At 40.0% G+C, this 103,148-nt stretch overlaps 4 protein-coding genes and 1 pseudogene across 5 annotated transcripts; all 5 read left to right on the top strand.

Moving 5' to 3' along the window:
• The first annotated feature begins 3,658 nt into the window (after nt 1-3,658).
• LOC139458621 (GATA zinc finger domain-containing protein 8-like) lies at nt 3,659-4,003 on the top strand. Its single transcript, XM_071240043.1, has one exon. The coding sequence runs from the start codon at nt 3,659-3,661 to the stop codon at nt 4,001-4,003; it is 345 nt and encodes a 114-aa protein (XP_071096144.1).
• An 8,585-nt stretch (nt 4,004-12,588) lies between these two features.
• Nucleotides 12,589-28,407, top strand: LOC139459860 (salivary glue protein Sgs-3-like). 2 transcript variants are annotated; one of them, XM_071241569.1, is made up of 6 exons: nt 12,589-12,786; nt 18,134-18,280; nt 23,128-23,256; nt 24,513-24,644; nt 25,915-26,046; nt 27,098-28,407. In XM_071241569.1, the coding sequence occupies exons 1-6, from the start codon at nt 12,735-12,737 to the stop codon at nt 27,931-27,933; spliced, it is 1,428 nt and encodes a 475-aa protein (XP_071097670.1). In that variant the 5' UTR covers nt 12,589-12,734; the 3' UTR covers nt 27,934-28,407. The 2 variants fall into 2 exon arrangements, with proteins under 2 accessions (XP_071097670.1, XP_071097671.1); XM_071241570.1 differs by lacking the exon at nt 18,134-18,280.
• Nucleotides 28,408-35,514: 7,107 nt separating this feature from the next.
• LOC139459857 (uncharacterized) lies at nt 35,515-55,622 on the top strand. Its single transcript, XM_071241567.1, has 16 exons — nt 35,515-35,602; nt 36,565-36,782; nt 37,715-37,804; nt 38,519-38,648; nt 40,075-40,207; nt 41,228-41,321; nt 41,927-41,992; nt 42,678-42,820; nt 43,598-43,647; nt 45,439-45,553; nt 47,128-47,301; nt 50,100-50,241; nt 50,381-50,491; nt 51,103-51,157; nt 52,200-52,346; nt 54,519-55,622. Exons 1-16 carry the CDS (start codon nt 35,530-35,532, stop codon nt 55,283-55,285), a joined length of 2,508 nt encoding a protein of 835 aa, XP_071097668.1. The 5' UTR covers nt 35,515-35,529; the 3' UTR covers nt 55,286-55,622.
• Nucleotides 55,623-61,803: 6,181 nt separating this feature from the next.
• On the top strand, nt 61,804-90,876 carry LOC139458622 (uncharacterized; the record flags this gene model as incomplete). The annotated part of the gene is made up of 21 exons (XM_071240044.1): nt 61,804-61,891; nt 64,233-64,450; nt 65,794-65,883; nt 66,643-66,772; nt 68,710-68,842; nt 69,437-69,530; nt 69,961-70,026; nt 71,600-71,742; nt 72,765-72,814; nt 73,627-73,741; nt 75,269-75,445; nt 78,677-78,818; nt 79,120-79,230; nt 80,266-80,320; nt 81,489-81,635; nt 82,771-82,902; nt 83,604-83,732; nt 84,780-84,908; nt 86,225-86,353; nt 89,015-89,788; nt 90,860-90,876. Coding segments are annotated over exons 1-21 (3,033 nt in total), but the record flags the coding sequence as incomplete, so codon positions are not given.
• A 3,842-nt stretch (nt 90,877-94,718) lies between these two features.
• On the top strand, nt 94,719-95,709 carry LOC139459863 (putative nuclease HARBI1; annotated as a pseudogene).
• Nucleotides 95,710-103,148: the final 7,439 nt, after the last annotated feature.

The following is a 103,148-nucleotide window of genomic DNA, read 5'->3' on the forward strand; positions in this document are numbered from 1 at the left end:
GACTGTACTTACTGTTGTGTGTATGTTAGATAACAAAATCCTCTTCCAAAATGTGAATTGAGGATACAAGTACCACGTGATAATCCAGTATGACATTCACTCCTCTGTGGTACTCAGCACGTGGTTTACGTACCTCCCCTACGGTTTGTGTCATTTGGAATGTTGCCATCAGTGTCTGTTGAACATGGGCATATTGACTGATGTGTTAACCAACGGGTCATCTTCAAGATTAAGATTCGTTTTTATTTATTTGCCTCATATTTCTTATGTGTACATGCATATTTTGTTTGTTCTAGAAAACTTTCCACATGGAGATGTATTTGTAAACTGGCACATACTAAATCAGGACACGAAAGGTCTATGCTACAGTGAAAGAAATGCCAGGGGTTGTTGTGAAACATGTCCACTTTTCAAGTCGGCAGTAGGTAAGTTATGATAGAGACATTTAGATGGTTTGAGTTTCGGAGCAAATATAGACAATGTGTAGTCGAAAGTTTGCATACTAAAATGTCAGGTTGAAATTATTGAAAATGTTAATCTTTTAACGTTAATGAGTGGAAGTAAGTCATTCTTAGGATTGAAATAATTTTCAAATGATCAGATGTGTTTCACCAATTCCATACTGGGATGATCTCCCCTTAATATATAATCAAGATACTTGATTTGATACCGGATGTGTGGATTATAGACATGAATAATATGATATTTATTTTTCACATAAAATTATATTTGAAATCCGTATGAAATTATAATAACAATAATAATAATAATATTTTTCTAAAACGAGCCAAGGGTATCGGTTTGATTTTGTTGATGGTTCTGTACTGCTGGACGGTACAGAAATGAGTGTCAACCAAGTGAAGTGCCATATCAAGTCGGCCCAGAGGTTTTCTGAACGACCACTCCATCGAGTTTACGTACAGTGTGTAGAGATGATCAGCAATCCTGCAGATTCTTTGCTTTGATGAAGTTGTCTGGCCCGAAAAGTCAAACAGATGGCTTTCTGTTCGCTGCTCAGGACCAGTTACTTCCCACTCGAAACCATCAAGGTGTGATTTTGCATCAAAATGTAAATTTGAAATGTAGATTATGTAATGAATTTAATGAGACTGTCCAGCACATTGTCAGGGGATGCCCAGCTTTGGCACAAATACATTATCTTACACGACATGATGGTGTAGCTCGATCATTTTATTACCGTCTTCGCCATGCTTGTGATTTGACACAGAGGTCCACCCATCGTACAACCCGGAATATGTGGAGGGCGTCATAGAAAATGATAAATACAAAATTCTTTGGGGTAGGTCCATATAGCCTCAAACGTATCAAGGCCAACAAACCTGATCTTGTCCTTTTTCATAAATCCAATGAAATCATTTGTATCATTGAATATTTTGTCCCCTTTGACACTAATGTGATTGACAAGATTGGGGAAAAACATAGCAAATATGCAGACCTCGCTTTCGAAATGTCACGCGTGCATCCCAAGTACCAAATTGTCCGACTCCCCATTGTTCTCGGTGACTTAGGTTTGGTACCTCCTAATCTGTTGACTGACATTGGGAGAGTACCTGGGTTTGCTACCGGGAATACAGCCCTTATGACAACCTGGGTAATGCAGAAGGCTGCAGTGTCCGAAAAGTTCTGGGTTGGTTTGACTAGGCAGCGCTGTCTGGGAGAAGTCTCATTCACTGTCTGGGCTGCTTGTAGAGGGGGCAAAGATCCTGAGCTGATGAAAAGCCTAACCAGTCCGACTGTGCCAGGATCACTCAAACCCTCTTTGCTGCATTTTTAAAAATAATATGTTTATCTGGATGAAATTAATTATTAACCCAAGACACGTTCAATACATTTGAAAGTCGAACTTCACTCACTCTCGGGAACTGACAAATACATTTTATTGTAATTGTATATTGTTTCCCGCAAATTGCACAAATAGCGTCACTTTATATTCTGACTGTACCCCTGGGACTAAATGCATCAGTCCAATGTATCAGTCCAATAAATCTTTCCAACGTATCAGCCCATTCTATCAATCCGATGCATTAATACAATGTATCAGTCAAGTGTATCAGCCCAACATACGAACCCAATGTATCGATAGAGTTTATCAGTCAAATATATCAATCCGATGTTTCAGTTCAATATATAAGTCCAATGCATCATTCCAGTACATCAGTTCAATGTTTGAATCCAATGGATCAGTCCAATGTTTAAATCCAATGTATCTGTTATGTGTATCAAATATGTATCAGTCTATTATATCAATGAAATGTATCAGGCCAGTGTAGGAACCCAATGTATCTATACAATATATCAGTCCAGTGTACCACTCCAATAAATATGCCCAACTAATTTATATCAGTCCAGTGTTTCAGTCAAATGAAGCAATCTTATGTAATAATTCCATGTATCAGCATAATGTGTTTAGTCCAATGTCACAGTCCAATGTATCAGTTCAATGCATGAGTCCAATATATCAGTTCAATGCATGAGTCCAATGTATCAATTCATTGTATCAGTCCAATGTATCAGTTCGATGTATGAACCTCATCTATCAGTCCAGTGTATCAATACAAGATATCAATTCAACGTATCAAATCGCGTATCAATCAAATGTGTCAAAACAATTTATAATTCTAATGCTTCAGTCCAACGTATCACTTAGGTACAGGAACTTAATATCTTATTCAAATCTCATGTATCAATCCAATGTATCAATTAAATGCATCAGTCCAGTTTATCATTCCAATGTCGCAATCAAATGTATCAGCCCATTATATCAATCCAGTATATCAGTACTCATTGTCAATCTCATGTATCAATACAAGATATCAATCCAATGTATCCAAACAAACTATACGTCTACTGTTTCAGTCCAATGTATCTGTCCAGTTTATCAATCCAATGGCTTGATCAATTGTATCACCCCAGTATATCAATCCAATATATCAATCCAGTGTTTCAATATGTGCCATCTACTATGATAACTGTTGAAGCAGTTATATGTAATTTCGTACACAAGCCGTTATTTTGTATGTATGTGTTAATGGTAGGTGTTATTACACCTTGCTAACCTTTTGTCAATATTAACATAAATCCTAACACATTAAACTGCTAATGTTATGAACTATTTAGAATGGATAATGTATTATCAATCACAATATTACAACTGATTTATTAACAGTTTGACATGCAAAGTTTCATATTCATATTATTGCATTGTATGTTGTATGTTTTCCAGCAAATTGCCAATATGGTGATCGTGACTCTGACTGACACTGTTATTACTCAGGAACGGAAACATCTTTGTTACGTTGAAAGCTATGACTATGGCTGTTGTGAGACTTGCTCAGCCTACTCGTCAGGAGGTGGTAAGTACAGACACTAGTGGTTTTTGATGGATTTTTAGTCAAGTTGTAGCTAATAAGGATTTATAAGTCTATATCCTATTAAATTAGGAATCCAGTTCACACAATGTAGAATATTTGATGATAAGTGAGTAAGATAGAAAGAGAGATAAGTGCATTGTTTTCCTTGCTTCCTGAACAACGAGTGTCATTATTGGACTGTATAGCATAAGTCCTAACACCTTTTGTTTTGACGTTGACTGGCCCATGTGCCTATAGCAACTGTATCACTTCCGGTCCCGACTATAATGGAAGGTGTTGTGACCCTTGTCGCAATTTTACGTTACAATCTACCACAACCGTCACAACCTCAACTACTACACAACAACTACCACAACTACACCAATAACTACAACTTTAACAACTACCACAATTACACCAACAACTACCACAACTGCACCAATGGCAACCACTTTACCAACTACCACAATTACACCAACAACTACCACAATTGCACCAATAACTACACCATCAACTACCACTATTCCCCCAACAACTTCAACTACTACACCAACAACTACAACAACTATACCAGCATCTACTTCAACTGCACCAACTACCACAACTACACCAATTACAATCACAACAGCTAACACTACACCAACAACTACCACAACAGCACCAAGAACTACTAGACCTACAACAACTTCCGCTAGTTCAACAACAACTACCACAACTACATCAACAACTACTACAATTACAACAACTACGACAACAACTACACCAACGACTGCCACAGCTACACCATCAACTGTCACAACTATACCAACGACTTCTCCTAGTATGCATTTAACTACAACTACACCAACTACATTGACAATTCCTTCAACAGCCAGCACAACACAAAGTTCTCCACCTCCATCAAAACAAGCTACCAGTACAAGAATAGTGTCCAGCACAGCTACAGTCATGGCAGCACCTACATCCACAACTTTAGGCTTATCTCCTCCCATCACGACAGTCAATGATCTCAGTGGTGAGTATAGCTGATACACAGACATACAAATTACCCCAACAAACCATGCTTGTCATTCACGTGACAATCGGATCGGGTGGTCGATGACTTGTTTGATTGTTTGTTAAAGCATCCTTAAGGTACTGTTGTTCATCCCATCAAACGCCGATTTTTCTTTCCCGGAGTCCATTAATCACAGTGACTGTTTTAAATATTGCATAAAACGGAAACAAACACATGTAAAGAATAAAGAATTAGATACAGAAAAGTCTTGGAAACAGTGATTACCGCTGTTTGTCTTTCTGACTTTCAGGGAGACTTCTACTACCACCAGTTTCTCCTTTGTCAATTGCTTCCTTGAAGGAAATCATTCATTTTTTGCATTAACATTCATTAAAAATATATATCATCTGTATTATCAGGTCGTGAATTGCATGAAATATTCGTTTCTTTCCAGGGCAAGAATTAATTATTGGGGCGAGCTTTGCTTTCGGTCTCGGGATAATTGTCATCCTCATTGCATTCATCGTCTTTGTCGAAAAGGTGCGTACAGTTATTTTGCTTAAAGAATTGATCTACATAAATGTGTCTGAAATTTGTTTCTTCATGCTTTTTTTGGCATAGGTGTTCGGGGACTGGGTGTTCTTGCACAGAACTAGGAACCACTTGCACAAATCGATATCAGGCTTCTACTATCAAATTCATGAGAGAAGTCATCTTCATATTTTGAAACCTGCTCCTGTAAACACTCGTTGCGCTAAAAGGGCAACTCTTTCGACTGGGCGTTGTCCACCAACACGAATAGACAGACGGTAGTTGACTGCGATTGGATGACACTACACATGGCCTCTCCATGACCTCCTTTGTTTGCTGTCAAAAAGCAATTGAACCAGTTTAATAAGCCTCAGACGTCAGAGGCACTTGTGAATACTCCACAGACAAAACTACAGCAAAATATTTCATTCCAACAATTAATATTGTTATGGTGTGATTTCCAAACTGAAATGTAAAGATTAATATCATAATCGGCATCGGAGCTGAATTGTGCAATCAGTAAATAATCACTCAAGATCAATGAATAATCAATAACTTAAACTGCAGCACAAGGCAAAACAATGGGTTACATACGTGGCAGCAGTCCTTTAATGAATGTGTGTGCACACACAAATGTTCAGGATCTTGTCAATGCCGATGGTCATGAAACAGTCCAGTGTTCAGATAGGTATCCAATTTCCACTTGACAAAAAGATTAGAATTCGTAAAAGATCTCGAATAGTCCTCTGTCGCTTGTAACAGATAGCCTTCTAAAAACTAAAAATGTCAAAGAGTACACAATCAGACAAATTGCCGCTTTCTTAAGTCTGTGATAATATTGATTAATGTGTGTGTGTCCCCTATTTCAGAGGCATTTGCGGAATGGGGAAAAAACGAAAACCTCCGCCAACACGACCTGGAGACTTGGATTACATGGCTCCACCTCTAGGAGTGTCTTCAAGGGGGTTCTCCACATACTCAACACATTTTAATTTTGGTCGATTAGCCTACGCAATAATACCCAGTACAGTTCATCCCACTCATGCCCAATCATAGTTTTAAGCAACGACATTGACTAGACTTTTGAAACTGGTCTACTTACCCACCTTCAAATATTGAAATAAAAAGTAGTCGGGTCCTATTTGTTCGCCTGACATTTACTGTCAATTTCTAGAACATGATGTGCAATATTACCAATCATATATATTTTTCCACTGTTCCTGCCATATCAATCAGATGTTGGTTTATTTAATTAAAAGTGTATGTTATTCAGTCAAAATGACATGAAATATTTGACCATTTTCATTCATAATCGTTATAGCTCACATATTACCGCAGGCCAATCAGCGTGTCATACTTACATATACCTTTTTACATTCCTGGTATCATCATTGATTTTCAGAGATCCATTCAGAGTCTTATTATTCTCTTGCGTTGACGTTCTACATTGACAATATGTGGTCAGATATATTTCTCGTTGACCTCTTTACTGTTCATATCGCACAGTTCACAAACCGATTTACTACAACATATAAACGCAACCAGTTTCTATGAGTCAGAGTGTTGGGTGTATATCGGTTTTGTGACGTTGTTTATGTACTTTCGTCATGACTTACAAAATTTAGAACTTTATGGCATGAACTCAATGACGAAGGGAGTTTTGCCAGTATAAATAAACATATGTATATTATTTACCTCTCCATTAATTTTTGTAGTATTGTGTAAATAAACTTAAAATGTCACTGAAAATCGTTATATGTTATCTGATACCTGTATATTCATTTTCTTTTACTTGTTTTTTGCAAATTGTAAAAGAGTAGTTCTGTGAAAGATGTGCTGTAGTCTCTACCAACTTATTAGTACACTACTAATCTGGATAGGCAACTTACAAACCAATTTGCAAATATTTACGAACTGGTTAGTAACGTCTACTAACATGTTAGTGTCTGTGTGGACAGTGAAATTCGCTAAGTTTAGACAAATTCAACAATTGTTCACATTAATATAATCATAGGGTTAATGTTTTTTATGGTTGTGTTCAAATACTGGAGGTGAGGTGAGGTGAGGTGAATTTGGGTTTAATAAGATTTGTGCACTTATATCGCGACGTGTGTGTGTGTGGGGGGGGGGCTGCTTGTGCTAGTCCGGAATGATGCCGATTTAGAGTGCTAGCTCACTGAGATACCATGCCGCAGTTTTAACATGACTACGCAACTCAGTATACTGACTCCGTATACTGTGTCCGAGCCGACCAGTCCTTGTTTAGCCCCTTAATGCCGAGCGCAAGACAGGGTAACAACAAATACCATCTTTTAACGTCTTTAGGTATGACGCGGCCGGGAATCGAATCGCGGACCTTCCGCTCTCCGGGCGGACGCTCTACCACTAGACCACGGAGGCAGTAATAATATAGCCCTAAATTGGCACATGCACCTGGGTTTTATACTTTGGTTTTTTTTCAACGTCTCTGTAATAAAACTGAAATGATGTTCAAAACAGCGAAAAACACTCACTACAAGTGCAAAGCAGACGCGGAGGGAAAAAGATGAAGTAATTTTATGCAATAAGATTTGGCTTGACAATGAGTCAATATGTAATCAACGGCTACCGAATGTGGAAAGAGAAGTGTAATGTGGCAGTTCTTAAACAAAAGTGACAAAATCTCTGGAAAAAACATAGTCCTTTGCTCGATTTCGACTATATCATGAACATGTGTTTATGAATCACTATCAACTAGTGATGATACCAGGTGTTCGCGAAGAGGTGAGCGTATCCTGCTCACAAACTTTCTGAAAGCTTTGCTGGGCCTTGATTGTTGTAACCCTGCTCAAACAACTTTTGATGAGGAGGTGAATGACTCTCTTTAAAATGTTTTTTAAAAGGGCAAAATTGATAGTATCTCAAAAGTTGTGGAATGTAGACACCAAAGGCGGGAGCTGTGAACGCGTTAACACCTAGGTTAACACACACACACACACACACACACACACACACACACACACACACACACAAACACACACACACACACACACCAATAAGATTCATTAATATATTAGTGTATCAATAAATAACATTTGATGTTTCAATGTTTTTCACATAACACTTTAGGACATTTAATCGCGGATGCATAATTAGTCCAAAACAACGAAGCCAACAATGAAGACAGACGAGTGCGGTGGCATAGCCTAGTGATAAAAGAGATGGCTCCTCAGGCCGAAGACCCGGGTTCGATCCCCCACATGTTAACAATGTGTGAAGCGGCGATAAACCAAGCTGGCTCAGAGTACAGTGGCGGATGCTGGAGTTGAAACAAGGAGGTTTGCAGCAGGAACCGACAACATTCATTATCAGCTCCTGAAACACTTCGCCGATTCAAGTTTGGAAACACTACTTAACATATTTGATGAAATATGGACAACTGGATGAAAACCATGGAACACATGGTCAACAATCGATTAGTCTGGTACTTGGAAACCAATAATCTCCTGAGTAACATCCAGTGTGGTTTCAAAAAACAGAAGTACCATTATTTGGCACGTTTAGAATCATTAATAAAAAATCCATTATCAACAAACAAAATGCTGTATCCATCTTTTTCGACCCAGAGACCATTTCAAATACGAGTGGGCTCTACCCTGTCTGATCATTTCGATCAAGATGAGTGCGTCGCTCAAGGCAGCATCGGATCTGTCAAACTTTTTAGCATCAAACTTCATAGTGTCACTAAAGTATTGAACGCTTGTGTTGATGGGTCACCTTTTGTGAATGATTTCAGCATTTCATGCCGTGGTAAGGATATGCAGAGAAAGACAACTACAACTATGTGTTTGCAAATTTCAAATATGGGCCAACGAAAACGGTTTGACGTTTTCTCAATCCATACCAAACTGCATTTTTTTGTCGTAAATACAAACCGCACAAGGATCTAGAATTACTTTAGAGGGTACTACTATCAAGGCAGTAGATGAGGCCAAATTCCTAGGCCTTATATTTGATCGTTATCTGTTTAACCACTCATCAAATATCTAACGGCAGAGTGACTGAAGGCTTTTAATTTGTTGAAAGTCGCCTAGAATTCCGATTGGAAAGAGGGTCAGAAAACTCTCCTCCATTCATACAGGTCATTGATACGCTCCAAACTAGATTATGGTTCTAATGTTTATGGTGGAGCCTTCAAACGCAACTTGGAAATTAGACTCTATACACCATCACGGCCTAAGACACTGTCTTGAAGCTCCCGTGGATAGTTTGTATGTGGAGGCTGATGAACCTTCCCTCGAACTACGCCACATTAAACTGCAATACATCACTAAATTGCATTCAAATAAATCACATCCAGCATTCAATTGTGTTTTCCACCCTCAATATGAAAATCTGCTTCTAAATTTGTCAAATCTGGACCCACACTTGGAATCAGAATTCAACCACAGATTACTGCAGCTAAAATAGATCTAAATATTATTTCACCTTACGGTCTACTGTCTTCCCCTCCCTGGCAGATGGTGGAGCAAGAGGTAGAACTTACTCTCCAAAAACATTTAAAAAAATATATAAAATATTTAACAAATCCGTTGGTTTATCAACACGTATATAACCAATTGGGAACAACATACAATTCTCACAGATCCATTATTACAGACGGGTCCAAGGATGGTGGCAAAGTTGAAAGTGCAACCATCATTGGATCCAGAACTGTCAGATAATAGTTCAAGCTTCACTGCTGAGGCCAAAGCAATCTCAGCAAATTCATCATCTTCTCAGATTCCCTGTCTTGCATTCAGGCCCTCCCCGCGAATCACTCCTTTATTCAAGACAGTTTACAACTATATAATGATCTTTCTACTGGCCAACGTGACATCGTCTTTTGCTGGTTACCAAGTCATGAAGGCATAGCAGGTACCTCGACACCCGATACAGTAGCTAAAGCAGCTCTTGACAAACCATTATCTCAAATACTTATCCCGAACAGTGATTTCAAACCAACTATCAAGAGTTATCCACGGGATCTCATGCAAATGAGGTGGGACACCCAGGAAGGAAGCAATTAACTTCACTCATTTAAACCAATAAGCGGCGATACCTACATGAGTTGCCAGTCAAGAAGATGTCGTATTGGCCACAGTCGATTTACCCACGAGTATCTACCACAAATAACAGATGAGGGCGAACCTCCTAAGTGTATCTCCTGTGATGAAAGGTTCACCTTCAAGCACATACTGCTTGATTGTGTGGACTTTGCAATCGCAAGGGATTCACATTATCAAACAGAAAATCTAAAAGATCTCTTCTCACGTGTAAGCGGGCATCTCATTCCTTCTCAGCTACTTGAAAGAAAGTGGTCGTTATAAAAAAATTGAAATATGTGAATAAATAATGTCCCCCATTTAATCCTATCACAGTCGATGTAACTATCATCAACTAGTGCTTTAAGCCAACTTATTGCTGAGTATATTCTAATATTGGCTAATATTGTGCACACATCAATAATTAAAGTGATGTCTAAATCCTGCTGGGATATCGTGCAGTAAACTGAGGTACCGTAAGTCCCCATGATCCCCAGCGAGGTGGCCTTGCCCAGGTTATTGGTGGCCTTTTGACAGTGTTTTAGTGTTAGCAGGCATCTCATCCCAAGGTACTAAAAAAAAATGGCCTGTATACTAAATCTTGTGTTTGTGATTTACTAACTGATTGTTCTTCTTAATTTGGTGTTTTGATTTTATCAACAATTGCCCCCTGTGTAATGTGACATGTAATTCCTGTCATAATCAATGTAACTATCATCAACCAGTGTTTCAAGCATGTATTTTATATTGGCTGGTATTGTTCACAACCACCAGTGGCTAAAGTGATGACGTAAATCCTGCTGGGTTGTCGTGCAGGAAGCTGTGGCACCGGAAATCCCCATGATCTCCTGGGAGACGGCCTAGCTCTGGTTGCTGGTGGCTTACAGCCCGTGATTTCAACAGTTGTACATAATATTTTTATGCCCAAATAAGTTTTTCAAATTTGCCTTTAAATATAACTTTATATTCATGACTCACCTGTATAAATCAACGTGTATCCGTCGTCATATGGCTGAAATAAAGCCAATGTGACGTTAAAATTTAACTAACTAACCGGCCATTTGGGTACCCGACAGTCACAAGCTGCTTCCAATAAAACGTCTCCAAATATGGAAGATTTACTGTAGTCAATTTTGTTATTTATTTTTTTGTTGCGACTGATAAATGTCTACAGCGTCTCATAACCCCAGATACGTGTTTGTTGTAGTGGTGGTCATCTGTCGCATTCATTATTGTTCGCTTCACTATTCATAAAGCTGAAAAATGAATATTTTAAAATTTTTGGTTAGACACAAGGATCAAATATTAACACAAACCAAAATGGCCCCTTGAAGATCCGGGTTACATCAGGTTTTCAGCAACCCACGATTACCGTATGAGGTGAGTGTGCTTGTCGCAAGGGGACGACCAAAGGGATCGGGTGGTCAAGCTCGCTGATTTGGTTGATGACATCACTGTACCCTAATTGCGTGGGTCGATGCTCATGACATCAGTCACTGGATTGTCTCGTCCAGATTCGATTATTTACAGACCCTCTTCATATAACTGGAATGATGCTGAGTGTGGCGTTAAACAACAAACGAACACACAAAACCAAGAGGCCTTTTAGGGTATTTTGAGGTTGTCCATACATATGTTTTAATAAGGAGAGCTTACCCCAAGCCTGAAGTTATATGAGTGTAACAAGTAGAGGGAAGTGGGATGGGAAGGAGTAGCATATGGCATCCATTGTCAGTAACTGGAATGGTATCAAAAAGTAAAGCATAGCTGATGGCACATACATATTGCAGGATAAAGAAACCGATTGGCTTGAAATACAGAATGCATTGCAAAGTATATCCGTAGTTAACTTGGATGTAGCATGTTTGCACTTAATACACAAAATATTAACAAATCTAATAACTTCATCTTATGCATGGTAAATGTTTAGGCCCACTACAAGAGTTGATGACTGAGTATGGTTTTACGCCGCTTTTAGCAACATTCCAACAATATCACGGCGGGGGACACCAGAAATGGGCTTCACACATTGTACCCATGGCGGGAATCGAACCCGGGTCTTCGGTGTGACGAGCGAAAGCTTTAACCACTAGGCTTCCCAAACGCCCCGCCAACAGTATAAGGATCTATACCGAAATGTCGCCTTTACAGTTTTCAAGAAGTTGTTACTATTACTAAAAAAAAAGGGATAGCAAACTGTCCAAAGATTTTACTGATGAAATAATCAGTTGTTCCCTTCACATGTTACATGGCTTTAAAAATGAAAAAATGGGTTTTGTCGCTTCTATTTACACAATCAAACCAGGAGACATGCGTGAAAAGTCTTTTCATATTACGACATTAGAAGCATGTATCAGCTAGCTTCGTTACGAGTTACAGGATGACGGTTACTTTTTGTGTGACCTACATGCACCACCGCCCACCCAAAAATGTTAACAAATATGCTCTCTTTGTATTCATTTCAATCTAAACCAGAATATGAATTTTTCAACCGTGACCCTCTGTGCATATACCTGTAGAAGCCAGTATTGGTTGACACGAGCACGTGACATAATTATATTGTGACGCTATCAAACAAACAAACGCAAGGGCAATATCTAAAGACACTCCCTTGGTGTACATTTCAATCACAGCAAGGATGACTGATCATGAGAAGAGTCCAAAGTAAACCCTAAGCTGTCGCTCAGTGGAGGAAATTTGCTAACCGATTTCAAGTATACATCCTGGTTGAATGTTGAAATGCAGTGTGACCCGAAATAGGATTTTGAGATAATGAAGATTCTTATTCTGCTAACGTTAAGCCAGTTTGGATTGTGCCAAGACAGTGAGTACAAACATATATTTAGTAACGTATGGCATGCCAATATATTGGGATATAGGTTTTTTTCCGTTGAAGCTTGCTAATATGTAAAGGGTTTACTGATGTCCATTTAAATATTTTTTGTGAAATATCTCCATTTGATGGCAAATAAACGCCACACGAAACGTACCATAAAACATAAGAAATTTCAACTGAAGGCAAATTGCATTGTAAAATTTCAGACTTTACCAGAAACATGTGTTTAAAGTCGTATCCTGTCCAATTTTGTGGCACCCGTCACTTGTAAGTTATCCCAGATGTCATTCATATGGTCTTTCACTGTCAGATATGTCCATTGCATCCATTTGGTATTTCGCGGTTTCAATACACACCCCAAATATCATTCATACAATCTCTCATGGTCAGTAAGTAAGGATAGATATATGGATGAACGACTTCTTTATTACAATTAGGAGCGACGTTTTGGTGTAGAGTCTAACAAGGTTATCAAGCATTTAGTCAGATGAAACACTTGCTTGATAACAAGCTCTCATAGAATCTCATGGTCAGGTATGTTGGTTTTATCTGATTCATTTATTATGTCAGTGTTATGAGGTAGAATGGGTTTAATGTCGATTTCAAGATTGTTACACTCAGAGAGTATAGCAACGCACATGCACGCGTATGCATGTGGTGGTTTGTTCCAGTGCTAGCCTACGGAAATACCATGCCACAGTTTAACATGGATAACTAAGTCAAACTCCGAGCCAACCAGTCCATGTTTTATCTCCTTAATGCCGAGTGCCAGCCAGGGTATCAACACGTATAAATATGGATTTGTTAACACCACTGATGGCAATATGACGGTTGCCTGTAAATAATCGAGACTGGATTAGACAAAACCAGTGTGATAAGGTGTGTTACATTAACAAACAAAAGAGTGACTGAGTGAGTTGCGGTTTACTCTTGTTTGAACGATGTATCAATTGTATAATACTTTAGGCGCATCTAACATTTTAGAAAACTGGATCCTGCGAAATCATGTATGTGCTTAATGAACTTTTTAAACAATACATAAGAATATCGACCGGTGGATGGGTGGCTGTGTTCGACAAGTTTGTCATCGGAGTTTCTAGGAGTTCGGTCCTGCCCAACACTGAAAGACATGTTACATGTGGTGTGACTTAATGAAAATGGCCTTGTTAGGAATATGCCTTTGTTCATCGAGCAGGGGATTTGTACCAGCTAGAAAGAGATTATAATGTTACCTTAAAAAATATGATACAAAGAATAGCTTATCTTGTATAACTCCTCTTGACGAGAACCGTAACAACTTGAATGTAATAAAGTATAGTTTTGCCTTGAACTATTATTACGTCAAAGAACTCGTACGTAAGCTTCTTCGTACTATACCTTATTACACTTCACATTGGGTTTGAGCAAACTTTAATTTTTAATCATATTTGTATGTACGTGCATGAAATTGACATGTTAGCTTCTACATACCAGCAGACATCATGGTTATCAGCTACCTACACTTTGTCCTTGTTGAATACAATGTCATGATGACGTGTCTCGTTTGTTTACATGCCACCGTCGCATGGCTGGTTGGTTGGTTTGTTGTTTAATGCCGCACTCAGCAATATTTCAGCTGTATGATGGCGGTCTGTAAATAATCGAGTCTGGACCAGACAATCCAGTGATTAATAGCATGGACATCGAGTCAGCGGGCCTGACCACCCGATCCCATTAGTTGCCTCTTATGACAAGCAAAGTCGCTTTTTACAACAAGCATGGGTTGCTGAGGACCTATTCTACCCCGGATCTTCATAGGTAGCCGTCGCATGGCAAGAGAACTGTTTTTCGGCGTCAGGCAATAAATACTTACTATTTTTATGAAAATTGTGTGAATGACGGGTGCTACCGATCGAGCAGGTCATGCTCACCCCTTTCGCGAATTCCAGGGATTATTACATATTTTTAGTGGTCCATTATTATAATTTCCACAGCTATGTTGTCCTTTACGCCCAATGGAATCTTCTTCGGCGGATAATCAACATTGACAGTTTATAAGTATTAGTCATCCTTTTACAGAATTTACATGTTATTTCATGACTTCATTGTATTACATTTCTCATAAGTGTTCCTGTTGATGTGAATGTTTTATCAACAGCAAACTGCGTTTATTATAAGTTGGATTTTGCAAAGTGTGATTAATATTGGCATCGGTTGACTACATTAAATCTTATCAGTAGGCTGACTCCACCATCATACACCAGGGCAAAAGTAAAGTACTCCTCATACCTCTCAACTACAGATGTCATTCAGCGTCAAGTACATGTGACGTATTTACAACGAACATAACTTCATCTATTGTAAATATTGTTAATGTCCATATGTGATGGGCGTAAAGGGAAGTTAATGTTTCTGTGAATTATTTACATTTGCCAAATATTAATGACATACAGTCACGCGCTTTTAGACTTGTGACTTCACATATGGTCAGATTATACATTTCCTCGCCGCGAATAGATGAAAGATTGCTGATGCGGCGTTACTCTTGTGGCCTCGAACTTGCACCAGGTTGATTCCGTATGGTCCAAGAACATGCCCGGGTCACTGTGTATAGTTATTGATAAATCTACTCCAGTTCGTTTTAAAAATACTTTTAGATTTTCGCCTGAGCCTACATGTAGATATTGTCGTAAGTCAGGGTATATTAATTCCGAAGATAAAAAGCTGGCTTCTTCCCGTAATGCTTTTGTGAATATCAGATCACAACCTTCCGAGGTTTGGATAAAGAGGAGTTAGCTTTTTGTAGACCAGTAGTGAGAGGAGTTACCTTTGGTTTGTAATTGGTTTGTGTCAGCTAGCTATCATTCAATCATTCAAGAAATGAGTTTTGATGAGGAAATGAAATCCGCCAGATGTTCCTGCTAATAATAAATGGAAACCTTTTCATCAAATTGTTCTTCCAAATTCATATAAAAAACATGTTTTGTGTTAGACACATGAAACTTGTTTGACAGGTCATTTGGATGTGAACAAAATTCTATCCCATTTGTTTTGACCTAATTTGGGGCATGGTGTGGTTGAACATGCCATTTATGTAAAAAAGTTGGCAAACCTAATCCGAAATTCCCAACTGCACCTTTGAAACTCATACCGGCCTTTGAAGAACCTTTCAGAATTGTCATTATTGATTGTGTTGATTCGTTGCCTAAACCTAGGTCAGAGGAGAATAATTACATGCTTACTATCATGTGTGCTTCACAAGGTTTCCAGAGGCTATTCCTTTACGGAGAATTATGGCTTAGGTTATTGTTAAAGGCTTTGGTAAAGGCCTTCACTGAGGTTTGTTTGTCCAGGATTATTCAGTCAAATCATGGCTTTAATTTCATGTCATGTATTTTCCAGCATCAGTTAGGCAAATCCAGGTTAAGTCTAGATCATATAATCCTGAATTTCACGAAGCTTCTGAGAGACTCTTAAAAATATGACAAGAACTTACTGTCTTGAAACTGAGAAGGATTTTGAAAAAGATTTCAGACTGATAGTAAATCACCTGATGCACTGGAGCGTGTCTTTGCAGGGTCTTCATTAGACATTAAGGATTTTAAAGGCAAAGACAACATTATTGCTGGTGCAGTTGACAGAATGTGATCAGTTTTGACTGCAAACATGATTTTGCATTTTTGTAAAATATCATAATTATCATGTCCAATGTTTTTGCACTTTATTTAGCGAAGAAAGTTATCGCTGTGTTCAAACCTTCTTTCCCTGAAAGGGGGGAGTGTTATGGGGCAGTGTCATTAAGTGTTGAATCTGTTGTAATTGTATTTCATTGTTTCTTTGGAGATTCAGTGGAAGTTGATAACATAGTGTTTTGACAACAAGTAGTTGTTAGGAATGCAGTACTTTCTAGCGATATCAGTGGTGTGGAAGTTACTCTATTTGGATGCCCTTTGGAGTCAAGTGTAATATATAATCTTCTGGAACAGCTAGACTAGTCCAGCACTGTATAGAACCTTCTAGAACATATTTAGACTATATACAAAGCGGCAAGCTGGTGCCTTACGCATTTCACATTACATCACGACCAGCGGTTGTGTAAGGATGACTTTTTTACCCTGGATATCCAGCCTAGGACTCATTTTGGAAGCTTGACCATTGTTATTGCTAGGTGAATATTATTGTTACTATTATGCTTCCATTACGTCGCTATATAAGTGCAATAATCTTGGACGCGACGTTAAACCCCATTTCACCTTACCTCACCTCATGCTTCCATTGTAATTGAACTGCCATTGAATTTTGTACTGCCACACTATTGTAAACTGCCATTGCAATACTTTGCAATAATTTCCATTTATAAGACACCTAGTTAATTTATACCATTTCTTTACTTTTTGTTGATTTCACACTGAATTATTTTACGTTTAGATTGCAGGGTTATTATGCTAACCATCAGAAAGTAAACAAAAACAACAGTTTGGTGGAAATAAATGGGGACAGTTTATTTCAAATTGGACAGTAGCTGGGAGCCTAGGGACCCAAAACCTATAGTGGGTGCCTACCCGAAGGTACCTGGGCAACCCAAGCAAAGCAAAGGAAGCACAGACCTACGACGATATCAACATTCACATCGATAGGGCCTCCTTAAGCACCGCTGCAAAAACATAGTACACAAGCAGTGTACGCACATACAAATCAAAGTATTACCAGTAGGAGTGTCACACTGTCTGGTGATACTGAGAGTAGTTAACAGGTAGGGTATCACATAGCCTGCTATTACTCTAGCGAAGCAAACTCAATGCAATAACAACAAGTTAAAAGCATTTTGCCCCCAGTCTCCCCGCCACCACTTCCTGTCTATACAAGAATGCCTCTGGATCTTTCGTCTGAGTTATGGTATAAGTTGCTGCCATTTCATCCCCCTTTTCCTTAATTTGTATCCTGTATTAATGTTCTGACGACAAAAAATTTTTTTGTTCACCGTGTGACATACTCGAAGTGAAATACAGAATATCGAATATTTATGATCATTAATTTGTTTTGTGACCGTTTCATGACAATATGACCATGACTACCATTTCAGATGCTCCTTTGCTTCTTTAAATGATATTATGTACACTTTTTTTGTATCGATTGGTGGTCTGATGTGCTACGACACATTTGGCAAAGTTGCATCCCTTAAAAAAAAATGTCGTCAGAACATTAATACAGGATACAAATTTAAGAAATAGTAAGTGGTACTTGACTTTTTTCTGGGTGTGTATGCAATACCTCGTTAGAGAGCGCCATAATATCTCGGACGACATCTTTTCCTTGAATGCAATGATCACTTTCGGAAACCTGCCAACAATTTCAGCTGACTGTCTCTTTGGGAACCAGCCAATCGTTTACCCGGGCAATAGAACATGTGCTGAGCTGATAAGTGCAACACCACGTTTGTGCTACAATCCTGGTTATTTGACGGCCTGCTGTGAGACCTGTCCTGTCTACAAGAGAAATGACGGTACTTATTTCTTAATGATGGTAGTCTCTCGTTAAGTCATTTCAAGCATATTGTACAGAATGTGTTTAATTTTATTTGGCAATATTTCTAAAGTATAAATCTAATGTGCTTTACATCTACATGTTTCATGTATTCGATATGTACAGAGAAAATATCATGTTCCAAAAGGAATACTTTGTAATGTTGATGTCTATGGGATCGTGGGTGGAGTGATGTGGTGGTGGTGGGTTGGGGGTGGGGGTGACTGAGCTGATATTTGTGATGCAGCAAATTATTTGTTTTTGAAAAAGAATTAACCAACGGCAATATCAGTTCTATTTTACATGCTGGTTTTCCGGGGAAAATGGGCTGTGAGCAAAGGGTTTTTGCTGCTTTTCTGTACTAGAAACAATTCTAACAAAACATCTACCCCGGGTACATATATAAATCATAAATCCTGTATTTTGGCTTCAATCACACTTACTAAAATGTTCAGATTTTCAACAGACGTCCTTCTCACTGTCAATCACACAATTAGTTGTCGTAGAGTAGTCTTGTAATTACCCAAGCCATAACGCTCATAAGTTTTCTATAATAACAGACATCAAAGCCTGTGTTTGGGGATTTTGTGAGGTCGTCATGTTGTCTCCCTCTACCCCTGGGTGCAAGAAGTGTGTCCGATTCATGGTCAGGGGAGGTTCTCATGAAAACTGCACGAAGTGCAGAGGTATGACCTGCACTTAGGAGAAGAGATGTGAACAATGCAGCAGGCGCGAGGCTGCCAAGAAGAAAGTGGAAAACATCGTAACAGGAAAATCAGTTTCCACTCCAGTGCCTCCCTCTCCAGTCCACCCACCATCTCCTGCACCCACCATGAGTCTGATCAACCAACTGTTCAACAGCAGGAGATGGAGACGAAGCTCTCAGCAATGGATACAGAGATAGGAAAGATCAAAGAGAAAGCTCTGGCATAGACTATCCGATCTTCTTCCACGGCCGTAGGCCCATCTACAATAGACCAGTAAACTGGGCCGTACAGTCAGCCTGCAGGCGTTACCCAACCAAGGGAGAATACCGTACGGGAACGGCACGGTATCCATGTACAGGCCGTCCACGGCAACCAAGCCAGCCAGCCACACCAGCCAGATGCTGAACAGTTGCACGGACTCCATGGGCCAGCCACCCACAGCTACCCAGCCGACCGACTACGGCTTACCGTATGACCTTCATCAGCCAACGGTTCCCAAGCCAGCCGCACGGCACACACAGGATTATCCAGGCAGCCGACTGGCCAGCCGGCCGAAAGTGCAACCACCGCATGGCTTCCGCTACCCATGGACCACAAGCCACACAGAGACAGATTATACCGGAATCATGGTGACCGGAGGGTGACGAAACCTACGGTATATACGCAGAGTGCGACGATTATCCATTATATCCATTATCCTAGTTATGTCTATGGACTGTGATTTACGCCTATCGTCTTTCAACATAATGCCGAATCCGGGCCCAGTGGGAAGGCGTCTACTGTCATACGCCAAAAATTGGAAGCGAGTTATGCCCGCCCACTGGATTCCACACGTCGTGGATCACGGATACAAGCTACACTTCAGGGAACACCCGATCCTGAACACACACGCCGTGGGCCGAAGATTTCCCCTGGTCGGAGCCAAGGGTTTTTACTCTCTGGTCTTCTGGAAAAAAATACAAGCGAGATGAGGATGATTATAAATTTACAAACCCTCATCAAGAGATCTGGTACCTCCACCAAAATTCCAGATGGAGTCCATACGGAAATTATGGTCTAGGTTGAAGAAAGGGGACTGGCTTATCAGCCTAGACTAACAGATGCATATCTTCACGTCCCGAGAAACCCATCCTCGAGTAACTATCTACGCTTCAATGGTCGACGCTACGAATTCCAAGTCCTACCATTCGGGATAGCAATAGAGCTTTGGCTATTCACCAGGATTACAGCACCAGTCATCAAGTTCGCTCACCTCCAGCTAGTTCGAATTCAAAGCTATCTGGGCCACTTCCTAGCAGCAGACCAAGGAAAAGATCAGCTACATCAGAACTTGATATTCATGGTCCAACTTATGACCTTCTAGTCAATCCATCCAAGTCAGAAACTACTCCGGTTCAAGACATTATATACATCAGAGTAAGATTCCAGCTAGACATGGGATATCTATGCCCATCGAAGGATCGATTCGATAAGACTATAGAGATGATTCAATCACTTTCAAGTCAACCCAGCAAGTCGCCGAGGTGGTGGATGTCTCTTCAAGGCAACTTTACGTCTCTACAGGTTATGATCTTCAGAGGAAGGCTGATGCTACTTCCTCTACAGATATGTGTCAACTATATACGATCTCACGGCCAAGAGTGCCTGACTCAGTTAACTCCTAGATTACTATGAGACCTCCATTGGTGGAATCACAGAGAACATGTGATGAGTGGCATCCCTCTGATATATCCGACGCAAGAGCACCATCTATTCACAGACGCGTCAGATTCGGGATGGGGAGCCCATATGGACGATCTCATCGTACAGGGATCGTGGAACACAGAGGAGAAAAACCTTCATATCAACTGCAGGGAAATCAAGGCCATATATAACGCCATCCTGGAATGGTGGATACATATTCATCTATCATCTGTTCTCATAGCCACGGACAACACCACAGTAGTGGCCAATATTCAGAAGCAGGGAGGAACCAGAACAATCACCCTGATGATGAAGACTACACGATTGTTTGCCTTGGCAGACTCCTTCAATTGAAGGATCGAGACATATACCTGGGAAACTGAACAGTCTTTCGGGTGAGAATAGTGGCAACAGAATGGACATTACATCCCCAGATCTTCACCTGGATAATAAAGCTATGGGGCATATCACATATAGATCTATTCGCCACCTGCCAGAACAACCAACTTCCGGTCTATGTCAGCCCAGTTCACGTCCAAAGAGCTCACCAGATCGACGCTCTTTCGATGGATTGGACCAATCTTTTCGCCTACGCATTCCCATCATGGTCTCTCCTTGACAAAGTCATCCATGAGGTGGAGGAGACGGATGGTGTAATAATACTGATAGCTTCAATATGGCCCAGCAGGGCGTGGTTCCCCGGTCTCCTTAAGCTACAAATGGAGGAACCTATACAGTTACCACTTCGTCGAGATCTGCTATTACAAGTCCAGCATATTTCACGAAAATCTGCCCAGTCTACATCTAGCCTGGAAGTTTTCATGCAGAAGATGCAGACATCCGTATACTCTGAACTTGCCTCAGAAGCTGTTGCAAGATCGGGGAGACCTTCATCCTCCCACACCCTTGATTATTATTCTGCATATCAGGTGTAGGGAGGATTAGAAGCACCTTAAATATCAACTATCACCATTAGACCGGAAGTGAGAGAATAAGCGAAAGTGACGTCAACACCGGAAAAAAAGTTGCTAAATGACGCCTTTGGGGTAGAAATAGGCCTAGAAAGACGCCATTACCAAAAGGGGGAAGTGACATACCGGAAGTGACGTAATCGTCGGTATTAAAAGTCACAAATCTAGGTTTATTTACGATCAACATCAGCAAATATGTGGTAAATCTAATGTAAATATCACATATGTGACTGATTCTTGACACAGTATCTGATTTTCAAGTCCTCAAAGGGAATTTCAGAGGAAATTATCTCAAGTAGGATTAGAATCAGTACATAATGATTTCCAGAAGAGGTTTGCTGTGAATTTCACAGGGGTCCCTCTGGTATATTCTGGCAGATATGTAACAGGTGTAGAAGCTTCGTAAAAAAATATTGAACAATAGTTTATCATTGTTGATAATTCTAACAATACTGCCTCTTTCACATACGAATTACGCCCTCTCACGTCTCGAATTCGTCTACCTCTAGTAGTAGATGAAAGTGGTGTTGCCGCCATTATGACGTGATGGCTTGGGTAGTTACGAGACTACTTGGCGACAACTTATTGTTTGATTGACAGTGAAGAGGACGTCTGTTGAAAATCTGAAAATTTTAGTTAGTGTGATTGAAGCCAAAATGCAGGATTTATGGCAGATATGTAATAGAGGGAGAAGCCTCGCTAGAATTAAAGAACAATAGTTTATCATTGTTAAAAATTCTAAAAATACTACCTCTTTTACATACGCATTACTCCCTCCCACGTCTCGAATTCGTCTACCTCTAGTAGTAGATGAAAATGGTGTTCCCGCCATTAAGACGCCTTGGCTTGGGTAGTTACGAGACTACTTGGCGACAACTAATTGTGTGATTGACAGTGAAGAGGACGTCTGTTGAAAATCTGAAGATTTTAGTTAGTGTGATTGAAGCCAAAATGCAGGATCTTAGAATTATTAACAATGATAAACTATTGTTCAATAGTTTAGTGTTTAGAAACAAGAATCAAACAAAACACGAACTGTCTCAAATACAAATCACCCCCATTTCCATATTATTACTTGATGTTTGCGATTCTCACATGATAAAACCATACAATAATGTAATAGCCAAACACATCCAGCAAACATATTCAAGAAAAGCATAAAGCAGTAATGTTCAAGACTGTACTTACTTTTGTGTTTATGATAGTTAACAAAATCCTCTTCCAGAATTGAGGATACAAGTACCACGTGATAATCCAGTACAACATTCACTCCTCTGTGGTACTCAGCACGTGGTTTACGCACCTCCCCTACGGTTTGTGTCATTTGGAATGTTTCCATCAGTGTCTGTTGAACATGGGCATATTGACTGATGTGTTAACCAACGGGTCATCTTCAAGATTAAGATACCTTTGTATTTATTTGCCTCATATTTCTTATGTGTATTTGTATATTTCGTTTGCTCTAGAAAACTGTCCATATGGAGATCGATTTACAGACTGTGACACAGTAACTCAGGACACGAAATATCTATGCTACAATGAAGGAAATGCCAGGGGTTGTTGTGAAACATGTCCAGTTTACAAGTTGGCAGTAGGTAAGTAATGATAGAGACATTTAGACGGTTTGAGTTTCGGAGAATCTTATAAATACAGACACTGGTAAGTCGAAAGTTTGCACACTGAAATGTGAGGTTGAAATTATTAAAATGTTAATTTGTTAACGTTAATGAGTGGCAGTAAGTTATTCTATGGAATAAAATACTTTTTAAATGATAAGATGTCTGTCACCAATTCCAAACTGGAATATTTCCCCTTAACATACAATCAAAATACTTGATTTAACACCGGATCTGTGACCAAATTCATCAGTCCACTGTATCAGTTCAATGTATCAGTTCAATGCATCATTCCAATGTATCAATTCAATGTATCAGTCCAATGTATCAATTCAATGCACCAGTCCAATGTATCAGTTCGATGTATCAATTCAATGTATCAGTCCAATGTATCAGTTCGATGTATTAACCTAATCTTTTATTAACCAGTGTATAGGTCTAATGAATCAATTCAATGTAGAAGTAACCTATATCAGTCCGATGTATTAATTGATTGCATCATACCAATTTATCAATCCAATGTATAAGTCAATTGTTTCAATCCAATGTACCACTTCAATGTACCAATCCAATGTATCAGACCAGTATATCAATCCAATGTATCAGTCCAGTGTTTCACTCAAATAAATGTGTCCACTATATATGTCGAGTGTATCAGTCAAATGTATCAATGCAATGTATCAATACAATATGTCAGTCCAGTGTATCAGATCATCCCAATAAACCAGTACACATTATCAATCTCATGTATCAATACAAAATATCAATCCAGCGTATCAATATCATCTATCAACCGAATGTATCAATGCGATGTGTCAAAACAATGTATAAATCTAATTCTTCAGTCCAATGTGTCAGAGGCGGCCGGATAGCCTAGTGGTTAAAGCGTTCGCTCGTCACGCCGAGGACCCGGGTTCGATTCCCGGCCCATTTCTGGTGTACCCTGCCGTGATATTGCTGGAATATTGCTAAAAGCGGCGTAAAACCATACTCACTCACTCCAATGTATCAGTCTAGTATATCTATCCAATGTATCAATCCAGCGTATCAATATGTACCATCTACTTCTCTAATTATTAAAGCAGTAATATGTTATTCATAAAATTGGTGTTACAATTCGTTATTTTGGATATACGATAATTGTGTTAATGGCAAGTGTTAATACACAATGCTAAACTATTAACAGTTGTGCGTATTTCTGCAATGTTCATGTTATTGAATTGTTTGTTTTCCAGTAAATTGCACATATGGGGATCGTTTCTCTGACTGTGACACTGTTATTACTCAGGAACAGAAACGTCTTTGTTACATTGAAAACAATGCCTATGGCTGTTGTGAGACTTGCTCAGCCTACTCGTCAGGTGGTGGTAAGTACAGAAAATAGGGGTTTTGGTGAGGTCTGGTTTGGGTTTTGGATGATTTAGTCAATCATTCAAATTGTAGTTTATAAGGATTATATAAGTCTAAATCTTATTTTCGAGTTTCTGGCAGTTATCATTATTAAAAGTTATTGGACAGGCCGTAAGTTTCTTTTTATTATTTGAGCACCAAGTATATATTGGCTTTGTACATAACATACTCCTGATCATCGAAATTAAGGGATTTGCTCAAATTCTAATCTGCAACATTTAGGTTATTGACGGGTATATATATTATAGTCGCAAGGGTGTTTCACATAGGTGTTGCAGACCGCCTCCGTGGTCTAGTGGTACAGCATCCGCCCGAAGAGCGGAAGGTCCGGGGTTCGATCCCCGGCCGCGTTATACCAAAAAGACGTTAAAAGATGGTACTTGTTGTTACCCTGCCTGGCGCTCGGCATTAAGGGGCTAAAACAAGGACTGGTCAGCTCGGGGTCAGTATACTGTGTCTGCGTAGGATATTCGTGTTAAACTGCGTCATGGAATCTCATTGTGCTAGCACTATAAACTGGTGTCAGTCCGAAATAGTGCAAGCGGCCTCTCCCACACATGCACGTCGCTATATAAGTGCAATAATCTTGGAAGGGACGTTAAACCCAATTTCACCTCAAATCACATAGGTGTTGCCTTTCGCGCCCAGTAGCCACCTGTGGGTAGAAACGTTTGTTAATTTTTTTGTATATTCATGTTTACAGTTGTATTATGATCTAATGTTTGAAGGCATTGAGGAAGTTATGGGTTACCTACAGAGCACTATGGATCATTAGTTCATAGTAATATATCTATTCATAACTGCTTCGTAGAAACATAAATGCTAGATATTTCTGCACACTGATGGCCATTGTCAGTATAATCATAAGTTAGCATTTTGACGCTATTCTATATGTACCTCCCCTGTATGTTTCCTCTACAGGAAACTTAAATCATGTCTACTTATATTAGGAACTATTCAGAAAGGACCAAGTGTAATCAGTCACAATATTACAACATATCTATTGTGTTAATGGCAGGTGTAATTACACAATGCTAACCATTGTCAATATTAACATGAATCCTAACACAATTCTGCTAATCTTATGAACTATTCAGAATGGATCAGATATTATCAATCACAATATTACAACTGGTTTATTAACAGTTTGACATGCAAAGTTTCATGCCTTTAACACAAAGTGTGTATTTCGTCAATATTCATATTATTGAATTGTATGTTTTCCAGCCTATTGCACATATGGGGATCGTTTCTCTGACTGTGACACTGTTATTACTCAGGAACGGAAACGTCTTTGTTACAATGAAAACAATACCTATGGCTGTTGTGAGACTTGCTCAGCCTACTCGTCAGGAGGTGGTAAGTACAGACAATAGGGGTTTTGGTGAGGTCTGGTTTTGGTTTTGGATTATGATCTAATGTTTGAAAGAATTGAGGAGCCATGTGTAACCTACGGAGCATTATGGCTCATTAGTTAAAAGTAATGTATATACTAATAACTGCATCGTAGAAACATTAATGCTAGATATTTCTGCAAGAACTATTCAGAAAGGACCACGTGTAATCAGTCACAATATTACAACATATCTATTAACAGTTTTATTTTGTTTCAAATTGGATTTACTTGGTGGTTATATATGTTATGGTTCAATACTTTGCATACATTAACCCAAAGTGTGTATTTCTTCCGTATTCTGATTTTGTTTCGGTTGATTTCGTCACTTAACAGATTTTTTTAACTGTAAATCCAAGCTTCAACACAAAAGTGTCTGATATATGCCATATGATATATGGGGGGGAGGGGGGTGCAGTTAATAAGGAATCCAGTTCATATAATGTAGAATATTTGATGATAAGAGTAAGATAGAAAGAGAGATAAGTGCATGGCTTTCCTTATCTCCTGAAGAACGAGTGTCAATATTGCAATTTATTAGACTGTATAGCATGTCCTAACACCTCTAAAACCTGAAGGCATGTCAATTCCTCTTTTGTACTGGATTCCAAAGCTCCATAATTGTTGTCTGCAGCACTTAGTCGTCCGTCATCGCAGTGTCTGGTATCTATAATTTATGTGATGACATTACGTGTGATAATTGGTCTAAATGATGAAATATGTCTTATAGTTGAAAAGAATAGTTATGCGGAATTGCATAAATTTACTGTGAATCTATCCGCGAATGGAATCTATGCCTCTTACCACCATGTGCTGCCATTAATCATCGGATTCACCAAAGGGTTAAACATGTTCCATCTGCATTACCTTGTGATTTACTTCCACATTAACCATGGTCTAGTGAAAGGTAACACGATGGTTATGATAATTGAAAGACGAACATGCTCGACACTATTGTCATCAATATAGCAATTAGCAAATATTTGAACGTTTAAATGCTTCTTGATTACGTTGCAGACTGTCCCTATGGCGACAACACGTTGACTGGCCCATGTGCCTATAGCAACTGTATCACTTCCGGTCCCGACTACATTGGGAGGTGTTGTGACACTTGTCGCAATTTTTCGTCACAATCTTCCACAACTACGACTACAACAACTACAACTGTACCAACAACCACCACAATTACACCAACAACTACCACAACTGCACCAATGACAACCACTTTACCAACTACCAAAATTACACCAACTGCCACTACTACACTATCATCTACCACAATTACACCAACAACTTACACAACTGCACCAACAGCTACGCCCCCAACAACCTCAACTACTACACCAACAACTACAACAACTATACCAGCATCTACTACAACTGCACCAACTACCACAACTACACCAATTACTATCACAACAACTAACACTAAATCAACAACTAACACAACAGCGCCAAGAACTACTAGACCTACAACAACTTCCACTAGTTCACCAACAACTACCACAACTATATCAACAACTTCTACAACTACAACAACTACACCAACTACGACTACAACTACACCAACGACTGCCACAGCTACACCAACAACTGTCACAACTACACCGAAGACTTCTCCTACTACGCAATCAACTACAACTACACCAACTACAACGCCAACTACCACAACTACATCAACAATTCCTACAACAGCCAGCACAACACAAAATTCTTCACCTCCATCAAAACAAGCTACCAGTACAGAAATAGTGTCCAGCACAGCTACAGTCATATCTGTTCCAACACTCTGGTATGTTGCAGCAGAGATGGTCGCAGGTTTACTGGCAGTGATTTTCAGTGGCAGTAAATGATTGAAGCACCAGTACAATGTCGGCGGCAGCAAGTGAATGGAATTAAGAGTTACCATCCCTGTTTGTTTGCAAACATAACATGCTTGATCCTTCGAGACGTGGGACAGTTTCAAGGAGGATTGCGGTTCCATATATAAGATCCACAAGAGTGTGAGTTGAGGCCTTTTTCGACATGAGGTCTGCCTCATTTACTTCAAAACAACATTTTCTGTAATATCCGAATCTCCACCAGCATCCAATACTAATCTGATTCAAGAAGTTGGACAGTCATGTTTGAAAGACATTATACTGAACATTCGTGAATGTTTGAACATTAATTACAAGCCCTACTGCTGCTGCCCCTCATTTGACCCATTGTATTGCCTTGTTTGATTGCGAACCTAAAACTGTGTGTTTCAATATAATGTATTGATGTTTCTTTGATTTAGTGTGGCTACTGATTTCACAGTTTAGCTCTGTTTGTACTGATTTCTGGGGTACGTTGCAAAGCGCCAATCGCTTGCAAGCGATGTACAGCGATTCGCCTCACAACAGTGCGCTAACTTTCAGCCGCTTGCAAGCGAAACAATCGCTGGCTGAGGTCGCTTCGTTCTCAAACCAAAATGGCGGCTTACTTTGACAGCGGAACAAGAAATTCTTGAGTGGATCAACGAGGAAATCAGCAAAGGCAGCGAAGACCCCATCCTCCTCAGCCTGCTCTACATCTTCAAAGTAGTCATAAATTCCATCAGCTCGTCATCGAGCCTCTTCTATTACGTTCTTCATTACGTCAAGGCAACCAAGCGCTAGTTGCGCCGCCATTTTGGAAGAGTGGGCAAGCGCTTCGAACTGTTGCAGACATCAGAATGAGCGATTAATTTGCTTTCTCTGAGCGATTCGTGGCTTGCAACGCGCCCCTTGTTTCCTGCGTAGTGATTGTTTGTGGCATCTGCTTTTTCTTGACAGTAATGACTCCATATGTGTTTGATTGCTTTTTGTTAATTCACCCTAAGTGCCATGAAATTTATTTTGACTTATGAGAGAACGACAAAATAAATTTCAAAGGAAATGTTAGCACTCTTTCTTTGGACCAGAAGCTTAGTTTGTTTGTTGTTTAACGCCGCACTCAGCAATATCCCTGCTATACGACGGCGGTCTGTAAATAATCGAGTCTGGACCAGATAATCCAGTGATTGACCTCATGAGCATTGATCTACGCAATTGGGATACGATTACATGCATCAACCGAGCCTGACCACCCAGTCCCGTAGGTCGCCTCTTTCAACAAGCATCAGAAGCTTTGTACCTGTTAGACCTCATGACATGCGAATCATGCGAACTATAGATATTCTGACCTGAGAAGGTTCACATTCAGAACCATGTTGCGTTGTTGGGCGATGAGTTCCAGTTGGATCTGCTAATTAAAAAGCAGACTAGACAATTTATGCAAACTACACATCTGCACATTCATCTTGTACAGACAGGGCGTAGGAGGCGGTGCCAACGGTTTAATACAGTACACAAACTGGTTGACTGAAGGAATAGAAAACCTCATGACTGTACAGTGGAAAGAAAACGTAATGTACTTACAAACTCGATTTTATTAATCACGTACAGTGTACCAATTTCACAGTTTAATATATATTTAACGTAGTATCTATGTTCTTCATTATCATTTAAAGTCATGTCTAGCTTCCCAAAAAAATCCAGGAAGAAATATACTTTGATCCTAAAAAAGTCGCGCCTATAGTGGAGCAACGACATTTCAGAAATATATCAGTCTGAAGAAAGTAAAGGAGTTTCTGGAAGACAAGTATGCAAATTCATTGAACAAGCAGATGAAGAATAGGTTTCCCAGACCACGTGTACGAGTCAATGAGCGAGACGAAATGTTGGACATAGACCTTGGTGACGTCAGTCATCATTCCAGTGTGCGTTATTCATGGTGTGCATTATTTCTTCATAGCGATAGACATTTTATTGCGATTTTTGTGGGTCAAGCCACATAAGAACAGAATGAGTGAGTGACTTGGCATTGACGTCGCTTTTAACAGCATTCAGGCTATATCGCGGCGTGTCAGCTTAATGTGGGAGGAAAGCTAAAAGTGACGCAAGTGTCAGACGTTTACCACTTCGTTGAAACCCACGAGCACGGGTATATTGCTGACAAACCTAGAAACATAATCGGGGCGAACCGGGATTCGAACCCGAAATCATAGGTTTCTGGCGTGCCCAAGGGACGCAACTCTGCACAGCGAATCGCGGCGCCTTAGACGACTGGGCCACCCGTGCCCCCCTTAAGAACAGAAAACCAGAGATGGTGGTAGAAAGATTGAAACATTTTTCAATGAGGGTCGTCTCCCGTGTAGACAAAGGTAGGGAGTTTGCTTGTGTTTTCAAAGAAAGTAGGTAAACAAGGTATAAAACTGATAGTTACTTTAAAGCCTAATATGCGGAAAGGGTAATTCGCCCATTAAGATCGCTCATGACTAGGTATTTAACACATAAGAACACACATAAGTACATTGATGTCGAACCAAGTTCCATTCTGTCAAAAAAATTGATTTTTCAACTTAGTACACCACTATCCAACATGACAAACTTAAGGAATACCTTCATTCCTTGAACCATAGGCCTTTTGTTCCAAACGTGGTGAACACAGATACAGTTGCGTATCTATACTCAGACGTTCAGGACAATGTCTGAAAAAATGAAAGCAAATGCCATCTGACGTTTACTGAGAAAACAATATGTGAAATGCTTGACTCCCTCATTGACAACATCTGCGTAAAATTGGAGGGTAAGACATTTAGGCAAGAAGTAGGCATTCCTCATAGGCACCTTCTTGCGGATCTGTTTCTTTATGCATATGAATCGGAATTTCTTTTATTTGGACAAGAAGTTTGATATTTAGATGATCTGATATCATTCAATAACCATCAAATAGCCCATTCCCTTCCACTGATTTACCCACCTGAACTAGACATAAGGGAGACCAGTGAGACCGCCTCATCTGTTTCATTGTTAGATCTATGCATAAAGATTCAGAGTGACAAAACACTCTCCACAAGACTGTATGACAAGAGGGTTGACTTCAACTTTCCAATAATCAATTTTCCCTTCATGTCGAACAATATTCAAGCAGGTCCAGCCTTTGGTGTTTACATTTCGCAACTTTTAGATACGATCGACCATGCTCTTTCTAACAAGATTTCAAAGAGTGTCATACGACTCTTGCTCAGAAGTTGTTTGATCAAGGTTACAACATTCAAGGCCTCAGTAAGGCTTTCAAAAGGTTTTATGGTAGATTTGACCTATCAGTGGCAAAAATGATGCCAGATGCATTTTTCTATAACTTGTACCATATGTTCCCATGGTTTTTTTCAGGTGAACAATTGGTTGTTGGTTGGTTTGTTGTTTAACGCCGCACTCAGCAATATTCCAGCTATATGACGGCGGTCTGTTAAGAATCAAGTCTGGACCAGACAATCCAGTGATTAATATCATGAGCATCGATCCACGCAATTGGGATCGATGACACACATCAACCAAGTCAGCGAGCCTGACCACCCGATCACGTTAGTAGCCTCTTACGACAAGCATAGTCGCCTTTTACGGCAAGCATGTGTTGCTGAAGACCTAATCGGCCCCGGATCTTCACGGGCCAGGTGAACAATTGACTTGCCTTTGCATGTGTGACGTGTGCCATCGGTGGGACAGGATACGCTCACCTTTTCGCGAACGCCTGTTATCATTACTATTTGATAGTGATTCATAAACACATCCTCATGATATAGTCGGAATTGTACAATCGATAGATAGCGATTTCTATTGAATATTGAAAAGGTTTTGTCGCATTATTTATCTGAGTTGGTGTATAATTACAATCTCACACAACACGAAAGTCCGACAATGGGCTAAAGCTGACGTCAAAATAGTAAAGAACCTACACCAAACTAAATGAAGGTGCAAATTAGTTATTTGAAAAAGAAATTCAGTAAGGAACACAACTTTGGTTGGACTGAAGAGTTATTCAAAATTGTTTCACGCATTCGTCGACAAAGTATTCCTATCTACGGACTGAAAGAGTTTTACAATGAAAGGACTTTCCTACGAACAGATCAAAAACATGAACAGAGACACATATAAAGTGTTTGTACAATAAATTATATTTATGAAAGGAATCAACAAATTCTTTTTTTTAAATGCTATAAAAGGGTTGGTCACGTTTGTCAGTCCTCTACAGCTGTGACATACGAAGACTGTTTTTATGGTTCCCTGATCAATGAGTTTCAGAGCTCCATTCTACCCTACTGCACAAATTGCATTTAGAGTCAACAACAGTTTCAATCTAAAGAAGCGTGCATAAAATCTTTGAAAGTAGCTCAAGTCCGTGATTCACCAAATAATTTTGATATACATAAACAAAAAGAACAGTATTGAGGATTTAGTAATGATTGAGAAGATTTATCAGTGATTCGTTTATGAGGTGAGGCTGTACCAGTGTAGAGAAGCCACTTAATTGTATCTCACTCAACCAGTCCACAGTTTAAGGTTAAGGACATGATGGAGTGGCTCGATCCTTTTATTACCGTCTTCGCAATGCTTGTGGCTTTGACTCAGAGGTCCATCACCACGAATACCCTTTTCATTGGGGGCGCACGGGTGGCCATGTCGTCTAAGGCGCTACAACTTGAATGTGGGTTCGACTTCAAGTTCGCCCCGATTATGTTTCTAGGTTTGGCAGCAATATGATACCTTGGGACATCCGTAATAAATTCATTTCTTCCTTATATTTGAATATTGCTGCATAGAGTCATGGATGAGCCAAGTTGGGGGGGGGGGGGGGGGGGGAGATGTTTGTATGTATCTGCCTGCCTGTCTGTCTTGTGGAAGAGCGTCCGCCCGGAGAGCGGAATGTACGGGGTTCGATCCCCGGTCGCGTCATACCAAAACACGTTAAAATATGGTACTTGTTGTTACCCTGTCTAGCGCTCGGCATTAAGGGGCTAAAACAAGGACAGGTCGGCTTGGAGTCAGAATACTGTGTCTGAGTTGGGTATTCGTGTTAAACTGCGGCATGGTACCTCAGTGAGCACTATAAATCGGTACAAGCAGCCACACAAACACAAACACGTACATGCACGTCGCTATATAAGTGCAATAATCTTGGACGCGACGTTAAACCCCATTTCACCTCACCTCACCTCATTTGGTTTGTCACGGTTTCAATACACACCCCACGTGTCGTTCATACAATCTCTCATTGTCAGTTATATTGGCCTTCAGTGATGTCGACTCACACTGGTTTAACGTTGTGTTCACGATTATTACACCTAGTAGTGTAAAGCGACGTCTATGCTCGCGTATGGGTGTGAGCGTTTGTACTAGTCCCGACTTGGACCAGTTTCACAGTGCTGGCCTACCGAGATACCGCAGTTTAACATGGATATCCCACTCAGCCACTGTATACTGACTCCGAGGCGACCAGTCTACGTTTTATCCCCTTAACACCGAGTGGTAGGGTGTCTACAGGTACAAATAATGAGTTGTTGGTTTAACATAGTAATGTGATTGTTGCCTGTAAATATTCGATTATGGGTTAGACAAACCAGTCAGGCATGACAGTGATCATTTAACCACACGATCCAATAATAGGTTACTCAAGGCGCTCTAACCTGCAAGCCCGGCGGTTATAACAAAATCAAAAGGACCACTAATTTTAGTTCGTAATAACCGTAGTTCGTTATAAGCGTATATACAGAATATATACAACAGCCGGGACTAAACAACAAGTTCGTTATATCAGTCAGTTTGTTATGAGAGTGCTCGTTATAAACGTAGTTAACTGTAGTTTAATTTATCTCATGTAGGTATCACGAGACGTACATGTAGTTGTATTACAGTGTATTGTTAAGAGAAATATATGAGACGGTCATAAATGACTATGACATGCAATAGAAATCTGTAACAAATAAAACGTGACTCTCTAACTATGGTGGATAAATGAAGCGACTGAAGCGAAGTGCACCGTGGGAGACGAAATACAAACCACACCGAACAATTGCAGGTGAACATAACTGCAGAGGGGACTGTATCACTTGATAGCAAGCTGTCATTCGAGTATGGTCCTCAGTTTGAAGTATAAGCACCCCCATCCCCACGCCCATTAGTATTAGCCCATTTATATTAGTACTGTAATGTTATTGTTATACTGTTACTGCTTACACTTTAGACACAGACGTGCACTGATGCACGTGCAATTTAGTACAAAGCTCAACAGATACTTCTAGTTTCTTCATGAATGTAGTGTTTCAAACCTAAGTGAACACTGAAAAACGTAATCGTTTTAATGAAAGAAGTCACCAGCGAGATCCAAGCTAATCAACAAACTACAAGCGAACAGTACAGAAGCCACCAATCAAACTCTTAAACTATCTCCAATAGCAAACATGCAATATATCCATCTATGCCTATTTCTGAGGGAACTAGTACTGGGTGACACATGCACTACAGATATACGAGGTGGGAACTAGTACTAGGTGACACATGCACTACAGCTATACGAGGTGGGAACTAGTACTGGGTGACACATGCACTACAGATATACGAGGTGGGAACTAGTACTGGGTGGCACATGCACTACAGATATACGAGGTGGGAACAAGTACTGGGTGACACATGCACTACAGATATACGAGGTGGGAACAAGTACTGGGTGACACATGCACTACAGATATACGAGGTGGGAACAACTAGTGGGTGACACATATACTACATATATACGAGGTGGGAACTAGTACTGGGTGACACAAGCACTACAGATATACGAGGTGGGAACTAGTACTGGGTGACACATGCACTACAGATATACGAGGTGGGAACTAGTACTGGGTGACACATGCACTACAGATATACGAGGTGGGAACTAGTACTGGGTGACACAAGCACTACAGATATACGAGGTGGGAACTAGTACTGGGTGACACATGCACTACAGATATACGAGGTGGGAACTAGTACTAGGTGACACATGCACTACAGCTATACGAGGTGGGAACAAGTACTGGGTGACACATGCACTACAGATATACGAGGTGGGAACTAGTACTGGGTGACACAAGCACTACAGATATACGAGGTGGGAACTAGTACTGGGTGACACATGCACTACAGCTATACGAGGTGGGAACTAGTACTGGGTGACACATGCACTACAGATATACGAGGTGGGAACTAGTACTGGGTGACACATGCACTACATATATACGAGGGACAGGGGAGCGACTCATCTCCAACCCTCAATAGAATCCCCACTGTGACATAAACACTTCGAAACATAAAACATTCCCCAAAAATAAACATGTCCAGTGTGTCACCAGAAGGGTAACATTGTCAGATGCTCTCTTTGTATGTATTGTAATCGATCTAGGCCAGGGTGGCGATCGCAAAACGTGATTGAATATGAAAGCCGTTTCTCATACACAGCGGTTGTTACTCACCATTCACACTATCGCCATTGAAGCGTACAAGCATACAAAGATGTGTCTAACTGAAGAAAGTTTGTTAACAGATAGCAAGGCTAAACGCTGGTTGAACGCCTTTGGACGATCTAACATGGCATACGATTTTGTGAAAATGAAGGTTCTCATTCTGCTCACCTTAAGCCAGTTTGGATTGTGCCAAGACAGTGAGTACAAACATATCTCATGAAAAATGTCGTTTACGTTAGGCAATAACATTGTAACTTGTGTATGCCAATATATGTCCATATTGTCTTCGCATTTCAGCTTGCTGGTTTGTACGAAAGGATTTACCTATATATTTAGATATATTCGTTGTGGATTTTGTAAATTTGATGGTAAAATTAAACTTCAAGATATTTTCCATAATTCATAACAAGTCTGGGCTTAAAAGAAGAGCCTATTGTACAAGTCTGACTATAGCATAAACATGTGTATATCAATTTATATAAATAGTGATGACACGTTGTTTTGCAACAGTGTCTATGAATATGTTAATTTTATGGTGTTAATATTGGATTATTAATGATAACATTTAAAGCTAATTTTGTTGTATTGTTGTGATAAAATTGTCTCTATATCAAACGTGCTCTTATATCACATTTCGACCATTTACCAAACTCGAACTGTCTGTGTAAAATTATGTTTGAGAATATACCCTTTGTTAAAATGAAATATTTGACACTAAACGTATGAATAAATGATGTTAATCTCAAGCCTTTGTTGAGGGACTCATAGCATTCATTCACAAGGAATAAGCAATCCGTAATTTCGAGGTTATTCTATTATATTACTCACTGACATTTTAAGAGACAAAATGAAGAAAAAGCGTATGAAGTCAACCCTACAGAGAAACCCTTCACTGAAGGCAGCCTATTGTTCAGATGACGTAATGTAATTAATGTGTGACGTCATGAACAATGGATGACGTCTTGTGGTATCTTTCTCAACAACAAAACACTGTGACGCCATATATGGCTTCAATTGACCCGTCAACATTTAGAATCGCTAGAATGCACATAAGCAAAATGTAGAAAGTTATTGTTACGACGTTACTACATTGTATTATGTGCTCATACACATGATTGCTCTACTCTTAAGGGCAATATAAGGTATTCTTCTCTTCTAGGTATAGGCGCTTCCGTTGACATAGTAAAACCACATCCAGGGTTGAGAGACTGTACTCTCCCCAGGGAGTTCACAGTGAGTGTAAGGACACACAATGACTCCGTCACTCTTCAGTTGGAGACCAGCACGTCGGTGAAGAAAACAACCCCTGTATATGTATCTAGACAGGATGAGAAGGGGAACCCAATCATCGTCAGAGATACAGTGTTGGAGCTGGAGGTAAAAATGCTGTCACAACTCAGTATTTGTTGTACAATGAACGTGTACTTATCAATACTAGGTAAACTGTAGATTCGATACATGTGAACGTTTGTGTTCTTTTACTTCTTCATGGTATATTTTTCTAAAGGGATATTTTACGTTGATGAACAAACATGTACGGGTGTAGAATTTACAAGAAATAAACCCAGTACTGTTTGGGATACTGTTAACAAAGCAATTAATGTTCCTATCATTTAACCAGGTCAGAAAATATAATGCAAAGTGTGTGTGTGCTCACTCATTGTCAAAATATCAATTGAATTTCATTCAAAATTGTTAAAAAAAATTTCACTCTTATACATTATGAAGTTAGTTACTTTATGCTATCTGAAACCCCATAATTGAAAAACCCGTCTTGAGCAATAAAAACGTAATTGGGAGTATGAAAGGCATTGAAGCGAGAATTGCTGAGGAATAAGTTTGATTTTACGCCGCTTTTAGCAGTATTCCAGGAATATCAGGGCGCGGTACCCGAGAAATGGGATCCACACATTGTACCCCATCGCCCCTATATATGAACAAAGAAGAGGACGGGTATGCTGATAATATTGTGGCAAGGGAGGGTATCTAATAGGCGAGAGACCCTCATTACTCCTATTATGTACACAAACACATACATTTTCATTTCTATCTTGTGCGAGAGTGCACAGGAAGTTATGATCTTTCATGAAACATGTACAGTTTTTCCATGAGACATAACTGCACATCAAGTGTTATGCTTGTCTGCAAATACCACACTCGCTAACTTTGGACAATATATGACATAAAACTCTTGCAGCTTTATTAACGTGGATAAGGGTTAGATAGACGTTAACCCAATTGAAAGCTGACATTCACCCATTCATAAAGAATATCATTTCTTGTTGTAATACCTTTTAATTTTCTTTCAGGGAACCGCAGAGTACCAGGATGTGACTCACGTGGCTAACATCGAGGTGTCCTGCGTTATCAAAGAGGAAAACCAACCGTATTATATATTTGTATGGGTTACTGCTTTTCACGATAAAATGTAAATGTTGAATGTCAAGTGATCATGTCTGCATAAGGCGCCCCATTTAATATACCAAAGCAAACGCCTGTGTCGATTTTTCAGTTCTCTACATGAGGTTCATGCTAGAGGGAAAGATTGAATGGCATTTGTTCAGGGCCTCAGCAAAGATTTCAATAAGTCATATGGTCACATTGTTCGTGATTCATAAAACTTGCTCATGATATAGTCGGAACTGTGCATTCGACTCGAATGGGTTTTGTCGCTTTTATTAATGTATGTAGATGGCTTTCCAATTTCGCTATCAGTTAAACGCACACCTATGAAATAGAACAAATTTGTATTTCGATGAACCAGATGCCTCATATCAAATGCATTTCGTTAAACAACCGCCAGTCTTTACATGTGCTGACACCTCGTACACCAGTGTGGTTGATATGTCCAGTGCAGGGTGAGAATTATTGCAAGACAAAGATAAGTCAGTCAAATGTTTCGTCCTTTAAAAAGCTCACCTGAATGTCAGAAATTTATCCTTAACAATTATATTATTGGTCTATGAAATGTATTGTAATATCAATTTTATGATATTACAATACATTTCATAGACCAATAATATAATTGTTAAGGATAAATTTCTCAACAAAATGTATTATGAGTGCATGAAATTTACCGTAAGTGCATATTACGATTGTTGTTTATTTACCAGGAAGGCCTTCTCTTGCTCTCTGGACCACGTATGTATGAGTTGAAGCCGACAGGAACAGAATCAGCTGCCAGTGATATCAGATACACCCTTACTTCTTCACCAGTTCTCATTTCACCAATAGATAATGATGGTAAGGTGTTCGTAGGTTTAACGGAAAAGAAACTTGTCCTTCGCTTTAACAGAATCAAATATACATTTGCTGGATAAAAATTAAAAATAATTTGTTCAGCTCCTCCTTTCAGAATATTGTTTATTTCGAAACTCTGACTGCAAGGTATTGTCATACAAAATTCCAGCTTCTCCCAGTTACTAAATGGTCTTTCCCTTATGAGGGGGCACGGGCGGCCCAGTCGTCTAAGGCGCCGCGATTCGCTGTGCAGAGTTGCGTCCCTTGGACACGCCAGAAACCTATGATTGTGGGTTCGAATCCCGGTTCGCCCCGATTATGTTTCTAGGTTTGTCAGCACCATACCCGTGCTCGTGGGTTTCACCGAAGTGGTAAACGTCTGAGACCTGCATCACTTCGGGCTTTCCTCCCACATTAAACTGACACGCTGTGATATAACTGGAATACTGTTAAAAGCGGCGTTAAATCCAACTCATTCACTCACTTTCCCTTATGATGGTAAATTCATTGGACATCATCACTTGGTAGTGTAGTACTTGTGACATCACCAAGAAAAGAGAATGAAAAACAAGCGTTTTTTCAAGAGTATATCTACAGAAATTGTGAATGTTTCACCTTATGTTTGTCCCGTCTTTATCTGCATCAAAAAAAATCTGCTACGGTCAGTGGCTTAATAATCCTAGGGAAGCTCTCCCTGAAAACCTAAAAAATGTTGTGATACGTTTTAACACCTTTAAATGTTGTTTTCTTATAATATAAATCCGTCTTATTCTCATTCACACGAACCGATCTGAAAATAGTCATAACAATTTATAAAGGTTTTACTAATTTCTAAATTTTGCACATTAAAAGTGGATTCAATTTGTAAAGTATATTTTTTGATGCACAATATACCTGCACACCGTGCATGTTTCTAATCAAATCAGAATGCAGAAATATCGCTAAAATTATATTCCTTTTTCTTGAACAGTTTTTGTCGAAAGTAAAAGAAGTGTTTAATCATGATAGAATCGATACAATCATTGACGGAATTATGCATAGACTGTTCGTTTTTTCTTCTATTGTCAATTACAATTTTGAACAAATATGTAACCCAAGATGCGTAAATGATGTATTCTTATCCATTGAAATGAGTTTGCTGGAAAAAAAACGAGTTTGGGCATTTTGTGACAAAATAAGACTTTGATTACGTTGAATTTCAAAGTGTATAACCACATGTAGTATAACAAATTCAAGATTGGATCGTAACAATCTCAGAATCGTTTGGTATGATAACAAATGATAACAAGCTGTTTTATAAAGAAACAGAAAAGAAGCCTGAGAAATGGTTAACGTACAGGTTAACATGAAGGTTAACACCAATCACAAACGACATGAGTAAATATCACAATTAAAAGTCCCGTTGTGTATTGAGATGTTGTGTATTCAGATGGTCGCGAGAAGGGTCAGTCAGGGAGAGATGGTTGGATGATGGCATCAGAATCCTTGAGGAAGAAGCGCGAGATTCAGGAGCCAATCTACGTGGACGTCATTACAGTGATAGCGTTCTCTGTTTATGAAAGGTACTTGCCTTCAGCCTTAATAACGAGTACAATTTATACAATTTAAAAAGTGGGCCAGATAATATTGGGTTGTGCAATACATTTACCTCCACACCAATTAACCCAGTCAATAATGCCTCAGTGTGTTTCTTTGAGTAGTTATCTGGCATTACAGCTAAAATGGATAGACTTATCATTAAACCGCCCGCATGTTATCAAAAATGAGCGGGCCACTGTTAACTTGATAATGCCCTCATATTTCTTGACGACGGGCCATTGTTAGGTGACGTCATAGGATATGGATATGTGACGTCACGTTCAATAGTGTCGTCATCTGGTTTGTTCAATGATGTTTCCATATTTGTAGGTGGGTTAGTGACATTCGTGTTGATTGCATTAAATGTTTGAAAACCGATATTGTTGTTTCTTTTTATTTGATAACAAATTCCATCCATTTAAGCTATAATAACGGTAACGCTATTTTTCAGGGCATTATCATTTGCAGAAGCTCTCGGTCTTTTCAACTGCCCTCCTTCATTTGGCCGTTAATGGAAGACCTCGGGCTTCTGAAAATGATAATACCCTGAAAAATAGCGTTACCCTTATAAAAGTAAACCAAGGTTTGGGGATGTACGTATTTGTATCTTCGTGACAAGAAATACAATTTTATGAGGTAAAACCATTGTAACATGCCCCATGGGAGTTTTATGTCGTCAAAGCATTTCCTGGTAATTGCTTCCCTTGTCGACCCGTGAAGATTCCGGGGTAGAATTTTGGTCTTCAGCAACCCATGCTTGCCTTCAAAGGTGACTATGCTTGTCGTAAAAGGCGACTAACGGGATCGGGTGGTCAGGCTCACTGACTTGGTTGATGCATGTCATCGGTCCCAATTGCGTGGATCGATGCTCATGATATTAATCACTGGATTGTCTGGTCCAGACTCAATTAATTACAGACCGCCGTCATAAAGCTGGAATATTGCTGATTGCAGCGTTAAACAACAAAACAAAACAAACCAAAAGCTTCCCTTGTCCTTCACAGATGGTTTTCCAGAGCAAACCAGCAGTCTGAAGCCTTAAAGCATCAGGAGACAAAACAAGGCCTCAAGAGATACTTTGCACATCTTATGAACGGGGTGAGGTTTCTTACAGTATTCCACTTGGATATTCCTAGGGAAGTATGCTGAACGTCAGAGGTGACCAAATGGATTGGGTGGTCAGACTCGGTGACTTGTTTGATTGCGTGACATATAGCTGGAATAGTACTTAGTGCGACGTTAAAACAACAAACAAAACAAACCATACATGTTCGATAGGGTTAAAACCGGAATTAAAAGTAGGCCAAGGCATTGTCGTTTACGCACATCTTATGAACGGGTTAAGGTTTCTTACAGTATTCCCCGAGGGTAAATTGGGTTTAGTTTGTTGTTTAACGCCGCACTCCAACAATATTCCAGCTGTATGACGTCCATTGCGGGTTAGAATAAGTAAGTAACGACCAAATGGTCAGGCTAGTTTGATTGTGTTTCATATAGCTGGAACAGTGTGCGGAATGCAGTGTTAAACAATATATTTATAGCATTTCATTCAGTGTTGATTATAGAGGTTGGCATGGATCAGTAAGGTGATAACAGGTGACCCTGTTTCCTAGTTTGGATACACAGTGATGAGTTTAGTTGATCTCATTATCTTCTTATAATCATTTGGTAACCCAAATTTGCTAATTCTCTTTCAATAACAGGTCGATCTCCGTTATAAGAAGGCGTCTCCTCTGTACAACATAAACCTGATAGGATATATCATTGAGGTAAGAAGTTTGTCTTCAGTTGTTGGTATTTTGGTAAGCAAACTATATTGCCTTCCATACATGGCGTATCAAATGTAACAACTTAATGTTACACTGTATTGTGATGGCACGCCGAAGACCCGGGTTCGAATCTCGAATTACTGGTGTCCCCCGCCGTGATATTGCTGGAATATTGCTAAAAGCGGCGTAAAAACTATACTCACTCACTCACTGTATTGATGGTGATGTCATTACTGAGCAGGTGACATTAAAAGTACGTTGTGTGATGGTATAATGGTGATATAACATACACATTGACTCCAGCCATGATGTTAAAGTTTACACAGCTGGATGAACCATTTTCAATAGGCTAATAGGAGCCGTCTAGCGGGATCGGGTGGTCAGGCTCGCTGACTTGGTTGCTGCATCTCATCATATCCCAATTGTGTGGATCGATGCTCATGATGTCAGTCACTGGACTGTCTGGTCCAGACTCTTGTATTTACAGACCGTCGTTATAAGTCTGGACTATTGCTGAGTGTGGCATTAAACAACAAACAAACAATAGGCCAATAACGACAAGGACAGGATTACTATATTTCCTGAATACATTATAATCAGAAGACACTATTGATATTAACGTTAATAATTAAACATTCTGATTCAGATATTGTATGTATCATGGTTCTCCGTGATATCATTTTAGGATAAGCAGTCAGAACAACCGTTCCAAAGTGCTGCAGTTGATGAAACGAAGATAGATGGTGATAAACTTCTCGAGGGCACAAGCCGATGGAAGACTGACACACCAGGATTCCCTGAAAATGACCACGTTGTTTTGTTCACGGCGTGGGTTGTCACAATCAGCCAAGTGTATAGATAATTCACACATGTCCCCGACCACCTTATTACCTGTTGTGTTATCTGTGTGTTAAGTACCCCTGCGGTTCTAATGCTGTTTTCATTCATAAGTGGCGGGACGGGTGGCCCAGTCGTCTAAGGCGCCGCGATTCGCTGTGCAGAGTTGCGTCCCTTGGGCACGCCAGAAACCTATGATTGTGGGTTCGAATCCCGGTTCACCCCGATTATGTTTCTAGATTTGTCAGCACCATACCCGTGCTCGTGGGTTTCACCGAAGTGGTAAACGTCTAAGACCTGCATCACTTCGGGCTTTCCTCCCACATTAAGCTGACACGCCGCGATATAACTGGAATACTGTTAAAAGCGGCGTTAAACTAAACTCACAGTCATTCATTAGTTCTCAATGCTTTATATGTTGTCCAAAACGTTGCAATAAGATGTGCAGAGGTGCGCCATTTAGGCCTGCCTTAAACCTAATGTCGTGGGTTTGACTCCCAGATTCGCCGAGGTGATGTTCTAGGTTTGTGGTTATGTGTTCACGCCTGAAACCATCACATCAGGCTGTCCCCCAACATCAGCCTAACAGCCCCTGATATAATTGAATTGCTGTTCAAAGCTACGTTAATTAACTCTCCCACTTAATCAACGTCTTCCCAATAATGACCCCATGAAAATGAACATCTTTACCTCTGCCCAAATTTCGTGTTATGTGTTAGCTTAGCCCTGTTACATCAGAATAGCTGACATGTTACCAACTCGTTCTAGGAAGGACCTAATCAATGTAGAGGAAAATGGAGACACCGCAGACCTGCTTGGTGAGTCGCAGTATACTTTCTAAGGCATTCAGTCATTTTGGAATAATTTTGGAATTTGAAGTTTACACGATATGTCTTTTCCATTGGACGAGAGGTGGGTCACATGACCTAGAAATTGACGTATCATAAGCGTATGAACGACATAATTTGACGTTTATACGTTTTCCACGAGACCGTGTTCTTGAAAAGACGTAAACACTGACGGACTACTTCCACATTACTAGGGGACCCACGGGAGTTCCCAAGCACGAATACATACGGAAGTGTTGTTTCTCATCAGTCAGGGAGTTTGATTGCTTGTCTGTTCAAGGATATCCTCTCTACAACCCATCCTAGAGAACAGAGGAAGAAAAGCAGATCCAAACTGCCGTAGTATCGACTCGATCCGTCTCTAGACTAATGTTACAGTCTTCAGCAATAAATTAATGTACCTTACAGTTTCTATTTGCCACAACTTTACAATCACCTTTAAGGGATCGACCAAATGATCAGTGATGTCTAACACTCGCCACAGGTTCATCAAAAATTCGGAAATCACTCCCGTCACGTTTATTTTGTAGTCTTGTATTTCATGTAATTGTATTAGGACGCGGGGTCATTGTGACTGACTTACTGAGGAAGTTCTTAACAGACCTTTGACATCTGACGAGTATATTATTTGAGTACAATTATTGTACAAAAACTACACAAGTTGATCTTGTAGAGCACATTGAGCATGTTTGGCATACATAAGCTCATGTCACCTATCGTTTGGAGGAACTATTTTATTCCGCGATACAGCTGGTTGTTGTATGGCTGTCATTGAAAACATGAAGTCACACGTACTTAATATAATTGTGTAAAGATCGAGGTCTACGATCTGTTAGGTAAAAATAGTGAAACGAAAATTACAAGCATTGTATTTCTCTTTGTGTGAGTTCATTGGAGTATGAAACTTCATAGATTGAGGGCCCAAATTGTATGAACGTCGTCCTAAGCGACGGCGTTCATACCGTCAATTCCGTCGAGTTTGGAATCGCCTCTGGTTTTTTGGGTTATTTTGTAGAATACTGAAGTTCTATTTAATTGAGATATAGAATTGCTATTAGTTTTCAAATTGAAATTACCAATTTCACCATTAGAATTTGGCCTTGTGATGTTCACCCAAGTTATGGTAAAACGGTATTGTTATTTTCATGTTTATCTTTTCTACAAGGAACAGTCAGTACAACGGCATTCAGTATCCAACTATTATGTCAGGTGCTTCATATATACAGCTAGAGGCAATCAATCTGGAAAAATTTAAATGGCATTTGGTAACACCAGGTTCTTACTGTAAGGGAGCAGGGGTGGCCCAGTCGTCTAAGGAGCCGCGATTCGCTGTGCAGAGTTGCATCCTTTGGGCACGCCAGAAACCTATGATTGTGGGCTCGAATCCCGGTTAGCCCCGATTATGTTTCTAGGTTTGTTAGCACCATACCCGCGCTCGTGGGTTTCACCAAGTGGTAAACGTCTGAGACCTGCATCACTTCGGACTTTCCTCCCACATTAAGCTGACACGCAGTGATATAACTGGAATACTGTTAAAAGCTGCATTAAACCCGACTAACAATTACTGTAACATGGGGCAAAGGGCTTACCTGGTGGGTACAGAATCGCTCGTCACACGGAAGGCCGGGTTTGAAGCCCAGTTCTAATATACCTGTCGTGATATTGCTGGCATACTTGTGAAGGCGGCTTGAAACCATCGCGATCACTCCTGTAATATGTTGATGTGTTTCATGATCAGTTTCCATCCTCGTGTTACCACAGGGTATGCAGGTATAGGAACGATATGTGACACACCATATGACAGTGTCTCAGCTGTGGAATATTCAGACAACCTGGTTGACGACATGCTGGTCACAACACACGAAGTCGGACATGCGTAAGTGTTTTTAATGTATAGTTTAGCAAGACATCTTTGTTAGTTCATTTCTATTGGCCCGCCAATGATTTCGAATCTAGGCAAAGTTATGTTGGATGGTACGCTAAATTTTCGCTGTAGTTTATAATATGTAATTAGATCGTAATGGCGCACGCTTACAGACCTATTAAATATGTCATACGCAACATGTTTCTTGTTCTTTGTTACAGGGGGCACGGGTGGTCCAGTCGTCTAAGGCGCTGCGATTCGCTGTGCAGAGTTGCGTCCCTTGGTCACGCCAGAAACCTATGATTGTGGGCTCGAATCCCGGTTCGCCCCAATTATGTTTCTAGGTTTGTCAGCACTATACCCGTGCTCGTGGGTTTCACCGAAGTGGTAAACGTCTGAGACCTGCATCACTTCGGTCTTTCCTTCCACATTAAGCTGACACGTATAACTGGAATACTGTTACAAGCGGCGTTAAACCCAACACACTCACATTTGTTACATTTTTATGACTCATTAATAAGAATTGGTCGACGCTGATTTTCTTTACCGAGTTCGGTACACAAAATACATGTATTGTCATTAGTGACTCAAGGTCGGGCAACTCTATATTATCACGGTATGGCTGTTTTGTTGCGTGATACGTGTGGGTTATGTTGTTAATATCACTTTCTATTTTGTATAACGCATCAACAGTATGCATACGACCTATACCAGTACGACCTATACCAGGTTGGGTCAAGGGACTTTGTCTTAATAAATGAATCTTTTGTAATCAATTTCGAATGGAGGTGGGGAAATCCCACCTCAAAAACATTCCAGAAACTATCATAAAACAATTAACGTGTATACTTACGAGAAGCCGTGATATACCGTAACGAGTCCTGTATTCGATCAAGCGCTGAAATGTTGTGCTTAGATTTGCAAAAGTAAACAGTGAACAGGGGGTGTGGATTACGAGATTTACCGATAGTGCGATAAACAATGAGTCATACTATACATCGGACGAGACATGCACTACCCAGAAAAGACACATATACACATCTCTGAGCATGTATTGCTATTTTTGCTATACTAATTTCAAGTACAGCGACGCTTAAATGTGTGATTAAAGTGATTGCTCCTCATGTAGAAGTCATTGTTTCGACATTTATCATAGGTACAGTGTGCGAAACCAGTTCTTACCGTTCCGGGAGGAAATGTTGCTAGAATATTGATAAAAATAGGGTGATGCACAGAATGATTTAGATCTCATAAGTAATTGAGTGAGTTGGGTTTAACGCCGCTTTTAACATTATTCCAGTTATATCACGGTGTGTCAGCTTAATGTGGGAGGAAAGCCCGAAGTGATGCAGGTCTCAGACGTTTGATAAACCACTTCACTGCACCACTTCGGTGAAACCCACGAGCACGGGTATGGTGCTGACAAACCTAGAAACATAATCGAGGCGAACTGGGATTCGAACCCACAATCATAGGTTTCTGGCGTGCCCAAGGGACGCAACTCTGCACAGCCAATCGCGGCGCCTTAGACGACTGGAACACCCGTGCCCCTATAGATCTCATAAAATTAACCTGGTATTTTGCAGGCTGAGCGCCCTGCATGACGGGCAGGAGAACACGTGTAACTCTACATACCAGTATGTCATGTCCGGCGATTCCCACACCACGACCCAAGTTCTTGACCACAACAACTACTACGTCTTTTCCACGTGTTCGTTACAGTACTTCCAAACCTTCATCCAAGGCATCCTAACAGACGGGTTGGTATGATTTGTTTGTTGTTCAACGCCGCACGGAGGTCTGTAAATAATTGAGCCTGGATCAGACATTCCAGTAATTGGCATCATGAGCATCGATTCAAAAAATTTGGATACGATGACATGCATCAACCAAGTCAGCGAGCCTGACAACCCGATCCCGTTAGTCGCCTCTTACGACAAGCATAGTCGCCATTTATGGCAAGCATGAGTTGCTGAAGACATGGGTCGGATGGTTTGAAAGATGAAACAGGGACAACTTTAATAAATGGAATAGAAATGGGATCGACCATGGTCTAGTGGTAGAGCGTCTGCCCGGAGAGCAGAAGGTACGGGGTTCGATCCCCGGTCGCGTCATACCAAAGCACGTTAAAAGATGGTACTTGTTACGCTGTCTGGCGCTGGGCATAAAGGGGCTAAAACAAGGACTGGTCGGCTTGGAGTCAGTATACTGTGTCTGAGTGGGCTATTCATGTTAAACTGCGGCATGGTATCTCAGTGGGCTAGCACTATCAAACCAGCATCATTCCGGACTAGTACAAGCAGCCACACACACACACACGTACATGCACGTCGGTATATAAGTGCAATAATCTTGGACGCGACGTTAAACCCAATTTCACCTCATCTCACCTCACCTCACCTCACCTCACCTCACCTCACCTCACCTCACCTCACCTCACTTTAGAAGCAATCGATGTGTTTTCCTTGCCATTTGTGTGCTACTGACATATATAGTCTCGCCATTATTATTGAAAATATAACCAGTACAAAATAACCAGTCTAGATTATCCTTTGTAACACATTCCATTTGGCGTATGGAGCACAATAGCTTTTGAAACTTATATGAATGGACCACTGAAAAACAGCGATCATACCAAGTGTTCGCGAAAAGCGTAAGCATATCCTGCCTTATCGGTAGCACCCGCCATTCACACAATTTGCATCTGAAAGTAAGTATTTATTGGCTGAAGCAGCACAGCAGTACTGTTGCCATGAGACGGCGGCCGCAACTTATGTTATTGGATCCTTTGAATCTTGACCACAATACTAACTTCCCTGATCACTCGTGATGCCATCCATCAATTGTTTTGTTCGATGGGAACTTCGTGTTAACAAGGTTTTACTGCAAACAGTTAACAATTGTGTTCTAATGTAGCCAAGTCAGATTTTGGATCAGGATTGAAAAGTGGGATGTAGTTTCTTTTTTCATCAATGGAATTTGACTTGTAAAGAACATTTTGTGTTGAATTTGAATTTGGCATACATTTATTTACTGCTGTGATAATAACACTTTACCCTAAATGTGAAATGAACACTTTATTACTGAAGATCTGGATTAATCCGGCTCTGTTCCGTTCCATTTTCCGTCTTTCCCTTGTGCCAAACTTTTGCTAACCATAGTTTTTCACGTGATTCCATTCAGACTGTTTATGCCAAATCACAATCGAAATGGATTTTGTTAAGTGTATCTGAGAATTGTTTCATTACCATTGTCCAGGGCTTTTCTTTCGTGATAATGAATACATCACTCTTTCCTTTCATTTAGCCCAAATCAACGTGTTAGTTTCAAAGGGTTATTTACAATAAATGCTCCATTTCAGTTTGTTTTCCATTAGCATTGCGGAAATAACTTTTGCAAACCAATTAATTTTAACTCGGATAGATGGGAGGTGAGTGGTAAAGGTGACACACTATTAGACGTGAATATGTGTGTTAATGTGTTCACCGGTATCCGTGGCCGTCGGGTGCTGGTATAACTAAGACAAATATCTCGTACCGAATTGTGGCGCCTCGTCATTATTGTATATGGGGTTCCCTCCCATAACGTAGACCTCCAAAATGCAGACCTCCCAAAAAGCAGTTAAAATTAGCTCCCTAATTAATTGGGCCATGCTGGTCACACCTAATTAATGCATGGACTGGTCCACTCCCCTGCTATGAGGGATTATCAATATGTTGAGACAATGAGCAGTAGTGGACAACAACAACATTGTCTTAAAAAACTCCTCCTTTCTTTAATCTGCTCCCGGTACATCACAAATCTTACTCAAACATTACCTTTAAACAAGTTGTGGGATTTGTGTAAGAATATACCAAATGTTCTCAATCACTAATATAACATATAAATATATTTGAACATGAGCTTCAATCTCGTCCAATTAAGCTATGGCCGGACTTACGAAAGTTGAGAATGTCTTGTCCCAGAAAGGTGCCCCACAAGTTCTCCTAGACGGCTACACGTACGCTAAGAACAGGACGGAGAATGAAAATGTGTACTGTGTACTTGTCCGACTCAAGGAACAGCTTCATCGCCGTGAAAAGACACCCCTTCAGTACGTGTATGCAGTTGGTCCACTGATGATAAACAAGTGAAAATGACGGATAATCATAAATGACAAATGAAATAACATTTGAATAAAAAATTGTGAAATCTACCCAGCTTTCTTTCTTGTTACATGAGTGATACCATTTTACTTAATCAAAGGTACAGGGGACTAATTACTGATGCAACCAGCCATAACGAGTGTTGTTTTAACGGGTCTGCATTTTGGCAGGTCTACGTTTTGGGAAGATACCGTATATGGCGACATTTTGTGCTAGTGTCCATGCCCATGAGTAACTCACTATAACGTGATATTTCTGATACATCTCCTATTCAATATCTGTCTCCGTATATGTTTTAGAAGATGACGACATTTTACAATATGTGCTGGTGTCTTTGCGCATGAGTATATCCATATAACCTAATATATCCGTCATATTTCCTATTCAATATCGTTCTCCGTACATTTTTACAGTACAGATGCCCAAAGGCAATGCCTACAGACGAGTCTCGAACCGGCGTCTGTGACAAACATCACGGGGACGATGCCGGGGCAGCTCTACGACGTTCACACGCAGTGTCAAATGATGTTTGGACCTGGCTTCGTCTTGCGATCAGTGAGAAATAATACATTTCACATCATTAGAAAAAATCCTGCTTGGAACATCATATACTATACAAGTGTAAAAATTGCCTAACTGGTATATTTTCATTATAGATAGACATTTTACTCACTATTGAACATGACGTTTACAGGATATCGACATAGGTAATTCAGAAAACATATGCAAGAGAATGATCTGTGGCAGGGACGAGCTTGAGTCGCCCCGCAGTGCTGCAGAAGGAACGCCATGTGGCAATAAAAAGGTACACCATCTGAACGTGCATATGTGTCTGTACTTAACCCATGTTAACATTTGCATGCACTTCCCGGGGAATTGAAAGTAAACATCATAATGAAATTGAATTTTGTCTGTTGAGCAGCATAATAATTAATATATTTGTTTCATAAAGTGCTGTTATTATTATTATTATTATTATTATTATTATTATTATTATTATTATTATTATTATCAGTCAGTGGTAGTAGTAGTAGTAGTGAGTGAGTGAGTTAGGTTTAACGCCGCTTTTAACAGTATTCCAGTTATATCGCGGCGTGTCAGATTAATGTGGAAGGAAAGCCCGAAGTGATGCAGGTCTCAGACGTTTACCACTTCGGTGAAACCCACGAGCACGGGTATGGTGCTGACAAACCTAGAAACATAATTGGGGCGAACCGGGATTCGAACCCACAATCATGGTTTCTGGCGTGCCGTGCACAGCGAATCGCGGCGCCTTAGACGACTTGGCCACCCGTGCCCCCAAGTAGTAGTAGTAGTAGTAGTAGTAGTAGTAGTAGTAGTAGTAGTAGTAGTAGTAGTAGTAGTAGTAGTAGTAGTATACATGTAAATTTGTATGTGTTACACGTGTGATTTCAGTGGTGTGTTGCTGGGCAGTGCGTGTTTTCCATTGATGCACCAGAACAAAAGAATAGTAAGTTGTTGAGGCTTTTCTTCTACACATAAGTCCACCCGTTAGCATGGCTATGATACTGACAAACCACGGATCGTAACAGGGGTGAATATTTGGATTCAAATCCACTACCAGCGGATCCTGGAAGCACTAAGGGATGCAACTTTGCCAAATGTGTCGTAGCACATCAGACCACCAACTCACCAGTGACCTTGATATTGATCAGCGTTAGAAACTAGTCCTATTGTCCTTGCCAAACTTCCCAATGGTAAAGGTATCCTAAGGACAAGTAGAAATATACCCTTTTTAAGGGTTTTGCTATATAATAGCATTATAAGGGCTTGTGGACTAAACCTGTTAGTTTCTACCGCTGTTGATCCTATTGTAATAATATTCTAAGATACAATCGATCAGTGAAATTTAGCAAAGGGTCATTCTATGCTCTTCCAGACTGACAAACAAGTAAACATAATATTAAAAAAACAAAGGAGCATTTGAAAGGGTAATCGAATAGATCTTTTCCATGGAACAGTCACAGAACAAGCTACTGATCATGAATAATCGATTTTCTGTATTTCTATTTGGGTATGTCACGCTGTGAGCGAAACCAAATGTGTGTCGTCAGAACATTAATACAGGATACAATTATATAAAATAGTAAGTGGTGCATGACTTTTTCTAGGTGTATTATATACTCTTTAGAGGGCACCATAATATCCATGCTTCCATGATTTCATTTAATGCACTGATCACTTTCGGAAACATGTCGGGGGCACGAGTGGCCCAGTCATCTAAGGCGCCGCGATTTGCGTCCCTTGGGCACGCCAGAAACCTATGATTGTGGGTTCGAATCCCGGTTCGCCCCGATTATGTATCTAGGTTTGTCAGCACCATACCCGTGCTCGTGGGTTTCACCAAAGTGGTAAACGTCTGAGACCTGCATCACTTCGGGCTTTCCTTCCACATTAATCTGACACGCCGCGATATAACTGGAATACTGTTAAAAGCGGCGTTAAACCCAACTCACTCACTCACTCACTCGGAAACATGTCAACAATTTCAGCGGATTGTCTCTTCGGAAACCAGCCAATCGTGTACCCGGAAAATGAAACATGTGCTGAGTTCATAAAGGCGTCACCACATCTGTGCTACGATCTTGATTATTTTGGCACCTGCTGCGAGACGTGTCCCCTCTACAAGAGCAATGACGGTACTCCTTTCTTATTGATAGTAATCTCTCGTTGACACATGGAAACCATGTTGTCTTTCATTTTAATTGGTAATATTTCCAGGTTGAAGTCAAATATGCTTCACATCTACATGCTCTATGTACAGTAAACTACGTTTATAACGAACACGCTTATAACGAACTAACCGATATAACGAACTTTTTTTTAGTCCCGACCAGTTGTTGTATTAATGCTGTACATATGCTTATAACGAACTACGATTATTACGAACTATAATTAGTAGTTCCTCCGAGTTCGTTATTCGATATTTGCATTGAATATACAGTAAACTACGGTTATAACGAACTCAAAGGGACCACTAAATTTAGTTCGTTGTAGCCGTGGCTCGTTATATGCATATATAAAGCATAACTACAGCAAATTGTCGTGACAAAAAAGTAAGTTCGTTATATCCGTCAGTTCGTTATAAACATGTTCGTTATAACCGTAGCTTACTGTATTGCAATGGGGATTATTTTGCAATGGTGGTGTCTATAAGATCCTAAGAACAAATCATATTTTGATATTCTTATTTATAAAAGGTAAAATTAGATGATATATTTATTTGCCAGGAATTTATCGTTTGCCCAAGACACAATTACTTTGTGGTAAATACGTTTTGATAGTCTAGCTTCAGTCACTCTTGGGAAGTGTCAAATAAGTATATTGTAATTGTAAATTGTCTCCATCAAATTGCACATATGGCGATCACAATTCTTACAGTACAGTTGTGACCAATAAAAAAAAGTTTATCTTACGATGAAAACACAAACTTCGGAACTTCTTCAGCTTTCTCGTCGGGAGTTCGAAAGTACAGCTATCGCTGTTTGGGATTTAAACTCCATCGTAACTAAACTTCGTCATTTTGATCTTATGGTTCTGTGATGTATTTAACAAACTGTGTTTAGTATCGTGTTTAAAATCTTTGTTTAAAGATAACACTTGAACGGACTCGTTGGGAGTTCGTAAGTACAGATATCGCGGTTGGGGGATTAAACTCCATCGCAATTATACTTCGTCGTTTTGATCTTAAGATTACGTAATATAGTTTAGATATTGTGTTTTGTGTCGTGTATAATCTATGTCTAAATATGACACGGATCATATGAGGATGCAGTACACTTTTTTAGACTGTTTAACGTCAGTCCTTTCATCTCTTGCTTCAACTCTATATCCTGAAAATATGTCAATTCCTCTTTTGTACTGAATTCCAAAGATCCATAAGGATTGATGTCCGTCCGTCCGTCATCCAAATGTCTAGTATCTATAACGTATGTGATTTCATCATGTGCTGAGGAATGGTCATATAATGAAATATGTCTTATAGTTGACAGAGACCGCCTCCGTGGTCTAGTGGTAGAGCGTTTGCCCGGAGAGCGGAAAGTCCGGGGTTCGATCCCCGACCGCATTATACCAAAAGACGTTAAAAGATGTTACTTGTTGTTACCCTGTCTGGCGCTCGGCATTAAGGGGCTAAAACAAGGACTGGTCGGCTTGGAGTCAGTATACTGTGTCTGAGTGGGGTATTCATGTTAAAACTGCAGCATGGTATCTTAGTGAGCTGGCACTATAATTCGGCATCAGTCCGGACTAGTACAAGCAGCCACACACACACGTACATACACGTCGCTATATAAGTGCAATAATCTTGGACGCAACGTTAAACCCCATTTCACCTCACATATAGTTGACAGTATGAGTTATGCAGAGTTGCATCAATTGACTGTGAATCGATACGCTCATCGAGTCCAAGATTCGCTTGACTGAGATCCATTGCCTACCAATGATCATTTGTTTCACTTAAAGGGTAAATTTCTTTGGGGTTTGCTTCCATGGTCCAGTGAAAGGTTACACGGTGCTTCAGAGGAGATAAGGGGCGGTCGGGTAGCCTAGTGGTTAAAGCGTTCGCTCTTCACACTGACGACCGAGGTTCGATTCCCCACATGTTTTAAGGCCATTTCTAGTGTCCCACGACCTGATATTTTTGGAATATTGCTAAAAGTGGCCTAAAACCATACTTACTCACTCACTAAGAGGAGAACAGACGGGGTTCTGGTAATGATAATCAGAAGACGAAAATGCTCGACACAATTATCATCATTCAGTAATTACCAGATAATTGAAGGTTTAATCACAGCTTGTTTCTGTTGCAGACTGTCCTTATGGCGACAATATACATACTGACCCTTGCGAATATAGCAACTGCATCACTTCCGGTTCCGACTACATAAAAAGATGTTGTGCCACTTGTAGCAGTTTTACGTCAACCACAACTACAGCAACTACCACAACTATATCAACGACCACAACTACAACAACTTCTACCACAACTACGCCAACAACTACCACTACACCAACAACTACACTGACAGCTACCACAACTACACCAACAATCACCACTACATCAACAACTACCACCACAACACCAACAACTACCACATCTACACCAACAACTACGACTACACAAGCAATTACTACACAGACACCCACAATGGTAACTGAAACAACTACATCAACTACCACAACTACACAAACTTCTACCACAACTACGCCAACAACTACCACTACACTAACAACTACACTGACAACTACCACAACTACACCAACAACTACACCAACAACCACCTCTACATCAACAACTACCACCACTGCACCAACAACTACAACATCTACACCAACAACTACTACTACACCAGCAATTACTACACAGACACCCACAATGGTAACTGAACCAACTACATCAACAATTCCCACAACAGCCTCTACAGAACAAAATCCATCTGCTTCTTCACCAAAACCAACCTCCAGTGTAGTAACAGTGTCTAGCAGAGCTACAACCATATTAGCACCTACACCCTGTTATGTGGCAGCAGGGATTGTTGTAAATATATTTGTGGCGATTGTCGGCGACAGAAAATGATTGAAGCACTAGTAAAATGCCGAGGGGGCGGGGGATCAGCAAGTAAATGGAATTTAGAGTTACCGCCCCTGGCTGTTTACAAGCATGACAGATTTGATCCTATGAGAAGTTTCGTGATGGGACAGGTTCAAGGAGGCTTACAAGATCAACAAGAGGGCGCTTGGAGTCTTGACGATGTGCCTTATCTATTTGCCACATGCAAATTGAATACAAAGCTGCAAACACTGGATTCCTGCAGGCATCCAATACTATTCTGATTCAAGAACAGTTCGATCATGATTCAAGGCATTATTCTGAACTTTTGTGTATGCACAAATATTAAATTGTAATAAATGTATCTACCCCATATTATGTATTTCATCGTTCGTGTGTGGAAATAATCCTAGAACAAAGTTTCTAGCTGAAACAAAACTCTCACCCCAACACATCCCACTCATCACCATGGTAAGCACCTAACAATAGGTCAAGCAGCACTGCAATTCCGTGCTAATCCGGGCGATCTGATCACCTGAAAATACCGGCACTTTCGTTCTCTTTCTCACTAATCAGGTGCTTGGAGGGTCCTATAAGTGGATGGTTCTCAGGTATGGTTTTTCTGTGGCCCCATGGTTAGTCATCATTTTCGAGACCTACGTACACGATTGCATCCAGTTGAATTTTTTCTTTATTTCACATACTGAAGAGGCCACAGGCCTATAGTACAAGTTGAAGAATATACAGTTTTATACAATTTATGTACATATCTCACCAGATCACCTCACGTCATTCCACCTCGCATTTCAACGCAGTCACATAATTTCACACATTCAGTACAATACCATGCCCTGTAATTTCATAATTTCTATATTACCATATCACATCTTGTTATATCATACAACATATTCTATAACATCATATCATATTGTATCATTATAAGATCATATTATATAGTATTATTTCATATAACATTATCATAACATACTATACATACCATCGTACCATATATCACAACTATATTGTATCACATTTCAACATGTCATATCACACAACACATTAGCAATGTCATAGCTTGTCCCATCTTATCTTATCATATCCAGTTACTATTGACACTCAAACAACCGTTACTTCTTCGCCAGTGGCAGGAACTCCTCAGCTTTCTAACTTCAGTTCAAGCACTCGCTCAGTGAGGTCAAATACATCTCCGAGCGATTCAGTGCTTCCTTCAGCCCTTACTTCAGGAGGACAATTTGGTGCGGCCATTTATTTTTAGGGTTGTCCCAGTCCTCTACCTGCTCACCTCTGCCTCTGTATGCGTGATGTCTCAACAGATGGTCAAAAACGGGTTGGGGTTTGTTTGTTGTTTGTTTGTTTGTTTGTTGTTTAACGCCGCCCTCAGCAATATTCCACCAAAATGACGGCGGTCTGTAAATAATCGAGTCTGGACCAGACAATCCAGTGATTGACAACATGAGCATCGATCCATGCAATTGGGATACGATGACATGCATCAACCAAGTCAGCGAGCCTGACCACCCGATCCCGCTAGTTGCCTCTTACGACAAGCATAGTCACCTTTTACAGCAAGCATGGGTTGCTGAAGACCTATTTTACCCCGGATCTTCACTGGTCTCGATATTATGAGCAACAATCTATGCCATTTGGATACGATGACATGCATCAACCAAGTCAGCGAGCCTGACAACCCGATCCCGTTAGTTGCCTCTTACGACAAGCATAGTCGCCTTTTACGGCAAGCATGGGTTACTGAAGACCTATTCTACCCCGGATCTTCACGGGTCCATGAGCCAAATTAGAATGCGGTATCTTCATGTAGTAGCGAATAATAAGGAAGTCAATGTTTACTATAAAAAAAGAGTCCTATGAAGCCTAAAGAAGAGAAAGGCACTAGGATTGCTTTATGTAATGCGAAAATCTGACTAAATGTGAAATTAATACACACAGAAGGGGATAACATAATTTATGGCGCCAATTAAGTCTTGATAAGTATTTCTTATATAAGCTTGCATAAGTTCATCTAACTTCATTAGTTTCAGAGAAAGCTTGTCCCTATTGCAGACACTACGCACTAAGTAATACACAAACATCAAAACTTCACAAGGCACCAGTTCAGCATGTGTTTGATACATATGCAAAGTTTCATGATAAAATATTAAGATGTTTCCAAGGTATGTTCCGGAATTGAAACGTGACAGACGGCCGGACGGACAGCACTTATTTCTATACCCCCTCCCACTTCGTGGAGGGATAATAGATTACTCGCTGCACGTGCTGGACAGACTAAAAAGTGTGATGTCAAAAAAGGGTTTTGTTACTATATATATATATACAAAATCATACAGGACATATGCGTGATAAAATCTTATATTCACAATATAAGAAAGTTGATGCATAGAATCATGGATGCACGTGCAAGTCAGTATTAAGCTCAACAGTTACTTCAAGTACACCTGTACTGTTTCGAACCCATTCAATGATGATTGAAAAACGTAATCGTTTTGATGTAGGTAGTCACCATTGAGATCCAACCTGATGAAGGAACTACAAGCGAGTGAGTGAGTATGGCTTTACGCCGCGTTTAGCAATAGTCAAGCAATATCACGGAGGGGAAAACCAGCTACCCGACCGCCCCAAGCTACAAGCGAAAAGCACACTGAGCCACCAATCAAAACGTTAAACTATACTGAACCAAATTAAAAACTTCACAATCCTAAAATTTTAACATTTTGACCAGTTATCATTGTGGGCCCTTATTGTGTAATGGCCACGTATTGTCTTCAGATAACACCCGTTTTTGTGCAGGTAAATCGATCAAAATCAGGTGCACAGCACTATAGTGGCAAAAGTGTTTTTTCACGTGCAACTGGTCACGTGGCCATAATACCGCACGTGTTTTCAGCCATACTTGTTAGCAGTCATTAACAAAAAAAGAACAACACCAGAAAATAAAAGTCTTTACGGCCGTTTGTCATGCCACGCCTTTCAAATGTGCAACGTGAACGTGCCATCGGCATGTTGCAGACGGGAACGTCCGTTGCTGAAGTCGCAAGGACAATGGGTTTTAGTCGACGGACTATTTATGATTTACAGACGATTCTACAGCAAACTGGTACCACCGATGATCGCCCTCGGCCAGGTCGACCACGTGTGACGTCACATGCAGAGGATCGTCAGATTGTCTTACGTCACCTCCGTAACCAATGTTTGACGGCTATACCAACCAGAAATGAACTGTTTAGGGGTAGACTGAGTGCGCCAACTGTTCGAAACCGTCTGAGAACTGCTCACCTTCAAACACGACGGCCATACTGCGGGCCGATTCTGACTCAATTACACAGACGTCAACGTCAATTGTGGGCACAGCGACACTTACGATGGACTTAGAGGAATTGGAATCAAGTCGTCTTCAGTGATGAATCCCGATTTAATCTACGATTTGCTGATGGTAGGGCGAGGGTGTGGAGGCGCCGTCATGAACGTTACGCCCAGTGTTGTGTACAGGAAGTTGACATATTTCGAGGCGGAAGTGTCATGGTGTGGGGTGCTTTCTGTGGCAATGCACGTTCCAGGCTTCTTGGTCATCCGTGGCAACCTCAACGCTGCTGCTTACCGCGACCAGGTACTGGCACCAGAACTTCTGACTTTTATGGCAGCAGATGGACCCGGTTTGATCTTCCAACACGACAATGTCAGACCCCACACAGCAATTTTGACAAGGAATTTCCTTCAGAATGCGGGAGTCAACGTCATGGACTGGCCGTCAAGGTCTCCCGACCCCAATCCCATCGAACACGTCTGGGATGCTCTTGGCAGAAGTCTGCGCACTCTCCAGAACCAACCACAGAATTGGCAAGATCTTGGCACAGCAACAATGCCGTCGTCTTCCCAATCATGTGTTCACAAGCATCACAAGGTCCATGCGGAGGCGTTGTATGGCAGTTGTCAACGCACATGGTGGCCACACACGCTACTGAACTTGTGTGCCATCAGATTCTCGTGCATGGGACTTATGATTTAAACTGTTGATGTTATTACCGAATACCGTAGGTGTTTGGAACAAATTATGGTTACCACCGTTAATTAAAATCCTTCTTTGGACATTAATGATTAAAAATTACCTTCTCTTATACATTTGTCCGTTGTATATCATATATGGGATTACTTTTAAAAATGTGAAGTTTTTAATTTGACTCAGTATATCTCCAACAGCAAACATGCAATATATCCTCTGTGGGAACTAGAACTAGGCGCCACATGCACTACAGCTATACGAGGTGGGAGCTAGTACTGGGTGACACATGCACTACAGATATACGAGGTGGGAACAAGTACTGGGTGACACATGCACTACAGATATACGAGGTGGGAACTAGTACTGGGTGACACATGCACTACAGATATACGAGGTGGGAACTAGTACTGGGTGACACATGCACTACAGATATACGAGGTGGGAGCTAGTACTGGGTGACACATGCACTACAGATATACGAGGTGGGAACAAGTACTGGGTGACACATGCACTACAGATATACGAGGTGGGAACTAGTACTGGGTGACACATGCACTACAGATATACGAGGTGGGAGCTAGTACTGGGTGACACATGCACTACAGATATACGAGGTGGGAACTAGTACTGGGTGACACATGCACTACAGATATACGAGGTGGGAACAAGTACTGGGTGACACATGCACTACAGATATACGAGGTGGGAACTAGTACTGGGTGACACATGCACTACAGATATACGAGGTGGGAACTAGTACTGGGTGACACATGCACTACAGATATACGAGGTGGGAGCTAGTACTGGGTGACACATGCACTACAGATATACGAGGTGGGAACAAGTACTGGGTGACACATGCACTACAGCTATACGAGGTGGGAACTAGTACTGGGTGACACATGCACTACAGATATACGAGGTGGGAGCTAGTACTGGGTGACACATGCACTACAGCTATACGAGGTGGGAGCTAGTACTGGGTGACACATGCACTACAGATATACGAGGTGGGAACAAGTACTGGGTGACACATGCACTACAGATATACGAGGTGGGAACAAGTACTGGGTGACACATGCACTACAGATATACGAGGTGGGAACAAGTACTGGGTGACACATGCACTACAGATATACGAGGTGGGAACTAGTACTGGGTGACACATGCACTACAGCTATACGAGGTGGGAGCTAGTACTGGGTGACACATGCACTACAGATATACGAGGTGGGAACAAGTACTGGGTGACACATGCACTACAGATATACGAGGTGGGAACAAGTACTGGGTGACACATGCACTACAGATATACGAGGTGGGAACAAGTACTGGGTGACACATGCACTACAGATATACGAGGTGGGAACTAGTACTGGGTGACACATGCACTACAGCTATACGAGGTGGGAGCTAGTACTGGGTGACACATGCACTACAGCTATACGAGGTGGGAACAAGTACTGGGTGACACATGCACTACAGATATACGAGGTGGGAACTAGTACTGGGTGACACATTCACTACAGATATACGAGGTGGGAACTAGTACTGGGTGACACATGCACTACAGCTATACGAGGTGGGAACAAGTACTGGGTGACACATGCACTACAGCTATACGAGGTGGGAACAAGTACTGGGTGACACATGCACTACAGCTATACGAGGTGGGAACTAGTACTGGGTGACACATGCACTACAGATATACGAGGTGGGAACTAGTACTGGGTGACACATGCACTACAGCTATACGAGGTGGGAACAAGTACTGGGTGACACATGCACTACAGCTATACGAGGTGGGAACAAGTACTGGGTGACACATGCACTACAGCTATACGAGGTGGGAACTAGTACTGGATGACACATGCACTACAGATATACGAGGTGGGAGCTAGTACTGGGTGACACATGCACTACAGCTATACGAGGGACAGGATTTGAAGTGACTCACTCCCAACCCTCTCTGAGAATCCCCACTATGACATAAACACCTTGAACCTAAAACTACAAATCCGATCCAACACACATTAACCATCAACCTTAACCCCATGAAATCCCCCCCAACCGACACCGCCACCCACACCCACACCCCACCCCCCACCCTCCAACCAACCACACAAACTCTTACCCACTACAAATCATACCACTAACAGAGCTCACACACCTCAGTGCTATTTTCATTGTAACGCCACCAAACATAAACAATTTTTTTCCCACAAGATATAAATTTCCAGTGTGTCACAAGAAGAGTAACATTGACAGATACTCTCTTTGTGTGTGTTTCAGTTGCAATTTGAAATCGATCTAGGCAAGGGTGTAGATCTCAAATCGTGATTCAATATGAAAGGTAGTTGAGCGTTTCCCATACACAGCCAGTATTACACAATATGCAGACCAATGAAACTATCGGCATTGACGCGAACATGCATACAAAGCTGTGTCTCACTAAAGAAAGTTAGCTTAGGGATATAAATACTACACCCTGGTCGAATATTAAAGTGCAGTTGGGTGATCAAACCTGAAATACGATTTTGTGAAAATGAAACTTCTTATTCTACTCACTATAATCAAGTTTGGATTGTGCCAAGACAGTGAGTACAGACTAATGAATCATGGCGTCCATGTTAAGTAATTACAGTTTAACTTATACACATGTGTGGATATAGTTTTCGCATTTCAGCTTGATTATATGTAAAGAAGGATTTACTGGTGACTTATCAGATATGTTCGTTGTGAATTTTCTTCATGGTGTTAAATAAATGCTACAATGCCCTGCTATAAATCGTAAGAAAAAGCAGAGTCCATTTAACGATTCCGTCCATATCATGAACATGTGTTTATGAATCTCTATAAATAGTGATGATACCTGGTGTTCGCGAAGAGTTAGGTGTCCTGCCCCCCACCCCACCCCCACACCCACCAAATTGCTGAGTGCGACGTAAACAACAAATAAAGTTTTCTTCTTTTTTTTTCTTTTCTTTTACAACAAAATAAACTAACCATGTCAGATATGGAAATCGAACGTTATTTCTTCTTACTGAGGGATGAAAAGAGGCAATAAAGGGCCATGGGATATTAGACATGAGATGATCTACTTTCATCACATGTCGTTATGAGATCTATTTGAATGTCTTGAATACTATTTGGTTTACATTTATACCAGAGATACCTTTTGAAACAGTGTACATAAATATGTTACTTTTACGGTATTAATATAGGATAATTAATTATAATATTTAAAGTTTCTTTCGTTGTATTGTTGTGATAGCATTTACCTCTACTTCAAACCTTATCTTGTATCTCATTCCGATCATTTACCAACTGGAATTGTCTGTGTAAAATTGTATTTGAGTAAATAGCCTTTGTTTGAAATTAAACATTATACACTAACAGAATCGCCAATGAGTGAACGATTGGTGTTAATCTCAAGCCTTTGTTGAGGAACTCACAGCATTCATTCACAAGGGGCAGGCAATCCGTAATTTCGAGTTTCGAGTAGGTTATTCTATATATTACTCACTGACATTTTAAGAGACAAAATGAAGGAAAAAACGTATTAAAAGTCCACCCTTCGAGAAACTTCACTGAAGGCAGCCAATTGTTCAGATGACAAGATGTCTCTCTCTGACGCTCTATACATCCACTAGACCACGGACGTGTGACGTCAGGAACAACGGATGATGTCATGTGGTATTTTACTCAACAATGAAACACTGCTGTGACGTCATATGACTTCAATTGACATTTAGAATCGCTAAAATGCACATATACAAATATCGTAAAGTTATTACACATGATCATTCTACCCTTATGGGTAATATATAGAAGATATAATACGAGTGTTCTTGTCATACTATGTTTACGACACGAGTGTTTAATTTCCGGTATTTCACGACCGAGAGCGAGGGAGATACTGTTGGCACGATTGTCGTAAACATAATATGACATGAACACGAATATAATGTTCTTTTTATTACCGAAGAAGATATTTACAGAGACGAATTTTAGTGTTAACTTATAATACCCACATTCCACTAAGCTGCGCTCTGTGACGCTCTTACAAATCGCCATAGATCGCCAAGATCTCCAAAAGCGTTAATGGATCGCGAGCTGATCTCTAATGGATCTCCATGATCGTCAACGTCGCCACCTGTCGACTTCCCTGGTGAGATCCGTTGCGCTCCGCCCGGAATGCCGTCAGATCGCTTACTTGATCGCCGAGATCGCCATCGTAGTGCTACTTTATCGCCAAGGTCGTAATCAGAGCGCTATTGTATCACCTCAGAGCGCCGCCGATCGCCACGAAAGACCTACCCTTCTGCTACCAAGCGTAGAACTGATGAGCACCTCAGGACGCTACGAGTTTTGATAGGATCAGACCCAAAATTCGCAATAGGATGCCATAGAGCACATATTAAGTCCTAATGGACCTCCATAGGTCGCCTAGATCGCATAAAATCGCAATGCTCGCAAAAGGAGCGGGAACTGATCGTGCAAGATCGCCACATTTTGGGTCTTCAAGACGCTATTGGATCGCAGAGATCGCTATTGGATCGCAACAGGAGCACTATCTGATCGTAATCAAATCGTAAGTGCCCCGAGATAGGCGAAAAATGAAGAGACCTATGGCGCTCCCTCAGAGTGCGCAGAACGCAGTAGGGCGTCGACTAGTGGAATGGGGGTATAAGAACAGCAGCGGAACCACAATTTGTCGAATGACGTCAACAATTTTCAACTATGACGTCGTTTCTACTGTGACGTCATTCCCACCTAAAGTCACGATCAGATTAGAATGACGTCAACAACGCGTCCGGATGACGGAAACAATACACTGTTGTCTCGTGACGTGATATGACCCAAGGGCACATATGATATTTATGATCCCCAACGTGTTTGCCCTCGTAGGTAATAAATGATATTCTTCCCTTCTAGGCATGGAAGCTTCCGTTGACATAGTAAAACCAAAGCCAGGGTTGAGAGACTGTACTCTCCCCAGGGAGTTCACAGTGCGTGTAAGGACACACAATGACTCCGTCACTCTTCAGTTGGAGACCAGCACGTCGGTGAAGAAAACAACCCCTGTATATGTATCTAGACAGGATGAGAAGGGGAACCCAATCATCGTCAGAGATACAGTGTTGGAGCTGGAGGTGAGACTGCTGTCATAATTCATTAGGGCGGTCGGGTAGCCTGGTGGTTAAAGCGTTCGCTCGTCACGCCGAAGACCCGTGTTCGAATCCCGACATTGGTACAATGTGTGAAGCCCATTTCTTGTGTCCCCCAGCCGTGATATAGCTGGAATATTGCTAAAAGCGGCGTAAAACCATACTCACTCAGTCATAATTCATTCTATGTTGTACAAAGAACTCTTAAAACTTAACACTAGGTAACTGTAGATTCGATAAATGTGAACGTATGGGTTCTTTTACATCTTCATGATCTCAGTGTCTACAGGGATGAAGAAACAAAGGCATATACGGATGTAGAAAATCCAAGAAACTAACCCAGTACTGTAGGGATACTGTTATCAAAGCAATTTCCGTTCATGTCATTTAACCAGTGAGTGAGTGAGTGAGTGCATATTGTTTTACGCCGCTTTAGCAATATTCCAGCAACATCACGGCGGGGGACACCAAACATGGGCTTCACACATTGTACCCATGTCGGGAATCAAACCCGGGTCTTCGGCGTGACGAGCGAACGTGTCATTTAACCAGACAGAAGTCAGAAGTCAGAAGATATTTCAATAATGTATAGGGTGGGATGCTAACTTATTGTCAAAATATCACTGGCATATTTCAATCAAAATTGGTAAAATTATTTTGCACTTTAATATTTTTTATGTGGTTAGGTATTTATGCATCTTAAAAGCATTCATCGCAGAAAACTTCACGAAGAATATGTAAATAATTTTAGGGGGGAGGAGTTATGATCAGCATTGAAGCGGGAACAAAGCAAGCAAGGAGTGAGTATGGTTTTACACCGTTCTCAGCAGTATTCCAACAATACCACGGCGGGCGACCCGAGAAATGGGTTTCACACATTGTACCCATGTTGCGAATCGAACCCGGGTGTTCGGCGTGACGAGCGAACGCTTTAACCACAAGGCTACCCCATCGCCCCCTCATATGAACAAAGAAGGGGACGGGCACGCTGATTGTGGCAAGGGGATGGTATCTAATAGGACAGAGACTCCCATTACTTCTATCATGTAGACAAATGCATACATTTTCATTTCTATTGTATGCGGGAGTGCACAAGAACCTATGATCGTTCATGAAACACTTTTGTCATGAGACATAACTGCCAGCAAGTGTTACGCCTATAACTGCAAATAACTCACTCGCTGACAATATATGACATAAGACTCTTGCACCTTTATCAACTTGCTATGGATAAGAGTTAGATAGACGTTTACCCAATTGAAAGCTGACATTCACTTATTCATAAAGCATATCATTTCATTGTGTAATACTTTTTAAGTTTCTTTCAGGGAACAGCCGTTTACCAGGATGTGACTCACGTTGCTAACATTGAGGTGTCCTGTGTTACTAAAGAGGAAAACCAACCGTATTATCTATTTGTAAGTGTCGACGCTTTACAAGCTGAAATAAAAATGTTGACTAGCAATTGATAATGTCTGTATAAGGCCTCCATAATCATTTCAAATTCAAAAGCAAAACGACTGTAATGAAGTTCGTGTTAAAAGGAAAAATTAAATGACATTTGTTCAAGGCCTCAGTAAAGCTTTCAAAACGCTTTAAGGTAGACATGTGAAGGGCATTTCTATACCTGGTGAACAATTGATTTGCCTTTGCATGTGTTTGTGACGGGTGCCACCGTTTGGGCAGGATATGCTCACCTTTACGCGAACACCTGGTATCTTCACTATTTGATAGTGATTCACAAACATGTTCATGAGAAAGTTAGAATCGACTCTACGTTTAGCAGAGATTTATTGTGAATATGGAAACGGATTGGTCGCTTTAATTAATGTCTGTGCGGCGTCAGGCAATAAATACTTTCTGTGCAAATTGTGTGAATTGCAGGTGCTACCGTTAGGGCAGGTCATGCGTGCCCTTTTCGCGAACACCTGGTGTCTTCGCTGACTTTCAGTGGACCTTTCTTATCATTTGCTGCAAACTCGTACACCATCTCAATGCAAATATTAGAATTATTGCGGGATCAAAAACGATAAGTCAGTCGATTGTTGTGTCTTTTGAAAGTTCACCTGAAAAGCTGTTTTGTAGTGTCATTCAAATAGTCTCAACATATGTATTATGAGTCTTTGAAATGTACATCGACATCAAGATGCATATTGCAATTGTTGTTTACTTACCAGGAAGGCCTTCTCTTGCTCTCTGGACCACGTATGTATAAGTTGAAGCCGACAGGAACAGAATCAGCTTCCGGTGATATCAGATACACGCTTACATATTCACCAGTACACATTGCGCGGATAGACAATGATGGTAAGGTGTCACGCTTGTACTAGACAAAACTTGTCCTATGGTTAAACAGAAACAAATAAATCATTTGCTGGATGTTCTGAAAATTTATTTTTCACCCCTTCTTTCAGAATATTATGTTTTGATGCCCTGACTAAAAATATTCTGTCACGCAAAATACCCTGCGCTCTCAAATATTACATGTTCTGTCCCTTATGACAGTCACATTATTGGACGCTGATACCAACACTTCAGAGTGACGTACTTAGGGCATGACCAGTTAAGAGAATGAAAGAGGGACGGGTTTCCGAGAGTGTATCTTTGATTGTGAATGCTTCCTCATAAGTTTGTACTGTCTTGCCCTTCATCTCCTAAGACAATCAACTGGAGTCAATGACTTTAAATATTGGAGAATCCTTCCTGAAATCATCCAAAATATTGTGATACGTTATAAACAGTGAGTGAGTGAGTTGGGTTTAACGCCGCTTTTAACAGTATTCCAGTTATATCACGGCGTGTCAGCTTAATGTGGGAGGAAAGCCAAAAGTGATGCAGGTCTCTGACGTTTACCTCTTCGGTGAAACCAACGAGCACGGGTATGGTGCGGACGAACCTAGAAACATAATCGGGGCGAACGGGGGTTCAAACCGACAATCATAGGTTTCTGGCGTGCCCAAGGGACGCAACTCTGCGCAGCAAATTGCGGCGCCTTAGACGACTGAGCCACCCGTGCCCCCTATAAGCATACAAGATACAAGAAACTTGACATTTGACGTCAGAGGAAGCAGTAGAACATGAGGTCCTCAGAGCTGTCCGACCGAGAGGTAAAAGAGATAAACTTTATAACAACTGAAATGTACATGGCAAACTAAAACATAATTGCAGTTACACTTTACAGTAACATAGTTAAAATTACAATAAAAAGGAAATCACAACGGAGAATCATATATACATATAGAGCATTTGAATATGGGGCCTGACAAGATGTTGAAACCTGCAGAAATCTCTATAATGTTCCGCCTAGTTCTCTTTCACACGAACTGATCTAAAAATATACATGACAATTTAAACACAATTTGCTAATTTATTGAATTATGCATATCTAATGGACTAAAAAGGCCCCTCGTCCTACAATCACAGCTCTGTATGAAATAACATGTCAAACACGGGTTCAATTTGTAAAGTTTGTTTTTGTCGGTGCACAATGTATCTGCAATATCTTGCTTAGTTTACTTCAGTCAGAATGCTAAAATATTTCCGGAATATGTTCTTTTTATATTGAATTTTTTTTTCATCGAAATATTTAAACATTATGGGATCGATCAATTTATTGAAAGAAATACGTATGAACTTTTAATTCTTATTATTCCATTGTTAATTACTACTTTGAACTTAAATAGCTGGATCTGAATAAATGTGAATCAAAATGCTTAACGCAGTTTATATAACTATGCTAATAAAATTAAATATGTGTGCTGGAAGAAACAATCATTTTGCCAATATTTGACCAAATAGGTTCTTTAATTAAAATGAATTTCATCAACATGAACTTTGTTGTACATGTAGTATAGCAAATGAAATATGGATCGTAACAATATAAGAATATTTTGTCATGATAACAGATGGTAAGTGTATTTTTTTATCAAGAAACAGACATGAGACATGAGAAATGGTCAATACAGAGGTTAACATACATGTTAACACCTATCACCAATGACATGAATAAATGTCACGCAGTTCCTTCGTGTATAATGAAGTTGTGTTTAGATGAGAACTTGGAAATGTATAAGTACTTAAGCATAGTAAATTGATTGGATCTAAACAATCAATAATATTTTGGCCTGATAACCGATGGTAAGTTGTTTTGCACATTATCAAGAAACAGAAATGAGAAATGGTTAACGTAAAGGTTACAAATAACATGAGTAAATGTCACATGGACATTTGTGTATATTATTCAGATGATGGTGAGAAGGGTCAGTCAGGAAGTGACAGTGAGATGATGGCATCAGAATCCTTGAGGAAGAAGCGCCAGATTCAGGAGCCAATCTACGTGGACGTCATTACAGTAATAGGGTTCTCTGTTTATGAAAGGTGCATATTTTCAACCTTATCAATGCGTACAATTTCAAAAGTGAGCTGCATTCAGTTGTCTGTAACCGTGTCTGTAACCTAAACTCACAACAAAGACTGAATCAATGTTGTCATATCTCAGTGTTATCTAGCAATAGTAAATGATGATATTGGAGTTGTCCATATTTATATCTCTTTCACAACAAATAACATTTTAAGGAACTACTGCAGTTAAATATTTGCATGATGAACCACAGGAGTTTTTATCTTGCAAAAGCATTTTCACGACCGCCTCCGTGGTCTTGTGGTAGAGCGTCTGCCCGGAGAGCCGAAGGTCCGGGGCTCGATCCCCGGCCGCGTCATACCAAAAGGCGTTAAAATGTTACTTGTTGTTACCCTATCTGGTGCTCGACATTAAGGGGCTAAAACAAGGACTGGTCGACTCGGAGTCAGTAAAATGTGTCTGAGTGGGGTATTCATGTTAAACTGCGGCATGGTATCTCAGTGTGCTAGCACTATAAATCGTGCATGCACGTCGCTATACATGTATAAGTGCAATAATCTTGGACGCGACGTTAAACTCCATTTCACCTCACCTCACCTTGTGTATCACAGATGGTATTCCAGAGCAACCCAGCTGTCCGAAGCCTTAAAACACCAGGAGACAAAACAAGGCCTCAAAAGACACTTTGCACATCTTGTAAACGGGGTGAGTTTCTTATAGTAGTCAACATGCGTATTCCTGGTTACAGTAGGTCCTTGGGAAGTATGCTGAACGTAAGAGGTGACCAAATGGATTGGGTGGTCAGGCTCGGTGACTTGTTTGATTGCGTGACATATAGCTGGAATAGTACTTAGTGCGACGTTAAAACAACAAACAAAACAAACCATACATGTTCGATAGGGTTAAAACCGGAATAAAAGTAAGCAAAGGCATGTACGTATGGTACATTCTTTTCATTGTAATAGTTCAAAAGGTGTTCATCAAACAGGTTCACATAGATCAGTAAGGTGATAACAGGTGACCCTGTTTCTCAGTTTGGATACAAATTGATGAGTTTAGTGGTTATCATTTTCTTATTATATTTTTTTCCTTAGAGTTAAGTAACCTAAATTTACTATTTCTCTTTCCATAACAGGTAGATCTTCGTTATAAGACTGCGTCCCCTCTGTACAACATAAACCTGGTTGGATATATCATTCAGGTAAGATGTTTGCCTCCAATTGGTGTTATCTTTTACAAACATAAAATACCTTTGATAAACACACTCTGGTGTATCATAAGTATCATATGTAATGACTTACGTTTACGCTGTTACGTTTAATGTGATATTGTCAAATTGTGTGGACTTGTGATGGTGACACCAGATAGCATCACTGTACAAATGCCAACTCGACATGTGAAGATCCGGGTTAGAATAAGCCTTCAGAAACCCACGCTTGCCGTAAAAGGCGACTATGCTTGTCCTAAGAGGCGACTAACGGGATCGGGTGGTCAGGCTCGCTGACTTGGTTGATGCATGTCATCGAATCCCAATTGCGTGGATCGATGCCCATGATGTCAATCACTGAATTGTCTGGTCCAGACTCGATTATTTACAGACCGCCGTCATAACAACAAATAAACAAAACATGGCCACTTGGCATTAATAGAGCGTAGTCATGATAATAACATTTACCCAAAACAAGGCAGCAAGATAATCTATTTTCAATAAACCAATAACGACAAATACAGTACACTAAAGACATGATAATCATGGGACAATATTGATATTATCATTAATTATTAAACATTCTGATTCACTGAAATCTGTTAGCAGAGGAATTTTGTTATCTATAGAATGTTTCTTCAATCACTCCTTCAAGACATACAACTTTCTCCTATGTATCATTATTATGTATGTATCATGGTACTCCGTGTATCATTTTTATGTAAGTATCATGGTACTCCGTGTATCATTTTTATGTATGTATCATGGTGCTCCGTGTATCATTATTATGTATGTATCATGGTACTCCATGTATCATTATTATGTATGTATCATAGTACTCCGTGTATCATCATTATGTATGTATCATGGTACTCCGTGTATCATTATTATGTATGTATCATTGTACTCTTAGTATCATTATTATATATGTATCATGGTACTCCATGTATCATTATTTTGTATGTATCATGGTACTCCATGTATCATTATTATGTATGTATCATTGTGCTCCGTGTATCATTATTATGTATGTATCATGTTACTCCATGTATCATTATGTATGTATTATGGTACTCCATGTATCATCATTATGTATGTATCATGGTACTCCATGTATCATTATTATGTATGTATCATGGTACTCCGTGTATCATAATTATGTATGTATCATGGTACTCCGTGTATCATTTTTATTTATGTATCATGGTACTCCATGTATCATTATTATGTATGTATCGTGGTACTCCATGTATCATTATTATGTATGTATCGTGGTACTCCGTGTATCATTATTATGTATGTATAATGGTACTCCGTGTATCATTATTATGTATGTATCATGGTATTCCGTGTATCATTATTATGTATGTATCATGGTACTCCATGTATCATTATTATGTATGTATCATGGTACTCCATGTATCATTATTATGTATGTATCATGGTATTCCGTGTATCATTATTATGTATGTCGCATGATACTCCATGTATCATTATTATGTATGTATCATGGTGCTCTGTGTATCATTATTATGTATGTATCATGGTTCTCCGTGTATCATTTTAGGATAAGCAGTCAGAACAATCGTTCCAAAGTGCTGTAGTTAATGAAACGAAGATAGATGGTGATAAACTTCTCAGTGGCACAAGGCAATGGAAGGCTGACACCCCAGGATTCCCTGACAATGACCACATTATTGTGTTCACAGCGTGAGTTGTCACAATCAGCTTAAAGTATATTTAAAGTATATTAAATTCACACATTTCCCTGACCATTTTCTTCCCTGTTGTGTTATCCATGTAATAAGTGCCCATGCAGTTCTTGTTTTCTTCAGTTCTTGTTTTATGGACCGCCTCCGTGGTCTAGTGGTAGAGCGTCCGCTCGGAGAGCGGAAGGTCCGGGGTTCGATCCCCGGCCGCGTCATACCAAAAGACGTTAAACGATGGTACTTGTTGTTATCCTGTCTGGCGCTCGACATTAAGGGGCTAAAACAAGGACTGGTCGGCTCAGAGTCAGTAAACTGTGTCTGAGTGGGGTATTCATGTTAAACCGCGGCATGGTATCTCAGTGAGCTAGTACTATAAATCGGCATCAGTCCGGTCACGCAGCCGCACACACGTGCATGCACGTCGCTATATAAGTGCAATAATCTTGGACGCGACGTTAAACCTAATTTCACATCACCTCACCAATTAGCTCTGCAGAGGGGCGCCCTGTAGGCCTACATTAAACTTAATATCGTGGGTTCGACTCCCAGATTCGCCCTGATTATGTTCTAGGGTTGTGGAAATGTGGTCACGTCTGAGACCATCATATTAGGCTTTCCTCCAACATCAATCCAACAGGCCCTGATATAAAAATGAAATGCTGTTCAGAGCGGCGATAATTAACTCTCCAACTTAATTAACACCTTCCCAATAATGAACATATGCCTGTCTCTGTGATAATAGTGAGTGAGTGAGTGAGTATGGTTTTACACCGCTTTTAGCAATATTCCAGCAATATCACGGCGGGGGACACCAGAAATTGGCTTCACACATTGTACCCATGTCAGGAATCGAACCCGGGTCTTCGGCGTGTCGAGCGAACGCTTTAACCACTAGGCTACCCGACCGCCCCTCTGTGATAATACTGTATTAAGGAAATTCTTCACCTTGTTGAAAGTTAATGTCATGTGTTAGAATAGTTCCTGTTACATCAGATTAGCTGCCTTGTTACCAATTCGTTTCAGGTACGACTTATTCCGTGAAGAGGAAAACAGGAACACTACAGACCTGCTTGGTGAGTCGCCGTATATATTCTGAGGCATTCATTGAGTTTGGATTGAATCTAACTGTTTTAAACAATTGATACATAGCTTTGACAACACCTGCTGGGGGATGTTTTGATGTGTACTCAAAAGGAAAACGTGGTCATATCATACTACCCGTAGAATCGCCTCTGTGTCTTTTTAGAACACTTATGTACTTCTGTTAAATTAAGATATAAAATGGCAAAGGATTTTTCAAATTGAAATCACAAAAGAATTTCATAATTAGAACTTGGCCTCGAAATAGGTATTGATATTTTCATGTTTATCTGTTCTGCCCGGAACGTTCATAAAACGTCATCATAACACTTGAACTTTTGAACTTTTGAACTTTTGACCTTTTGAACTTTTGAATTTTTAACAGTGACTTTTATCCACAATGTACCCGTGTTTAAGTTATTGTATAACTAACTGAATAAATAAAATGAAATATTTTTTTATGGGAGGAAATTGTCCTTGGTGGCAATCGTATATAGCTAGAAGACTATCAAGCTGGAAATATTTCGTATCTTCATGAATGTATGTAATGACAATAACTTTTGCTGCTGAGTACTTTCATGAGATAAGCAATGTAAATGGCATTTGGTAACGCCAGGTCCTCACTGTAACATGGGGCGGTGGGGTAACCTGCTGGTTAAAGAATGGCTCATCACACTGAGGCCTGGTTTGAAGCTCATTTCAAGTATCCCCGCTGTGATATTGCAGGAATATTAATAAAGGCGGCTTGAAACCATACTCACTCACTCTTGATATTACTTGATGTGGTTCATCCTCGTTGTCACAGGATATGCATATGTAGGAACAATATGTAAAACACCATACAACAGTGTGTCAGCTGTGGAATATACAGACAACCTGGTTGACGACATGCTCGTCACAACACACGAAGTCGGACATGCGTAAGTAGCTTACCATGACATTTGAATTACCGTATTCGACCTAATAAGCACCCAGGGCGCTCTCAAAATTAGAAATAGGGGGCTCTTATTAGAATATTATTTTGTCAAAAAAAAACAGTTGAAAGATAAATGTCGTGGTTTATTTTCAGCCTGAAATGTTCATATAGGAGAGATATATTTTTCCAAAATTTAATTGCCCATACTTAAGGGTGCAATTAACACACGAGTGCGTATTATAAGCGAATAAATAAGTATTGTGTACATTGATCAATCGGAAAGGGTGCTAATTGGGATTGTTCACGAGTCAATATATAAGCAAATATCGCCATGGCCGCTCATTAGAGCGGGGCGCTTATTACGTCGAATACGGTATTGCATTCTTATTGTTCCGCAAGTGGCTTGAACATTCGCCAGATTATATACATCAAACTTGAGATGCGCAACTATGGCAAGCCGTTTTCACATTTATTACGGAATTACAGATATCTTGAATTGTTTTTAAAATATCTTAAATTGAATTGAAGATATCTTGTATTGAATTGAAGATATCTTAAATGCAGATAATTGTGGATATCTGCAATAAAATTTAAGATATCACGAAATGAATTAAGGATATGGTGAAACGTATTACTGATATCTTGAAATGAATTGCTATCTTAAATTTAATTATTGATATCAAAATATGATTTAAAGATATCAAAATATCATGTTTTGTTATGATGTCAATAATTTAATTCCTGATATCTTGAAACTAAATACACTTATCAATAATTATTTTTTGATATCTTCAATTGTTGCCATTATATAAGATGTTACATTAATAATGTTACTTAAATTAGATAACTGATATCAATAATTGATATAATTAATGATATCTTTAATTGGATTTTTGATATCAGTAACGGTCAGAATTAATGATATCTTGAATTGAATTAAAAATATCTCTAATTGAATTAAAGATATCTGTAATTCATTTGTGGATATGTATTACTTATTTCAAGATATCTTGAACTGAATTTAAGATATCTTGAATTTATTTCTAATATATTTATGTACTGTAGGATGGTAATTGTTTAATGATATCTTAACTACATTTAGATATATCACAAACTAATTTGTTGATATCACCGTAACATTTTAAGATATCAGTAATTGTATTATGGATATCAGAAATGAATTTAAGATATCTTTAATTATTTTTTGATATCTCAAAAACATTATTGATATCTTTAAATAAAATACCGATATCTTTAAAACAATCGAAGATATCTGTAATTCCGTACTAAATGTGAAAACGGCTCGCCATACGCCACCCGGAAAATACGTATATCTAAGCATGTGGTGCTAATTGTGCTGTCTTAATCTGAAGTAGGACGGTTGGGTAAGCGTGTATGAAAAGTCCTTAGTTCCAATCCGCACACCGGTACAGAGTACATTATCCATACTAAGAGTTCCAGATATTACTAGAATAATGCTAAAAATAGGGTCATATATTTAAATCTAGTAAAATTAACCTGGATTTTGCAGGCTCAGCGCCAGGCATGACGGCGAATACAACAACAAGTGTAACTCTACATACAAGTACATCATGACCGGCAGCGGGTACAGCAGGACCCACGTCCTTGACCACAACAACTACTACGTCTTTTCGACGTGTTCGTTACACTACTTCCAAACCTTCATCCAAGGCATCCTAACAAATGGGTTGGTATGAGAGACGGAACAAGGAAATTTAAATACAAAATGTCAACGCCAGAGAATAACGAGTCTCCGTAACAGATTACACTGGGCGTGAATGGCAAAGTAACGATGAAACATATATGAATGGATCACTAAAAATCGGTGGTGACACCGGGGGGTTGAGAAAAGGGTAGAAAGAAAGGGTAGAATAGAAACCTGGCACACATCGACAAACGAAACGGGAGTATCATACACGCATTTCCAAAGAGGAACATACATATATAGCCTTACCTTGATTACTTGTTTGGTCTAGTTAATAGAGCGTCTGCCTGAAGAGCGGAAGGTTCGATCCCCGGTCTTGTCATACCAACAGACGTTAAAATATGGTACTTGTTGTTACCCTGCCTGACGCTCGGCATTGAGGGGGTAAAACAAGGACTGGTCGGCTCGGAGTTAGTATACTGTGTCTGAGTGGGACATCCATGTTAAACTGAGGCATTGTATATCAGTGGGTAAGCACTATAAAACCGGCATTAGTCCGGACAAGTACAAGCACACGCACGCGCGTATACCGCACAAATCATGTCCAGCACAATGGCCTTATTACGATTTTGGAATACTAAATTCTTCAGGAAAAACAAAGGATTGCATCAAGTGAATTGAAAATCCATGGTCAGTAATTGTATGTTCAACGGCCATCAGACAGTCAAGGATATAAAAGAGGTTGAGAATTTTTGTGACGATAGCGAGTCCTATTAACACCTGTCTGACAGACCCGTGAAGATTCCGGGGTAGAATAGGCCGTAAAAGGTGACTCTGCTTGTCGTAAAAGGCGACCAACGGGATCGGATGGTCAGGCTCACTGACTTGGTTGATGCATGTCATCGATCCCAATTGCGTGGATCGATGCTCATGTTATTAATCACTGGATTGTCTGGTCCAGACTCGATTATTTACAGACCGCCGTCATATATCAGGAATATTGCTGAGTGCGGCGTTAAACAACAAAGCAACCAACCAACCTGTCTGACATCGTCAGGGAATGCAAGGGATGAGGATCCTGACCCCTGTTTTAATGCAGGCAAGCTAGAGTTTGGACCACTATTCAAAAGCGTGATGAACATTTTGCGTGAGCATCAAAAACTATGTATGGCGTGTGCACTTGACATGTGTAGTGCTGTGATAACAACAATCTAAGCGCTTCAACCATAATGTGAAATGGACACTTTATTATTGAAGATGTGGAATAATTGCGGTGGACAAATGTTTTGAGGCCATAGCTTTTCACATAATACCATTTACGCGGTGTATGGCAAAGTGTTTTTTTATAAATGGCGACGATTAAAGAGGTGGGGTGAAATGGGGGTTAACGTCGCGTTGAAGATTATTTCACTTATATAGCGATGTGCATGCACGTGTGTGTCTGTGTGTGTGTGTGTGTGTGTGTGTGTGTGTGTGTGTGGCTGCTTGTACTAGTCCGGACTGATGCCGATTTAGAGTGCTAGCCCACTGAGATACCATGCTGCAGTTTAACATGAATACCTCACTCAGACACTGTATACTGACTCCGAGCCGACCAGTCCTTGTTTTAACCCCTTAATGCCGAGCGCCAGACACGGTAACATATTTTAACGTCTTTTGGTATGACGCGGCCGGGGATCGAACCCTGAACCTTCCGCTCTCCGAGCAGACGCTGACGATTAAAGAGAGTTGTATTTACGACTATGTTTTTTCACATTATCAATACCGAAATGATTTTTTATGTGTATGTAAGAATTATTTCATTACCTTTGTCCATGTCTTTTCTTCCCTGACTTTGAAAACATTACTTTTTTCTTTGATTGATCCTGCACAACGTGTCATTTATCAAGCATAATTTTACTTACTTACTTACACACTTACTTTTTATGAAAATTGTGCAAGTGGCAGGTGCTACCGGTAGGACAGGACAAGCTAACCCTATCCGCGAACACGAGGTGTCATCACTGATTTCCAGTTACCCTTTCCGCGAACACGAGGTGTCATCACTGATTTTCAGTTACCCTTTCCGCGAACACGAGGTGTCATCACTGATTTCCAGTTACCCTTTCCGCGAACACGGGGTGTCATCACTGATTTCCAGTTACCCTTTCCGCGAACACGGGGTGTCATCACTGATTTCCAGTTACCCTTTCCGAGAACACCAGGTGCCATCACTGATTTCCAGTTACCCTTTCCGCGAACACGGGGTGTCATCACTGATTTCCAGTTACCCTTTCCGCGAACACGAGGTGCCATAACTGATGTTTAGTTGCCCTTTCCGCGAACACGAGGTGCCATAACTGATGTTTAGTTACCCTTTCCGCGAACACGAGGTGCCATCACTGATTTCCAGTTACCCTTTCCGCGAACACGAGGTGCCATCACTGATTTCCAGTTACTCTTTCCGCGAACACGGGGTGTCATCACTGATTTTCAGTTACCCTTTCCGCGAACACGAGGTGTCATCACTGATTTCCAGTTACCCTTTCCGCGAACACGGGGTGTCATCACTGATTTCCAGTTACCCTTTCCGCGAACACGGGGTGTCATCACTGATTTTCAGTTACCCTTTCCGCGAACACGAGGTGTCATCACTGATTTCCAGTTACCCTTTCCGCGAACACGGGGAGTCATCACTGATTTCCAGTTACCCTTTCCGCGAACACGAGGTGTCATCACTGATTTCCAGTTACCCTTTCCGCGAACACGAGGTGCCATCACTGATTTTCAGTTACCCTTTCCGCGAACACGAGGTGCCATCACTGATTTTCCGTGATACATTCATATGATTGCCACCGATATTTTGCCTTTTACGCCTATGAAATCTGTTTCGGATGATAATGGAGACTGATTGTTCCCTGTTGTTAGCGTTTAATATTTACAATAAATGACGCGTGTCAGTTTGTTTGCTATTAGCTCTGCACAAATAGATTTTCGAAAGGACTTCAACTGGATTAATTTTGGAGGTAACATGGTCAGGGCAGCGTGCACACTATTTAGAGTGAATAATGTGAATGAGAAAGTTGGTGTTTTCAGTGGGGTCATCGGATCCTGGCACGACAACGGTAGCTGACTCTGCCTACTGTATTGTGGCACCGTTTCCCCTAGACCGCGTCATTATGGTATTATGACGACATTATACAATATGGGTTTGTACCTAAGGCCATGACTATCTCACTATAACGTAATGTCGTGACATCTCCTATTCGATATTTGTCTCTGTATATTTTTCAGTACAAATACCCAAAAGCAATGCCTACAGACAAGTCTCGAGCCGGCGTCTGTGACAAACATCACGGGGACGATGCCGGGACAACTCTATGACGTTCATGCACAGTGTCAGATGATGTTTGGACCTGGCTTCGTCTTGCGATTAGTAAGAACAAAATATATTTATCAGCATTAGCAGAATATCTGCCTTGGGCGCATCATGAACTATACAGGTGCAAAAACTACCTAACTGGTTGATTTTGACGCTATACTTTCTTACAAGTGAGTGAGTGAGGTTTTACGCCGCTTTTAGCAATATCCCGGCGGGGGACACCAGAAATGGGCTTCACACATTGTCGGGAATCGAACCCGGGTCTTCGGCGTGACGAGCTAACGCTTTAACCACTAGGCTACCCGACCGCCCCCTTTCTTACAATGTCACCCATTATTGATCATGACGTTTACAGGGTGTCGACATTGGTGGTTCTGAGAACATCTGCAAGAGAATGGTCTGTGGCAAGGAACAGCTTCAGTCGTCTCGAAACGCTGCAGAAGGAACGCCATGTGGTCATAAAAAGGTAAGCCATCTGAACGTCATATGTGTCTGTGCTTAACCCATGTTAATGTCTGTACCTACAGTGAATTCTGAATGGAAATTGAATGTACCTTTATCTGTTGACAGGCGTTATTATTATAAATATTACAAGTACTGTTATTAGTATCACTACTACTACTACTAACACTGATAGTTATATATACTACTCAAGAGAAGTTAAGGATCACCCGATTCTTTCATATTGGTAATGTTTATCTGTCATGGCATGAGAGATTAACTATTGTAATATGAAAGAATCAGGTGATTCTTAACTTCTTTTGAGTAGTATATGTTAATCAATACCACCATGTATAACAGGGAACACAATGACAATACACCTCACACTTTCCCGGTCATGTACCCGTATTCTGGACGCCATAAACATCCGGGGTAGAATAGGTCTTCAGCAACCCTTGCTTACCGTAAAAGGCGACTGTGATTGTCGTAAGAGGCGACTAACATGATCGGGTGGTCAGGCTTGCTGATTTGGTTGATGCATGTCATCGTATCCCAATTACGTAGATCGATGTTCATTACCGTATTCGACGTAATAAACGCCCAGGGCGCTCTCAAAATTAGAAATAGGGGGCTCTTATTAGAATACTATATTGATGGAAAAAAACAGAGTTGAAAGATAAATTTCGTGGCCTGGAATGTTTATGTACGACAGATATATTTTTCCAAAATTAAATGCCCATAAGTGCGTATTATACGCCAATAAATAAGTCTTGTGTACATTGATCAATCGGAAGGGGTGCTAATTGGGATTGTTCACTAGCCAATATATTAGCAAATGTCGCCGTGGGCGCTTAATAGAGTGGGGCGCTTATTACGTCGAATACGGTATGTCAATCACTGGATTGCCTGGTCCAGACTTGATACTTTACAGCCCACCGCCATCCTGGAATATTGCTGAGTGCGGCGTTAAACAACAAACAACAACCCTGTATTCTGATGTCAATTTGAAGCTTATTTGTCACAAAAATAGCAACTGTATGTGTAACACGTGTGATTTCAGTGGTGTGTAGCTGGGCAGTGTGTTTTCTCCATTGATGCGCCAGAACAAAACAACAGTAAGTGTAGATTGATATTTTTATTTATACAGTTTGACGCCATTTGGAATAGCATATCAGATATATATGACGGCGTAACGCGTATCAGAGGAACCGTAGATGAGGCAGATTGTAGGCCCTGACAATTTAAGTGCCTCCCAGGAGCACGGGTATGATGCTGACAAACCATGGATCATTACAAGATTAATCTTTTGATTGGAATCAGTACTAGCGGATCCAGCCAGCAATAAGGGGTGCAATTTTGCCGATGTGTCACAGCGCATTAGACCAGCAGGTCACCTCGATGACGTTATAGACGTCCACTTAGACACATGCACAACATATGTGCTCGATTATCGACAGTCGTGATATATCTGCGCTGGTAAGACTTGATTTCGATCCTCCTTGAGTCAGGAGTAGCTAGATGGATAAAGGCCACGAATGTTCCTCCACATTGTTCTCATTTTATTAGACCCGTGAAGATTCCGGGGTAGAATAGGTCTTCAGAAACCCATGCTTGCCATAAAAGGTGACTATGCTTGTCGTAAAAGGCGACTGACGGGATCGGGTGGTCAGGCTCGCTGACTTGGTTGATGCATGTCATCGATCCAAAATGGGTGGATCGATGCTCATGATATTAATCACTGGATTGTCTGGTCCAGACTCGATTATTTACAGACCGCCGTCATATAGCTGGAATATTGCTAAGTGCGGCGTTAAACAACAAACCAACCAACCAACTTTCATTTTATTAAATGGGCAGGATACCAACGATAGCTGATACAAAATTGGTAAGAGAACACTATGGTCATCTAGATGAACACCAGTAACCGGTTACATTATATTATTTAAAGAAGAGGGGAAAACAAATGAAAGCGTACTCTATGCACTATTGCCATGGAACGGTTACAAAACATATTATTGGATAATCGATTTTCAGAATGTCAGTATGAGAATGTCTCATTGTGAAAAAAAACTGCAAATGTGTTTTGTCAGAATATTAATACAGGAAACGATTTTAAAAAAATATTAATTTAAAAAGTAAAAAATTCAATTTGAAAACTTGAGGAAATATAGTACCCGGTGCTTGACATGATGCCAAGTATATGTGTATATAAGTACCGCTAGGGAGCACCATTCCGTTGATTGTGATGATCAATCAATTTCGGGAATTTGTCTACATTTTCAGCTGACTGTCTCTTTGGGAGCCAGCCAATCGTGTACCCGCAAAATAAAACATGTGCTGAGCTGATAAGTGCGACACCGCGACTGTGCTACAGGTCTTATTATTTGACGGTCTGCTGCGAGACGTGCCCTGTCTACAAGAGAAGTGACGGTACTCCATTTTTCCATCTCTCTCTCGTAACGTCATTGCAAGCATGTTTTACAGAATGTGTACGCCTGTCTTTTAGTTCAATTAGCACGACTTCCATGATAGAATCTGATATTCTTTACATCTACACGTTCGATATGCAGTAAACTACGTTTATAACGAACACGCTTATACCGAACTGACAGATATCACGAACTTATTTTTTGGTCCCGGCCCCTTGTTGTATATGTGCTGTATATATGCATATAACGAACTGCGGTTATAACGAACTAAAATTAGGGGTCCCTTTGAGTTCGTTATAACCGTAGTTTACTGTATTTGATGGGTCTTTTTTTTGTAATGGTGCTTTCTAACGGACCGAACATTTGATATTTTTCGAGAGAGAGGTTTGGGCTAGGTTTTATTTGTGAAAAAATATAGTTTGTTCCAGTAAAAATGAAAATGAAATTGCCTTCGAAAATTTAGAAACGATCATTATTGCGTGTTTAGAAGCAGTGACAAAAATCACACTTAAAGCAGTATGAACGTGATTATGCAAACAATCAGTGTGGTTCAAGTGACTTTGTTCGAAATGTGCCTCTATTCAACCAGCAGTGAATGGGTACCCGGTAGGATGAGATGACAATGTAGCTTGGGTTGTATTCTCCCTAGGGAGCTGAGAATGATTGTTGAGTGCACAATGATCCAGTGACCGGGGTAATAATAGCGCTTTGAGCATGCCCAGTTTGGTGTGGAAATATGCGCAAAATAAATGGCCTATTATCATCATCATCATCATCATCATTATTGTTATCATCATCATCATCACCACCACCATCATCATTATCATGATTCACTTCTCTGTGGTATTCAGTACGTGGTATTTACCTCACCTTCGGTTTGGCTCATTTGGAATGCTGCCATCAATGTCTGGTGAACATGGACACGAATTGTTTGATAGGCATTACTTAGAAGTTGAGGGATGACAAAGTAGACACAATTTATCGATAACAACTTGTTGTTATCCATAGAATGTGTCTACTTTGGAATACGGACACTTTGAATGTTTTGTTTACCAAGGGGTTTGAAAATTTTACGTTTGTACAAATATGCCTCGTGAATATTACTAATGTGTTCTTGAATATGTGATTTACTCTAGAAAACTGCCCATATGGAGATCGATTTATTAACTGTGCCACTGCAATAACAAGGGACACGAAACGCTTGTGTTACGGTGAAGCAAATGCCAATGGTTGTTGTGGAACATGTTCAGCTTTTAAGTCGTCAGTGGGTAAGTTTGTTTGTTTGTTTGTTGTTTAACGCCGCACTCAGCAATATTCCAGCTATATGACGGCGGTCTGTAAATAATCGAGTCTGGACCAGACAATCCAGTGATTTACATCATGAGCATCGATCCACGCAATTGGGATCGATGACATGCATCAACCAAGTCAGCAAGCCTGACCACCCGATCCCGTTAGTCGCCTTTTACGACAAGCCTGTAGTGGGTAAGTAATGAGACAGACCTTTAGAGGGTTTGTGTTAAGGAGGATATTATAAATACGGCCATCCGTTCGTCGATAATGAAATGTCATGTTGAAATTATATAAGTGTTCATCCTGTTAACGTTGAGGGTGGTGGAGCGCACGTCCTCCTGATGATTAAAACAATTTTACAATGAGGAAATGTCTTTCAATATTTCCAAACTTAAATTATCTTCTCTTAACTTTACATCACGATACTTAATTTGAGACCGTACCTGTTGACCATCGACATGAATAACATGGTATATATGTTTTGACAAAACAACATATAATCCAACGATAAATGTTTTCTTTTGATATTCGTATTTGGTAAGAAGTATATTTAGATCTTATATTTATCTGAATGAAAGTGACAATTTACCCAAGACTCGTACCTGTAGTATATATACATCTTGAAAGTCTAGCTTAACTAACTCTCGGTTGTAATTTAATTGTATTTTGTCCCCAGCAAATTGCACATATGGTGATCACTATTCTGACTGCACCGTTGTGACCAAGGAAAAGAAAAATCTTTGTTACGATGAAAACAATGCCTACGGATGTTGTGAAACGTGCTCGGCTTACTCGTCGGGAGTTGGTAAGTACAGATATGACTGTTTGTGATTAATGGTCTATTAATACGTCACGTCGTTGGTTTAAATGTTACATATATCCAATTAAATTAACAAAAATGGAATGATGGTATTGGTGCGGTTTGAGGAATGAACTACGTCATTTATATGTGACCGTAAGTAATACGTGAGTACAGGTAGAGAGTTGAATAAGTTTTACGCCGTTTTGAACCTTATTTCTGCTATCTCACGGCTTTTTGTTTGAGTATTTACCTAATATTTAGTTACAGAGTAGAGAACGATTGTCATGACTACTCTGGTGCTGATAGACCAAGGTTTAGTTTGGTTTGGTTTGTTGTTTATCGCCACACTCAGCAATATTCCAGCTATATGACGGCGGTCTGTAAATAATCGAGTCTGGACCAGACAATCCAGTGCTTGACATCATGAGCATCGATCCACGCAATTGGGATCGATGACATGCATCAACCAAGTCAGCGAGCCTGACCACCCGATCGCCTTTTCCGACAAGCATAGTCATATTTTACGGCAAGCATGGGTTGCTGAAGATCTAGTCTACCCCGGAATCTTCACGGGACGATAGACCAAGGATCATAATTAGGGTTAAGCTGGCATCATGGATCACCGGGTCCTGGCACGATCAACTGATTGTATATCAGTGCACTGACCACCCAATCCCGTTAGTCGCCTTTTACGACAAGCATGGTCGACTTTTATGGCAAGCATCAAATGCCTATGAATCATGATCATGTTGGTTCAAAGTGAGTGGATAAGTGAATAAGTAGACGTGTGGTTAAAGCGTCCGCTCGTCACGCGGAAGCCCATTTCTGGTGTCCCCCGCCGTGATATTGCTAGAATATAATTGCTAAAGCAGCGTAAATCAAAACTCACTCACTCTGTATTCTGGTGTACGAGCCCATGTAGATCGTAAGATTTTCTACACTCCTCTAGTTACACGGGTAACTCATAGTGATTGAAGTCTAGGGCAACGATACCCCGGATATGTTTTGAACATTTATTCCTTACTCATTTCATTATTATGTATATACCAGTAAATTGCACATATGGCGATCGCTATTCTGACTGCACTGATGTCACCAAGGACAAGAGAAACCTGTGCTACAATGAAAGGAATGCCAACGGCTGTTGTGAAACTTGTTCAGCGTACTCGTCGCCTGTTGGTAAGTACAGATACAATCTCCTTAAAATCAGACCTCAGTTCTCGCTACCGCTAAACAAAGATCTGAGGACATCCCATTACGGGTCACGTCAGAACGACCTTTCATCCGACCAATCAGAGCATCGCTTACCAGATTATGAAAGTGACAGTCGGAATGGGATTTCTAATCATGCAGCCTCGAAAACTTTAACTCCGAACGATAGTTATGGGTTTAACGACTGTATCCATACAATCTAGACCATCTATTAGCTATTCCAGAATGTTCTTTTGTTCAGGTTTCAAATTTGTAATCGAGAATTTGTCAAAATATGTTTCGAAGCGTAGTCGCCAATTTGAAATTAGTGCCGTAAAGTACCAGAAAGCTGCCTTCTGATTGGTCATTCCATTGGTCGGTCAAAGTTCGCGCAAGGTCGGTCTGACGTGACCCGTAATGGGATGTCCTCAGATCTTTGTTTAGCGGTAGCGAGAACTAAGATCTGATTTTAATGAGATTGGGACAGATATGACTGTTGGTGATTGGTCAGTCTATTAATACCTCACGTCGTTGTTATAAATTTTGCATATATCCAAATAATTTGACAAAACGTTTATTGAAAGGTGGTTTGGGTTTTGATTTGGATTTCAGGGGGGAGTGTGGCACCTTCAGTGGAAGCTGTGGATGTCGGGGGGACCTGGGTTATACTATTCGTTTACTCTCAGCCAATAACTCTTCCTTATCAAACCCTTATCTACGTACTATAGGGTGGGTCGGGTAGCCTCGTGGTTAAAGCGTTTGCTCGTCACGCCAAAGACCCGGGTTCGATTCCTGACATGGGTATAATGTGTGAAACCCATTTCTGGTGTTGCCCGACGTGATATTGCTGGAATATTGCTAAAGGCGGCGTAAAACCATATTCACCCACTCACTGTTTATACTTGTTATATGGAGCTATATGTTATTATGATAGATACATTTCGCAGCTTAAAACATGATAGGTATTATTAAATACTGTGAACCACTGTCCATAATATCCTATATTATCATTTTAGTCGCTACTTTATGTTCTCGAGAAACTTAAATCATATCACACTTAAACTGCTTTATGTTATGAACTATTCAGAATGGATAAGCTATCATTATAATACAACTGATTTATTAACAGTTTTACTTTTTATAAATGGTTATGGCAGCCATATTCGATTCAGTTGGTGGCTCTACATTTGATGGTAAATCAATTAACATATTCGACCTACATATTTTATTTGCGATGTTTCATTCCTTTAACACAAAGTTTGTATTTATTCCCTATTTTGATTATTGCGTTATCTTTTTTCCAGAAAACTGCACATATGGTGATCGTTATTCTAACTGTCGGGCTGTAACTTCGGCAACGAAATACCAATGTTACAATGAAGACATTGCCCATGGCTGTTGTGAGACTTGCCTATCCTATTCGTCAAGGGGAGGTAAGTACAGATTATGGGGATTGTCTGGTTTGGGTTTCAAATGAGTTAGTCAATCATTCAAGTTGTCAATTCAATTCAAGTAACGTTTTAAACACTAAATCGAAGTTTTAAGTCTGAAGTATGTGATATGATATATATTATGTTAGATTATCATTTCTACGATTCCTTAGGCAGGAATGATAGTGGTCCTACGACCAACATAAATATATCTATTATTAATGAACATAATTGTAATAATTACAGTAAAAGTATGCTATATTCATCTGATGATACTTACATTTCTTCTTAACCAGATATAGGTTTGTCAGCACCATACCCGTGCTCGTGGGTTTCACCGAAGTAGTAAACGTCTGAGACCTGCATCACTTCGGGCTTGCCTCCCACATTAAGCTGACACGCCGTGATATAACTGTTATAATGTTAAAAGTGGCGTTAAACCCAACTCACTCACTCACTCACTCACTCACTCACTCACTCACTCTTGACCAGATTGTAGGTTACGAAAGCTGCATCTATATTACCAATTGAATTTGTTAAAAAATAATAATGATAATAAGTCCACCTTAATGCGACAACGTAAATTTACCAAGAGAATGGTCAGGGTGCTACATAGTATTATTACCCCTGTCTTAGAATCAGCATGCACTCACACTCCATTCTCAGATTTCTGAGGAGTATACAATAAAAGCTGCCGTATGAGGCGCCAGAACGCTTAAAGCCAATTTACCATTTCGTCCTACCGGGTACCGGGAACCCATTCACTTTACCTACAAAACATCTGACACTTACAAGACGCCCCTACAAAAAACGATACCAAATTTCCATGTTTTGAGTCAGGAATCTGGTAAAAATACCTTCAAATAATGAACTAGTACACTATTTGATGGTAGGCGATTGAGGCAAATATGGATTAAGCTTGCTCCTTGATCAACATGTGTCATTATTTCAATCAGTCCTGTATTTATATTAGACTGTATCGCATCACCTTTTAGCTTGAGTCTAAAACCTGAAGACATGTCCGTTACCGTATTCGTATATAAAAATATACCCAAGACACAGTTAAATGTGTTCAATCATACTTTATAATTTCGCACGTCCCGATGTGCTTTAAATTGCATCTGAAATATATATAATATATGGGGAAATATATATGTGAACCATTACGCAACGAATTGCCAATTGTTTTAGGTATGCCCGTTTGCGCTAAGACGGAACCCGGCCGCAAAAATGGCCATGAGAGGGACACGAGTCGCTGTTCGGCTTGTCCCGGAATAACACGAGTTGGTCCCGAATGTTACAGACTGCTGTCATATAGCTGGAATATTGCATTGCCTTCCACATGAACCGTGGTAGAAAGGAATAAGCATGGCCAGCATTCAAAGTACCCTAGCACTTAACTGTTTAAACAACGTTGTTTTGATAACCGTATTTTAAAAGAACTCTTTGGTTCACTGTGAGAGCACATATGTGACCAACTCGTGTTATTCCGGAACAAGCCGAATAGCGGGGTTACGGAAAGGCGCGAGTGGTGACGAATGTGTGAGAGCACTGCGAGTCGGCCCTGCGTGGTGCACGTGAATGTGCTCCCTGAGCCGATGGAATGCATGTCCAAGGGCACGTATACAATTCATATAGGATCAACTTGAGCACACTTAATTATCAATCACCTAACCATGACTTGCCCATGTTGAAGGGCCTAGTGTAAGCAACATGGCCCTGATCCCGATAAGAGTAATTTTTTTTCTATCTGTTCGTTTCTTCGAACGAAATGCTACCTACTACTTACAATGCATAGAATGAATAAAACACATATTTCGCCGTGCAAAAACTGTTAAACTATAAACTACATTAGTCGTTAATTTCATAAAGTGTCTTCCATTTTACTTTCGTAAGCCTTCGGTGCAAATATCGCGGGTTCGAATCCCGCTGGGGAAACAAGCTTTTTTCATGAAATTTTCATCAAGGGATTAGTAGGGAAAAAGAGAAGTTCCGTCATTGCCTTGTGGTTTTAACTGAATTCAATCTCATAAAAATCAGATATTAGTTCTCTCTACCGCTAAACAAAGATCTGAGGACATCCCATTAGGGGTCCTGTCAGAACGACCTTTCATCCGACCAAGCAGAGCGTCGCTTACCAGATCATGAATGTGATTTCTAATTATGCAGCCTCGAAAACTTTTAAACGGGGTATTCCGAACGATAGTTACTGGCGTAACGACTGAATCTATACAATCTAGACCATACATGAGCCATTCGAGAATTTTCTTTTGTTCAGGTTTCAAATTTTTAATTGTCATAATATGTTACGAAGCGTAGTCGCCAATTTGAAATTAGTGCCGTAAAGCACGAGAAACCTACCTCCTGATTGGCTAATGTCGACTTCTTGTCAGTAATTTCATTGGTCGGTCAGAGTTCGCGAAAGGTCGGTCTGACGTGACCCGTAATGGGATGTCCTCAGATCTTTGTTTAGCGGCAGCGAGAACTAAGATCTGATTTCAATGAGATTGAACTGAATTCAGTTAAATAATGCCCGGTCAAAGACAAGGAAGAACAAAGTGGTGTCTTCCGGTAATGTTAATCAGAAGACGTACATGCTCGAGACTATGATCATCAATATAACTACATATTGGAAGGTTTCAATGCTGCTTGATTATGTTGCAGACTGTCCCTATGGTGACAACACGTTGACTGACCCATGCACTGAAAGCAACTGCATCACTTCCGGTTCCGACTACATTGGAAGGTGTTGTGACACTTGTCGCAATTTTGTGTCACAATCTACCACAACTACGACAGTAACAACAACGACTACACCACCAACTACCACGGCTACAACTACAACACCCACTACTACACCAACTACTAACACAACAACCACGGCTACACCACCAACTACCACTACACCATCAACCACGACTACACCAACAACTACCACTACTACAACTACTACTACTACACCGACAACTACAACACCCACTACTACACCAACTACTACCACAACAACCACGACTCTCCCACCAACTACCACAACACCATCAACCACAACTACAACACCCACTACTACACAAACTACTACCACAACTACAACCACGACTACACCAACTACTATCACAACTACAACTACACCAACAACTACCACAACTACAACAACTACGACTACACCAACAACGACTACCGCACCAACTACAACATCTGCAACAACTACTAATACACCAACTACCACTACTACAACAATCACGAATGCACCAACTACTACAACCACTACTACACCGACAACCACTACTACATCAACAACTACCACTACTACACCAACTACTACAACGCCAACTGCAACAACGGCTTCACAGACGTCATTGACAACCAGTACAAGAATAGTGTCAAGTACAGCTACAACCCAATCCGCACCTACACCCACAACAGTCAATCCCATCAGCGGTAAGTTGGTTGGTTGGTTGGTTTCTTGTTTAACGCCGCACTCAGCAATATTACAGCTATATGACGGCGGTCTGTAAATAATCGAGTCTGGACCAGACAACCCAGTGACTGACATCATAAGCATCGATCCACGCAATTGGGATCGATGACATGAATCAACCAAGTCAGCGAGTCTGACCACCCGATCCAGCGGTAAGTAAAGCAGACACCCAGATTTTTTATTGTCGTAAAATGTGACTAGTGAGTGAGTATGGTTTTACGCCGCTTTTAGCAATATTCCAGCAATATCACGGCGGGGGACAACACAAATGGGCTTCACACATTGTACCCATGTCGGGAATCGAACCCGGGTCTTCGGCGTGACGAGCGAACGCTTTAACCACTAGGCTACCCGACCGCCCCTAAAATGTGACTAAATTGGATCGGGTGGTCGTGTTCGGTGGTTTGCTTGATTGCATATCATCGTACCCCGAAAGTTTGGATCGTTGTCATACCATTAACCACCGATTCGTCTGGCACAGACTCGATTAGTTGGAATAGTGAGATGATATAGTTGGAATATTGCTGACGACGGCTTAAAACAACAAACGAATACACGTCAATGAGTGATTTGGTTGGTTGGTTGGTTGGTTGGTTGTTTTTCGCCGCACTCAGCAATATTCCAGCTATATGACGGCGGTGTGTAAATAATCGAGTCTGTACCAGACAATCCAGTGATTAATATCACGAGCATCGATCCACGCAATTGAGATACGATGACATGCATCAACCAAGTCAGCGAGCCTGACCACCCGATCCCGTTAGTCGCCTTTTACGACAAGCATAGTCGCCTTTTACGGCAAGCATGGGTTGCTGAAGACCTATTCTACCCCGGAGCTTCACGGGTCTGTTAATGAGTGAAGAATGTAGAGATAGAAAATCCCGGGAGACTGCAATCTCCTGCCACCAATTTTTCCTTTGTCAATTATTTCCTTTAAGAAATAATTTGTTCATGTTGAAACATGGGTATTAACAATAAATGAAATTAATTAGTCAGGTAATTAATTACGTAAAATACTCATTTGTTTCCAGATATCTTAACAGAACCACAAAAAATTATCATAGCGGCGAGCTTCGCTGTAGGTCTTGGGATACTCATCATCATTGCTGTCATCGTCTGTGTCAAAATCAAAAAGTGCGTACAGCTATCTTCTTTAGATTAAGTGACCAACCATTGGGGGTGGGGGGTGGGGGCGGGGTTGGGGGGTAGGGTGTGTGGGATGGGGGGGTGGGGGGGGGGGGGGCGGGGCGTCAGATGGGGGTGGCGTCAGACTGTTGAAAACTGAAAGATCGCCTGTCATAAAAATTATATTGTTGCAAGGTTTTATTTTCTTTTAAAAAAGCAGGCTCATAGTCTTAAATTAAATAATATAATCTTATCTACACGCACGCACGCACGCACACACACGAACAAACAAAATGAAAAAATAACGATTGATGCACTTCGCGGGGTAGGAACCGCTTTATTACAATATAGATCTTGATTATCGATCAGATCGTCTTGACTGGCATTTTGTTTGAAGTAAATGCAAGCAATATGAGAGATAGAATCTAATTGGCCAATATGAGGAACATAGAAGGGGCATAACTCGTAATATTGACTGGGGGTGTTTCGATCGAGCCTGGAAATTTCCAGCCCAGTTCGGCAAGGGTGGAAACTGGACTTTTATAGTCAGTCTGCGCCCTTGCCTCGGGAAGATGAGCGCAAAATAGTTATCCACTATACAAACAGAACATGCAATGAAAGCAAATCTCAACAGCAAACACATTGTTGAAGTAAAATAATACTGTACAGTTGATATTTGGCCACTGGTCATCAGTTCATTATTGTTACGAGGTGCTTTTCAAATTGAAACGCAAAGGTCAGTGCAGAAATCATTACCTACAGAACTAAATTACAAAATCAATAACTGACCACTCAAGATCAATGAATAAACATTAAATTGTAGGGGAACACACAGTTGTCGTTATTACAATCAATTGGCCAAATAGGTGGCAACAGCCCTGTACTTAATGTGGGCACTTGCGAATGTTCAGAATTGTGTGACTGTCAAAAGTCTTGAAACAGTCCGTTCTTAGCTGATCTTGAATCCGGAATAGGGGCGGTCGGGTAGCCTAGCGGTTGAAGCGTTCGCTTGTCACGCCGAAGACATCATTTGCAAATACACTCACAAAAATCTCTAATGATTATGGGATTTGTATTCAGTGGATTTAGACATGTGTAGTGATTTGCTACATTTTCCTTGAGTATTCTGACTATATTCTTCAACGTTTCACATTGTGCAGTTTGCTCTTTGTTGAGTTACGGGAGTTATAAGGGTTATTTTTGCGATGGACTAATGCCCTGGGTGCCGTTGTACAAAGCGATCTTTGCGCTAAGGTGATCTTAACTCCCATAAGAGTACACAATTAGGTGATACTTTGTCATTTTGATAAATATATTGTGTCCACTTTTTCAGAGGCGTTTTCAGAATATTGCCAAAAGCAAAACCTTCATGGACACGAGCTGGAGACTTGGATTACACTTCTCCTCCTCTGGGGGCGTCTTCACGGGGGTTCTCCTCATACCCATCAAGTTTTTAATGTTAGCCGATTGAGTTAGACATTGATACCCAGTACAGGTTCACCCAAATGATGCACAATCATGGTCTTAAACAGCAACCGCGTGTGCGTGTGGGCTTGTGTGCGTGCGTGTGCGTGTTGGCTTGAGTGTGAGCGTGCGTGCGTGCGTGCGTGCGTGCGTACGTGCGTGCGTGTCAGAGCGGGAGAGTGGCTTACGGAAAGTTTATTTTTTTATTCCACCGAATGGCTTCGTGTTCATCACAGAAATGTGCATACAAAAGGTTCAACTTCGACTACAAGATGCTAAATATTAAGACATTTAGTTACTTTTACCCTTTTTCCACCTATGGCTAGAATTGTCAAATGAAAATCTGTACACCAAGAAATTAAAGTATTCGGGTATTATTGGTTCGCATGATTCCTAGACATGAGGGGCGATATTACCATATTTGTTTCACCTCTATTCCTGCAATATCAAGCAGTCACAGGGGGTTGATCTGATTAGGCGTTGGTTTACTTATTTAAGTAAATGCCATTAAGTCAATTACCTTTCAGTTTCTGGTGTCATCGCTTTTTTTCGGTGATCCATTCATGTAATTTTCACCACTTGTTTGCCTTTTACGCCTATTGGAATCTTTTTCAGCAGCTAATCAGGGCTGATTATTCTTTGGCATTTCTAGATTTACAATCTTTAATCAGGTTTATTTTACGTCCATATCTTCACTTTTTCTATTGCACAGTTCACAAATAGATTTTGGTAACTATATTGCATAGCAAGAAAAACGTTTCACCAATAAATAAATGGCACCGAGCCATTCGAACAAAAGTGTCTACTAAATTCAAGTGTGTCCTCGTATCTGTATGTGTAATTTAACTAGTGTGAAACACATTTTTAAGTTTCTAATAGTTTCACAATATACGTCTTCATTTTTTATTTTTTTTATGACTCTCCACTTGATTGGTGATTGTATACCTCTTTTGTATGTTTCATGTTTGTGGGTTTTTTTTCATTTTCGTTTTTAATAAAGAAAGTCTGTTTAACATGTTCCTTGTCCTTTAATAATATTTTCAAAAAATTCAAATATTGTTCACATTAATTCAGTCACAATAAGGGCAACGTTTGTCATGTTTAAGTTCAAAATACTGGCTGTCTAAGTTGGCACCAAGCACGTGGGTATAACATTTTGGGCTTTCCTCCCACATTAAGCTGACTCGCCGTCGACGTAATAGAGTTGAAATGCTTTTCAAAGCAGCTATAAACTCACTCAATCACTTCGAGTACAATTAAGGCTCCATGAGAAAAAAGCCCGAGAAACTATGCAATCAAATTTGGTTGGTTGGTTGGTTGGTTTGTTGTTTAACGCCGCACTCAGCAATATTCCAGCTAAACTAGTGTACAAAAGAAACGATACCAACTTATCTTCAAAATTGTTTTTTACTAAGTGAATTGTCTAGTATGACAACATGCCAATTCGTATTGCACATCCCAAACACAGCATAGTCGATAAAAAATACCGGGAACACGTGATCACTTCCGGGAAAAAACGTAAATTTCGTGAACGTGACATTTCCCTCTCTAGCATGTTCTGCACGTGCATAAAAACTGTATAAAACGGCTGATCAGACACGTTGATATCACAGCAACAAAAAGAACACAAGATATGCCACGTTTGACAGCCATCGAGAAAGAGAGAGCCGTTGGAATGGTCCAACACGTCGACGTCGCCAGAAGGTTGGGCTGCGCACGCATCACTATCACCAGGTTGATGCAACGGTTACGTCAGACAGGCCAGACGTCAGACAGGCCCAGGGTACCGTTTCACATAGCAGTCGTAAGTCTTACGTGCGTGTAAAACTGGCGTAACTCGGAAATACTGAACTAGGGGCGTTTCACAAAGCTAGTGTAATATTACGTCCGGGTAAAATTGGCGTAAACTCTACGTGTGGTCTTGGGGTGGTGTAAATATTTACGCAAGCGATAAAGATGGCGATCAATCCAACCACAGTCGAGATTGCCAAAAAAGTATGTAAGCGAGAACGTGTTTTCCGCGACAGGTCGAACCCCCTCGACGATTTGGATGATCATGACATCATCGAGAGGTACCGCCTATCACGACACATGATATTTTCTATCATTGGTAAAGTGAGTGACAGACTTGAACATCAAACTCAGCGTTCCCATGCAATACCACCTTACCTTAATGTTTTAATTGCTCTGAGATACTTCTCCAAGGGTGGGTTTTACAGTGAGATTGCCGATATCCACGGTGTGAGTAAATCCTCCGTCTGCAGAGCAATCCACGCAACAACAGACGCATTATGTGCAACCATGGGTGATTTTGTATTTCCCACGATGCCTTCCACTCAGAAGAGTACCAAAGAATCATTCTCCGACATAGCTGGATTCCCTAAAGTACTCGGTGCAATTGATTGCACACTCGTACCCATAATGGCGCCGAAACGTGACGAAGTAGCCTACGTTTGTCGGAAGGGTTACCATGCACTGAACATACAGGCAGTATGTGATGCCAACATGAGGTGAGATACATACACACATGGTAGATATGTCTTTTATCATGAATCAATTATTCCTATTCCTCTTGAACAAGGCACGACAAAATGTAAACATTACAACATGAAATAGATGGCCTTGACATTGACGCATGCTGCGCCCCCTAGGTAACGTTTTGGGCGAGATAAGTCATGATGCATACCAGTAAAAATGAATCCATTGTGATAATGTTTTCAAATTTCCATTTGTTTACATGTAGAATAACTGTTCCATAAGTGAAATGTGAATTAATAGTGTTTATTTGTAGGCAGATGTAGATCTCTAAATGAGCTTTATAAAGTTATGCATGTGCATTTTAAATACTGGATTTCTGTTATTTCTGGATTTATATGGATATAAATTGTTATATTTTTCTGTGTGTTCAAGTGGCCTGGCTCTCTCCATGACAGTTACATATGGAATAACTCTGCCCTTGGTCAGTACTTTGAAAAGAAAAATATTGATGGATGGCTACTTGGAGACTCTGGGTAAATATAACTACAACATATATACCTTACAATGTGTGATAAACAAATCTGACAAAACTGCACTTAGTAAAATACTGATGATATTTTGATGACCTGGCTGGATATAGTGTTATCCTTATTACTTATGTTACAGATACGCCTGCAGACCATGGCTGCTGACCCCTGTGCTCAATCCCAGCTCGGAAGGACAGGAGAAATACAGTAGATGTCATATCAAGACACGGAACACAATAGAGTGAGCATTTGGCTTGTGCAAGTATGGTTTTAAGTGGCAACAGTAAGTTGGACATGTAACCAAGAAATTATTGTAAGTGAAATAATTAAATATTGAAGGTACAGTTATGTAGTCGGTATAATGCTCCCCAGCCCAAGGAGGTGTCATGCTTACCCAACGTTTTTTTCTGAAGCCAAGTAAAGACAATATTAGTGGAGATGTAAAACATTTAATGTTTTCAACAGAATGGAGTAACATCATCTGCTCATGCATCAAGCGCACATGGCAACATTTCTTACACACCTGTACAGTGAAATAACATTGCTTTCATATACAATCTGTAATCATAAATCTTATACATACATGATACATGAAACTTGGAATAAAACTTGGAATACTTCAATCTTACATCTTGACTTAAGGGTATCTTTAACATTGCATTCTTAGTACTTAAGCATTATCTCCCTTGGATTACTAAATAATTGACATGAAAATGTTTAGATAAACAATTCTTAAAAAACTCCTGATGAAATATAAATAAAGATATTTATGAATTATTGATGAAAAACAAAGTTCCAAAATATTTAGAATATTGACAATATTTTGGTTAAAAAATATATATATATATGATGATGATAATGAAAAGAATTTAATTTATACATTTGGAAAAAGGATGATGAAACACTTACAATGAATTTTATTCAAAATGAGACAAACAAGCCTTTAATAAAAACAAAACTTATTTCAAAGAAACTATCACAGCAAACCTTGAAATATCTACGCATACTTCTGATTAAACTGATAACTAATTGACAAACCTATCTACATGATCTAGTAATACTTTGACAACATACCCAAGGAAATCAACCTTTCAATACATCATACGTCATAACCACTTCTGAGTCCTGACACTATTGAACGATAACTTCAGAGTGACACAATTCAATAACAATATTTATCTTGAGAGACAATCACAAATCATAAGGATATAATGGAAACTTACTCTATTTTGCAAACACATGACTTGCTAAACACTTGTCTCAAGATACAACAAACTTTGAACGAAAACATTTTCACGCTACAGATTTGTTTACTTCCGCTCAGCAGCAAAGGGAAATAACTCTCTCACACATACTGGCAATACTGCTAAGAAATTTGACTTGACGAAATGACATAAATTCTCATCAAATTAAACTTATTCCTATCAAAACATATCTGAACTACAGAAATATTCATTTCCATACATTTGTACCATAAGCTAATAGACAACTTCAATATATCTATGCTATTTATGCAATAACAACTTTTCTGACCATGCCGTTCGAGAAGACGAAAAACTTCTATGCATTGGGCCGACAATAATCATGAAATACAAACTATTTAATAGTGTTAATTAACATGATGTTGCTAACAATTAAATGTTTATATGCTTATGAGATGGAAGGTGTATATTTTGTGCATTGACAATTCACCTGAAGCCAAATAAAGACAATAATAGTGGAGATGTAAAACATTTAATGTTTTTAACAGAATGGAGTAACATCAACTGCGCATGCGTGAAGCGCACTGTCTCTTCAATTGCTCACATGTAAATGCACAACAGGTAAATGCTCCACATTCAGGTGTAGCTGCGCCGAGAACATCATGTGATGTTCCTTTGGATGCAGTTGTGCTATGTCATGCCTAAACAGAAACAACTTACCTACCTCTCCAGATGACTCGGTGACTAGAGATGACATTATTTCACATTTTATTTTTAATACTTCATAATACTACAAGTATTCTCATGTTTGTTTCTCCACTGAAATTATATACTAGTGAAATGCTCAGACAAAAGTGCAGTATATCTACAATTTTGAGTGAAAATATATCCATTTTAATTTAAATCTAAATTTGGGTATGGGTTGAAGTCGCGAGAGAAATTAGCTTTCAATATTTCCTTTTTTCATTGTTGGGGATCAGTTTACCACAGGAGTCAGTGAATAACGTACATCATTGAAAAGACAATGTGAAAAGCTTTCATATGATATATTACATGACCATGTTGAAGAACTATATAAGATCTTGATTTTGAAAACAGGTCAAAATGGCGGCCATCTTGAAATTCAAGATGGCCACCATAAATGCTCACAGAAAAACTTGAAACATTATCTTTCTTTATGAGTTTACTATTTTGGTGTTTTTAAGCATTGTTGAAATTATCCCACTCATCCACTACAGCAACATCATCTACCACCATATCTCAATAAGCAATTTTCGTCAAAATTGGTCTTTGGGGGGTGGGGTAACATTGTATACAATATCTCAACCCCTATGTAATATATTTTCATTTTGTTTTTTGTATAGGATAGTACAACGGTTAAGGCAGATTTTAATACCCAGTTATAGTGGTTTTATTGTCACAATCCAATGGAATAAGTGTTTTACCTACTCACAAGATTTGAAAATGAAGTAAAAAAACATGATTTTTACCAATGTTTCCACTGAGATTTAGAATAACAGTTAAATGAAACAAAAGGTTTGCCCAATTCAGATAACCGAACATATTACCTGTAATCAAAGACATAATTTGGATATGACTTAATAAAAATGTTACAGACAATTTTGTCAAATTATGCATTTTTCCTTCAATTTATGCAGTTTTGACCCCCTGAAAATTCCTGCACACACTTGCAAGCTTACTACCCAATGGAAATTGTGTACAGATACCTCCTTTATGCAATAGAAAAGGTTTAAGGTATACAGGAAAATGTGGGAACGAAAATCTAAACTAAGCCACTTTTCCGCTGGTGGCCAACTGACTATAACTATATATGTATTATATTATAATATGATGTGATTTGTTGGTAGAAGATCAATACCTTCCATCATAATTGCAGTTCCTGTCCCTGCTGGAGTGATACACATTGATTCTGTTGTGTTGCAACTGACTGTGTCTATGAAAGAAAGACAAATAAAGCAGTCCATCATCAAAAGTAACTCAATTTGTGTGGTTAACATTTGTCCAGAAAATACCCATCAACTTGAAATATAAATGGTTCAACACATGAATGATGACTTAAGTAAATTTGCTTATCTGGGAGCATATCAATGAGTTGACTATGCCATGAAGATAATGAAAAAAAAACATTTATATGGTTTGTGAACCACAGACACTATACTTAAATCAGCACTGTTAAGAGGAATGACGTGGAAATATTTACCTCCCGAATCAAATCCTCCAGCAATTCCTTCAATCTGGCAAGGAGGAATCTATAATCTATAATTAAAGAAATGAAGAACACAGTTACTTCATGAAATATGAAACAAGTAAATAACTAAATGGTATCAGTATTTTGCATAAATATTTCCCCTATGCCAGTAGAAATAAAGTAAATTTAAGCTTTTTATAAGTCTGTTATATCATTATGTATAACACAAATAACTAAGAGAGGTAACATTTGTTTGTCTAGGTATCATATCACAATTTCTGGCCCAATCCATATGTTCAAGCATATTCCATATGTCATGCATTTTAGTCTGGTCATTTTGGTCGAAATAAATGGCCAACCTCAAGAAAATTGCAACAGAATTAATTCATACTTTATGTTATTTGGTAGCATGTCAGCTTTCAGGAAAAAAAAGTCTACCAAAATCAACTCATGGGAATGACCTTTCTCAAGGTCACAAGATATAGGCCTATATAATTCGTATTTTCGTATTCTTGGATATTTGTAGGAAGGAAGAGATTCAAATTTATTAAAGTTTTCTTTCTAAATATAACTAAATTAAAGAACCATCTGGGTATTCAACTTTTATTTACTTCATAAAAAATATCACAGGGATAATTTAATTCATTACAATAGTTCAAGGTCAAATAGAGGACATATATGAAGAGTGGCCGAGAAGTTAAATGTTGCCATAGATTTTCAAATATTGGAATGAAGTCATACATATTATATTCAAATTTAAGATAATCACAGTTCATATATCATTTTAAAAACTTAATGTACTAACAAATCACCTAATTGTGTGTGTGTGTGTGTGTGTGTGTGCGGGGGGGGGGGGGGGGGGGGGGGGGGGGACAGTCATACATAGCCATTAATGATTGTAGCCAGTGGCAGTCTGAGGTAACAATGAGCAAGCCTCCAAGCCTCCGACTGAAATGGATAGAAACGGGTCGTGGCAGAATGTTCCTTTGATTGAGACTCTGCCCGAATTGTGACTCTTGTACAAGGGGAAATGAATATATGTTCCTGTATACTTGTTTTAGATTTGAAAGAACATTATTACCAAACTATTGTCGTATAAATCCCAACTTTTATAAACTCCGATGCTTATTCACAACTACTGATAGTTGAACACTCATTCGTTTAAGTAAGTATATTGGTTGCATATTTCAGAAGTTAAATTTTTTGTTGTTGTTTAATGCCGCACTCAGCAATATTCCAGCTATATGACGGCGGCCATTAATTAATCGAGTCTGGACCAGACAATCCAGTGATTGACATCATGAGCAGCGATCCACGCAATTGGGATCGATGACATGCATCAACCAAGTCAGCGAGTCTGACCACCTGATCCCGTTAGTTGTCGCCTTTAACGACAAGCACAGTCGCCTTTTACGGCAAGTATATATGATACTGTGATGCTGTTTTGCTAGATGTAAATAATATAACGTAGCTGTAGTTTCGAAAGATAATCCAGTAATAAAACACTTACAGAATAATGATTATCTTTAGTGTCAATTATATCATGTATGCTATTTCTCATATCACTTTAATACATTGTAATTTGTATGTGTATCATGTTTGTGAGAGGCATTCAGATCAGCAAAATTTGCTTGTTTGCCAATCCCTCAACTTTATGGAAATAAATATGTTAATGTCATAAAGAACTGGAACTTGGTAACGCATGGCCCGGGTAGTTGGCCGACTATAGTCTATTCTGGTGAAAGGGGCCCCGGCGAGACTCATGTCACCCGGTTATCTATAATCCTGTCGCTGATATGCTGAGTGAACACAGGCTATACTGACTATAGATTCATTTATTTCAGTGAGCGAATCTATTCAATTTGAGTATAAGTACAAGATAATCACAGACTTTTGCATAGCATAGAAATATGGCAAACGCTCAAGTGAGTGAGTGAGTATGGTTTTACGCCGCTTTAAGCAATATTCCAGTTATATCAAGGCGGGGGACATCTGAGTGAGTGAGTTGGGTTTGATGCCGCTTTTGACATTATTCCAGTTATATCACGGTGTGTCAGCTTAATGTGGGAGAAAAACCGAAATGATGCAGGTCTCAGACGTTTACCACTTCGGTGAAACCCACAATCACGGGTATGGTGCTGACGAACCTAGAAACATAATCGGGGCGAACTGGGATTCGAACCCACAATCATAGGATTCTGGGGTGCCCAAGGGACGCAACTCTGCACAGCGAATCGCGGCGCCTTAGACGATTGGGCAACCTGTGCCCCCGAGAGCAATCTCATTAAAATCAGATCTTAGTTCTCACTAGCGAGTGCAAAGATTTGATTTTAATGAGATTGCCCCGAGGGACACCAAAATGGGCTTCACGCATTGCACCCATGTGGGGAATCGAACCCGGGCCTTCGGCGAATTAGTCCAGTAATTAAAAGGTCCAGGTTCAACAAAATTGACGGAAAAGGTTTATTGCTGGATTTTGGTGCCTTGACACATATACATTAAAATAAAAAATAGTTTACCAAAATCGGACATGGGGAACCATCCGAAAATAGGTCAAATCCAAGATGGCCGCCAACAAAAGTAATAATAGTCATAAACGTGGAACCAATAACAATAAAAACATTTATGATGAGTCTATCTATATTAGCTTGCCAGGATAAATGCAAAGAAATGTACATTTAACAATTTTGAAAGGAAAGTTCACACAGAAATTTAAAATAATGCTTCAAAATGACGAAAAAGTACATATATTTGTTAATATCAGTACCGATTTATTATAATGTTGACTTTTTACATATAAAATCATACAGTTTATTGTCTTCACATAAATAATCAAGTTAGAAACAAATATAATTGAAAAAACCCAAAGTATTCCCTTCTTCAAAATGGCGGCCATGCATACAATGTTTTAAAGATAGACCTCAAGAACATAAAGGTATGTATAAGCTATTTTTCTTTTATAGCTAAAATGAAAACTTGTATAAGATATAGTTGATTGGCTCTAGAGAGGAATAACTGATGAAAATATGAACAAATATAAATATAAAATTCGAAACAGAGCCCTAAAATTAACATCAACATTTGTTTCAAGGAAAATCAAGGGAGATAATCCAAACTCCAGGAAGCAGTTATTTTTCTCAAATGGTATTAGCTTCTCAGAAACTTTATTAAAAGTTAATTCAGAAGATATAATCAAGACATTTAGCACAAAAATCATTTGCTATAATCGGAAAAGCAACATTTGTATCTGGACACATGTCAACCATATTTCTATCAACTGTTACTATTCGCAGGGGACTATTCTCAACTGAAGGTGTCCTATGTAGATCACAGATGGCGACTTGTTTGCTATGTATGGAACCAGTTAACCTGGACAAACCCCAGGATTATGTGAAGTTGACAGCAAAATGCTGCTGTAGCATTAATTATGCAAACAGACTGCACATTAGATGCACCAGACATCATATACAACTGTAGCCTGTTGGTACACAGACAGTGTCGAAGTATGCATATAAATCCAAAGGCAATCAAAGTAGCTGAAAACTTTTAGATCATATGTTTAAGCCTTAAATTTTAAAACTCACTGTTTTCTATGTGGTACTTGTATTGACCAGGATGTTGCATACAAACATCCATATAGAAGTGTACTTCAGCCGTGCGATGGCTCTTGAGTTACTCAACATATGTCTGCAACATACTGTGTCAACAGGCAAGATGATTGGGCCAAGATGGTACAGTCAAGTATCGTGCCCATATATGATCTACCAGCTGAAGAAGCTATCCATCACCATGCTTGTGATAAGAATTTTCGGAGAGGGACAAGTATACCTGAAGCTTATATTGAACATGAAGAGGCTCCACCGAAGAAACGGAGACTTGGTCGACTGAAGTGTATGTCCTAGATGACAGCATTTGAGATTGCCATTTATTACTTGGAAGAGAATGATGATGAAACGATTCCTTTGGACAATTTGCATCACATTATGAAGTCAATGAGTGCACTGAGTGATGATCAACTACACACTACATCACAACTGAAAAGGGAGTTCATGAATCACTATGGGAACAAGGTATTCATAACTTCAATCAGGCAACAACCTAACATTGCATCTCTTACGGCATATGAAAATGTTGCAAAGGTGGACAAATCCGACATGGACAGTTTGATTAAAGTTGGGTGAGAATACATTCATACGCAGGTAGAGACCATGTCGAAACATGTTGATGTGTATCTCGACAATGAGCAGATGGCATTGATTGACACCAATCTTGATTACCTCCCACATGCATTACGCATCCTCCTTCAAGCATCATC

Source organism: Haliotis cracherodii, unplaced genomic scaffold (assembly GCF_022045235.1).
Source record: "Haliotis cracherodii isolate W230 unplaced genomic scaffold, xgHalCrac1.p SCAF_13, whole genome shotgun sequence".
Lineage (NCBI taxonomy): Eukaryota > Metazoa > Mollusca > Gastropoda > Lepetellida > Haliotidae > Haliotis > Haliotis cracherodii.

Excerpts from the sequence above, each read along its gene's own strand:
- LOC139459857 (XM_071241567.1), top strand. The coding sequence starts at position 35,530 with ATGGCATACGATTTTGTGAAAATGAAGGTTCTCATTCTGCTCACCTTA. Across the intron at positions 36,783-37,714 it reads ATACAGTGTTGGAGCTGGAG|GGAACCGCAGAGTACCAGGA; the intron begins GTAAAAATGCTG and ends ATTTTCTTTCAG. Across the intron at positions 42,821-43,597 it reads CACGTTGTTTTGTTCACGGC|GAAGGACCTAATCAATGTAG; the intron begins GTGGGTTGTCAC and ends AACTCGTTCTAG.
- LOC139458621 (XM_071240043.1), top strand. The coding sequence starts at position 3,659 with ATGGAAGGTGTTGTGACCCTTGTCGCAATTTTACGTTACAATCTACCA.
- LOC139459860 (XM_071241569.1), top strand. The coding sequence starts at position 12,735 with ATGAAGATTCTTATTCTGCTAACGTTAAGCCAGTTTGGATTGTGCCAA. Across the intron at positions 18,281-23,127 it reads TGTCTACAAGAGAAATGACG|AAAACTGTCCATATGGAGAT; the intron begins GTACTTATTTCT and ends CGTTTGCTCTAG. Across the intron at positions 23,257-24,512 it reads AGTTTACAAGTTGGCAGTAG|TAAATTGCACATATGGGGAT; the intron begins GTAAGTAATGAT and ends TTTGTTTTCCAG.